Source organism: Siniperca chuatsi, linkage group LG6, assembly GCF_020085105.1.
Source record: "Siniperca chuatsi isolate FFG_IHB_CAS linkage group LG6, ASM2008510v1, whole genome shotgun sequence".
Lineage (NCBI taxonomy): Eukaryota > Metazoa > Chordata > Actinopteri > Centrarchiformes > Sinipercidae > Siniperca > Siniperca chuatsi.
The window spans coordinates 9,190,396-9,326,192 of NC_058047.1; the positions used below are offsets into that span (position 1 = coordinate 9,190,396).

The following is a 135,797-nucleotide window of genomic DNA, read 5'->3' on the forward strand; positions in this document are numbered from 1 at the left end:
TTATCTGGCAAATGTCTTGCATTTATATTGTCTTATTCAGCATTTCTCCTTGTGTTATTCTGTCCTACACAAATCTTTTTCTTTCTCAGCAAATAACAACAGTAAGGAAGGTGTCAGGCTTTTTACATGACAAAAACTGTAGTTGTAGCTTTAAAGGATTTTGAAGATTCAGTGCACTGAGGCTTGTTAATTAGCTTTTCAAACTGTTGCTGATGAGGTTAGTTAAATTGGAATGGTCACAGTTTGTCCTATTTACAGATCATTACTCTGTCCACTGTGGACATCAGTGTCACATATTGCAACCTCATACTTATTTACATTAACACACATGGACAAAATTATTCCACTCCCCTCTAGCTGACTCTCTCTCTCACACACACACACACACACACACGCATGCAGATCACTCGTTTTGAAAGCTTCTCCTGCTTACTTTGCTCATCTTGTGTACAGTAAGCGAGGCGTGCTGAGTGGTTTTGCCTGCACATTGTGATATCTCACTCTCCTCTTCGCGAATCTAACCTGTCAGTCCTCACAACTTGATCTCCAGATATGACTAACCAGCATAACACTGCATCTGTACACACACACACACACACACACACACACACACACACACACACACACACACACACACAAGCAACTCTACACACACAGAGAACCAAACAGTGCAAATACTGAACACATAACTTTCACCCATGTACATACATGTAGACTAGTGGTTCCCAACCTTGTTTGATGTACCCTGCATGAGCTCAAGTACACTTTCATTGACACCATCTGTCATGTTCCAAATGTGTTCAGTTGAATTGATTATAAACTGGATGTTATTTAACACTATTGATTATATAAAAGTGGATATTGTTACAATATTTTGTAATTGAACTGTCAATGTTAGGTTGTTCAAGTTTGTATTTGCACTACTACTGGTCGCAGAAGCTGGCCGTTTCAACTATTTATCCATTACTTTTAGCTAACTGAGCTAACACCTGTGCAATCGAATCTAATCCAATATTAAAGGCTTGTAACAAATGCTGCCAATTTGACAAACTTTACACCTAATTACCTTCACAAAGGTAGTGTTTGTTGCAGCGCTATCATAATGGATTGCATTAAACTGTTCAGGTGTTCGCAATATTGTGTCCAATCTCTGTACAGTAGATATTTTATCTTTCTACAATGCAGTAGAATCTCATTAGCGTCTGAGGCTGTAAATTCTCACCAGAAAAGATCTGGTAGATAGACTGAAACACAAAGACATTTGATGTTCATAATATGAAACATGCATTCAGCGGTCTGTACAGTCTAAATTTCAGATAAAAAGGGTTCAAAGAGTATGCATCTGCTCACAGAAACATATGTAAGTTCTGTTTCAGGGTCAATCTTTGCTTAAAGTACTTTTCCTCCACATCTCTCTGTCTCCTGGCACTCAGTCTAAATATAGGAATACAACCTTTGCATATATATGTTCTGTAGGCACACAAGCACACACACATCCATCTATCCATACTGTACATATGTCGACACACATGTGAATGCTAAAATGCACAAATTTATGTATGCATACAGTCCGAAAGACTCATTTGGAAGCACAAACAAACAAACAAACAAACAACGTTTCTACAGAAACAACCACATTTATACGCACACACACTCTTGCATTTGACCATAGTATGCTATAGACACTCACAATGGCATACAGAAACCAAGTTTCAGACCGTGTGCAGGTCCATTAGGCGACTAACCCAGGGAAATAAAGTGATTAAATATTTACAACAGAGTGTCTCTGTATTTATGTCCATATAAGTTTATCTCCATGAATGTCTCTGCCCCGCATAGTATCCTCTGTGGGATATTTCTTTAATGGGAGACACTACTGGAACACAGAGACTCAGGAAAAACCTTAGTTGTGCTGAAAGAATGATGGAGTTGACTGCTGTCTTTGTTTTTATCTGCAGGAAAAGGCTTCATAAAGACATAAGATAACATGGTGTGGTTTGAGTTTATGGCAACTGATTTCATTGATTTTAAAAGTTATAGTTTGGAAAACCTGTCAAGTAATTTAATTTTTTTTAGGGACAGTCTCACCATGTTGCTGGTTAAAATATAAGACTGGTGTTGTTTTATCCTTTTCTTTTTTTGAATAAGTCCCCTGAAAATACCAAAACCAACAATGAATTTATCCATCGAACAACTATTGTCAGTGTTCATGTGTATTGATTACAATTAACATAAGCCGGTGTAATTTATTCTGGACAGCTGTGAGATTGCACTTTCACAGAGCACACTTGGACTGCTTGTTTCCTCTACTTTGCTAGTTTGACAAGCTGAGTGGAATAAACTACACTGGTCGTGTTTATTGTAATAAACAAATATGCCATTCAAATACAATATGTCAAATTTTTGGACAACAATGGAGTTTTATGGCACAGAGGCATGTAGTATATCAGACAGCAGCTATAAAAGAAATACTACTAGTATAAATTAAATAATGGTTTATTTGCTTCATGGGATATGTTGGTTATAGTAAAAGAACAAAATAACACCGGCCTTATCCTTTAACACTGCAAATACGCCTCGAGCACTACAGGAAAATTGGTTCTATTGTATCAGTGTCTTTGTCTTCCACTGAGTCATGAAACAGAGGCTCATGATTTCCTTTTAATCGAAGAACAAAAGGCCCAATACCCTCACCCGCTTCCCAAAAAAGCTCATAATCAACAGGAGTCCGACACAACAGCTGTTTCCCCCTCTTGAAACACTGCCTGATCTAGCTACATATTTACTGTACAAATATGAGTGTGGTATCAATCTTCTCATCTATCTTTCAGCAGGAAAACAAATAAGCATATTTCCCACAATGTTGAACTATTCCTTTAAGGTTAAACTTAGAAAATATATTATATAACGTGTGTGACTCATTTGTCAGTTTGTCATTTCAGCCTCTTTTAGTAAAGACATAAGAGCTACCTTTAAAGTGAACCGTAAATGGCTACGATGACAGAGATATTTAGCTTTATTTTGATTTACCTAAAGGGCATTGTTATGGCGATGAAGAAGGAAGTAGAAGGTTATGTCGAACTCTCCGGGGACAGGAAGAAGAAGGGGTGTGTGTGTATTACTCGTGATGTGGGGACATAAATCTGTTTACACAGTCACATTGTTGGGAATGCAAGTCCCCATAATGTAATCATTAAATTTTAGGGTGAAGACTTGGTTTACGGTTAGGTTTAGGCCAGTAGTGGTTATGGTTAGGGTTAGGGTAAGTCTCCAAGTAATGAATGTAAGTCAATGTAATGGAAACACTGAAGTGATGGAAACACGACTGTGTGTGTGTATGTGTGAGTGGGTGGAGGAAAGTGTCACTTCTCAACAATAGCAGCCCATGGGGTTAATAGCAGGCCATTACCTGTGTCTCTCCCTCTCTGCCTATTTCCCTGTAGTCTGCATTTAGTCACAAAGGACTAAAAACAAGCAGTCAACACCGTGTCTGTTTTGCTGTTATGTCAGAATATAATAACAATGTGTAATGACATTAATAATAAAAAGGCATGATGTAATAAACTGCTTAGAATTTATTAGAAATGTTGAGTACATAACTTATGTAATATGTTTTTGCATTAGATGTAAAAAATTATGATTTTGGTGGCATTTTGAAATGAAAAATGTAATAATGTGACATATATTGACATAAACTAAGACACAGACAACAAATGTGCATATACTTAAAGCGTATTTTGTGGATAACTTTTTGTAAGGCATTGCTAAAGCAAGGACACACTGTAACCATGTAGAGAAGTATCTGTAGTAGCACTGTAGTAAACAGCTTTAAGTGAGACCTCACAAGGACATTATACCAAATCAGTGATCTTTTATAGAGTGCTTGAAAGACTGCAGGGCCTTGAAATCAGATAGCAGTTAGTTCCTCACTTTTTAATGGGATGTAAGTTCAATTTAGGTATTTTATTGACTAACGTATCATTATTTCAACAATTACATTACAAATTTACCAAACTGAAGGGAAAGAGTAACACACTAAAGCATCAGTATTATGCAGTATCACAAATCCGGGTAAAAGTGCTACTCAGAACTACTATTTTTCCTATTACGTCCCTCAGTGAATGAGGCATCTGTTTTAATGAAACTACAATAATTGTCTGTCCTCATCTGTGGCATTGATGCACAAAAATGCTACAAAACAATAGTACAGTAAAGCTTATTTTATACATTATTGGTAAAATCAAAGGTGGTTTAATATATAGTGCACACACATTCAAGTATCATGGCACAAAGAAAATCAAAGCGTTTTAATCAATCTGCTGCATATTAGCTCATTTACAGTGTTTATGTTGTTATGAAATGCACGTCTGCATCAATCTGCTGTCTCTGGTAAACAGCACAGGCACCATAATACTATGATAGAAGTGTTGTTGGAGGAGGGGATGATGAGGAAGATTAAGATGTCCATCTGTTGCAGAGCAGTCAGCTCAGATCAGCATGTGGAGCTACTGACTGGTATGATGCTTATGCTGAAATGATTATATAATGGGAGATACATGTCCTTTAAATGGAAAAAAAGATAATTGATTATTGCAAATTCAACCTTTGTATAAATACCAGCACACAGTGCGGTAGATGTGAATCAGTTCAGCAGTATTCAGCAGTGAGAAGGCGAGTAAATACTGCTGGGTCAGTATGGTGTTTACAGATAGTCTAACCCTGACTGACTGACTGCATGAATAACTGAATAACAAAGTAACTGAATGAGTGACTGAATGAATCAATAAATAAGTGACCTAATCTTTGGACCCATGGGGTGTACTGCATCTAAAAAAGACCTTTAGAAAAGCAATGATTCTCGTTACTTTGATTACAATAAAAACATCAAAAACAAAGTCCACTTCAAGACTAGAGGACTTTGACATCAAACCTGTCCTGTAGGCTCATCTTGTCACCATATAAATACAGTTCTTTGTACCTGTGACACATATGATCCTAGCCTATGTATTTATCTGAATCCCGCAAAATTCTATACTGTATGTACACATGGCATGATTACTATATGTATAGTAACTTTATTTTTGATACTTCACTTAGAAAAAAGTATTTTGAATATGTACGCTTTGTATATATTTTTGGTAGCTCGTTGCTCTGTTGTGTCTTTTTAATCTATGGCACCCACCTTATTTATTAAATTAAATTAATGTTTTTGGTATTTCTACTGGCTTTTTGACCTACTGATTGATTGTGCAAGATGTATAAGAATTGTATGTCTATAACTATTCATATTAATGTTTTTCATTTATCTTGTAATTAGGATGTCCTGGCGCATATTAAAGGATAGGTTCACAATTTTTGAATTCTGTCTTAAAACAATAGTCAGGTGTCCATGTGAATGTTGAAAGAGGCTTTGCTTGCTGTAATCATTCCTCCTGTTCATAAGAGATCCCTTTCTAAACTGCTTTCAGTGTAAGAGATGGGTGACAAAATCCACAGCCCTTGTTCTATACGTATAAAATACATTCATTCTGTTCATACTGGCCCCAAAGAAATCTGATCCCAGAGTAATTTCAGTGTAAGTGAAGGGGGGATAAAATCTACAGTCCTCGTTCGGTGCAAAAATACATTCCAAAGTATATATGATGCTAATATGGGCCTCTGAGATAGTCAAATCAAGTGGGTATCTTCCAAAGTTAGTCTTTTTGGTACAAAATTCCCTCTTTGTGTTACTTTCCCTCCACCCCAGGTCATTAAGGAAAGACTGTCCGGCGAAACACAAAGGGGGATTTTCAGTAGTAAAGTAAAAACACTGTAACTTTCGAAGATATCCACTTCATTTCAGACCATTTCCTCATATTAACTTAAGCTTCTTAAGCCTTCTTAAGCCTTTAAGAAAATGAGAATCATTAATTTTGTGTGCATTGGTGGTTGGTTGCCTTATATGATCAGTGACTAAATGCAGGTCACAGTTAACCTACCATTTTATTTTGCACTACACTATACTATACACTGACTATAAGTTAAGGGAAGTGGGGTTTGCAAAGGGATTGGGACAGAAAAAATGAAATATTTGAATATTCATCTACCTCTATCTGACTTCCTCTTTATTAAAGCCCCATTTTTTACGTAACTACTTGCTCTTATCCACATTTAGCTTTCTGACTAATATCTGTGATTAATGCATACTTCCTGCGGCACTGACCTCCTCAGAGCTTCGAAACCGTCCATCTCTCTCTTTCATCCCTTAATCCAGCTCCAACGGTGCTTACCATATCCATCTCAATGTCATTTTAAGATCCAAACTCCTCTTCTCTTCCCTATTCTGCAACTTTATCCCCCCTTTCTGACCTTCCTCTCAATCTCTCCCAAATAAATCCCCATCTTTTCATACCCACTTGACTCCATCCCACTCTTTCGGCCAATCCTCCCCCTGCCTTTTCCATTCCTTTTCTGCAGAAAAGTTTCACTGAAACTAATGAAATTAAGAAATCAGTCCAAGTAAAGAAAATAATCTAGGGTAGTTGGACTAGTAAGAGTTACTCTCTGTATGAGTAAGTCCCTACAAGCTCCCAAGCCAAATCTGGTCTGTTTCCTTTATAATAGGACTGTTTTAGAGGGGAAAGAAAGTCAAGGTGTCCTGCAGGGCTGCTTCGACTGTACAGACTGTTCCGTCCTTGAATACTCATCTAATGAACTGACAGATGTATTGTATGGCTACATCAATGACTCTGTGACACCCACTAAGCAGGTAGCCCATTATCCAAATAAAAAGCCATGTGTTTCCAAACAAATCTGTTTTTGGTGCAGAGAACAAAGCTGCTGTCAGAGAATTCAAAATAAGACGTGGTGAGGCAAACCTTTAGGTATAGGAACAAGATTCAGTCTAAATTCAGCTGTAATAATCTCAAATGAATGGAATGAAATGCATGACAGACTCATGATAGGGGTAATAACATAATCTCACTGGATGGTTTTACTTCGAAGCAGCTGCTAGATGACCTGAATATATTTTTATCTGAGAGTTAATACTTCTATTATACTCTTTTTTTCCCCTCTGAGATTGTAATTTGTGTGATCTTTCCAGGTCTGCTCCTACAACTGACATAAATGTATGCATATGCTACAAACAATACCCAAACTTCTTGTCCCTGTTCCAAAAAATAATAAATATATTATATATAATAATATATATAATAAATAATTTCAGACCAGAAAAATATTAAGAGTCACTGACGGTCCAATAATTTCCTTCTCACTTTTTATTTGAACATTTATTGCCCCCCCATCCCTGCATAGCTACTGTAAATAGTGGACTTCTTAGAAACCGGGTTTTCGCCTTTCAAATTTCTTTCCATATACAGTTTCTGTGCAAAAGCAGAGCAGTCCGTACAGTCAAAGCAGCCCTGCAGAATTTGGTGTCCATGTTTTCCTCCTATGTCTTTGTGGAAAAAAATGTAGTGTGCCAAGTTATGGTGATATTTTTAATTGCAGATTCAATTTTAAAAAATAAATCTTTTTTAAGACTTCAGTTTGCTGCACTCAAGATTCTCTGTGCACCGATACAAATCATAGTAAATGGTAAATCGTTTCCACATCAGTGCTCTGATGAAAGCCATGGCCTGAAGTGCCTCTACCTGTCTCTGCTCCTTGTTAAATTCTTTGAAATGCCTTTACAGATTCATGGTGCCCAAAACAAATGCAAGGCATGCCAGAGAGTCTTCCAACAGACTAAGTGTTTTAATATAATGAGAGCTGGCTGCTAGCAGTTGGCACTTCACAATGTAGCACTTTACTTGGACTGGTTCTGCTTACGCTTTGACTTTAATGAGACGAGCAATTTAGGGATATCTGTTGGTGTCAGAGTTTTTAATTATCATTAGTGGTGAGTGACTTTCTTTTGGCCTTGAGCTGTTTATTTGAGTTATAGTTTGGTTTCATTGTCCTGTTCATGAGATGTTTTTAGTATATTTTGTTTTATGTGCTTTTATGAGTATTTTTAGCCCTGGCTGCAAACCAAATTTCCCTTGGGACAATAAAACTGAAGTTGAAGTTGGGGGCTCCAGACAGATAGGCATCAGATAGACTAGAAGGATTTTTTTTAAAAAAGGCCGACAGAGGCAAGTGGACTGAAAGAAAAGACGAGCACAAGTCCAACTGGGAGATGAGATCAGACTTATCCCAGCCAACATTTACCAACTCTCACAGAGAGGGAGAGCAGTTTTCTCCTGCCTCTTATCAGCTCATCCTATTATAGTTTCCCCACATAACAGGGACAAAGCAGTGCTTAGCAGCACTTAACCTGCCTGTGTAGAGCTGAATTAGATTTAATGGGAGAGGAAGACAGGGACACCCTCACCTACTACTGCACATCCAAACTGCCTTCACACCATTACAGCCAACCTCCATGATGATGCTTAAACCAAAGGAGGCATATTATCAAATAAAGCGTTAATGTCACTCTTTGGTCCAGATTGAAATATCTCAAGAACTATTGGACAGATTGCCATGAACAGACATTCATGGACCGCAAAGGATAAATCCAAATGTCTTTGGCGATCCCCCGTCTTTTCCTCACCGCCATGAGGTTGACATTTGTGGTTTCCAGTGAAATGTCTCAACAATCGTTGGATGGATTACCATGAAATCTGGTCCAGACATTCTTGTCCCCCTCAGTAAGAATTGTAATTACCTTGGTGATCCCCTGACCTTCATACATGACAAAATACTGCAAATTAATGACAATCCCAACAACTTTAGCCGTACTTGGTGTTTAGTGCTAATTAGTAAATGTTAGCATGCTAACACACTAAACTGAGATGGTGAACATGGTAGACATTATACCTGCTAAACATCAGTGTTAGCATTGTCACTGTGAGCATGTTAGTGTGCAGATGTTAGCATTTAGCTCGAAGCACCACTATGCTAAGTCATGGAGGTATTATAAGAAGCTCTCTTAATACATCCATGGCCTAAGAACAGCCTCACAGAGCTGCTAGCATTGCTACAGACTAGTCTCTTTTGATTAATATGTCATTATTATACTGAATCTGTGAGGTGTAGTGTGGTTAATCTCTAAATACTGGAAGTTAACTGTGTGTTGAAGACTCCATCCATACTCTGATCCTGTTAAATCAGGTTTAGTGAGATGCACCTTTTCGGTTGACAATGCTAACTTGAGCACTTCAGTGAATAATATACTGTATGTATGTTCACAGTTCCTGGTTAGTCAACAAGAATGAAGTGAAACAACTATGCAACCTTAGTAGGCAGTCAGTAGGCATGGGTCAAAGACCCATGTCAGTAGGTGTCTCTACTTGAAGTGCCCTTGAGCAACACACTGAACCTCAATCCAGCTCCAATTACATGTTTCTGACCTGGCGCTCCGGATGGACACCAAGAAAAAAGAAACAAACAAAAGTTGGCCATGGCAAGATGAGAATTGCTGATAGAGGGCCCCCTCTTCTGGTAATTATGTAGTAATGCAGTAGTTCATTAGGCCCCAACTACAGTACATTGATCTTTCACAAATTCTGTTTATCAAATTTTAGGTTTTTCATCACCCACTAATGCAGAAATCTGGATAATAGATTTTTTTTCCTTGAGAAAAAAGATAAACTAAACTTCTGATTTTGATAAGACTTTGATGCAGAGATGAGATTGATAGGGAGATAAGATAATCTTTGAAGTAACTTTCACGCTACAGTGGTAGAAGGACATATTTAACTTAGAAGGTCCCTGCCAGGATATAAAACAGGGATATAAAGCGAGAATTTACTGTACAGTCCCCTGAATATTATTGATATCAGAACTGAGTCAATTCCTCTCCTTACTTTTGGCAGGGACATTTTATTTTTTATTTTTTATACTGGTACTGGATCTCAAGGACATCTGATATTGGAGAAACATTTGAAACAGGCACTGCTGGATAAATGTGGCTATCTGTCCGTGGGAATTAAAAGGGGGATTTTATTTAGATTTATTTAAAAATAAACCTGTCTCAATTATCACTACAAATACACTACAAATAGTCTTAAAAATGTCATCCATCCTGTCACTGTGTTGTTGCCTCCATGTTTCATTATCAATTAAGTGTTTTTGTTAATCACACCAGTGCACTATTCATTCAAAACTAATTAAGAGAAATGTTGCAAAAAAAAATTACCAGCATTATTGGCCTTTTAATAACAACAATAAAAACAGTCCAGAAACCATTGCGGTTTTTAGCCAAAGCAAGCATATACAGTAGTAGGCCAGTAAAAGTACAATACAATCTGTAAATACATATACGTGAATATAACAACAAAATCCAGGCTGGACATGAGGATTTAGTCAAAATAGCTGAGGTCCATTTGTTTCTCTGTTAAGAGGCCACTCTGTAACAACGACTTTCTGCACCTGTGTTAATGCATCCATGTGAAACAGCAGGCCTGGACAATATAAAGTTTTCATGGAGAAACTGCTTAGCTAAAATCAAAAACGGTGGTCCTCACATCAGCAGCTAGCTGTACAGCTTAACATGAAATTTACTAACCAGCATGTGAAACTGTTTTCAAATCAAATTGATGGATTCAAGTGTAAAGAATTATCAAACAATGGCTTTTGGCTAAAAAGACTGGAATATGCTTGTGCAAAACCAACCGAAAGGATGTGATCACAGCAAAACAACAAAGCTGGAAATAACGTGGTGGAAAAACTGTAATTTTAGTAAGAAATTATTTGGAGTAAGGTGTCACAAACCTGATACTTAAAACAAAAACTACCTTGAAAAATGATATCCCTGTTTCAAGCCACAGTCAAAATGTGCCATTAGCCTGTACGCTGCTAAGTCTCCACCCTGGCAGCCAGGAAGAATACATCATGATCAATGATCAGTACATTCAGTCAATATTCTAGACTCTTCAATGGATAGGCCTCTAACCGTGCAAATATCTGTAGTCCGAGAGAACAAAACCAACATAAACCCTCAAGTTTTAAGTGAACGTTTGGTCCACTGAATCGCACATCCTAGCTTTATTAACATATTAAAACACCGGAGGTAAGGCCACTCCATTTGGTACATTGGTCCAGGCTGGTCCAACGCCTGTGTCCTCAGTCAGAGCTCCCTTGTGTCCTTAAAGGCGGCTGTTTGGTCATGTGGTTGAAATCCACTGTGGATGGTAAATGTAGAACGCAAAACAACCTGATGGGTACGGGTCCAGCATTTCTGTGGGTCAGTAGGGGACCACGTCAGTAGTTACAGACTGCTACAGACTATTATTGAACTCCAAAAGTCACCAAAAGTCCAAGTGACCAGCCACTCTGCTGTCAGTCAAACTGGCAGTTAGGGCTCCCTGGAATACAGATGGCCGGGTTGTGTTAGCTTATGTAACAAGCTGTCGGTGAAACAGGCCGTCTGACAGACTTTGACAGACCGTCTCATGTAACCAGGCAAGCAGTCAGTGGGTGAGGGCAACCATTATTCAGTCTTTCAATCGTTAAGGTGACAGTCACACAGCTCCTTGTAGATTCTCTTGCGGATGCGAGGCATGTCCTCTTGACTGAACAGCAGAGGCTGCTTCACAGAGAGACAACGGCAGTACTGACAGACCAAGACAAGAAAGACAGGAAGTGAGGGAATATAATCCACAACCACAGCTAGGTTGCCATTTTGAATTTTTACAATGACAAAAGCTTATTTCCAGTGGTTTTCGCTACCCAGGGGGCAATGATGAAATTTGTGTAGAAACCTGGGGCAGGAAAAACAATGGAGACACAGCTCTACTTTATTTCTTTTTTCTTCCAGGAAAAAAGTTAAGAGAGGGGGCAAACAGGAGACAGGAGATGAGGGAAAGAAATAAAAGAAATGAAAAGGATAGAAGGACAGCTGTAAAGGTGAGAAAGAATAATGTCTCACCTCAAGTACAAAAACTCCACAGTCGCTGTCGTTTTTCTGCTGAGGAATACCCTGAGGAGTCAACAAGTCACAAGTCAGGCAGGGAGCTTGACGAAAGATGTCACAGTTAAAGCTTCTGGACTGAACAGTTTATGTCTCTATATGTATGTATTTACTGTACATACATGTAGCTACTGTATATTATATGTTTGACTTTGATGTATTGTTCAGGGTTCATATAATGATCAAAAGGAACTCCTGAGTCCAGCAACCGCAATAAGGACTACAAAAAATGTTGTTTGTTCCCTCATTTGCATTAATAAACAACAAAAACACAACAAGTTTCAGTGTCCTGCAAATGTGTAAATTATTTTGGCACCTGTAACTGGATTTTTTTAGTTATTGTAATTTACATTGTATTACATTGTCTTCTGTTTATCAAAATCAGCTTGACAATAAGAAGAACGCTTCCACTTTTTGCATTTGACTAACATCCACTGTGCCAGGTAATATAAATGTTTTCAGGACACAAGGTGAACACATCATGAGCATTACAGTCAGGGTTCAAGGTTACCTTGATGATGGTAATCTTCCAGCCTTTTTGGAAAGCTGTCTGTTTCTTCTCTTTGGCTTCAGACAGAAGGTACTTCATAATGTTCTGATAGGGAAGCACACACACACAGACAGAGATTTGCTACAATAAAAAAGGTGCTAAGGACAAGCATTGTCCCAGCTGCAAAAATGTCAGTACTTCCACATTTCCACTGTGAGACAGTAAATTCATCATTTTATTTTCTGAATGTTCAATACTTTCATCTAATAATTTCAACAAACTTAAATTTCAATTCAGATTCCAGAATACTGTGTGGATTACGCAAGCATTGGAATAGCATTAAGGAAGAACGGACAATGTCTCAACGAGAAAGTGGAGGGTAAGGAGGACTGAAATAGCTAAGCAGATGGTGAGAATATGAGCAACAATTAAACAGGAACGTGTATGGTTTGGTGTCAAAAAGTCCACCATATCTTGAACTGTATGCCAACCTACCTACACTGACTCAAGGACTGAAAAATCAAACCATTTGGTTTAAAGCCACTGTGCACAATTTTCGACAAAGCTGTTCAGTTCAAATGCAGTAAGACACTGCTTGATGGTTTCTGCTTGTTAGTGGAATAGGTCGTGGGGGCTGGTACCCAATCAACTGGTTGTCTAACAGTTTCATGCTTCCCTTCCACAAAAACCTGCTCCTTTGTAAAGAAGAACCTGCTTATTTTTGTAAAATGCTACATATATGCAGACAATCATTCTGATGGAGTGGAACTCAAGACTTTGCTGCTCACAGCTTTTATTTTACAGTAGTTGTGGGGAATTTCTAGTATAGTATTAGTATTAGGACTGAAGTCAAAACTGTTTTGTGACACTTGTATTGAAATTTGAAGAGATTTGTCTTTCAAGCATTAATCTACTATTTTACTATCAAAGTACTGGTTCATTACGGCCTTATGATGAAAAACCTTGTTTTCTAGATAAACCACTGGCACATTCTGACTATCTGCTGTTACAGACATCAGACTGAGAAAACAACTATACATCTCATGAAGCCTCTTGCCAGGAAATGATGGTCCAATAATTTAATCAGGGCAGAGAGCAGAAAAGATGGATTACTGATGATCTCGTCTCATCAGTGCTCGTTTGTTCCGCTGAGATTCCAAATCATCTAAAAATCTGAAACGATGAACTACTACCCAAAGATATCAACATGCACAGAGGCACTCACATCTGTGGTGTGTCTGAAGACGATGCCTTGGCTGTCGTAGTAACTGATAGTTTTGGTTGCCATGGTGACCGTGACGAGAGACCAGTGGATTTCTAAATGGATGGGAATTAGCAACAGCCACTTGGAGAATAGGTCAACCTGAAATAATCCCACAAATTAACATAAGTAAGTTTTAACATATCAAATAAGATATCCAAGACACAAAATGTTGCAGGTGTCTACTACAAGTTATCCACAATAACCCATACTCAATTAGGTGTACAAAATACAAGTCAGATTATCAGGAAATAATTGTTTTATGTGTGGCAAATACCTTCCAAAAGCTACACTACAGGACAAACAGGTTTATCAGCTTTTCTGTTTGACACTAAATAACGTTTTGGACCTCCTTTACTTGCAAACTGTAAGGTGGTTTGAGATGTTGATTTCAAGAATTACTGAACATATTTCACATGACATTACTTTTGCTTTATGTAGTTAGCAAACTGAATTCACAAAAAAAATGGTTGACAGTCAAATTTAGTTTCCTGCAGCAACTGAGCAACTGCTGCTGCCAAGCCCTGACTCTGAGAGGCAAATTAAAAGCCAGAAATAAAAGTGTAATTGTGACATTAAAGTTCAGCTATTAGCGATACTGTCGAAAGAACTGAAAAATTGCTGTTAAAAACTGTTTCATCTTCCTCCTTACTTTTTTAGTCCATCTCTTCACACCATCATAACCCTTGGCAACCAGCTGCTTGTGGAAGAAACTGTTGAAAAAATGAACCTGAGAGAGAGAGAGAGAGAGAGAGAGAGAGAGAGAGAGAGAGAGAGAGAGAGAGAGAGAGAGAGAGAGAGAGAGAGAGAGAGAGAGAGAGAGAGAGAGAGAGAGAGATAATGAAACACGAACAAATTACAGTCAAAATTTTATTAATTTATCTATTAAATAAAAAACATGTCTAGGAATCTAAATATTATCTCAAAAGTCTCAAAACAATACAATACAATTTTTAGACTCCTACAGTGAGCCCTTTTTATATTTTATAAATTCCATTCTATATCATTTTGGACTACATGAAACATTTTCTTTTTAAGCCTACAAACACACTCACTTACCTTGTGTTGTGTCGCCTCCATGATGAGTTCTCCATACATGTTGATAATCTGAACAGACAGAAACAGACAAAGAGAGAAGTTTCAATATAAGACTGTCCAACATCACTAAAACAAATGGGATATTTCTTATCCTTGTTGCTGGATTCAGCTTTTAAAGTGACAAGGCTGGACAGAGTAAGAAGAAGTGTGATGGTGGCAAGAATGCTTTTCTGTAGCTGTATAGCCCTTCATCCTTCTTTACCTGGTCATTAAGCCAGTTCTGTTCCTCCAGCGTGCCAAGATCCTCCAGGCCCAGGGTGTGTTTGTTATACGTCACCATGAAGCCCGCAATAGGAGCAGAGGCCAGCCCTGCCCTATACCGAGTCATCTCCCCTTTGATGTCCAGTCCCCTAAAACAAAATCATCAAGAGGAGAAATGCAGTAGAAATTTTATACAAAACATCTGAAGTGTTAATCATATCTTCAAGGACATTTAAAATAATATGACAGGCTCAGATAAGGAAAGAGTGCCACAAGGTCAGAGATTAAAAACAACATTCCAAAAAAAAGGAAGGATAAAAGTCTTTCACAGAAATGAAACTGCTGATGAGTGTGATGTTAATTTAGGCGACATTGAATACTGTTGCAACATTAGAAACATCAGACAACTTGCCTTTATTTGATATATAACATGTCATCAAGTAATAATATATGTTTCTACTTTCTATTGATACATTGATATATTATACATGATAACACAATACTGACTTAACCTATACCTAGATCATGTCAGCTTTTGTATTTACTGTTAATACAAAAACACACACACACACACACACACACACACACACACACAATGGTTCATTATCCATTGTCCATGCTTCAGTGTCCTGTTTGGACACAATCTGTATATGGCTTCTATGTTAAATTTATTCTGGTCAACTAAAGTACTTGCTGCTCTTTGCTAATTTCACCTGTATCACTGGATTAATGTGAAAGGCTGAGGCTCAGTGCAGAAAAATACAGATAAACCCTCTAGCACCGTCGAGTACTATCTTCTGATGAGTTCATAGACCAGGTGTGCACAACCTGAGACAAGTGAGTCAACAGCTAGACAACTGGTACTCTGTTATCTCTGTGTGTGTGTGTGTGTGTGTGTGTGTGTGTGTGTGTGTGTGTGTGTGTGTGTGTAAGCTAACCTGTTGCTGAGGTCAGATTTGCCTTTCTTCTTCAGGTATTCCAGGACATCAGTCTCACTGAGAGGAATGAAACCACCGTACTTTAAGTAGAAGCTCTCCAGAAACTCTGAAAGAGAGTTAGTCATTACTGAATCATATGCTCTATCAGCTAAATAACAGAAACAAGTTGTTGTTCGGAAGATGAACAGTTTTGTTTTGTCTGATGTTAAAACCTAAATTCACAGATTCTGAATCCATTGCTGACAATCATAGAATTTTAATTTTATCACCTTCAGGCCTGTGTACTAATACATTCAAGCAGGACAGAACTATGTGTGTGCATTTATTAATGTTGTCACTTGAAATTGTAAAAGAGAAAAATAAAAAACTGAATCCCGACCGACCATGTGAAAATCTTGGTGAATCAGGGTTGATCTTAAATTAGATGTCTGTCCTGAAAGCTAAAATATCTGCTGGCTTTCTGGACTATTTTTTGCATTATGCAAGATGAAACAGGAACTGATTAAACTTATGTTTCGAAAACATAAGGAAAAGGTTAAAAATACTATTTCTACCAATTAAGCATTTTCCATACATTATTCTTAATCATTTCATGACCAAGTTACAACAAAAAATGAAAAGAATTTGTGTCAGTTTAAAAATGGTCTCAACAACACATAAAGTTAAGTCTTACCCAGAAAATTCTGTTCTTATTTTGGAAATAAGAAAATATTCCATAAAAGTTCTTAATTATGCATACACACAAGATCAAGTCTGTGTGTATAAAAGTTTCATGGATGACGTCACGTTTTATGAATGTCATATGACAGAAAAGGTGCAAGATATCCTCAGCACTTACTTCTTTCAGTTTGTGTGTAAAAAGATCAATGAATGAATGCTTAATTTTAACAAACTGAGATGCTGATTACTATATTCATAAAGAGGAATACATTGCTATTGTGTGCTCAAAAACACATCTTACCGTGGACCATATCAGTAAGCTGCTCCAGGCTTTCTTTATCGTGCGTCTTTCCATCCATCTCTTGTCCATCTTTGCCCCACACTTCTTCCATCTCCTTCTTCTCCCAGGTTCCAGGCTGACAGTACAGCCTGTGGTCTCTTAATGCCAAACGGTGCGCCATACTGGATACTGTAATAGGGCCCTGGGATGGAGCAGCAACTGTAGCAGGATGAGAAGCTTCCACCTCCATAAGTGTGGAGCAGTGGTCTTCATTTGTTGGTGTGGTGATGTTTCCGTTATACAGAGTTCCTGGTATAGACACTGAGTCAGTTTTGTCATGAGTTTGGTCCACCTGCATCTCAGAGTCGAGGTCTTGGGGAGATTCTGACCTTAAAACAGGACCTGACTGCCGTGAGATAGACAATAGTCCATTTTCCATTCCACTCATGATCATGTTGTCCTCCTTCGCCTCATCTTCAGGTTCAGTGTCAGATAGGTTTACAGTGTCTCCATTTCCAAATGGAGATTTAATTGAGCTGGGGTCAGTCTGCTCTCCATGGTCCATCTCTGCATCTTTGTTTTGCCCCTGCCTCTGCACAAACACTAATCGAGGTAGGGCATACGTTTTAGAACTGATGACAACACCACCTAAACCTCCCCTCTTTATTCCACCTTCTACTTCCATGTTTGATACAGACGTAGTTCCCACCATTCCCCTCCCTCCTCTCCTCTCCCCTACCTCTAACTACTGGTGCTCCCCTGCCTGCCATTGCCGACAACCTCATCTCCACATCTCTGCTATCACCACCTCCTTTCCCTTCTGCACCAGCAACTCCGGACCCCTCTATCAACATGTCTTCCTTTTTCTGCATATCCCCTTTCTCTGGAGCAGCATAATTCCTTATTGGTCCATCCTGCAGGGAGACTGTGACAGGGAGGGCAACAGGGGTTTGTAGTTGAGTATCAGCCACTACTACAGTCTTCTGCACCTTCTCATATCTGTCATCTTCATCCTCTGTTTCCTCTACCTTCTCATTGGTCAAATCAAAACTCTTGATATGTGTCAGCTGGCCACCCACTTTCCTTTTTGGGGTGTCCCAGAAGTCACTACCAGCCCCCCTCCCTCTCCCTCTCCCCCTCCCTCTGCCTGAGATTCTGACATTGTGTCCTGTACCGTTGGGGCCACAGCAGTCACAGGCCTTAGGAGTCCTCTTCCTGCCTGACGTACGGCCATTGACTGGGCCCTGAGCAGGGGTTGGCGTCTGTGTAGAGGACCAGGCAGATGCTGGGCTTGAGTTAGTAGTAAGTGCTTTTGCTTGGGTTACAACAGGTGGCTCGGCATCAGCAGGAGTCAGAGTAGAAGGCTGGGTCAAGTCTGAGTTGGAGGTAAGGTCTGTGGTGAGGAGTTTGGCAGGGGTCTGGGTTAGGTCCTGATCTGTAGTATCTCCAGGAGGGGGCACTAGAGGAGCTGCTTGCAGAGGAGGTGCTGTAGCAGGAACAGTTAAATGAGGTGATGCTGATGGTGTTGTTTTCATTGGGGATGCAGAGCCGCTGTGAACCATGACGTCCTCCTTTGGCTCTTCAACCCCATCCCCAACACCCTCTGTCCGCGCTCCTGTCCTCTCCTCCCCTTTGGTCCTCTGAATTTTAGGTGTTGTGGTTTGTTCTGTCCTTGGTTTTTATCCCGTAACTTACCTCCAGGATCTGAACCTCTATTCTTCTGTAATGTTCTTTTGCTGTGTAGAAAAGAACTCGTTCTCAAGCCTTTCCCACCATAGAGGTTATTGACATGACAGCAGTCTAAAACATGGCAGGTATTGAGTGTTCCTCAGTGATGGGTAGATTCTGTATGGAATATTAACACCACCATGTTCACCTAATTAGAGCAAGGGGAAGTGGCAAGGAGAGGGAGGAAGAAACTGGGACAGAGAATAAGAGCCAATGAAAAAAATGTTAGCAAACTCCTCTCAATTAGCTATGTAATTAAATGTATGCAGTTTAAATGTGCAGGGCATGACTCAGGCCTCACCCAGGGGTTCACAAACACTTACATGTCAATAAGAATTTGTCTTTAGATGACACCGTCACTAGTCAATTTCTTTGTTCACTGTACGGACAGGCCTGTTTAAATTCAAAAGTAAAACTGACTTGTACAAAACAGTAAAATAATGCATATAATTTAAAATGAAGTGTCCCTTTAATCTACACCTCATTCTGCTGGGGACGATATTCATTGATTGACTTGGCCAGTTGCAAAGCTAAAGTAGCAATTACAGTGATGTTATCTTCAATTAACAGGTGGATCACTGTTCAGGTACAGTGTATGATTAATTTTTTTTTAGCTTGCAACTAACTCACTTTTTGCACAAAGATATCACGACTACACAATAGCAACAGTACTTGTGTAACAACTACATTGTGTACTACTCTTCTTTTTAAAGTAACGTTAATGTCACATTTTCATAGGTGTTATTTCGTTTTAACGAACGAAACTCGTAGTTAGCTGACGTTAGCAACATAGCAGCAATATTTAACAGTTCTTGAGCTGCAAATATTCAGTGTATGTATGCAGATAAATGAGTCATTAGCAGCTTTGCCAGTCATTAGCATCTTTGCCCGTGTCTGCTAGAATTTCCACAATCAATTAAGTTTTGAAGTTAATTTAAAACTGCGTTAGCTAAGGTAATCTAACATTGGACACCGGGCTACCCCGGTGGAGCATGCCCACACATAATTTAAGAATATAAGGTACCATCAGATAATTTAAGTCATATATCACATTTCACAAAGTTTTGCATAAGTTAGTCATTCCCCTGAAGCGAGCTAAGATAGCTAGCTGCAGTCAAAACACGAAAACACAAAGCAGCGACTACACACATTTCCTCCATTTTCGGTAGGAAGTTGGAGGCGTTAAAAGACAAAAAAGGAGCTGCAAATCAATTTTTGAATAGATATGCAGTACAAGCCAAAACCATGACAAAAAGTGAAAAGAAACATCATTATACGCTACCTTGTCTATGAATTAACAAACTGAGTTTCGTCTAACCACGATTTGAAGAAACAACAATCCAAGCTGTCGTCGCTCATTGATTGCGTCACGACGTCGGGCTCCATGCAGCTTCGATTACGTCCGGATACTCTCCTGAATTAACCTTCAAATTCCTCTGCCGTCTTTCCAATTAATCTTCTTACTTTGACTAGCATCTATACACACAATATAGCAGTGACGTTTCTAAAACTTGGAGCAATATACTTCCTGTTTCAATGTTACAATTTGCTTTTATTGGCAGGACATGTAAATTAATCTGTGTTGCCATAGCCTAAACAGGTAAATAGTAGATAAAGAGAAAGAAAGCAATGGCAATTCTAATTTAAAATATAATCTAAATATATTGCAAAATATAACACAAACTAGTATTATATTATCCCTGTTATTATCATTTCCAACCGCCAGATCACTGACACAACACACACTGTATCTTGATAATCTTTAATTACAAAAAACTAAGACAGGAAAATAATAAATAAAACTAACAGTCAAAAAGTAATGGAATTAAGTATACAATTATCAACAGTAAAATGTCAAAAAAGGTTACATGGGGAGAATATTAACATGATAACTACTGGCTTCTTGACACCAGTAGTTTCCAACCTTTTCAAAGTAATGCCATGACTTTTGTACGACAAAGAAATCTACCACAGGTAGGCTATAGCTATATTAACTGTGTAAGAATGTCACATATTATTGTTTAGTGAAATTGGTGCACCATAATGCAAATGAATGCTGCACAAAATGTATCAAACAAGCAACTTCAGACAGATTTGAGTGAAGAATTAGCTTTTTTAAACACATGAACAAAATATTAAAATATATTTGAGCTTACTTCAAGGCTTCAGCATACCAACTCAGACCCCAACGATAATGCAGCAGATTATGCATTGAAATTTACAATGCATGACACACAGTCATTCTGTTGCTATACATTTGTATTTGTACATAAGGTCAGTGCTATATTATTCTCTACTTGCATGATCAAAAACAACAGGTATAATAAAGTCTCTTTACAAGTGTCATTTGACTCCAGTGATGTCAGGCGATTAGACACCAAACATTTACAGATACAGCTGTGCAAGGAGTCTCACTTTTCACATACATGTCTTGCAATGCTGCGGCACTGTGGCACTAATGCGAACAGGAATCATTTGGAAAATGCTGCAGTTTTAATTAAAAAATTGAAAAAATATGGTTTAAGGATACGCTGCACGTACTTAGTGCTTTTAAACTGACACCTTGTACTTTTAAACTGACACCTTGTTTTTTGTTTTTTTTTTACAATTTTTCCAAAACAATATTGACTTAGGCCCTAACCTTTGGCTCAGCTGACAAATTAATGATTGATTAAATGAATGATTAATGCTTTTTTCCATTAGAGTGAGCTCACAACCTTCCTGATGTTTGAAAAGTGATTAAAGTAAAAAAGAAACAACACAGTCAGAGTAGGAAATACTGTTCATGTGAGAGAGTGAGACTTTCTTTATTTTACAGCTTTGGTCATGTTTTCTGCACTTGAACTGCAATGAAACCATGTTGCACTGTGGAAGAGAGTGGAGAAGTGGATGTTGGTAAAGATGACTGTGGTGCAGCGGACGGTGACAGCCATGGGGTTTGGGCCTGGAAGAGATGATTGGTAGGATTAAGTGACATTCTCAAAACATGACGGTGAATGCAGTGTATTACTGAGAAAGCACTATTACCTATCAAAGTGCCACATTGATAGCTGGAGTATGTATGGTCTTGGAGACTGCAGCACCATTGGTGCCCCCTGCTGTTAGCACCTGGAGCTGCAGCTGGTAAACACTGTCAGCCTGAAGACCACGAACTGACACCGACCGCTGAGACTGTGGAGGGTGAAGCAGGGTAAGTTCACAGACACACACATAGACTATTCTTCCTACACAAATCTTTTAATTGAGTAAGAGCAGAAATAACCTGATGAAGTGTTAAAGGATAAGGCTGGTGATATTCTATATTTTTTCTTATTATCAACAAATCCCATGAAAAGACCAAAACCAGCCATGTGTTAGTCTGTCTCTTATACTATCTGGCTTCCCATGCCTGTCTATGGCAACGGCAAATCTTAAAAAATGGGTGACAATTATATACTTTTATTTTCAAAATAAGCTAAATAATCTTCTAAAACAGCTGGGCACTGTAGTTTTAAGCAAATGTTACTCAAACAGGAGGAAATTGTGTATAGGTCATGATGTTTCTTTTTTAACTGCTTTATTCGGCTTTTATGAATTAACCTTTTATTTTTTTAAGCTTTTTTTATTTTTTGGATGTTGCGACTGCCTCTTTAAAGAGACAATTCATCCCAAAATCAAAAGTACATATTTTTCCTCTTACCGGTAGTGCTATTTATCCTTCTAGATTGTTTTGGTGTGAGTTGCAGAGTTTTGGAGATATCGGCCGTAGAGATATCTGCCTTTCTTGAATATAATAGAACTATATGGCACTCAGCTTGTGGTGCTCAAAGCGCCAAAAAATTACAGTTGAAAAACTCAACAGCAATCTTTCCAGAAATCATGACCGTAACTCAAGATAATCCACAGATTTGTTGTGAGCAGTTTCATGTAGGAACTATAGATGGAAAGAAAATAGTTCCTACATGAAAATGCTCACAACAAATCTGTGGATTATCTTGGTTGATATCTCCAAAACTCGGCAACTCACACCAAAACAATCTAGATAGATAAATAGCACTACAGGTTAAGAGGGAAAATATGTATTTTTGATTTTGGGGTGAACTGTCCCTTTAATATAAGAACATAAGCTATAAGAACATGAAACACACACACACACACACACACATCCTTCTCATATTTCTAAGGAATTTTCCTCCTGCTGCTAGCACAATACAATGCTGTCACTGTAGACCTCTCTTCATGTCTCACCGGTGCGATTGTCTGCGTCTGGGAGATAAGTGTGTCTTCCTGCCCTTCTGTTGCCGTGGTAACCCCTGATTGTAACGTCCAAGTGAACTGGAACCCCTCCACAGCTGCTGGGTCCAGTGCATGCTGGGACATCCTCCAGCGAAGCGTAGTGAGTAGGGTGCCATTGACTTGCTGAAAGTCTGCAGTCAGTCGTTCTGGACGAAGTACCACCTTTCTGCCTGACAGGAGGCGCTCTGACACAAACAACGGGCACAAAACATTTCCTTATGACAGAACACTCTTTATTTCTCAGTAGGTTTAATATGACGTAAAATGACACTAAAATGTCCTCAACAATTAATCAGAGTTTGATCATAATGGCAATTATTTGGAGTGCATTTAACTAGCTAACTGTGTGCATATAAGTTGTTCCCAAAAGAAGACAAGAGAACCACTTCCACCAGAGCTATTTTTTAAAATAGGCGTTTAGGGGCTAGGGGATTAATGACGATCAATGGAACAAAGCATTTATGTGTATGTGTGTGTCTGTGTGGGTGTGCATGTCTTTAGTTACTCTTACCCTCAGTGTTGCAGGGCAAAGCTTTGCCTCCTCTGACCCTGATGGAGGAGCAAGTCGGGGTTGTAACCCAGGCAACAGCCTCTGACCCCGGGTCAGCCTTCATTGCTACGGCGACCCAGTACTTACAGGCGAACAGCAGGCCTGTTATGGTGTGATGGGTGCCCTGAAGAGTGAAAATTAAGTAAAGTTAGGGATAAAAAAAGAGACATTATAGTGTAAACTGTACACAGCTGGTTATTTTAAACTGATGTATTACGTATTATGTAAAATATACATATGCTTGTTAGCTCCATGATAAAATAAACACCACAGTTTGAAGCAGCACTTGGCAACTTTGCTGGTTGGCAGCTTCAAATGGCGAGAAATGGCATAACAGTTTAAAAAAGGCTGAACTTCAATGAACAGAAATCATACTCTGTGACCTCAGAAAATTGCACACGCCATTTTGATATTTATCAACCCACTGGGTCTGTGATCATTTTAGACGAGAGGTTACCACTGGGATACGCACTCACATACCAGATTATCTTTTAAAATACTCCTCTCTATTGCAGCTTCACTTCATGAATAGGGTTTAAAATAGCTGCATTTTAAGAAGAATATGTTTTCAATGTGGATTTAAAGTATATTTTATTTTTCCTATTTTAATTTTGATGACACATATAATGGTTAGTAGTCATTGCTGAGATAATTCTGCAACTCACTTTCCCATCGATCATTTTCAGTCAAACTATCCTATGTAGGATATTTCAGCCAGGGATTTGACAGCATTATGGTAAAAGTGATGTTAGGCAGAGACGGAGCGAGATGATGGCAGAGAGACAAAGTTACACACAGACAGCGGATGAGAGCATTCCAGACTGATCTGAGTTATGGTGATGAAATCTGATCTCTGATACACACAAAAAGACATAGAAACAAGACATGTATACATAATTTCATGAACACAGAGACACATAAAAAACAGCCAGGGTAGTTATACCTGCACAGTTGTTGTTCTCTCTGTGCTTGTAACATTAGTACTGCAGGTATGTGGATGCCACCGCAAAATGTATGGACCAGGGTGTCTCTGTCTGCCTATAAAGAAAAAAACAAAAGAGGGACAGAGACACACTACATAAGTGGACATGTGTTGGTGTTTAACTGTGTCATCATTAATTATACAGTTTGAAACCTAAGAAATTTCTGTTTTGCATTCTCTCCTTTTTCACTTGCATGCTTTATCTTGTTAGTATCTTGCAACCTCTTACAGTATCTTCTCTCAGGTGAGAAAAAATCAGAATCAGGAACTAAGGGTGTGTATACCTATCTGCTTACGTCAAGTCCAGCTAAGTTTGTTTATATAGCCCAGTTTGATAATAACGATAATGTCACAGCGTGCTTTACAGGCCCCCCAAACTTAGCCCAAACAGATAAGTAAAAACTCCACAAAAAACATGTTTCATTTATCTATTTAATGTGCATAAAGTAAAAGTATATACATCTCCATCTGCAGTTTAAAGGTTCTGTATACGAGATTTTGAACATTAATATAGCAGTAACAACTATTTGCTATGTAAAGATATAGCTAGGTAATGGTGTCCTGAGAATGACGTCACACCCCGTCTGCCTGTGTTGTTATCTGAGCTTCTCTGTTCTTTGTTTTGGTAGCAAGTCCGGCTGCGCGTGCATGTTAGTGCAAGTGAGTCCCTCCCTGTGAAACTGTTGGCTTTGAGGAGAGCGATATATTTAGCTGAATTATGGATTTATTTAGACCAAACCAGAGTTGGTGATTGATGGAACAGTGGAAAGACTAACAAAGATAGTTTTGGTGGGTTTTACTTTGTTTCTGTCCAGTTTGAATGAAGTGTGTTTTAAGATGATCAGCGAGGTCAAATTATTGTTTTTATCAATGGAGTCTGGTGGCAAGCAAGAGCGCTATAACGACTGTTTCTGGTTAAACAAAAAGGTTCTTACTGTTTAACAAAAAGGTCTATCTCTGTAGGGATCCTTTCCATAATGTTGTCAGACACATATACTTATAGAATAACAATCTGAGAAGCACTTTTAGTGGATGTACTTTGGCACATTTGTCCCCAAGGATTACATAGCAGCCATTGCAGCCCGTTTCACAGCTGCCTTTTTACATCTAACTCTGTGAATTAATGATTTATTTTGACCAAACCAGAGTTGGTGATTGTTGGAACAGTGGTAAGGCTTGGAGTGGTGTTTGGTGAGTTTTATTTTGTTTCTGTCCAGAATGAAGTGTGTTTTACGATAATCTGTGAGGTAAAATTACTTTCTCTCAATGGAGTCTGGTGGGCCGTATCGCCCATTTATTTTAGTCTGAGATGCTGGTGCTCTAATGCGACATTTACTGGCAGTGAATGTTGAATACAGCTCCTTTAAACTTGGATTGTTCTGTGTGTAGTGTCAAAGGTTTAGGAGCTTAGCGAGTAACTCACCACAAAACCAAAATCTGTTTAAAAACATCTAGTAAAAAGTCTATTGTTTCTTTATTATTTATTGTTGATCGATAATTGTAAATGTTGAAATAGAGTTTTGGTGTAGTTCTCTCTCTCTGAACATTATTAGCAAAATCTGCATGTCAAGCATCAATATATACAGTATATTTCCATTTAATACCATGCCCACTGAAAATTCTGGATTCTGATTGTTTGGAAGGCGTGGGTTTAAAGTTTAGTAATCGACAGTATAACAAGACACCTATGATGCAGGTGATTGCAGTTCTAAATTAATGTGCCAGCATTAAACTGTAGGTAAAAACTGCAAGAGTGAGCCTCAGCTAAAGAGCTTGGGCTTTAATTGCACAATTAGTCATATTTCTCTTTCTCTTTCAGTTTCAAGCAGCAGCATTGTGAACCCCTTCCTGTTTAACTAGCAAGATGTTGCCTAGCAATGCAAACAACAGAAATTCTGAGGCTCAGGATCTATATTTTATAGTTGTTTAAAACAGAAAAGCGAGATCAAAATTAGTTGTATGTGTAAATTAATGACATTCACAATGACAATGATGTTTTTTTATTTGATTACATATGGCATTTTGTTGACAAGTGGCCATAGTATAAGCAGGATAATACCCTCCAAGTTTGTATGTTCCATGATTGTAATGGACGTACATATGTAACATACAACTTGTCGGGTGTTAGCCCTTACATAAGTGCTTAAGGAATCACTCTTACTCTAATTTCGCATCTATTTTTTCTTTATCACAGTCTTTCCTTTTTTCTTTTATTTTCTTCTTGGGGGTATTGTTGAGTTGTTCAGTGTTTCAAAATCAACTCACCATGGGGAGGCCACTTCCAGAACACCTTGACCTGCAGCTGGTTGTCATGGTAATGAGGGGCAGCGACCTCCAGGCGTAGGCTGCCAGGGTTGACAGGGTTAAGGGGGGATTCAGGGTGAGGCAGAGAGGAGGAGAGGGGGAGGTCAGAGGAAGAAGGGGAGGACGATGAGAGGGAAGGAGAGGAGGGAAGAGATGAGGAAGAAGGGAGCTCATTGGAAAAGTCTTCGCCTTTGATGGAGGAGAGGAAAGGAGAAAAAATAATAAAAGTTACAATTTTAGAGTTTGGCTGATTTGAAGACCTTTCTTTGGAATGAAGACAAACGGGGCAGTAAAGGGTAAAAGTAATTTGAACATCAAGCTCATAAATAATGAGCCTTGTTTCTTGCACATTTTCACAATAAAATTAAAACTTAAAACATTGGATGCAGGAGTGATCTTCATTGTGTTTTTATGTGTCTTAAAGAAGCAGTTTCTTAACCATTCTACAACTTTTTTGTACTTCAATAAGCATTATTTTTACAGTAGCTGTTCTGAATAACCATAACTGACAACATCACAAAAACACTTTATATGAATAACTGGATTTATGAAACCTGTTAAATAGCACATGGAATTTATAAATGTATTATATTGTGCCAGGAATATCATAAACTGGTGACGAGAGTGCAGCTGGTAGCTAGCTTTCCTGTTAATTCATTCACTCAGAAGCACTAACTGGCTTTATCTGGCTTAACTGACCCTCATTCGCATTGAGAGAAACCAGGCCAATACATGGACTGTGTCAAATATTAATACTGCTAAATTATAAATGACAATATGTTCCATATAAAATTGTTGGTATGTGGTTTGATAATTGAGCTGCAGCTGGCTATAATCCTCTGCTGGGCTGACCGACAGGTCACCTATAAATACCTCTGTTGCCTGGACGACCATTAACATCACCACTTTCCACTGTATGTGTGTTTAAACAGTGCAGCTGTAGGGAGACAAAATATGCTGAGAGTCAGCAAATGCAATAGCTCTAAACTAAGTACTTACTAACTAAAATCATTGACTCAGTAATGTATGGCTCTGTTAACAAATGGGTCCTGTGGACTGTACATACAGTATTTACTAATGGCATGACAAATTAATGAAATGTTCAAAAATGTGTACTTGAGTCTCTATTTGGGGTAGGGTTGCTAGGGGAGTCCTTAGGTGGCTGTATTGCTACATCACAGCAACACAAACAGTACAGCTACAGTTTACACTACTTGGGCAATAAAACTCAATCTACTCAGCAACTCTTAGCTTTATGTATAGCACCTTACTGTTTATTTCTACAAGACAAAACTCTACAAAACCTACTGGAGTTTTGGTGCCTTCCTGAAAGTTATACAGTATGTCTAGGTGACTTTACACCTGGCTGTATTTTTGCATCTATCTAAAGACATGATGCTCATCCAAACTGTTGAGAGAGGCAATTATGAAAACACTGGATTCACAGTATGTAATATGTAATATTAAGCTGCAAATTTTCAGCAAAAATAATTACTCCTTAAGGTGAACTGCAGCTGTTGTGAGAAAGTGGAGCATACTGCAGCCATACACACACAGACTCTTACACCATGTATGAAACACACTGTAAACCATATTAATAGTTAATAGTTAGTTACACAGAAAATAATTACAACCCCAACGTCCTTTAATGCATTTCAATCACATTCTACTGAAATTATGAAGAGAAAATTGGATATAGTGGTAAACAGTGTTACTGTCAAATATACAAAGTATACCATGACATACAGTGCATTTTAAGTTATACCACGCAGCCCTATCAGGAAGATGCTTTGTTTGTTTACCTGCATGAGTTATTGTGGTGAAGACAATTTGGGCTCTGGGACTTTTCAGCCTCTTCTGACCCCAGTAGGCCACCGTCTGGACAGACAGGAAGTAGGATGTAGCAGGCAGCAGACCCTGCAGCCACAACTCACACTGTGCCTATAACACATTAAAGAATGGGAACATGGAAAGAGAAGTTTTTTTAGTCTTTTGGAGTGGTGGTTCTTGGCTACTTCTCAGTCTGTCCTAATTCAGTTTCACTTGCTAGAATTTGACGGGGGTCTCATAGAAATAGTACCAAATGAAAACCAAATAACTCTGATGAACTTGTGTCACCACTATAGCCAACACAGTAAATGCCACCATCATCACCATCTTTGTCATCTTTACTGTCATCGTAATCCTCCTGAGTGTTGTGTGTGCCCTGCTTTGTGACTGACAGTCCAGACCTGTTCTGCATTAGCCTGCTGTTTGATTGACAGCTCATTAATGGGCTCTTAGTCAATCAGGTCTGTCTGTGTGGATTTAAGCTAGTCACAACAAAGAGATGCTTGGATGATAACAAGTCTGTGTGTGTGTGTGTGTGTGTGTGTGTGTGTGTGTGTGTTCTGTATGTGCATACACTTAAGACAGAATGAGACAAAAGCAAGTTAAAAGCAGTTTCTTGGTGACCTGCAAAGTATTTCCATTATGCTCAAGATAGACAAAACATATGGCCTGTACAGCTGTGTGTGTGTGTGTGTGTGTGTGTGTGTGAGTATTTGTGAAACAGAGACAGCGAGAGAAGCCTGGATTTCTATTTTGGTGCATAATGTCAGTGGACATTATATGTAAGAAGCTGATGTATATTTAAAAGCACTGATTCAGCAGAGGTTTTTCCATGTTTGAATAGTTCCTCCAATTTCCTTTTTTACTTTAGGTTAAATACTAAATCCCTCTGGTCCTGCATACATTCCTGATTGACAGGATATATGTTTTATACACATCTAGGGAATGTATTATCATGTGCTAATGGAGAGCAATAAAATATCAATGCTTTCTGTGATATGAAAACTATTTTACACAGTGTGGAAATGTTATTCTGGTTCCTCCCTACCTGTTGTGATGCTGCTGTCTCTGTGTGTCTAGATGCAGCTGCAAGTAGGAAACACTAGTTAGGGGGCCTCATTTAAATTCCAGGCCTCCCAACCAAGCAGAACAGAGGACCAGACTACAGATAAATGGCTCCACCAGGCTCAGTCTGGGATCGCCATCACTACTTAGGATAGCTAGGTCCATATGAGTGCACTTGCATTAACCTTAAAACTCTGATGTTTATGTTTTTAATTATTTTGTCTTTTTTCTTGAAGTGAATGCTCACATTAGAGTTGAACATTTAAGTGGTTCTAAAGCTGAAGGATCCTGTGCAAAGAGTACTTTTTACTAATCTGAAGAAAAAATGTTTAGTCACTACACAGGCAATCATAACTGTTGCGTCAAAGCTGTAATATCTGCGTTGTTTACTGTGATTATGGGTATTTTGGTGCTGCTGACTGGACTTAGTTGCATCATGACCATATTACATCATCATCACACCTATAATCATAATAGTAAAATCCACCCTCTTGACTGTTATTGCTGCATTAAATATAATTTCAAAAGTACAGCAAGAAACCTGTTGTATTTCTTAAGAAGTTAGAAGTTATTCTTTGAATTGAGCAACAACAAGACAGCAATGGGTTACTTTTTTACTCTGTAAAATAACTTCATATTCCATCATTCTCTTGGTCAAATGCTTGTTATCACATTTACATGTTGTACTGGCAGCTACAGTAATGAATAATCATCTAAACATCAGTCATATAACTCTACCTTTGCACAGATCTTGTGCTTTGCTTCTATGATAACTGATACACTCACTCGCTAATGCCCTCATGCTGTAGTGTCAGTACATTCCCAGATGCTTTGACTTGAGTTAAACACATTATCCAAATGTAGGAAAGCCACTTCATTCTGTTGTCAGTCAATCTACATGGCTAAGTTGTCATGCTATTTTACCGCTGTAAGCCTGCATGTTGTCATAGCATTCTAACAAAGTTATGTCCCATTAAGATAATGGTATGTCTGTCTGAGGATAATACTGCATTTTCAGATCCACAAGGAGCATATACACAAAATGGCTGCAAACGTAATGGGAAATCGTGCCAAACAGTGATTTCAGGGTGAATATGTCAAAACCAGATCTAAAGTAGTGCACATTATTCCAAAATTATTTCAGGAAATATATCAGCATGTAACATCATAAAACCACATCTCAAAAACCTGAATTATCTTTAAAATGTTTAATCAATTTAGTGGCATGTAAGTTTCAAGTTTTAAGTATGCAAGTTCAACAATTACGCAGAAAAGCAACAGAATGTTTTTTCATCACCTAATTTTTGCTCATTATATAAATCCACATCCTTAATTGAAATGTCTGACTAGTTCCACTATATCTCCTCCTAATTCTCATTCATAGGATTTTTTACTGGCCACAGGTGGTTCAGCAGGGCATTCTTTAATTTGAGGTAATCATTTAATGTCTAATATTAAAAATGCATATAAAGGAGTATTAAATGTGAGTGCCATCTGTTCCTATGGTGTGTGTTGTTTCCTGTTTACTTGTGCAATGCTGTACCACAAACATACACAACATACAAGTTGCTATGATCATACTAAATGAGTTATTCCAGTCTGCACCACCACTTGCATACAGTAGCTGTTTACAGAACCTGTTCTGTTTGAGCACTGCAGAGGCCTATAAAATCACTGCAGTAATCACAACCAGGATACAACAAGGAATGTATGTGCGTGTGTGTGGTGCATGGGTTTACAGACCTAGTAAAATCTCAGGTGCAATAATAGATCTTCTGTATGTGGTGTTTGTGTGTGTGTACTTTTAATTCAGTCTTTGTAAGGCCTATTTGAATTTAAAACTACAAACTGAGGTGTTTGTTTCAAAAGTGGAGACATTTTGCCCATTACTCATTTCAAAGGGCTGTTTAGGGTTAATACTTGGTTTTAGGTTAAAATATTAGTTAGTTGGTTCAACATTTTGCTAAATACTATTTACTTTCTTGCAAAGAATTTGATGAGAAGATCTTTTTTCTTGGCCTGAAGTCTTCTTGTCACCATGAGGTTGCCAGAAAACCAAGTCACTGATTCTGGCCAAGAAATAGTCCTGCATGTAACCCCCCGTAAAACCATCATTTCTGGTGTCAGTTTTACACTTCAGTTTTTGTACAGATTTACAAATGACATATAACCCGTTAATTAGTAAGCTTTAGAGTGGGTAGTAGGCAGGTTTCTTTACCTTTGGACAGAGTCACACAAGTTTCCACCTGCTTCCAGTCTTTAAGATAAGCTGTCTCCTGGCTGTAGCTTCATATTTTAATACAGACATGAGAGTGGTATCAATCTTCTCATCAAGAAAGCAAATAAGCATATTTCCCAGAATGTTGAACTGTTCCTTTAAGGTTAAAATTTGGTTGACAGGTGGGGTAAGTGGGTTTGCGGGTCCTCAGAAGTATAAGTATACTCAGAAGTACAAATATGTGAGTGTGTATGTGTGTACGCTCTTCAGACAATATCCACATTAGACCACATTACAATTTAGATATGAATGGGATATTATGTATATCATATAGTCAATGTGTTCATATGTGTGTTTATATGATTTGCAAAAAATTGAACAGAAAAGGGAAAATAATGAAATTGGGATTATAATAAATGTTTGCAATTTTAGTCATTTACTAAAGAAAATACTTACTTACTTTTACTTTTACTTACTTTTCAGAATCCCTCTTATAAAATGACCCATCCTTTCATACAGTATATGTTGAGGGCAGCGTTTGATTGTGTGCATGCAAATCAATATATTCTTTCATTTAGTGTAATTAAGTTTATAAAAATGTTTCCTTACCCCCTGAGTCACTCTGCTGTTGCTCTCCTTTTTACCCTGTTCTGGTGTGCGTGAGTGTGTAGGACGTGTGTGCATGTTACTGTTCACTGTACGTGTGTGTGCATGCAGTGTGTGTGTGTGTTTGTGCGCTGTGTGTGCATGTCGAGACATCCAGGTAACTCTGTAGTTGTGGACTGGCAGGTCTCCCTCTCTGGGGGGTTCCCAGCTTAATAAGACCGCCACTGTGACCCCACTTCCCCTCAACCTAAGCAGAGAAAGCAACAAGTCAAACAAGTCTATGTATGTACAGTATAGCCTCAGACATTTTATCATTACGTTGTTCAGAAGCTACAATTTAAGTCCTTGTCTCTGTTATTAAATGTTTTACTGGAATATTGCTGCTGATCCAAAACATAGTCTGAACTTTATATGACCTTGTTTAGCATTACAGTACACAAATAGAAAAGATGCTGCAATATGTTGTTGAACAAGGGTGAACTGCAATTTGCATCAGACAGGCAATGACTATCCACTTGATCACATTTAATGATTGATTGCCCACATCGGCAGCCTGCAGTCCTGAAAGGATGCATAGCAACTAACTCAGCGAGGAAAATAGCAAAGAAATTAATCCATTTAATCGTCTTTCATCTACTGAGATACCTTTCAGTGAACTGGGTTCCTGGTTGTGAACCCGTCCAGTCTAGAGTCTGGTTGCTCACTCTGATATTTATTGGAGGTTCTGGAGGTGAGGGATCTGCAGAGAGAGATGGTCAGAGAAAAATGCTGTCAAGAGAGAAATGGCAGAAATGATCATCAAAATAATAGGCGTAGGTACGTTTTTCAGCCCTGACTAATGCCTTCATGTCTCCTTTATGGGGATTTTAGCAGGTGGACAGTCAGAGGGCATTGTTTAGAGAGATTGTAGTCAATACATTAACAGTGAAAATTATACCCTTGATTAGAGCATTGATCAGAGTTTGTTTCAACTGTTTCTAATGACCAATACTATACCAACAACAAACAAAACCTGTTGTTGGTATACTGCCCCAGTGGCAAGGAAGCATTAAAACTGTGCGAAGATTTACTGAAGACTAATTGGGGTTAAGTTTGTGGTTCCCACAAAGCAGAGGCCGTTCACCAGCTTGACTGCATTGTCTAATAACTCGATGTTTAATGTGCTGCAGCGGAGCAACATAAAGAAGTCATTCCGGGGGGAAAAGGCTAATTTCCTCTTGGTCTCGTTCAAGTCTCCCAAGCCAATTAGATTTACAGCATCAAAGGTGAGAGATACTGGAGACACTTGAAGCCTCCTTTTTCAGTAGCTACCACAGCACAGACCAAAGGCGACCACCACTAGTCACTGTTTGCCTCCATGATTAAATCCTGAGGTTGCTACTCTTTCAACACTGGCTCTGTATCTCATTATAATCTCAAACCCCAATCCTGTATTTGATTAAAACTACAAAATGTATCTGATTAGAACTACATCCACCATGGCAGGCCTCCCACAGGCCCCGGGCTGTGCTTGGCTGACCCAGATGCAGAGATCAAAGTAAGGGCAGCATATTAGGGCTGCAAGACCTGGCCTGTTTGTGTGTGCATGTGTGTTTTTTCTTTGGAAAAGCAGGGTGTCTATCAGTGCCAGCAGTAATTGTCAGATCAGAACCAAAACAAATTTATTTTCTTCTCTGATGCCTTTTTCACTCTGTGTGTCTTCCTCAATCAGCAGATTTCAGTCCATTGTTTCATGAGATGAAGACATCAAGATGAGTTTTCTGATCCAGACATTCCCTCATAATTCCCCATAATTACTGCTGGCAGTTCCTGTGCAACCCTAATATCTGAATGAACAGGAAAGGGGATTTTTCAAATTCTAATTCTCTCTCTGGTTAGCATCAGGTCACAGTGGACGAACTTCCTGACATCTGCCAGCTTCCTGATTTGTGACCCCTGACCTCCAGCCTCTTACTAATCAGACTAATGAACTGGAAACACAAGACTCTGACTCCAATCAGATGGTATTTATAACGTTTAAGTGTGTGTCTTTAACCTTTAACCCTGGCCCTCAAAATACATACACATACAAAAGGGTGCGCATACATACACACACATGTTTATTTCCCCAACCCCATGGGGGACAGTCATTGACATAATGCCTTCCCTAGCCCCTTACCCTAACCTTAACCATCACAAATAAATGCCTAACCTTAACCCTTACCCTAACCCTAACCTTAACCTAACTGTAACCTGTACCCTAAAACCAAGTCTTAACCCTCAAAATGCAGTCTCTACCTGTGGGGACCAAAATTTTTGTCTCCATTAGTTAGTGTTAGTGTGCATTCAGGTTGGAGTCCCCACCGGGATATAAGAATATGAAACACTCAAATACACACACACACACACACACACACACACACACACACACACACACACTGTGTCTTAAAGGAATAATTCAATTGGGATATAAGCTTACCTGCTGAGAAGATCGATACCACTCTTTTTCTGTCCATTGTATATAAGGCTATAGCCTGCAGCCGGTTAGCTTAGCTTAGCATTAAAAAAAGTGTGAAAACTTCATTTTGTGATTTTTCGGGGGCAGGTTATGTGCAGGACTATTTATAGGCTGGGAAAGGTCACTTATTATAGTCTTCACTGGTTGCAGGGGGAAACAGCTAGCCTGGCTCTGTCTGAAGGTAACAAAATCCACCTACCAGCTCCTCTAAAGCTCAATCCATACAAAAGAAAGCAACCAGCAGAGAATTCAGGAAGTTACTGCTTCCAGTCAAGAAATAACCCACATAATCCCCCATAAAGCACAAATTGTAGTTTTCACACTTTGTTTTTTTATAAAGATAAGCTATAGCCTTCAGCTGGTATTCTGCTTCTGCAGAGATGCGCGTAAATATCTTTGCAAACCTAAGCAGAGAAGAGTGTTATGGGTAACCTTGCACACTTCACAAATCTCAAAAATGTGTAGTGCAGAGCTGTGCATCAAGCAAGCTGATTGTTTTATCCAACATCCTGTTGGGGAGTTTTCTCAGTTTTTTCTTTCAGAGTTTGGGCATACATGTCAGCATAGTAACTTTACTGCCACAAGTGATCTTCTAATAGAGCACAGGAAAAGAAATTCCTTTTCAAGGGACTCAATATTGTTGCCCATTTACATTGATAAATCCAATTATTTCACATTTGTTTCAAGGATGTTGTATACACTGTCACTGGATTGAAGTTTATTTCCTTTATATTGTGGATTACTAAACATGACACTGCTTCCAAATGGACACATACGCTATACCCTAAATCCTAAATCTGTACATGTTTTAAAAAACACACATGCATCCGAACTGTTTATGTTCTCTTATGTGCAGCCTAAAGAAGCAGAATTCCAGCTTTATGTATAGCAGAGAGACATGAAAGTGGTATCGATCTTCTCATCTAACTCTCAGCAAGAAAGCAAATAAGAGTATTTTCTAAATGTCCAACTATTACATTAATACGTTGATGGGCCACCAGTAGCTACCAGAGAAGTTTTAGTATACCATGGTGCAGGTTGTATATTCTTTAAACTCCATTGGAAGCATGAGGAATTCTGCTATTTGGTGTTTTGTTGAAGGCAGTGGAAAATGCTATCTCAGGCACCTCTTCATAATCTCCCATAAGTGCTCAACTGATAAAGAACCTTTTTCCAAAGCTCAGTCCAACCTGAAGTCATTATTCACATACAAAGATGCTCTAGCCAATCTTGGCAGGGGATTCATATCACTAGCCAATCCTGGCGCAAAACCAATATGACCTAAGTCTGCTAAGCATTAGAGCGAGGACCTCCTACAGTGTGTGTGTGTGTGTGTGTGTGTGTGTGTGTGTGTGTGTGTGTGCGGCAGTCTTACTCTCACTTGCAACCTGTCTCACTGATCCTCACTAGGGATTTCACTCTGGCACTAAACCAACTGAATGAGTATGTGTATGTGTACAAACATATACTATATACATACAGGATATGTTTGTGCACAGTATGTGTGAATGTGTGCACGTGCAGTTGTGTGTATTTTCTGTTTCCTGTCTGTGTTTTATGGACTGCCTGATAGTTTTCCTGCTATGTGTACCTTATCCATCAACTCTGAGTGAAAGAGAGAGAAAGAACAGGGAAGGATAGGAAGGGAAATGTTCCTGAGTTTCTGAGTTTCCCTCAGAGAGGTGCAATATCTCTCGTAAAATGACACAAATGGAACTGTGTTTTGCTCAGTGTCTCATGACAGAATATCAAAATTCACAGATAGGTTACGGAAACATGCAGGAGGAATCATCACTCTCTGTGGGACACTCGTAACAGCTCTCTAAAGAAAATTAGAGTTTGGATGAGTGTTTAGACTGTGTTTATATTACCTTTACTGGAGATGTAGTGTTTGCTGGGTGTCGTGAAGCCTCTGCTGCCATGGCTGTTGATGGCTGCTACTCTGAACTGGTACCAGCGCTGAGGTCTCAAATCTGACAGAACCACATCTTCAGAAAGGGTCTAAAAATACAAACACATCGCATTTAACAATGACATCACTACTGGATGTTGTTACAGGTGCAACAACGTACACTTCTGACCACACCCAACCACATCCATCAGTGATGCTGGTGTGGTCACAGGTGAAACAGGCTTGAAACTTTCAACCAGATAGGGCAATGCAAACTGACTCATTCTTACTTTAGTAAGTAATATATAATATCTTTGAGGATAAGATAAAGAAAATAGATCCTGAGGTGACAAAAACATATAACCTTTACAGACTAAACCTTTAAATCTTGATAAATGTCATTTTTTCCCAAAGAGCATATGAACTCCTAATATTTAAAGGAATAGTTTGCTAAGAGTTATGTTAAGATTTATACAATTCTCATGTTTGTCCACGTCTGTCCTGGCTACAGCCTGCAGCTGATTAGCTTAGCTTAGCATAAAGACCAGGGGGAATCAGCTAGCCTGGCTCTGTCCAACAGTAACAAAATCCACCTAACAGCACCTCTAAAGATCACTAACAAGTTCTATTTTTTTTTTAAGATGTACAAAAACAGAAGTGTAAAAATAACACGTTGTGGTTTTATGGGGGGTTATCTGCTGGACTATTTCTTGGAAGTGACCGTGTTCAGCCAAGAAATAGTATAGCACTTAACCCCCCATAAAACCACAACATGTTGTTTTTACACTTGTATGGATAAAACAAGCACGATGTAAGTGTTAATTAGAGCTTTAGAGGTGATGGTAGGCTGAATTTGTTCCTTTGGACAGAGCCATGCTAGCTGTTACCCCCTGCTTCCAGTCTTTGTACAAAGCTAAGCCAACCCGGCTGCTGGTGTTAGCTTCATATTTAATGTACATATATGAGAGTGTTTTCACTCCTCTCAGCAAGAAAGCAAAGAAGCATATTTCCCAAAATGTCAAACTATTCGTTTAACATTATTCAAGGTCCTACAAGTTTTTAATACTGAAATCACTGTTATTATGATTTTCTTCGTTGTAAATAGAAACAGTTCACTTCAATCCAAGCCCACTTTGGGCACCAATATTCTGTCATCGCTCACAAATCCAAATTATATCTTTTTTCAAAAACATGACAGAAATCCCTGTGTATTTTAAGACATATAAGTTTCACAAGTTAATGAGCTGGAAAGTCAGATGAACATAGTCGGATTGGAATTCCATCTGATAATAGTGAAATTAAACGATTTGTCAAAATTATGGTTCAAATTGCTAAAGATTCACATGTTTTGTCTCCCTGACAGTGCAAATGTAATCATTGCTTAAAATCTACTCATCCACAATCACACACACACTCACAGACACGAGCTGCCATATTTAAGTCTATAATGAGCGTTCAGTCATTCAGAGTCAGCCAGTGGAACGACTGTGGCTGCCTGTGGTTCCTTTTTAAGCTCTGCTTATTTACCTAACCTCACACAGGCACACACACATGGACGTACAGTGCACACACGCACACACACACACACACACACACAGAAATACGGTTTACCCTGGCAGAATGGGAGACTGGCTGGGGTGGAGAGGTTTAGACAGCAAGGCAGCAGACGGATGAGGTGGAAACAGAGTCTAACATCCATCTCCATAGCTGAGAAGTTTCATCATTCGAGGCAAATTGAGAGTTATGAGGTAAAGATATGTTACAAACTTTGTGGTGTTGTTCCACTGTTAAAGGCACAGGGAACCATTTTTATAGCTTTAATGACTCCAAGTTTCTAGTTAGACAGAATCCACTATGTGCCATGTTACATGGGTTTTTTTCTAGCTATCAGCCTCCATACATCAACCTCCCAACAGCTAATATCCCCCAATAATGTAGAGCGGATGACATTAACAGGATGATACTCTATCTCTTCATATGTGAAAAGATGACTCAGAAAACTATTTTAAAAAATTAATAAACAAATACATTTCTATATCAATTAACTGTACACCTCACACCAACTCCTAAGTCAATGAGTATTTTCTTTCTAAAGAGTTATGATTTCAATATCTCAAACCTTATAATCCACAAACCGGGGTGAAAGGTGAGAGGATGCTGGTTACTGTAGTTACCGTGGCAACAGTAATCCATGGAGAGGCATGGTCTTCACTGGGATGAATCCCAACATTCCAGCGGGACTGGAGCATGTAAACGATCGGCTCCACGCTGACATTGAACTTTGACACCCACACCACCTTCACATGACCCTCCGAATCCTCCACAAAGCTCATCTCTCTGCGAGGCTTCAGAGGAACACCTGGAGGGACACAAGAGAAAGAAGAGATTATCTAAATTATTACTAAATTATTATTTAGAAGCTCAAAACAGAAAAGTAATGTTATTCAAAAGTTATTTAAATAACATCAAAGAACACTTACTCAATGGGAGATTGATGGTTTAAGTAAAAAAGAGTATTGTATGTTGTACAGATTGTAATTTTGTGATTTGTGATTTTGGGATATATAAATAAACATTAATTGACTAATGTCAATTGATCAACATAGTGACATGAGGAACAGGTGGTAGAGATGGCACATGGACAAGCATTAGAGCTGACAGGATGTCTCAAACACCATTTAATTATTATAGAACATATGGTATATAGTATTTTATAATTGTTGAGTCAATTAATAACCATTTCTAAATAAGAATTAGGATGATCCCATTGATCAGGCAGTAATTGTTATTGACTTAAGATCAGAAAAAATATCACAGAATTGGTAAAGCAAGAATATAAACATAACTCAAACAATATTTTCCCTAAATTATTATGGCTGCCCAATCTTCACCACATAGGCGTCTGAGGCAGTTTGTACTCCTAACTAGCTTCACACAGACTTGTGCTGGAGCTTTTAACCACGACGGGGCCGTCTGGGACTTCAGATGCAGTCAAGCAGGCAGTAATTTAAGGATCTTTATTACATTAAATTACATTTCATTCATTCATAACCAAAGCAACTCATAATAAGTACATTTACACACCCTAGGAACAAGAGCTAGATGTCATCAAAAATTGGAATTGCATCCATCCCAAAGAAACAACTAAAAGCATGTTCAGTGTTATGAGTAACAAGCATGGGTGGCCACTGTTAGCACATCAGCAAACATATATACTTTTTAAAAGGCTGCTTAACCAAAGACCAGCATCAGCATTATTACTTTTAATTAGCACAGTGGTGTGCTTATTGAAACAATCAAAAACAATTTATTTAAAAAAAATGTTTCCATCAGTGCAGCAGCCTCTTATAATAAAGCCCATACGATGTAACAAATGAGTCCCAACCAGCTGCCAGGGACTTGCCTTTACCTTTATATAGATTGGCTGGGGCTTGGCAAGTGTGTCCACAGCTATTAAAGCAGCATTTCCTGGGGGAGGGACAATGCTGGTCTGACGAGCAGCTCTCTACGCAGGCTGCAGCAAATCCGGTGGCTCGCTGAGGCGGAGGGCAGTCACCCTGACGAGACGACCTCAGAGAGGTCAGGAACTCCCTGCTCGTCACACACTCTGTCTGCTTCTGAGAGAAAGAAGGGGGGGTATTATTATTATTACAGTTGACACACAAGGGAAATAATAAACACACATATGAGGGCAGAAAAACACACAGCATAGGTGAAAGTGTTTCCTTTGGTAAACTCCTACTGACTCTTTGAAGGCAGTCCTTGAGATCTGGTCTGAAAGGGGGTGCATGTGTGTGTGTGTGTATCTCTGTGTCTGTGAACATGGCTGCAGATCAGCAAAATGTAAACACAAGCTTTAACTAATAGCTCTGAATTACACTGTGTTCCTAACCAGTCAGCCAGTCAGCCATCCAGCCAGTAACATGCTTCAACTATTGTGATAAAAAAAATAATCTATCCTAAAACCACAGTGACTGGCTTTACAAATAATCATTTAGGGCCACACACACAAAATACACACATAACTGATGCACACTTTCACATATATACAATCAAAAGCTCATGTTATTCATAACACATACGCTTTCATAAGCACACACAGGAATGCTCATTCGTGGCATACACAGTCAAAAAACTGCTCCATGTTGCCAACAAAAGCAAGTTTCTGGTGCAGAAGTGACACTGCCACCAAGGGTGTTGTGACTTACACACACACACACACACACACACACACACACACACACTATGCACTCTCTTTCTGTCTTACCTCACAGGACTTTGGAGAGAGCACCTTCCTGGTTTCCCACAGTTCTTTGCATGGCTGAAGACACTACACATAAACAAACAAATAGAAATAAACAGAATGTGAGGCTTTAGGCACAGTAAAAGTAAGGGTTTTAGAATTTACACTTGTTTCATCACACAAACTCACTCACTCACAGCATCACGATTAGCTAGGCGCGCTCCATTACATTGTTTGCAGTCACGTGATTCCGATCAAAATTCAGAATGAGGCAGGAAGTGAAAGGCAGAATGGACGAGATGGAGGAAAGCCCGTACTGTGCTAGTCATTGCTTACTCATAGTGTTGTCCCAGTCAACGTGTGTGAAATCTGGAATTGCCCAATTTATTCTTAAATTATGGCTAAAAACCTATTTTGAGGTCACAATGACCTTTGACCTTTGAGTCAAAAGTGTCACCAATTCAGTGTCCGGCCAACTGTGAAATATGGTCACAATCTCCCCTTCTGTTCCTGAGTTATGGTGTTAAAATAAGCATTTTTCCCAAAATGTCTAACTCATCCTTTAAATAGCTGAGGTTTGAAGAAAAAGAAAAGTGTAAACACAAGAACAAGGATAAATGACAGAGTGTCCGAGGGTTTTAGCATTTGCAGAGACAGAGCTCTCAGTGTTTAAGCAGGTAGGGAACACAAAAGAAACACACACTCCTAAAGCACACGTGCACACAATCATCTGGTTTGCCACCTCAGTGAACTGGTGAATGATGGTTCTTACCAAATTAAAACCAGACAACATATAAAAACTGCGGTTTCACCCCCAACCTCCTCCCCCCTCCTCTCATACTCCCTCTGTCAGTCTGTCTGTCTCCCTCAGCTCCCCAGTGTGCCTGGCTTCAATAATTTCTCCAATTTATTCCATCTCACTGAATCCAGGGGAACAAACAGAATCAACAAAAGGCCATAAAAACTTAATCTTTGCACAAATAAATAGATACTGATTAAAAAGTCTTCTCCAAAAGCTCTTTTAAAAAGGCTAATTTATAGACTGATGACTATTAATATTTCAAATGACAACTGTGTGGACTTTAAGGGTTATCATCATACTTGAGCACTGAATTTAATGTCATGTAAACTTTAATTTCATGTTTAAAATAAAGGACCAACACTACATAGTAACTTGCCATTGGGATTCATACAGCATCAACAAACCAAAGCCAGTGAAGCCACATGTGCTGGTTTCTTAACCTCTGGGACATAAAATGGAGTCTCAGCATGAAGCATGATAGCTGTTTAATGTTGTATAGTCGGTTCATTTCATTTAAGTCATGGAAGAAAAAGTTTGGGTAAGCTTAAAGTGATTCTCCAACCCCAAAAGCTCTCTTTTGAGTATTAAACACTCTTGCTCTGTATGCTTAAAATGTGGATGAAAAAAGGTTGTAGTTTGCTTCTCCACAGGGAACAAAGGCTGTGGTCAGCTTAGACTAATGTAATTTACAATGGATGCCAATAGCGACAGTATAAAAATCAAAATATCAAACCCCTTCTCCACTGACTATCCATATGTTCACTGTGCTCCAAACACTCATATTTTCACTGAAATCAGTGCACAACTGTAAAAAGCAACTTACAAACTAATTTGTTTTATATGGCTTTTTCTTGATTTTATAACTTTTACTTTGTGAGTCCTACATTATTTCACCTTATTTTATATACTGTCTGATATATAGGTAAACAAAAATATATGTATAAAGTTTATTTGCTTACTATTAGCTTACTGCTTCCATCCTCAGGCACGTCTGTGCTCATACCACAAGTGTTTACACACACCACACACATGTATTAATCTAGACTGTAAAAGCCACTTAAGCACATTTGTATTCTGAGAATTGTTCATGTTGATTTCATAAGTTCAATGTTCTGATAACATTATAGAAGTTCATACAACAGTTTCATGTACAGTATATTTTGATTAGGGAATTATTAGCAAACTATGCTAAAATTATGACTATATTTAGGAGGCAAAACTAAAGTGCAACACATATCTAGAGCTGCAACAATTGATTAATTGATTAGTCAATCGTCAGAATCAGCAACTATGTTGATAATCGTTTAATAATTTTTAGTAATTTTTTATTCTTTAAAAATGCAAAATATTCTCTGTTTCCAGCTTCTCAAATGTGACTACTCTCTGGTTTCCTTAGTCTTTTATGATAGTAACCTGTATATTCTTGTACCACCGATTGGACAAAACAACACATTTTAAGATGGCATATTGGGCTTTGAAGAATTTTCTGACATTTTATAGACCAAACTATTAATCAAGAAAAGAGGTGATAATAAAAATCGTCATCAGTTGCAGTCTACACACATCGTATTATTTGGCATGAGTAGCATACCGGACATGTCATACAGACAGAAGAACATTGCTCAACATTGATCAACATGAATATTTTGGCAAAAAAAAAATGTTTGGAACACCCTCACCATACAGATGGACAGCAATGACGCAATGTGTGCTGCACTTTAGAAGTTTCTATGGACTTGTCACATTTGAATCCATTAAAACTGTCATACATCCAAGCTGACCACAACCTTTGTTCTCCATGAAGAAGCAAATTACAAACCTTTTATAGCCACATTTTTGTCCACAAAAGATACATTTTGAGAGAAGTATCACTTTAAGTTATTTTCCCCTTCTCTCCTCTGTAAGTTAATTATGCATTCCTCAAGGAGGTCTGGGTATGAGGAGACAGGGAGATAATACAAGACATGCACACAGTATTGTAACCAGATCCTGAAGTGTGAAGTGTTTCTTCAAGGAGCTCTCATGGGTCTTTTCACTCGACCACGTGGTGTTCAGGTTGTCAAAATCTCTCCAAAAACACCTTATACACACACAGACACACATACACACACACCAACCAACACTTCACCTTTTTTCACATGCGCACCACTCCATCTTACAGCCAAACCCAGCCCACCCCGTACTCCCCCCTCTCCTCCTTTGCTGACACTTTGATCAGTTACAGACATGTTTAATTTTTCATTCCTCTCCTCTCGTCCTTTACCCTCATCTATTCCTCTCTCCCTCTCCCATCCCTTTCCATAATCCTCTGTTCTTTTTGTCTCCTGTCTTCACATTATCACTCCTCCTCGTCTCCTCCTTGACCTCTCATCTCTGCGCTGCCTTTCTCTGCCTCCTTCCATGCCTCACCTCAATACCTCTCCTCTCCTTCTTCTTCTGCCCTCCCTGACTTATCCTCTTCTCCTCTAAGGCTAAAAACTTCCACACCCACTCTAGTTCAATGTTGGGTATTTACCCAGTCCGGAGGTGACTTGAGGTTAAAGGCAATCGTAGAAACTGTGCTAACATATAAATGTAACATCCTTGTATGTGGATCTTATTTGTAAACACAAAAGCAGTGTAGCTAGAGTAGTCAACACAGCCAGTTAAATCATCATAATCAGGTGTGGGAGATGTACTCCGTTATAACAGAGATATATTTTTAGAGAGCACGTGGGGCATCCCTGTGAAATAGGGGTTTAGGATGCTGACCGTGTAATTGTAATGTCACAGGTTTGAGTCCTTTTCCTGTCATTGTCTCTACTGCATGGTATCTAATACAGGCAAAAATACCCCCAAAACTAGATAACTAAACACATCATATTATAGATATCCATCATATTTTAGATAACAATGAATACTAACTCTTAAACTAAACACCAATAATAATTATTGCTCTTTTTGTGCTATTTACAAAAAATATATATCCCCCACTGCAATTGGAATATTAAACCTGAAACTGTACTTTGTTTTTAGTTTACACCCTGCACTCAGTATACCCCTGAAAGTGTAGGTAGTGTTTTGATGAGTTTAATGTTTTACATTTTACATGCTGTCTTAAATGTCTCTTTTTTTGTTTTTTACATTTTTACTTTTACAGACTAGTTGGGGTTGAATTCAAAAACAAATTTCCACCACGGTGGACAATAAAGTTGTATTTTATTGTATTGTACATCAGTGGTGGAAAGTAAATAAGTACATTTACTCAAGTACTGTACTGAAGTACCTTCCATTTTATGCTACTTTATACTTTTTCTTCACCACATTTCAGTGGGAAATGCTGTACTTTCTACTCCACATTTATTTGATAGCTATAGTTTTGCATCATTTTACATACAAAACATAAGATCACTTTAAGAAGTATGATGCATAATTATTGGAGTAACGGTACTCCAATAAGTTATTAAAGTTAGTTCCACCTTGAACAGCTACAACATTTAAATACTGCTCACATCATCAGTAATAATAATCCAATCATGTTAATATAACACTGGCAGGGGCCATTCTGCATAAGGAGTACATGTACTTTGCTGGTAATAGTCAAATACTCTAATAATCTATACTTTTACTTAATGGAGTTTTAATGTAAAACTTGTAACAGAGCATTTTTACAAGTTTTACTTAAGTAATGAATGTGAGTATTTATTATTTCACATAGACAATATAACAGTAGGGAGAGAAAAGCAAGAGAGGGGAGAACCCCCCCAGTCGAGGCTCATGGATTTAAGATGAAAACACTTGTGGTATGTACGCGGTTACACACCTTACACTCTCAAATATCATTTGGATGTTGTAAATCACTGAAAAGTACTGTATTTGTGCAAGAGGAGCTGAGAGACGATCGGACACTTTTGGCCTTCAAGGCGACATGATGAGTTATGTGTGTGAGTGAGAGAGGGGTAGACACAGCAGATGTCAGAGGTCAGAGACGTTACTGTTTAACACACCAACGCACTGTAACAACACAGCCTAGATTAATGACCGTGTATGTGTCTGTATGTGTGCACAGTTTGCATAGGAGCTCCTCAGATATATGTATAATAATTAATCACACACACACACACACACACACACACACCTTTTGTCTCGGCCCTCCTCTGGCCTCTCCTGCTGTTTTATGGCCTCACCTGCCACGATAGAGGGATGACAGCCACACTCAGCGAGACGGAGAGGAAATGGGAGAGGGAGGGGAGGAGAGATGTGGTTTCAGAGTGGATAGAGGGGGGAAAGAAGTGAGTGTCAGTTGAAAAGGAGAAAAGAGATGAAAGACAAATAGTGAAACAGGTCCAGAGAAAAAGGAGAGAGAGAGACAAAGAAAGACAGCCACAGACCAGATGTGCTCACTCTCCATACACAGTCACCAGTTCAGTGGGTGCAATGTGAAAAACTATTCATGTTAATTTCATCGTGTCTTCAGTTGTTCAGTTTATTTTATATTTTCTAACCTACAGTGCATATGTAGCATTTAGGATTGGGTACTGTTTGTACTATTCCTTTAGTGTTGGTGCAAAAATCATCCCCAGAACCAGTGTCAATATCAAAACTTTTTCATACTTATTTATTTAGCTATACTGTTTTCAATACCTTAATTTGACAAATATTAACATGTTTTCTACAAAACCTTTTATCTATTTAACAAAGGAAGCCAAAGTATCTCAAAAGTTAATTGTTGGCTATACACAAACTGCCACAATAAAATTGTGTACAACTGGCAATATTAAATAATGAAATATTACATAGATAAATCAGGAACTATCTTGTCAAAGTACCAAACAGTAGCAGTAACAACATTCTGTACTTCAAACTTTTAGATACAGACACATTTAAATCAGTTCCAAGAAAGTATTATATACATATATAGAGAGAGAGAGTAAAAAAAGATATTTTTAGTTAGTGTGAATAAATAATTTTTATAATTATACTATGGTGGAAAAATGAGAGTTGTACAATTGTAGCTATGACTGCATACCTCAATCTCAGGGTACTGGTATTACCCTGTGTGGAATTACCAAGTATCTTGTGAAGTTGAGACTTCTGTAAAAGATTCATCCTCTCCATGTTTTCTCCTGCAAAGCAATCCAGAAGACTTCATGCGAAATCTGACCTGGTGGCCCACATTGTGACATGCAGTTCAGTGGTTGATACAGACCCACTGATGTCACATACTGACATGAGGTTAAAGGTGTAGTGAGAAAACTAGAAAGCCACAAACAAACAACTGACAGCAGTGTCTCTGTAAGGAAACAATAACAGTAGCTATAGGCAATAGCAATAGGCCTTGCCAAGAGCTAAAGTATCTGTGACTAATACTGTGAAAATATGTAATCGCAATTTTTCTGACCAATATTGTGATTTAAATCTGTTTAGTATAATGTACTATGTGAAATGTGATTTTGAGAAAACGTGAAAGAAACACTTTACATGTTCCTAAATACTGTTCAAAACTTAAGATTCCAAAATGCATGTGATGAAATGTTTAATAATTCTGTGTGAATATACATTTAGCTTTTTCATGTATAACTTCATAATTTCACCTTTTCAGGTGATAGTCAATAATGGTCACACTATTGCCTCAAAATTAATTAATGAGTGATAATTTATTGATGTTACAGTGCTACATTCAGTAGTTTTAATACTGCCACATTTAATCTAATATTGTATGTACAATTAAAAAGAGCACTGAAAAAGATGAGCATTAACTAAAAAAATCTAATTTTAAAAAATCTACATATATGAGATTACAATTACTTGATTTTTTTCAGCAGTTTTAAAATTACAACATATTCTATTCACAGTAAGTAAATTCTTTATAGTCTAGACTATACACAACTGTACTTATATGCTAAATGAGATTCTACAGAATATTTCAGAGGGCACAAACACGCTTGTTTTATATATTGAATATGCACACACATGCATATATGTATACACACTCACACAGATACACACAATTCAGGCCTTGTGGTACTTGAGTGAAAAGTAGCGGAACAAATTCCACAGATCCCTTTGAAAAGCATGTTAGACTGTTGCCAGACCTTTAGAATAACATGTACAACAACCAGAGCTAACTTAAGTCGGCAGCTTGTGGGAGGAGAGGAAAGGCTGGAGGAAAGAGAACAGAGGAAAGGAAAAAGAGATCGGAAGGACAGTCAAAAAGACAAATGCTTCGAGATTGTTCAGTGGTTAACTTCCTCACCTCTCAAACCACATGTGCACACAATGACCTCAGATGAAATCCTGCCAGAGCTTTCTCCCTCTGTGTTTCCCTTAATCATTTTCTTTCTGTGCTTCCTCTCCATCTAAAATAAAACTACTAAAAAGGATACTAGACAGATCACTCTATTTTTTGGATGGAGAAATGAAGGATGTATGGACAATAAATAAATGGATGTGTTGGTGGCAGGTGGCAGTCAGAATACTTCACCTACATGAGGTTTACTGTTAAAAACATGCAAAACACAAAAGGTTTTACAGGATTAGCTGGTTCGTTAACTTTCTAGAAGGCGAAAATTGTAAATGTAACATATACATATACCAGATATTATATTAAACTACTGGACAAGTTTAAACAGCCGAGGGAATAGAAATGACTGTGGGAAAAGGAGAAGAAAGAAAATAAATTAAAATTGATATAAGCTTTTACAGGCTAGCAAACTGTTGTTTGCAGCTGTTGTACTGGGTTGTCCAAATGGAGTGATAATGACTGAGATACTTTCAAATCTAAGGTTGAGAGTGAGAAGGGGGCTTTAGATTGGCACACAAGTATGACTTCCTGATTGTTGAAACTCTTTCCAACATATTTCTCCTCTATCATTTCCTCCTGCCTTTTGATTATAAAACTATGATTGTAGATTTCATTTTAAACCAACACTTGAGTGAGAAGCAACTGAGGTGAGGTCAGCAGTCTGAGGTCATGGGCTACTCTGCTTAGCCTTGTGCTGCCACAGCCCATATAAGTGATGGAAAATTGATGGGTGAAGAATTTTCTCAAAAAGAATATTGGACTATTTTTATACAGATATTTATAGAAAGGATTATGGGGGATTGGAGTAGAACAAGGCAAGTTTATTTGTACAGCACATTTCAACAACAAGGCAATTCAAAGTGCTTTACATAAAACATAAAAGCAGCATAGGGCAATATAAAAAGACATTTAAAACACTTAAAAAGAGTTAAATAGAAAATAAAAACAAGATAAAACATGTTACAGTGCAGTGTAAGAAAGTAATCATTATTCGATTTAATAAAAGGCAGCGGCAAACAGAAAAGTCTTCAGCCTTGATTTAAAATAACTAAGAGTTGCAGCAGACCTACAGTTTTCTCTGTTTGTTCCAGATATGTGGTGCATAAAAACTAAACGCTGCTTGCACAGGAATTATTCCTGTGCTCTTTCTGCTGGAACCAAACAGCCTCTAATAAGTTGCATGCATACAACAGTGGTACAACTTCATACATGGCAGATTCTTATGCTGAATAGCAATAGGGTCAGTTTAGGAGGTTGACTTAAAGGAAGGGTAGTTCGTGTTCAGTAGCCTCATAGAGTTCTTACTTACAGTATCATGTGAAATCTACCAAGCAAAGGCTAAAATTGTAAATGGAATGCACTTAACAAACAAACGCTTTACAATTTGCCTCTCGATCACACACATAATGACAGCAGAGCTGCATTGGGACGTGTCTTGCTCAAGGTCATTTCGACATGTGGACAGGAGGATGCAGGGATCGAACTGCCAACCTAACAATTAATGAACCTTAATTGAACCTCTTAAGAGCAAGTTATGAGAAATGAATGAGGAAGAAAGGATAATAAGAGGAAGGGTAACAGTTTGTTAGACTTGTTTGTTAGTGGACATCCCGCTGACGCACACACCTGGTACACATTACTACGTCTGCTCTGCATGTGTGTGTGTGAGAAGGAAAGAGATAAAGGAAGGAGGAGATGGACAGATGGAGGAATTGAGTGAGGGCTGTAGTTCAGTTTTAGTGAACTCCCATGTGTGTTTCCATGAGAAAGTTCACTGATGATGTGACACAAACCATATGTGCAACATCTGCCTGGTGTGTGTGTGTGTGTGTCTTCGATAGAGAGACCCCGGGCTCTGATATAACAAAAGAACAGATAAAGCACCACAGTCGATGAGACAATGCTTACCTTTATCTGTTGTCACATTTCTTTCATCCCTCTTTCTCTTATCCTACTCTGTTTGTACTGTAAAAGGCACTCTGCCAACTCAATTTTTAAATTCTTTAACATTCTTCATGCATAAATAATTCTCTCCTATCCGTCAGAATGTCCTGCAATCAAAGATTTCATACAGTTTATAAGACTAATAATATTTTGAGTATTTGCACTTTACTGTAACCTATAAATTTACAAGTTTTCATTGTTTTGTTTTGTTTTTTTAAACAAATGCTCCTGAGACTGAAGATGATTAAATAAAATAGCATCAAATTTCTAAAGAAATAATCAAATACCTTGCAATTTATTTTTACATACTTGTGTTTCATGCCATTTCCTTGTGAAATAATGGATCATTGCAAGCTTTCAGCTTCCAAAGTGAAATAGATGACATGGGAAATGAAATTAATCCTTTAGTTTCACAGTGCACCATTTTGTGTGTGTGGGTGTGTGACTGTGAGCGGATAGACTGACTATGTGTTACACATGTTAAAACTCAGTGAGAACAACCTAGTACTGCTCCAAGTCTGGGTAAGGACCCAACAAGGAGTTGAGGGAAAAGTAATACCAGTCCCCAAAATATTCTGTAAAAATCTCTGTCAAAAGTTATGGAATATACTGCCAAAAGGCTTTATGAGATCTTGCAGTGGAATGTAGGCTGAGACCAAATCACATTTTGTTAGATTTGCCTTACTAATAGCCCTAAAATTGGGTTTATAAACACAAGAAAAATGTAGCTCCCCACAGAAAAAAATCAGAAAGTCAAACTGTGCAGAGGAGTGTTTTTCCTCCAACAGCTAAGGACCAGCGGACTCACTACTTCCTCCCCTATGACTTTCTCCTTCTTTTTCTCTCTGCAGAGAAAATAGTCTAGACTAGGGCTGGGTATTGCACCTTAATAATGTCTTGGTCCTGACCATTGACTGTATATAAAGATGGAAGACATGACAGCTCCCCAAAAGTGAAGCCAAAACATCTCGATCGCCCCCTGGTGACCAGCTGCAGTATAGATCGTAAACCCCGCCCCCTCCATGTTAGCAGATAGGACTTGAGCCAAACTAAAAAAATCAAAGTACACGTCAAATTTTTCCCCCAAAGATGGTTTCTGTCACTTTAGGTAGTTCTTATCATGCTGATGTATGATCAAGTGTTCACTGTTCTGATAAGTTTGGTTTTAATTTGTTAATTGATGCTATAAAAAGGGGGTTTCACGTCATGATTGACAGCTGAGACCTGCTCGCGAATGAATCGGTCAGGTGTATGGGCGGGATCTCAATACCGCGGCTCCAACTCCGATCACTACTGCGTAGACTCTGGCTCCAAATGACGTCACCAGCGCAAGATGGCAGAGTTTCTGTTTATATTTCTAAAAGTTATCAAAAAAAGTACTGTATCGTTTAATGCAACTGGTGTCATATCAGCACTGGTATTAACAAGACTAAGAGTCTACAGCCATACCAGCGACTCTGAGGCTGTACTTAGGTAAAGTGGTGCTTTGAGCTAAATGCCAACATCATTATGCTAACATGCTCACAATAACAATGCATGCTGCAACATGCTGAAGTTTAGCAGGTATGTTTAGAATGTTCACCGTTTTACTTTAGCATGTTAGCATGCTACCATTTGCTAATCAGCACTAAACACAAAGTACAACTGAGGCTGATGTGAATGTCATTAATTTTGCAGGGATTTGGTCACAAACCCAAAAACTGGACAAATAGATATTTTGACCTGATGATGGCACTTGATGCAAAGTCAGGAAATCACCAAAGTTATTAAAATCCATCCTGAGGGGAACATAAATGTGTGTACAAAATTCCATGGCAATCCATCCAACAGGTGTTGAGATTTTTCTCAACACAAAAGCACAGATGTCAACCTAATAGCGGCGCTAGAGGAAAAGTGAGGGAATCCCCAAAGTCATTAAGATACATTGTCTGGGAACCATGAATGTCTCTACAAAATGTAATGGCAATCCACTCAATAGTTGTTGAGATATTTCAGTCTGGAACAAGGTGGTGAACCAACCAACTGACAATGCCATCCTTAGAGCTGCTACCATAACTAAAATATTTCAACAACAACAACAATATCCTACTGTCTCTCTGTAGTTCATTATAACTTGTTGCTGGGATCTGTGCTTTACCTTCTTATATCAAATATGTTACTAGAACAAATGCAGAATTAATAGAGTAGAATAGAAACCTGGGAATATCTGCTAGCCTAATGAAACAATAATAAAGCGGACTGTGCTCATTATAGAATGCTCCCAAGGTACATAATCAATAAAAAAATAGCAAGCCCTAAACATCTCCCACATATCCCGTTAACAAATATACACACCTTGGGAGCATTAAACAGTGTTGGACATCCTCCGCTGTATAATTCATTATTTTGATTAATCTTGGCAATTATGGCTGAGGACCGGGATATGTGCTTTTCTGCTCTAATTTATTTTTGTTGGCCTGCCGCGGTAACTTTTACAAATTGGGCTGTAGCCACTTTCAACAGACTGTAAAACGGTAAGAATTAATAACTTTGTAATTCAAACAAGCAAGAAGAGACACTGCTTGTCTGTGCAGTATCAGGCTGTCTGAGAGGAAAATTGTGGTTTACACAGCGTCAGCTCCCACTGGCCAATTTCAGAGACTGTTGTTGGACGTCGGTTACAGCATAGTGCCACACTGGTATTCATACATGTACAACAGCAAGACACAAAGCCAGGGTAATAAAGTTTAGACATGGTATTAAACTAGAAAATATTTTCCATTCTCATTCTCTCTGTTTCTTTGTTGAAGTCTAAACATCAGAAACAGAAACAAAGGAAGGGAAAGAAGAAAGGAATGAAAGGATATAGATAAGTTTGAGTGTGTGTGTGTGTTTTTGTTTAAGGTGGTGAGGGGGGTTAGGCATAGCTGAAAGTTGATGTCTGATGTTTCGCTCAGTGTGGTATCCCCTGCAACGGTCTGTTGGGGGAATTTTTGGGGGGAGCATGCTCTTAGCTGTTGTTGACATTAACCCCGGCTGACTTCACACATACACTCACTCCTGATATACACCCCATACAAAAAAAAGCTTCCATTCTCACGCCTGTTTCTTGCTTTCCCTTTATCCTACTGTCATGTGAATTTGTAGCGAAGCTTGGAAATGTTGCAAGAAGTAAAATACGATTCAGGTGTGCTTTCAGCCGGGATAACGCTTTTAAATAGATCTGAACCTGAACGGAGAGTTCAGAAAACACATCAATAAGAAACCAGACAGAATCTTTCAAGAAGTCATTAATATTGAGTAAGTTAAGGTCAGTAAGTAAAAGGTGATGGTAGACAGATATTTTATAGGCATTTTTTGGCTGCAGATTACACAGCATCATTATTTAGCCAATAAAATCATTTCTGATCTCACATACATTGTTTAGTGATCAAAATTTGCTTGTGTTTTCCAATACTGAAGACATTTTCCTGAAATTAGTGTTTCATCTTTTTACTTTTCTGATTTAAAACATGATAATTTGCATCAAAATATGGAGACCCAGTTTCTGTCTTGTCCACCCATTGACCAGCTGTCTAAAACACCCAAGCAATGTCCAGAAAGCTGTAACAAGCTGGAAATGCTGCAGAGTGGACAGACTGGCAGCTAAAAATACACAGCATGGAAACTCCACTTGAATCAAACAATGAATTAGCACACACACATACACACACACACACACACACACAGTGAAGTCTCCTGGCAGGCAGTGTTAAGTGAATAAACAGGGGATCATTTTTGCTCCAGGGTGGATGGATAATGGGGATATAACGGAGGATGTTATTTTAACTAAAACACAACCTTTGCTATTACAGGAGCCGTGTGGTGGGTGTAAAGATTCCATACACAAGGGAAGCAAGAGAAAGACTCTCTCTGTCTCTTTGCCTCTCGAGGCAGAGATGAAGAGTGACACGATGCTTTGCATTTGTACTGTTATTGTGTCAGGTTCATAGGATATTCTAGGATCAGGATACGTCGTTGTGTGTTACCACACTTGTACTATAGCCACTTACTACAGACAAGATGGGTTCGAATCATCATCCACTTTTTAATTTGTTGATAGTCAGTTTAATCTGTGATTTGGACCATTACACCAGTGACAGTTAGCTAGTAGTGTAGCACAAAGCAGAAATACTGTGGATGCTACGATTAATTGCATTTTAATATACCTTGCAAACTAATTTAAATTGTTAAAAAGAAATTAGTTTAAAGTATCCGTTGTACATTTTATGTGCTAGCCACTCAGAAACACATATTTCCCATGGCCCTGGTATAATACTGAGCCAAGACATGATACATGATGATAAAAAAGCCATACCTGTGTTCTGTCTAATGCGTCACTAGTGCCCTTTGACAGAATGCAAACTTTAAATCGCTGAGTCTATGAAAAAAGATCAAAACATTAGCACACTTATCTCCTTTGCACCAAATGTTTTATCTAAGCTTTTGGCCAAGCAATAAGTGTGCAGATGTTTTAATCTTCTTTCATTGCGTCCAGCAACTTCTTGTTTTCTGGTAGTGTGCTGAAGTTTTGTTAAATCTTAATGTTAATGTTAATTAAAGACTCAGGCAGAAGTACTTGTCCCGTTCTTCATGGGATCTATTTGTTCATATCTGAGAACAAAAAGCAGGTCCCCACAAGATCATTGACTTATTTTATAGATACTGTAAGATTTTGCCCTGTTTTGGGGGGGTATATGAAATGCCCAATCCCCTGTGCACTGCAGCCCACTGCTAAACTCTACTATTATTTTGGGCAGTGCTGCAGCCGCTTCATTTCACCTGCCAGTAATGAGCTTCACTAGGAAGGTGTAACATGTGGAAGGTTCACGCAATCACCCCCAGTTCCACCCCAACAAACCAGTAGGAGTTGCTAGTGCAGCAAAAAGGACAAGAACCCTCACAGGCTTACCACTCACGAACTCGGCCAATTGTGTTCAATAGACTGCACCTCCAAGTCAGAGTTACTGTTACCAGAAGTTGAACTCCTGCACCGAGGACTTGGTTTTAGGGTTAACATTAGAGTTATGACTGGCTTGAGGATAGGGTTAGGGTTGGGGTTAGGCACACAAGTGACTGATGTTTGGATAAGCCTTCAGGGAATTAAATGCAAGTCAGTATAATGTCTTGAAGTGTAGCAGAAGTTTGTGTGTATTTACCTGCGCACAGCGTCTGTGGCTTTCACACCAAACCAGTACTTGGTCACTCTGAAAGAAACAGAGAGGATGAGGGTTAAAACAAACACAGAGAGACAAATAAATCTTTCATAGAAAAATCCTGTGTTTGACGCATTCTGCCCACATTTGACCCATTCATGTGAGACTGCTGTCTAACATACAAGGAGACAGAAAGCAAAATATTGTTAATAAAAGGTCAACCTGACATGCAGAGAGACACACACTCAACCTTTCTCTTATTTACATAATTATCCTCGGGTGCAAGATGACTTAACACACTGTGTTTGTGGTTGCTGAACCAGACAGAGACCACGTCACTTGGTGAGATGTATGTTTATATATATGTGTGTGTGTGTGTGTGTGTGTGTGTGTGTGTATATGTGCGTACAGTTACTGCTAAGTGAGTCAAGACCACCAGTAAACATGGCTGCTATAACCACTGTGACAGAGGGAGACGTCATCTTATGACCACAGGCACAGAAATACAGATTAACCAAACCAACCCCTAGTCCTAAAGTCTCTTCAACTTTTCAAATTTTGTCTTCCATCCAAATAAAACTCCTTAATAGAAACTTGTACTCATCCATACTTGGCATTGAACGCACAAGGCCACACAGACCTGCAAGGTGTTTTGAGATTTTACCTGTAACACAAAGAAGCTGTTGAAAACTCCCCAGCCCACACAAGCCCCTGTCCTGTCCCAATCCCACTCTCCTCCACCACTCCCTGCACAACTCTAGTCAAGAACTTTGAATTCTGAATCATGTTTGCACCACATGCGCTACTTTGCACCAGAATAAATTGCACTAGGAACTATTATTGATAACTTTGTGTGTTTTTGGCATTCTATTTTAATGTGTAAATATGTGCTGACTATCTATCTTTTTAATATCTATTTATTCTTAGCACAATAACAATGACAATAAAGATACTTGACTTGACTGATACCAGAGCTACATGAAATATTTTTTGTCATTATTACATCATTGCAAAATTCTTACACCTTGTTATAAAATTACCATAAACAAATAATACCATGCCCACGGACATTCAGCTAACTTTCTAGTTTGCCAAGATATGCTGTTGTTGTGATGTTTGCTATAGTAGCAGGAGAGTTGTGAGTATCTCTGTCTGGAGCTGGTTTGCTGGCTTTGGGAAACCGTCTTGTCCTCTCTGCAAGTTAGCTTCGCAGCAGAAACTGTAGGGACAGTTTGCCAACCCACAACCTAGCCAAGGTTAGTTACATTACTTGCTGTGTCGTTGTTTGCTCTATATCATGGTATTTGTCATGGTATTGGATTTCCCCAGAATTGCATAACCCACCTTTAAGTTCACACCTCTCAGCAGGGATGCAACTCATGATTATTTTCATTATCGATTAATCATGATTATATTTTATGAATCCAAAAACTGTTTATTCTATATAATGTCAAAAAATAGTGAAAATAATGCTCCAAAAACGCAAGGCAACATCTTTTGTTTGTTTTGTCATTGCACTTTTCCTATAGAGCAGGTCTAGACCGTACTCTTTAAAGAGTCTTTATATATATTTACAGAGACCCAACAAATCCCACCATGAGCAAACACTTGGCAACAGTGGCAAGGAAAAACTTCCTTTAAGAGGCAGAAACCTCGGACTGAACCAGACTCAGGGTGATAATAAAAATAGGAATGATTGCGATAAGAATAATAATGATAATAATAGTAATAAGACTACTAATAACAATTGTAGTAGCAGTTGTCGAGCAGAAACATGGGGGCAGCAGTTGGCCCACAATCACAGATCCAGACTCTGCAGCTCTGGAGGTAGAAATACAAAATCCAAACATATTCAATTTACAATGACATAAAACAGAGTAAAGCAAAAAATCTTTACATTTGAGAAGCTGGAAGCAAATTATGTTTAGTGTTTTGACTAGATAAATGACTTAAACAACAGAGACAACATCTTGTTTAAACCCTGTTGGTTTCACACTGTGTAATTGTTACTGCTTGCTTCTTGATTCCCCCTCCATCCCCTTTTTGAGCAGTATACAGTACCTCTGACTAATTAAGTTTATATTTTATTTTTTCAACAGTTTTTTGGAGATTTTGGATCATTTTAATGGTTTAAATGCAGACTGAAAATCCTGTCAGCTGTTTTTAACTTGAATTGGTAAGATAGTTAGTCAGTCAGTGTGGCAAAACTGCTGCTCCTCCCTCTGAAATGCTTTGTCATCATCAGCACAATCATGATGCCATCATCCAACATCAAAACAACTATTAGAATACTGGTGTGTGTGCATTTGTGTATCTCTCTGTTGTCATGTGTGTGTGTGCCTACAGGGAGTATATATGAGCCTCTAGTGTGTGTGTGTGTGTGTGTGTGTGTGTCGGATAAGCCCACTTAACGACTCCTAAACCCTCTCCTGAGTGTGCTGTATTTAGCCTGAACCAAGCTCATCTCTTTCCACACACACATACACACTTTTCAGGGCTTTTCCTCTTTAAGGTAGCCTTTGTACTTATGGTATAATGAGGGTTAAGGGGTTAGAGTTGGGGTAACAGTGCAGAGGTTAAAGGTTAGAGATTAGGGGTTAAGGGCTTTCACGGTACAGAAGATGCTGAATTGACTTGTTCACTCTTAACATTCAAAACAGATGCATATTGACTACTTTGGTGAAATAGCTGCTAAAGGAGCTACATTGGACTTTGATGTATGAAGATGAGGACTTACTTCCCTTTTAAGCCCTGTAGAGATGCTGCATGTAGGAGCTAAAAAAATTTACTGTCACTAGAACAGCCAGGGATTTTTACTGAAGTGAAGACAAGATTAAGGCCGTGACATACTTTTTAAACATAGTGCTGATTGGATAGTACGGTTAAAAGCTTCTTTCTGACTGTAAGACAGGGAGGCCTGCCTCTTACAATTTTTGTAAATTTCCAAAACTGACAAACCATCAGTCACACCTGCTTTCTGCAGAGACTTGCCTTTGAGCATATGTGTGAAAATGGCCAGAGCTCCAAGTTCTCCACAAACTCTCTCCACAAATTTGTTTCCCTCATTCTTCTCATACTCTCACCCCTGTTCACGTCCAGTACTACAGCTGCTTACTATTGCCTCAGTTGTCCAGCTGTTGGCAGCAGTGAAGAGGTGGTTAGTTTTCAGAGAGGAGATACGAGGAGTGCAACCAAAATCAGGATCAAGTTCTGAACGAAGGCCACAACAAATTCGATCAGAGCTGACAACGCTTAAACAAAAATTCTGTCTGTGAAATGATTGTTCGACATAATCTTGGGAGAAATACAAGTGTATGTTTTGCCCATGCTAGTATGCCTTTAAGACTAAATGAGTATTGATGAGGTGCGCACTCTTGGCTTAACTGTAATATGTACTTGTTGTTAAAAGGAATAATGCTGGGGCGACTGCTTAACCAGCTTCATATAGAGATAGATGAGAGAAAGAGGAAGAAAGCAATTTAAAGTAATGGTTAAATCTCTGATGAAGAGATTAGTAACAAGTCCGTGGGGAAGGGAAAGAAGAATAGATGAGAGGAAAAACAGAGGAACGGGTGTCATGGTATCACTACAGAGACAGAAACACCTTCCTCCTCCGCCCACCTTTTCTCTCTTTCTTTCTTCTTTTCTCTTGTCTGCAAGGCACTTTCTGACTATGCAAAACTGATGCCGCCCAGGTGCTACTGATTGCACCATAAATGCCCAAGTCGCCATGGATACAGTCTTATAGTAGCAGTGTAACTCACTCAAATGCAGGAGGTTTTAAACTCTCTCAGACATTAAAACTTTTCTAAGCAGCTGATACAGCTAAGAGGCAGTCACACTCTCCTTCCACTGATTCTGTTGGATGACACAGTTGAAATGTTAAACAGACACTAAGTCTCCCTCTGCGTTTTCACCAGTTTCAATTCTATATTCTGGATCCACTGGTACTTTATCCAAAGACAAACACAAAACATGTATTTCTTGTGATCTTGCTGTAAATGGGCTGCAAATTTGCAAAATCCAATGTTTTTAAACATTTTGAAACTTGCATCGCTTACATCCATGTTTACCTGCTAGCAGTCTTCTAAGACTGCCTTTGTTGGGGCATTGCTGCTTTTTGTGGCGCCAGATGTTGATAAGTGGAATAATGTAAAAACATTGGCTGGAATGTGTGTGCATGTGCAGACAAACAAAAATGAGGGGATTCACTCATAAAAACATTGCTACATAGCGCTCATAGTGGTCAAAAGCGCCACAGGGTACCTTTAAGTTGCATTAGTGCTGCAGAATTGACACCCTGGGGTGCAGCGGTGAAGCAAATTCCACCCTCAGATACTCTTTCAGTGTCAGTTTGTGATTTTCAGTGAATTCCTGAGTGTGATATAAGTGATAGAATTTACTTGATAGAGTTTATTACTTTGGCTTCTGTTACAAATTCCCTGCATTTACCAGAAAGTCTTTCTAAAGTTGCCAAATGAATGTACCTGGCTAGTTGGGTTTTATATTTAGGGTGAAAGACCAATAATGACAAGTGCATGTGTGAGAGTCTCACAGCTGCATTGCAAGCTGGACATTTCAGGTTGCTGTAAGAAGAGAACAATGTCTCTGCCTCTTTGAAAAATATATAGATATGTCCTTAAATGACTGCTGAACAGTGTAACAAAAATACAACATGAAAATATATGTTAGGTTTGCTTATCACTGAGTTTGGTTATTGAAATATTCCAATATAGCTTAAATATTGTCTTTTCCTGGTTGATGCATTACAGATAAGGGAGGTCATTAGTCTGCTCTAGCTGAGTGATATGACACCAAATGGTTTTGAATCTTAATCATATCCACATTAATTATGTGGATTTTTTGCCCTAATTATTTCTCAAACTCTCTAAAATATCATTACATTGCTAATTTCCAGTATCCAGTATCCAAGGTATCCAGTCAAAAATATTATGGTTTTTGATTTTGGCAATATTGCTCTGCTCTGCCCTGTTCCTAGATGCTCAATCATGGTGGGTTGAACATTTGTCCTCCCAAAGAAGGATGGTTAATTAAACCAACCACCATTGTGCCTTTCTTTTGATGGAGAAAAAACAGATACAAAAGAGCAGGAAGAAGAGCTGAGTACAATTCTCTCTCACACACACACACACACACTTTACAATTCCTCTTCCTCCTCCTGCTGCTACTCATCCAGATTAGCCTCCTTTAGCCTTCTTCTATCATTCTTTCTGTCTTTCATTTGTACCCTCTGACTATACCTCTCAGTCTCTCCACATTGCTGCCAACTCCTGAAAAAATGACTGGAGAGGACTTGAAACTGATGGTGATGATATACTGTAGATGCTCCACTCAAAGAACTGAGGACAGTGTAGAGGCCAGTTAAACATCTCCAGATTTTTCAATGAGGAGATATAAAGCTGCTTTCCCCCCTGCTGGCCTCACATCTTCATCCCCTCTCTTAATCTTTTTCACGCTCTCTTTCTTTTTCTGTCTTCCTCGCCGTAACATTCCCCCTTTTCTGTCACAACTGTTCACCCCCCTCCGCAGCACACACTTTAATGCACACACACATGGATGTACACATACACACAATCATCACAAGTCAATTTCATGGGACATATTTGCTGTCAGAGCCAATCAAGGCAGTTTAGATGGGCCTGTGTGCCGTATGGCTATTAAACGGTGGTCAAAGTGGGGTTTCGTAGGGTCTCAAAGTGTGTGTGTGTGCCTGTCGGCGGCAAAACAGCTGCACATGTTGAAAAAGGGAAAGGGAGGATTGGAAGAACACGGCTGGAAGAAGAGAAAAGAAGTTGGATGTGGGAGACTGAGAGGAAATGGGAGGGAGGGAGGAAGTTGAAAAGAGCAGAGGGAGACAGACAAAAGAAGGTGAAAGATGGAAATAAATATTAGTTAATAGGAGCAGGGCGGAGACTGGCAAAGAGTCGTGGATACTAGTTGTAAAACAGAACGCAATAAATTTTTGTGACTTTTGTGCATTTTATGGTTCATGCACCAAAAAAGACTTACACTATTGCTCACAAGATACCTTGCATGAAAAATATCACTTCAACCCAGTTTATGATGTATGACAAACAAAAACGTGCATGAGAGACCTGTCAGAAACAGAACTGACCGACGGAGTGAGAAACACTTGCACTAAAGGACTTCCACATGGCTCTGATGAGTTCACAGTAATCATTGTTGAAGAATAACAACCTGATATTACTGGACACAACAGCAGGGAAGAGGCAGGGACACAAACACACACACACACATACACGTAAACACACACAGAAACATGTGCACGGTCAACATGCACGCATACAGCTGCACACACCCTTCAGTGTTTGAAAGAGAGTGAGATATAAATCACACTTCTGCCAGATGCAGCAATAAAAAGTGAGTGTGTGTGTGAGAGAGACAAAGGGAGAAAGAGTGTGTGTACATATTATATGTGTGTGTGTGTGTGTGTGTGTGTGTGTGTGTGTGTGTGTGTGTGTTGTGGTCAGTGTTTGCGGTGAGGCGCAGTAGAAAGTCTATTTAACACGAGGCATTAACTCTGCTAATCACACCCAGATGACCAGAAGCAAACGCAGCTACAGTGTGTGTGTTGTGTGTGCGCGTTGTTTGTGTGAGTGTGTGTGGTGAATGTATCATGACTAACTTCCACTCAACAGAATATGAAGTTCCTCCAAAAAAGCCCATATTGAGGTCTGAACATTCCCGACAGAAGCCCCTAATTAGTCTACATGTGTGTGCCCGTGTGTGTGTGTGTGTGTGTTTTCGTGCACGTGTGTCAACGTTAGTGTTCGTGGTGCTCCACATCCTGTAAACAAGAAGCATCACAACAAAGTGGTTGTTATACGGTCCTGAACCTTGCCTCATCCTATTGCGTCGGCATCTGTCCTTCTGTTATTGGTCATTTTAATCTTTTTTTTTATACAGATTGTTAATTAATGAGCTTTTGAGATACTGGATTTTGTTACCTTTGGACAGAGCCAGGCTAGCTGTTTCCCCTTGTTTCCAGCGTTTGTGCTAAAATAAGTTAGCCGGCTGCTGGCAGTAGCTTCATTTTCAGGGTGCAGATATGAGAGTGGTCACCAGTGAGACTAAAAATGGATTTAATTGCTCGAGTATCAGATATAATATGCCGTCACAGTTTTGATATGGTAAAAGACTCTTTCTATCTGTCTCTCTTTCTGTAGCTGAAAGAACAAAGCCATGCTGCTCAATGCTTTGCCATTCCAGCTGTGATTTACTGTGTTGGAATTTCTTGTCCTGGTTTCAGGTGAGAGTCACTCCTACGCTGTCACAATTTTATCAGCATCTATCCCTGGTTCTACTGATCAAATAACATGGAAGTCACAAAGCAGCAGAAAGAGGTAGATGCTTTCTCTCTGAGGTGAATCAAACAAACCTTTGTCTTCTGCTGTCACCCACCCTTCTGCCTGTCTCTCTGCTTACCTGTCTACCTGCATGTCAGTCCACTTTTTAGCCTGTGTATCAGTTTGTCAGGTTGTCTGTCTTCATGTATGTTTGTCACACCTGTCTGTGTGTGTCTACCTGCCTGCTCACCAGTCTTTCCATCTTCCCTGGCTGTCTTCGTGCTTGACTGCGTCTGTCTACCTGCCTTTATCTCCCCGTCTGTCTCTGTGCAACCTGAGCTGACCGTTGTCTCTGGTCTTTTTCAGAGCGTGACTGGTTGGCTGACTGACCTCTGGGCTGATTAGCGTTACCTACCGCAGAGCAGCTGGGACACACACACATGCACGTACACACACATAAACATGAATGCACAGGCAGCTCATTCAGCCTCGCACTGGCCCTCAGCCCTGGCTCGAACCGCTAACCATCCGCTCATCAGCACCACAGACCTGTGAGTGTTTAAGACACACAGTCTAATCTGATCTACTACGAATGTGCAAAAAGATCCAGCTCTGCAGGCGAGGCTGAAGTTTTTTCCTTATTTTTAGGAGTTTACATCAAGGAGGAATTTGGGAATATGACAACATACCAGCATATATACGCTCATGTGCACACACACACACAAAGAGCTATAATTACACTATTACACCATACAAGGGAAAGTAGTGGAAAACCCAGAGAAGAAGCAGAAAGAGAGGTGTAAATAGAAAACTGGTGACTCACATTCTAGTGGCTACACACTAGCCGCACACACACTGAGAGAGAAAGAGCCAAAAACACAGGGTTCACCCACATGAAGCCAAAGGAAGCAATATGTGTGTTTGTGTCTTTGTGTCTGTGTGGTGACAGAGTAGGATGAGTAAAGCTCTATTTGCCTTCACTGATGTTATAGTTACTGGAGATGTTATCAAACAGGGTTTTTTGTTTTAAACGTTATGTTCTTTAAATGAAATGAATGCTCTAACACACAGTCTCTCCCACCCATTAATCACTCTGTTCTGCTACACCGTCCTATAATAGGTTCAGGGAGTGATGCTGTTCCCCAGGATGTGGCTGAGAGGAAACTTGTTTCCTTGTTTGCTCAAAGTTTAGAGGCTCTTTTTAATTTGGTATAACACACAAAGTTTCAGTGCCCCTTTATATCCTAAAATGTTTTTCTGAGTTACATGTAAACACCGTCCTTTCCTGTTTGTCGCTGTGATTTATATAGTGGAAGTGGAATTGTCTAAATGAAAATAAATATTTTAATAACTTCACTTGTTTTAATAAAAATAAGATCTTAGGCACTAAACTTGAGATGGACAATCTGCTGTACAGTACACCAAACAAAGTGAGATGACTAAACTTTTTTTTTCCTTTCTGGATTCTGGGATATTTAACAGGTAAGTTTGTCTGTTTGAAGATATCAGCGTACAGAGTCAGAAAATCTGGGAAGTCTAAACCCACTATGGATGTCAACTAATGCCAAGAGTATGACAGAAAACAAACTCGCACAAGAAATGAAAGACTTATATCAGAAGGTAATGCAACAATTTGTTCACTTTTAACAATGAAACCCAAGTAGAAAATGAATGTCTGGCCTGTTTGCTACCTCCCAATCGGTTGGTCTCATTTCCATGTTTGATGCTCAACATCTGACTACTGCACTCTACTTCATAAAGTTTAAAACAAATGTTCCCTTTCTCACACCTCCATTCCAGAAACCCCACCACACACACACACACACACACACACACACACACCGCACTGCTAGAGTCATCCAGGGGCCACCCTCATTACCGAATGCACAGGTGCCGGGAGTCTATTCTAGATGGACGAGGACCAGACCAAACCTCCGTTTTATACATGAACATATGCAAACCCACACACACACACACACACACACACACACACACAAAACTTTCTTCTACACACCTCAGAGCCACTGGAGCTAAACTCTGTGGTTAATGACTTTCCCACCCACTACACAGCATGCACATGTTGAAGCTGTTAACGATAAGTGGCTTTTCGAACTTGGTAACATCCTAATGTCCCCGTTAATCTCACATTCCTCACTACAAAGGCCACAGAACATGGGCCAGCGATTTCACTAAGATGAGTAATTACTATTATAAACCAGTAACTTAACATTTTTCAGGGTACCTTTGGCCCTCTGATTACTGACACAGGGCAACTTAAATCTGAGTAACATCAAAACATTTGTCGAAAACTTCCAGATGAAAACCATGTTGGAAACAACTCACTGTTTCAGACAGACAAGATCACAAAGTTTCCTCTGATTAATTAAGGCAGTAAGTGCTTCACTGTGCTTCTCCATTGTGCATAACACCTCTTAGCTGATCTAAAATTATCACAACGTGACATTGAGTGGCCATTGTTTCTGTAAAGACCCTAAAAAGAAAAGAATGGCTTTATTAAAAGATTTGGATGATAACTACACAATTGTAGTGACTACATACTGTGTTTCTCCAGCAGGCAACGCAGTTCTTGACAAGACTGACAGAACTAAGTGACACAATGGTGGTAAGAGGTGTAGGTATATCTGGTGTGGCTTTTTCACCAATCAGACCAGAGAACAAGAATTATATTTTGATGTTTCAATGTTTAAATAAAGTTGAATGATGCAATTTAAAGTTGATGTTAATGTCTGTGGTTACATGCATCATTGAGACTCAGCCATTTGTGCATACTTCCAAAAACCAAAAATTCACTGAGAGATCATTATGTCAGTGTATTATGAGAAACTAATTTTTAAACTTCAATCCTTCTATTTTATTTAAATATTGACTGCATCTGATTGATTCCAGATGCTCATCCCTATCCCTTCTTCTGTTAATTTCACACTTTAATATCATCCTGTAAAATATGTTAGGGGAATATGCTGCTATGAATATTAAAGCAAATATATTAGTTAAAATAATAAAATAGCACTAAGAAAATGAGGCTATTGTAAAGCCACTATTAGGTCCCATAGACAAAATCTCTACTCTACTCCCACTATAAGGATCAAGGATCAAGACTGACAGAGTTGCAGTATAGGCTACAGTATCTTGTCAACAACACAGGCAGTGATTACAACTGGCATGTGAAAATACAGAAATTACCAGTAATGCACCTTTTAAAGAAAGAGGATAAAACAAACTAAAATTGGGCATTTTATTTGAGGAATACATTTTACTCATGTACCTTTGAGGGTCACGTAAATGTTTAAAATCCACGTTATATTAACTATCAAACCAATGTAATTAGAGTTTTAAGTGGCGAACAGCATGAAAATTCTCAGTCATGGCTGTCTTGTCTTTTTATTTAATGACTTCTAATTTATTTTGTATACACTGGTGGTCATGTCGACCGCTGACTGGAGGTCATATTTAAACCCAGGGTCGGTAAACACTCTTAAATAAGGGGCAAAGTGGTTGTAGGTACCTGGAGGTGCCTGAAGGAAGCGGTTAGTTGAGTCATGTGCAGAGTGAGGCACCTGGACGTGCATCTCGCGCTGTTGATTTTCTCCTGGACATCCTCATGCTCCGGTGAACTCTTGCGGGCGCGAGTCACCGCCAACACCGCGCACAGGAGCACCAAACCGGCCCGACAAACTGACATTACGCCGGTAGGAAATACGAGGAAATAAATGGACACACAAAGTAAACGGCTAGACTTTTCTTCCTCGAGTCCGGCTCGTCAACGTCCTGCTCTCGCGACCTTTTAAGTTCAGAATGAAAACATCTGAGCGCTGCTCCTGCCTGCGCGCGAGCACGGAGTGGAACAGCTCTACCCTCCTCGCGGACACTCCCACCACCGGTACAAGTGCGGCCACGCGGACTTATAATCGTCTTCATCCTTATTATCCTTATCATCATCCTAATCACCTCTGCGATTTTCATCACTTCTTCCTCCAACCCATTATCATCATTATTATCACTCAAACTATCACTCCAATCACCTGTGCACGTGCAACTATCATGATCATTATCGTCATCATCCTGATAACCACCATCATCACCACTTCACTGTATTTCATTGCATGATCTTCATCATCATCATAATCATCTTAACCTCCTTCACCTTTATCATCATTTTCATATTTGTTTCTATTGTGCCATTGATGTTCATGCAATTGACCACCACCATCATCATCATCAGCTCCAACATGATATCATCCTCTACCTTCATCACTCACTCACTCAAACCATCACTCACTACCTGTGCACATCATCATTATCCTGCATGCCAGCATCATCTTCATTACCATCACCATAACCATCACTGTCACCTTTATCATCAACATCACCATCACAGGTGCTTATGCAACAGGTCCTTTTCACTGAGAAAATCTACATTCAATTCAATTCAATTCAGTTTTATTTACATGGTGCCAATTCATAACAGAAGTTATCTCATTGCACTTTTCTTATAGAGCAGGTCTAGACAATACTCTTTATAATATTATTTACAGAGACCCAACAAATCCCACATTGCAGTCCTAATTATTTCTCAAAATCTCCAAAATAATGTGATACTTTATTTTGTCAATATCACTCAGCTCTAACTGGTCAGCTACAGATCAGCACCCTGGAGCGAGGAGTCATGGACCTTTTTTGGGATGTCACAGTAGGAAAAGCACAGGTGTAAATAATTAAATCAATGATGGCTGGATTCCATTTAGCTGCTTCAGTTTCAGAGTCCTGGTATTGCACATGGATACAACAGAGCCACCGTTATTAGTTTTATTTGTAACACCTGTGCATGAGAAGTCAAAGTGTCTGCTGTGAAAAAGACCTAATATTCAGGTCATCATCGTTATTGTCGCCGACACACTCACCTCTAACGCCATCATCGTCATTGTCATTATAATCATCATCATCTTGCATACCAGCACAATTGTCAGCACTATACTAGAATCTTCATCCTCACCTCCTCAGCTTCACCTACATCATCATCACCACCACCCATCACCTTTATCTTTATCTTCCCCTTTTCATTATCATTCATTATCCCAATCTCACGATCATGATCATTGTCATCTCCATGATCATTAACATTGTGATCATCAACACTGTCACCCTCATCTCCATTGTCATCATCATCATCATCATGGTCATTATTGTCATCATCATCATCATAACCCTGCAACCAGCAAATTGAAATCAACACTGTCCTACAATCATCATCTTCTTTGTTTTCTGTTGCTTCACAATGTGATTATGCATAATCACCATCACCATCATCATCATCCTCACCACCAACATGATGTTAATCTTGATTATCTTCATCTTCATTCTCATCATTATCATGGTCATCGTCATTACCATCATCATTTTCATCCTCACCACCTCACTTTCGCCTTCATCATCATATGTATTATCTCTTGCCTCACTTTTATCATCTTAAACTTCATCTTTTACAGCATCATCCACATGCTGATCATAATTACCATTTTTATTTCCATCATCGTCATCATCATAATCACAAATAAACAGATCAATATAGTAACCGTCAACTCAATGTGTTCTAAAAATAAGGAACATTTTGTTGAAGATCAAACTGCTGCTATAAATAGATTACACATCAATAGATACAGTGCAGTGAAGCAAGAGAAGTCATTTATGGCCTAATGGTTTGCATGGCAGGCTATTGTTTTGGGCCTATTAACACTTTACTATTACTATTCTGAAAAACAAACTTCCCTTTATAGCCTGGGAATTCTCTCCAAGGGTAATTATTAGAGCAGACTAATAAAAGAGCATTTATTAATGGGAAAGAGACCTGAAGAATGTGTTGAGGTAGGTGTCTGTCACAGAGCCAGTCAGTGTGTTAGTCACCACTTTTTGACAGCAACTACAGCGCCAAGTAGGGCTTATTAGATCCAGGGCCAAGGCAAGATGTTTAGGACACATGGTTGAAAGCCCTATTTGTTTATATGAAACTGTAGCCCAGCAGAGGAGTCATCTCTGTTGGCAATGAGATGTAGAAAGAATCACCTACATTTTGATTTAGGGGAAATGGAGACGTATAAATATTTAGTAAGTACTGGCAGGACTGTTCTTGGCCCAGACTTTTCATTCTGTCCTCATATAGAAAGGACTGCATACTGTACGTTCGTATAACAGTCTGGACCAGTGGTTTCCAACCCTTTTGGCTTTTTTACCCCACAACTAAGATATCTAGGGCTGTAACTAATTATCGTTAGTTTCATTATTGTTTTTGATACTTTTGTCTGTAAAATATCAGAAAATTGCAAAACAGTGTCTGTCATAATTTCCAACCAACAGTCCAAAATTCAAAGATATGTAGTTTTTTATCATATATGCCAAAGAAAAGCATCAAATCCTGACATTTGAGAAACCTGCACCAGCAAATGTTTGGCCTTTATGTTGACTACAACAATTAATCCATAATAAAAAAAGTTGCTGATTGATTTTCTCTTTAAAGGTATTAGCTACTAATACGTACTTGTGACCATCATGGGCTATGGCCTCAGTGTGGACACAAGTTGTGGAGCAGTTCAACCAAAGAATATTTGCTCTCAGATTCTTTCATTTGAAGGACTTTTACAGATCTAAAGGGATAACAATATTCAGTATTTCACAAGAAAAAAGCAAACGCTTGTGACCCCCTCAGATTTTTCTTGGGATCTTTATGGTTGTTCCAACCGTCAGATTGGGAAACACTAGTCTAGACAGTATTCAACATGACCTGATCAAAACTGCATCACTACAAGAGAGACAAATATACAAAGTTAGAATGAGAGACAAATAAGTAATGTGCTGTGAAGTAATGTGTGTATCAGTCATGATGTGACAAGGTGTGTGTGTGCATGCACGCCTGACCTCAGAGGACCTTGGCAGTCCTTAAATCAGAAAGCATAAAATTAATTCTCAACACACACACCCAAACGTACCCCTCCCACCCCCACCCCCACCACACACACACATGCACACACAGTAGTTGTAGTAGTAGCTGCCCATTATCTAAATGACCAAAAGAATATTTTCATATTTTCATAAAACACCCTGCTCAGGTTTCTGAATAAACCATTAGTGTAGCAAAGACCCTCCCCAACACATACTCAAACATCATAGCAGTTAACACACACACACACGTAACAGAAGCATTTACGGTCTGTCCAAATCTGCTCGTTGATTAAAACCAAATGTCTTTGAATTGCATGGAAAGAGAGAGACGAAGAGGGCTAGATAGACAGAGAAATAGAGTCATAGAGATAGAAAGAAAGAAAGAAAGAAAGAAAGAAAGAAAGAAAGAAAGAAAGAAAGAAAGAAAGAAAGAAAGAAAGAAAGAAAGAAAGAAAGAAAGAAAGAAAGAAAGAGGGACAAACAGACACAGATGTCTGGCTGAAAAAATGTGCCAGACTCTCAGCTCTTAATCAGTCGGTAGAAATCAGCCAGAAGGTGACTGAACACCAAAAGATCTTTCTTCTATTCTTTTAATCTATTCTGTACTTCAGTCTTTAAATCTGATCTTAATCAAAGCTGCTACAACAAACCTCAAGGACTAACTTAATTTTCACCCTATTTTATACATTAACTTTGGACTCTTATTTCTAAAATCCTGGCTACAGTCCTGTACACAAGCTTTTTTGTCAAGTACGTGTGAGTTTTGTGTGGGAAGTGATAGGGTTGTACTGTCTAGTCTTATTCACCAAGAATGACATAATGACAGATTTCCATTTGTGTAATGGCTTTGTTTCTTTAATGTTCACAGAGAAGATTAAGTTTCATGATCCATGCTAATAAGGGAAGCTCTACTGCTACATGTAGCCCTCTGATGATGAAATCTTATGATTATGTCTGATTTCTGGACCTTCATCACAACATACCACATAAACACATTTTATCACAACTAAAGCCAGCAGAATTAACCGTCTCTATGAACTACAAAACAGAAAGGCTGTTTCCAATTTTCGAATATAATCTTTATGTATTTAACATGTCACTGATCTAATCCAAACTGTGTCATCTACTGAATCCCAATCCATTTAACTGTTTCTGTCACAATTCGTACATGTTGTTATCATTCCTGTCCAAGATTATTGAAGTGGTCAGAGATTATTCCCTGCAGCTGGTACTACTCACAGCTCATCTGTTAGGCCTCTGATTTGTTTCAAAGTCTTCAACAGAACTGTTTCTCAAGCCATGGCCCAGAGACCCAAAGGTGGCTCATTGTGAATGCTTAGCACAGTCAGTGTATGTCAAGTGCAAAAGAAGGCAGGGTGTTTCTGAATGGAGCTACAGTGTCACTATGTGGCATATAACAGGAATTGCAGTTTCAGTATTGGTTTCATAAAGGACCATACTGGGTAAATTAGTGGTTTCAGATAGTTTACTTAAACTTGACATTCTTGCCCTCAACAAAGTGCAGAAGTAACTTATCTTATTTTGATGTTTAGCTTTTGAAAAACTGTGTAAGCATTAGGTAAATGATGGTGGTCGTTTGCAATGTTGTTTTGTTGATTTTCACTACCTCTACAATGATCCATGTGATCTAGTTTATCTAGATCTTCATGCTCGTCTTCTCAGGTTGACCAAAAGTCTTTAACTTGTCTTCATGTTTAGAGTTGCCCTGCAATCTCTATTTTATCTTCTCTCAGACCACAGTACAAGACTTTTACAGAATTCATTATGGTGAGAATTTAAGGTAACATGACTAATGATATACTAATATTAAAGTCAGGAGATTTCCTGGAATGGGATATGTAATTTGGTACTAATTCCACTGAAATGAAGACTGTGTTTAATTAATACCAGTGGTAGAAGAAGCATTCAGATCCTTTACTTGAGCAAAATCACTAACCACACACTGAAAGAATACTCTGTTACAAGTAAAAGTCCTGCACTGAAAATGTTACTTAATTAAAAGTATGTACGTATAATCAGGAAAATGTCCTTAAAGTATTAAAAGTAAAAGTATTCAATGCAATATAATGGGCCCTGTGACTGTTATACTATTATATATTATGTCATTAGATTATTAATGCATTAATGTAAAAGCAGGATGTTACTGTTGCAGTTGGTTGAGGTGGAGCTCATTTTTAACTATTTTGTATAGGACTGCAACTAATGATTATTTTCATTATGGATTATTTGGTTTATGAAAATTCTGAAAATAGTGAGAAATACTATCACAAATTACCCAGAGCCCAAACTGGCACCCTCACAATGCTTGTTTTGTCCAACCAATAGGACCTACTACATTAAATTCAAAATTATAAAAAAAAAAATTAAAATAATTAAAAAGAAAAGCCACAAATCTTCAGCTGGAACCATGAAATGTATTTGCATGAAAGTGTAAGAAGAAAGAGTAGAAAGTAACATGAAAAAAAATACAAGTAAAGTACAAGTACCTCAAATTTGAGTACAGTACTTGAGTAAATGTACTTAGTTATATACCACCACTAATTAATTCAAATAATTATTTCTTTCAGTCAGTGCACAGCAGGTCAGCTGAACATGTAAAAATTATAATGTGTCTACAGGCAAGAGTAGAGCTCAACAATACAATACAGCCTTCAAATATAGTGTAACCTTGATGAAAAAGACTGTGTTGCTTGGGAAAATTAGCAGATGCAGTAGAGAACTGGTTCTTAGTGTGTGTTTGTGTGAAAACGTCAAGATAAACGGCTCAGGAAGATACTCACTCCCGGCTGACCTTGTACTGTCTCCTCCTCCATTACGAAATGACTGCATTTGTCTTTCTCTTTAGAAGACTCATGTTGTGTGTATTTTCTTCTACAGAACAACGAAGACTGTTTATTAAATCACAAGAACGATACCCAAGCGCGCAGATCTAAACTCCACTCCACACCAGTCTGTGGCGGTAAAGTAGCAACTAGAAGAAGAAATAGTCGTAGCCGAAGAAAAAGAAGAAGAAGAAGAAGAAGAGGCGGAAGAGCAGCGGATGTTTTGAGAAGCAGTCGGCATTAATGTAATTTACGTGGTTGGGAATTACACATTTAATCCTACAAGACGTGCTTTATTCCCCTGAATTAATATACGCGAGCATTTCAGACAACAAAGAAGACAATTAGCCTGTAGTGTTGCGGTTTTGTTGTTATTTGTCATCAGCTGCCGTTAGCTTAACGGTAACGTTAACATTTAACTTTATGCATTTGGTTGTGTGTCTAACAATCAGCTCAACATTTTATATTCTGTAGTATTACCTTAGAAATTAGTTTGATATGGATTGTGCTAAAACTTTACATATAGTCATGTTTGCGTCATTACACAGTCCACCCTGTGTTAGCCCCAGTTTGTGTTAAATGTAACACACAGAGGAAACTAAAGTCCCCACAATGATGCTTCTGGATTACCGTGTGTCAACCAACCAACAATATGAACTAGTTAACAACTGCTTTGCACTATTGAATTGATCGACTTAGCTACATGTTAGGCTACATGTGAGACACAAACTGGGAGCAACCAGTTTGTGTGACACATTATGCAAATGCAGGTAGCCTTGTAGACAGGGCATTTAATCATTTGATATTAAGAGATATTTCCATTTTGTTTTCTTAGTCCCTCATTAAGATACGTTTAATTCTGTATTAGTTAGACATGGCTAGTACACTTTGCTGTTACATTTATGTCAAGAGCCAAAGAAGGTGGTGTCTAGTTGAAGATCAAAATTGAAGGATTTTGCTTAGTCACTGAAGACCATGTCTGTTCTTCAAAATCACATTCATAGGAAAATGGCAAAAAAGTCCAAAAAGAGAAAGCGCAAGAAGTCGTCATCCTCAAGTGAAGAAGATGAGAAGGTGAGTAGGCATTCACCAGTCTTTATTATTGTTGCTAGGGACCGATCGATATGGATAAAATCCTCTATTTCAATACATGTAATTTTATATAATGATATTATATTTTGGTATAATATAACATAAATGTGTCTGTTTTGTTTGTCTGGAATGTCTGTTTTGGTGTTTCATTACATTCAAGCAAAACAATATCAAATAAAAATCCAATATTGCCGTAAGACAGGCTCTCTCATTTATTTGCAGTGTTGCTGCAAAACTCTGACTGCAGACAAATTTACGTCACATGTAGGTCTGCAACTGACAATTGTTTTTCATTGTCAGTTAATCTGCCGATTATTTTTCTCAGTAAATCAACTAATAATTTTGTCTATAAAAGGGCAGTTTAAAAAAAATGTGTTTTTAAATTCCAAAAGTGACAAAAGTGACAAAGCTGAAACAATCAACTATTTGTTTCAGCTCTAGACTCACCGTATATATTGTCATATGGGCCACCACTAATTGTTTCTGTCATCAATGGTTTACTGTGTACTTACAACATGCTGCTCACAAGAGATTTAATGTTTTTAATGTTTTCAGGCATCCAAGGAACACAGTGATACCAGACATTGCAAACGTTCCAGGAGAAAGCAAGATCTAAAGAGTCAGGAAAGGTTATATACAGTATACTTGACTTTAACAACAAATTAATGTCGATATTGTTTAGTTGAACATCATTCACTTAATTCATATGTTTTTTAATTATCTCTGACTGTGATATTTCTTCTGTTCTTCTACATGTAGCTGTGCAGCAAAACAGGAAAATAGTGCTTTTCCTACCGTTAAAGATGTCTCCCAAAGCACCCGTCAGATCAAAAAGCCTGTCTATAGACTGGCAAAAACACAAGCAACAGACCAGAAACCTGTTCATAAGGAAGAAGAATGCACAAAAACAAAACTTTTCTCTGTGCCATTTCATGGGGGAAAGTGCTCTAGTAAAACAAAAAATTATATTTCAGGGAAAGATAATACTTTCAGTCGGAGTAAGATTGTGGAAAGGGGACCCTCAAAACCCTTGAACACCAACAATGCAGGTACAGTTCCTCAGAGAACAGAGGAGACGTCTAAATGCAGCTTAGATGAAAAGACTTCCCAGAGGAGCCCACCCAATTTAAAAAAGGAACTAATGAGTCCCAGTTTGGTTTCTGCTGAACAGAAAGAAAAAGCGCATAATGTACTGAAGAGGTGGTGCAGAGCTGAGGAGTCACCAAGGACTGGAAATGACAGGAACACTATCAAGACCAGGGCACCAAGCAAGACCTCCTCCGTCTCTAAGGATTCTGCACGGCAGAAGAGAAGGGAGCTGGTCAAGGAGATGTGCCAATGGCATCAAGAAAATAAGTTTAAGGCCGAAAGGAGCCTGTATAAAGAAGCAAAAACTCCCTCTACCTCTACCACAAAGCAGTCTTCTGCATCAGGCAAGCACACTACCTCCATTATTAGCTCAAATGTGGTGAAGAATGTCACTTCAATCCCAGGGAATGTCACATCAGTGTCACATAAGACAGCTAAGTCATCATCTGCTCAGCAACAAATACGCTCCCTCGCATCACCTCTGCCTCCTAATTTGAAGATACCAAAAAAGGTTCAACCAAGGCTAGTAGATAGCACTAGTGAAAATAATGATGCTATTTCTATAAACAGAAATCTCAAACGTGGGACTGAGCTTTCAGATTCTGGGGAAACGGTCCCACAAGCTCACAGCTGTTTGGATGTTACTCCTAGTTTTTTATCTCAAGGACAAGATAAGAGGTCATCTCTGTCAGGCCAACTCCCGGCCACTTTTGATACAGTCACTGAGCCATGGTATGACCAGGTAATAAAAAGCATAATTTATTTAATCTGAACAAGTTAGTGTTTGTTTTACATTTATTTCTTTTCTTTACACCTTTTTTGATGACAGAAATGCTTCTAATGAAAGCATTTTGTTAGATAGTATATTACAAATACATCAGTATTTTGTTGTTGCAATCGTTCAAAATGGCAGAGAGGGTTATTGTATTGTGTTTGTTTTAAAATGTGTTTTTTATCTGTAGATGAAAGTGGTTGAAGAGCTTCATCTTGCCCGCTCTGAGAAGAGATTGGAGGTGAATGTTATGCAGAGCTATGGGGAACTCACCTGTATGGACATAGACCCTCCAGAAGAGGGGCCTGCAGACACACGCTGTAAGTTTAATTGTTATTTCTGGGAGATGGTAAATCATGAGACACTTGTAATTTTGTACATTCATCACAAGTGTAAAATATAAACTTTTTGTTAAACCTAGTCTCAAATGACCACATAAGTTAAGTTCAAAATTGTATGCCTTGTAATGGCCTCACATTTTATGTGATTTACTATGTGATTTACCTGAAACTTAATGCATAATTTGAAAAACTTTTGCTTTTGCCTCAAAATGACACATCAAGATATTTATAAATTATGACCTGTCTAGTCACATTATAGCAGTTTAATCTGTGCTTTGGTTCCTCGTCAAAGTTAACATTTGACTCAAATGGATGCACTTCAGATATAAGAGTAAAAATAATAACTCACCTATAAAATTACTAAGATTGAAGATGCTCAAGTCAAATTTGATTCTTCACTGGTTTCTGGAAACAGGTCTCCAAATATAGATTAGGGTCTTTTCACATCCCCAAAAATGTTGTTATAATTTTAAGATTAAAGAGTAATCCCACAGAAGATGTGGAAAAGATAAGTCAAAATTATATTGAATAGCATTTTTTTTCGGAACCGTAACCATCACAGGCACTACACTTTCGCTGAAATTGTGCTGTGTTTGGTTTAAATTTATTTTATTCAGTTGTTAACTTTTGATAATCAACAACTAACAATTCACTACACATGAATTTGTCTTTTTACAGGCAAACAACCCCCTCAGCAAGACCTAATCCTTGTTTTGGACACCAACATTCTCCTCAGTCACCTGGATTATGTGAAAAAGATCAGATCTCATGGTCTTGGAGGTGTTTAAAATGATTTTAATACTTGATGTTTCTTGCAGAATGATTTATGGCTATTTCATATTTTATATAATGAAGCCTCTTGCCCTTATAAAAGGTATCCAGTTATTATTTACTCCCTAGTTTGTCCAGTTGTAAGCTAAATGCTAGACGTTTTTCCTCAGCAGTGGCTGAACTATTATTACACATCATCAAGAGATGTCCTCACCCTTTTAAACACAAAGTATGTTTGCATCTCCAGTAGAAAGAAGCAATACATTTTAGGGGTCAAAGTGCAATACATTTTTACCTGCCCTGGGCTCTCTTTGTTTAATTTTGTATTTGCTCTTATTCCTTGCCCTTACATTTTCCCTACCATTTGAATTAATTGAGTAATATTTAGCGCTCTGAAGAGAACAGGAAGAGCAACTAAAACTTCAGTCTAAAGAGCAAGTCATGTCCTGATACAATCACCATAGGACACCTGAGGAGCAGGACGAAGTATGCAGAGCGGAGAACACATTAACATGCATCTGCTCATAATGAATTTCATCACATAATCAATTAAGTTGAAAAGGACATTATCATTTGGACATTATAATCATAAAAAAAAAAAAATCACATTTCCAAATGTCTAGGATTTTATAGCCATGATGAAATGCACTTGTGTTATGAAATATGGAATCATCACTATCTGCTTTCTCCCCACTTCATGTTCTCTTAGGCCTGGGCTTCCCTGTGGTCCTGATCCCCTGGGTTGTGCTTCAGGAGCTGGATTCCCTAAAAAGGGGGAAAGGCCTGTCAGGTTCTGTGGCCCACCTGGCAACTCCTGCTATCTCGCACATTTACAACTCTTTGAAGAGCCGGGAACCTCACCTGTGGGGGCAGTCTATGCAGCAGGCCGCTGTAAGCAGCAGTGAGTGCTGATTTAAAGAAAATATGGGAATTTTCAGTGCATTGAAAGTAGTAATAATTTATTACAACCAAGGATGGAACCTAAAGGATGTTTATTGTTTCCATAACCTGTGCATGGGCCCATATCAGATTTCTAGATTTCTTGCCAGTATTTTGGCTATTATTGAGCATCTCTAATTTATAATTTCGTGTTTGAGGTATGGGAGATTACAGCCTGTCATTCCATGAATTAGTAATTGCTTGACTATTCACTGCATAAAATGTCTGCACTACTTATATAGCGCTTTTCTACCTTAAAGGACTTTGCCTCTCATTCACACACACACACACACACACACACACACACACACACTGCATGGCAGCTCCGTCGCCATCTGTGTGTGTGTGTATCCTGCCCATTAGGAGCAACTTGGGGTTCAGTACCGACTTGTGGACAATGATTGGTAGATGATCTGCTCTACCTCCTGAGCCACAGCCGCTCAACACTAATGTAAACACTAGGTGGCGCTAACACTAAACTGGTCCTCCAGAATTCCTAATCATACATTGTGTGCATCTCAAGGGCAGGTTTAAACCTTGCATAAGGTAACCCACTTCTTAGCTGCATACAATATAGATCAGACATCAATTCTTCAACAGTGGTATTAGGATCTCTTCAAAAAGACGTGTGATAAAGGCAGAATATTGTTTTCTATTTCTAAGTATTTAGGAGCATATAAGCATTCAGTGTATCTTTTGAAATAGGCCTGAAATCTCCATTTTGTATTCTGCATCTCTAAATCTTCCTCCTTATCTTTAAAAGAAAAAAGACATGCTGCACTGTGTTGTACAGTGTGGTAACGTGCTTACCATGACCTATCAGTGCCATGAATTAAACATATCTCTTTATCCATATATGGACTGGCACGTTTCTCTCTGTCACTCTTGTCTTCCTCTTCCTTCCTCTCTTTCTTTGTACCTCCTTGTCCCCAGATGGTCTAAATGCTGAGAATAATGATGACAGAGTGCTGCAGTGCTGCCTGCAATACCAGAGTCTGTACCCAGAGTGTGCTCTCATCCTGTGCACGTGAGTTCCCCCTCCCCCCAGGGTATAGTGCTGCTGCTGCAGAGTGTCTGCAAATAATGCACATGCATGTGACTGTGAGTGGGTCCAGCCAGATAGTTCCAGTTGGGATGAGAGAAAGAGAGGGCCAGACAGAGTAATTGGGCAAGAATAGATGTGCTGAGCAGGGAATTCTGAGTTTAGTTCAGGGATTGTTTGGCTTACAGAGTGGTGTGGCTATAATGGAGTGGCCATTGTATTGTTTCAATTTCTTTTTCCTTTTGACCTATCTCTTTGACTTTCACTATTTCCAGATGCTGTTATTGATCATTTTGCTAAATTAAAGGAGAAATTAGTGGGCGGACATTGGATTAGTGTTGCACAGCAACACAGTCAGATAATTCTGGATTGTCTTAGCCACCACACCTCCAGGCTGCTTGAAAATAGATGTGACTGAATTGTCTTAATGTTGTGTTTTGTGTTGTCACTGCCATATAGAATACATACAGCCTAATTTAAAAAAAAAAAAACATGGTATCCCCTCTTTCCTCTCTAGTAATGATAAGAACCTATGCAGTAAGGCCCTCCTGAGTGGGTTGAAGGCCCTCAGCAAGAATGATTTGGAGGCAGAGGTTGGGAGATCCAGACATGGCTTTCATTCTCTGCAAAACACTAAGACTGCCACGCTGCCTCACATCAGCCCTCAGATCTCATCACCAATGCTTAGCAGGAGCTACACACCAGTCCAGCCACACAGTCAAGAGAGAACAGGCCTTTCTGTAGGACTCATAGAGAAAGGTGAGCCAGGGATCAATGTGTTCTCCTTGCAAGACAGGAAATTACTTGGCATATTTCATCATGGTCTATTAGTTAACAGCAAAAACCTCTATGCTCTTGCCATGTCTGCCATTCCTTCTTCTTAGCGTCACTTCAAGTCCATCTGTATGAACAGTTTAATTCAGGTGACATTTTAACAGTTTAAACAAGCAATACACATACATGATATACTCTTGTGTAAAGGATAGCTGCTGCGCTACTCATATACAATATGTATGTATACAACTGATTACAGATGACAAGCGGCCGAGCAAAAGAGAGAATGAAGAGAAGACAAAATGGGACCTCAGCAGACTTGTTTCTGAACTAGAAGACTGCCTGCGAGAGGTTCTGTCTGATGTGTTAGAGGTGGAGATGAAGGCCGCTTATGAAGAACTCTGGCTAGAGGTAAAATTGTGTTTTGGAATTTCATAATCTCTTAGACTATATTTACTATAATTACTGTCTGGTATTGATGAAGTGATTGAAAGCGTGTATTAGGTTTAATCTATGCATGAGTTTAAGGCATCTTATAGATCAGATTTATGTGTTGGAACTTTATGGATGAAATATATTCTTGTGTGCTATACAGGAGTCTAGGAACATATAGATAGGCCAGGTTGACTGTTATTTTGGAGCTTGCGATGTTATTTATTTTACATGTTGGCTATTTACTGTGGGGTTTTTTGTTAACAGATAGTTTATCTAAAACCACCCTGGACTCTTCAAGATGTCCTGCAGTGTTTGAAAAAGCACTGGATTGCTGTCTTTGGGCACATTGTCCCACGGAGGAAGCTGCAAACTGTTTTAAATCTCATCGGCTTCTTCAACTCAGGTATGTAGATACGTAGGTGAAAGAGGGGGAAGTGCTATTATGTATTTCAGTGTGAAGGACAGTGGTGTTCTAATGAGCACATATTTTCAGTTTTTTTCCTATGAAAAGAAAACATTTTGTTTAATTATTTAATGATATTTTATCCCAGTTAAAGATTTCTATTACAATCTTTGGGTTTTTGTCAGGAATTTTGTAGCAACTATGACTGGCACCATCCTCAACGTTAACTGAATAATTAACTATATATAAAAATAATGTCTAAATGTGTAATAACAGCTAGAAAAAATGATACAAACAGATAATACATAAAAGTTAGTGGATCATCTGGTCAGGCAGATGTCTCTAAATGTAGGTTACTACAAACGGTCTTGTCTGTCTTGGCCATAGTCCAAATACCTAAGCACTCAGTGTACAGTTGTACAAAAACTTTAGAAATGTAACCAAAATAACAGAAACTAATATATAAAAGTTTAAATGTAACTCAGTGAAGAAATGAGCAATCCATTCCACATTGTTCAGGCAGCTAAATCAAGTGAGTTTAGAAATCAACTCCTCTTTATAGCTGTGTTTCTATAAGCTGTGATTTCTAATACGGTTTTACACTGTGCAGTACATCAACTCAATGTTCTCAATGTCTTAACCTCTTACATTGTTTTATTTAGCATATTCTCTGTTGCTGGGATTTGGGAAGGCTTAATAATGGCATATACTGTAGATGAAAACATTTTATGCCAGTTTCCTAGGAGCTGATTTTAATCTTCCATTGAATGTGAACAATAGATTTTGAAAAAACAACAATAATAAACTTGAAATAATACATGAAATACGAGAGCATAAAAATTCAGCCAAGCTGAGCTTCCTGAGTTGTCTAAACGCAAAGATATTCTTTGTTCCACTTTAACAGTTTTAAGACTATGAGCTGAGTATTTTTTTTTCTTGTATTCTTCTGCGGACAGCAGTGTTGAGGTACTGAGTCATCCCCCAGAAAAAACCCCTTACTCCACTGGGGTGTGACGTTGTCTGCCCTGCACTGCGCTAGAACCCTACAGAACTACATAAAGAATCAGGTCATCTGCTAAAACAGGACACTCAAATGTGTGTCAGAAAGCTGCTGAGTCGCCCACTGCAGCACTTCTGTCAATCCTGTGTGTGTGTGTGTGTGTGTGTGTGTGTGTGTGTGTGTGTGTGTGTGTGTGTGTGTGTGTGTGTGTGTGTGTCTCAGCCTCTCATTAAGTCTCTCTGTCCATCTGTGTGGGGGTGGCTGCTACAACAGTGGCACAATGCTGTTTAATCCATCCAAGAATGGTAATAGAGTTTTGCCCCTGCTCTGTGTATCCCTGGTACACTAGCATGATTTTGGATTCCTTGGTACCACGCAGCCTGGCTCTGTGCCAAAACTGTGAGAGGAGGAGGAGGAGGAGGAGGAAAGGAAGGAGGGATAGACTGTATGTGAGGCTAAGAACAAATCTAGGAGTGGAAAAGTACTGCATGCGATGTTCTGCTCTCCCTTAAGCAGGCTGTGAGTGTGTGTGTAACTATACGTGAGGACAGACCTTTTACAGCCTTCTAAAAAGTGACAAAAGCTGAATTTTAGGGCTAGAGTTACATTTGCTTAAAGGTAAGTTAGGTCAGGGCTAGCGAATGGTGTCGCTTGTCATAGGGCCCAGTAGATTTATGACGGTACAGCCTGATACCCACTGCAGGTCCAAGTGATAGGTGAAAACATCATCTAACATGAATGCTAGGCTTCCATAGGAATGCTCTTCCAACTTTTGGCACATTTTACTGCGTACTGATAACTGGCCACAGTGTCTCACCGACTGGCTGTTTTGTTTTCCATATTTGTATTCATAACAGTCCTTCTCACAAAGTTACACACACAAAGCACCCTCTCATGAAAAAGGTGTTTACTGTTCAAGAAGCACCTCTTCCCTTTTGCCTAGGTGTACCAAAAAAAACTGGCAACTGAGTGTATGTATACAACCATGTGCATCTACCTGCACACATCTGAAGACTCATTTGCATCTCTCATGTGTTTATTCAGGTAACACGGTGGACTGTAGCGCTACCTTAGCAGCCATCCAACAAGCTAAGGAGCTTGTGAAAGCGTTTGAGAGAAGTTCAAGCTGTGTTCCCAGTGCCATCTCCGTAATGGACAACATTTTCAATAAGCTACAACCACAGGTCAGCTAGGAGTAGATTTGAAGTTTAAGTGTACTTCTTGCAATTGGAGCTCAAATTTATTCCACTTCTGATCTCTTCAAAAAGTTAACTCGTTTTCTAGGACTGCACTCTCTGAATTGTGTTGCACATTATGGTGGTTTGGAAGCACAGAAATACACAAAGATATTTTTATACCCTGTTTCTGTCGTGTATATTGTGTCTATACCAAGATTACACTTGGAGGAAGTCTATTCTCTTTTAGATTTGAAAAAACTGATAATGGGTACCAAAACAATTCAGAATAATGTTTATCAGTTTGTATAATTGCAAAATATGTGTGTGTGTGGTGTGTAGGGGGAATCTCCTGCCTGTGATGTTGTCATGAATGATGACGAAGACAAACAACCCTTGTCTGCTCAGGTCTCTCATCAGGAAGTGTGGACCCTGTTTGAGAATATCTGGTCTAATGTGTGTCAAATAAGGTGGGTGTAACAGGGATTTGATTGATGAAGTGCTGGGATGATTATACTGCAGAGAACAGTTGGAGGATGATGTGTTTTTACAGATTTTTACTAAAAAATGCTTTGATTTTTTTAAAGGAGCAAAGGGCTTTGTTTTCACCTGGACTTTATGTCACCTTACCTTCTGTACAGTGAACAAGGACAGTTCAGACAATGTTTCTGCTAATAAAAAGTGGAGTGGAAATGGGGAGAACATTTGCAGGAACAAAAACAACGACTAAAGTAATTTTTTTCTGTCATGTTTCAGCTTGGAAGTGTTCAAAGCTCTGGGCTTTGACCCTCACACTATGCAGAGCGCTCTGCCAGAGGGAGGTCCTCCGCCACCACAGGATGCCTTGGTCTGTTTGCACAAACTGTCCTCCATGGTCTCACAGCTGCTCCAAGCCTTTAGCAGGTATCTCAGCCCACTCATATCACTGCTGTCAGTCTAGGCTTGTGGTGATGAACCCACAAAGAATTATCACCCTACTCTGCAGTTCCCCCCAGCTCTACAGAGCTTTGTAGTGACTTTTAGCTCATTGTTCTAGTTCTCTGGCCTGCAATTTTACTGTTTTGTGCAATTTTGTTTCACTCTCATCATTCTCATAGTGTCATTTTCGGGTGCAGAAGGCAGCTGTTTTCAGCGAAAAAGCTCTAAAAACCGACTGCACACTACCTGCCCAGCAAAGTTAGCGACTAGCTGGTGAACGTAGTGGAGCAATTAGCAGCTAAAGAACAGGACATTTCCCTCAGGAGTTGGTGGAGACCAAAAACAGAGCTAAAAGGAGAGTGAATATTTGACTTGCATTCGCCAGGTGGCCAGAAACACAACACCAAATGAGTGATAATGTTGCTGGATGTGTAAATACACATCTGTATGCTTCAAAGGTGATGATATGTCAGTGTTGTGTTCACAGTGTGTTTCTGCTGTCTCCAAGTGTCCAAAAATGATTGCAGGTTTAAAGCTTGTAAATGGCATAATCTCCTATTACTACTTTCATTTGCAGATATGCCTCATATACAAAACTTAAACTTGATTGCCAGAGTGAAAACTGTATCCAAATGCAAAATGTGTTACAGATTTCATCCTTGGTGGGCTGTGCATAGCAGTCTTAATATGTTTAAAGAGACAGGGCCCTTAAGCATGAGAATAACGTTTCTGAGCAGTCATTCATGTGGCACCTCTGAATGCTTCTCCTGCAACACCCGCCATAACTATTGTGTCAATCTCTATTCATCATCCCCACTTGTCCATGTTCACTAAACCCTCTGACTTAACCTTTTTCGTGCCTTCACAGATCTGCCTTACCTTTGTCTGTACAGCCAGTCCCTTTAAATTGTCCTTCACCTGTCCTTAACCAGCCCACTCCTTCCTGTGTCCTGGTTATGTGTGTGTTGTATGCTCTCATAGGTCTCAGGCACTTTTTGGCATGTAATGTTGGTCAGGCTGTAATCTGCTCGACCTTGTAGCTTTGCCTTGTCACCTTTCCCATGACGCAACAGACAGCTCTACACTGTAGCACTGTTGAGTTTCTCACCGTGCCTTAGAGAAGAAAAATGCTAACAGTTATCCTTGGGACGTCTTCATCTCCTGTAGGCTTTGCCAGTGTGTACTTGGGCCTGCAGTGGCATCTAAAAATATTTGTACTTGCTTACGTTTCACACAGATTTGAACACATCATCCAGCAGTCACAATGGTAATCACAAACGGGCAAGAAGCTGAGTTTTTCTTTAGTTGAGTGTAATGAAGAATTTCCTCCAAACAGAATTGATGCCATTGCAAGATGACTTATCAGTGGAGCTCTAAATGGGTTTTGTGCTATTCTTCTATCTTCTTTGATGACATCACCATGTTTCTCAAGCTGACATCAGCTTTTTGCAGTCAGGTCCTGATTCACATTGATGTCATGGCAGGTGCAAGAAAATATCTTTCAAGAAGAACTCTTTCAGCTCCATTAATATAAAATGAATACTTTAGGAAGATTGCTACATTTTAGTTTCACAATATTTATGTCCAATTTATTATTTTTCCCTCTTTGCTCTCCCTCTTACACACACGTAAAACATCCTAACATCACACCAACATAAGGTCCAGTCAAGGTCAGGACATTATCCATTCCCTGGATGGGATTCACTATGACATTTGGGTCTTTTTGCGGGCAGGGAACAATAAACCCCTGACATCCAAAGGGCAAAGTGTCTGTTGATCCCTCTGTTTCATCCAGAGGTCATTCTGAACTCCTACTCTCTAGGTCTACAAAACACTTTTCCTTTGATTGTGATATGCTCCTGAATATAACATTTAAGTTGTGTGACCATGAAATAAAAATCCAGTTGACACTTTTAATGAAGTTTCACTTAGTTAGTTTAAGCAGGACACATTCAGTACATTAACCAGCTTGTCACTCATCTCTGCAGTTCATACCTGCCACACACTGCAGTTAAATGGTTGTGCTTCCAGTTTTTTCACATTGTGATTAAGCATAATACTTGTAATGCTATGTTTCCACGCTTGCATTATTTCCTGTGTTGTGTTTCTGCTGTGCTTTGTTTTGTTATCTCTCAGTCGGTTGTGCTCCCCTCTGAATCTGTAACATGTTGCTTCATACAGGAAACATCTTATAGTGCAGAACCTGTACAACCGATTCAAAATGTTGATAAGAATTTGGACAATAATGTTTTTAACTACAAGACAAGGTTGTTTTTTTGTTTTTTATTTATCTCTGTAATGATGTGAGAAGGAAAGAAAAATTATGCTTAAGTAGTGCAGTGTTATCTCAGCACAGTGGCAATAAAACAGACAAAACAGGCCTCTCAGATCATAAGGCACTAAACACTAAATGTGTCCCAAGTGCACTTTATTACCACTTCAACCCACTAGGCCTCTATTGCTCCCCTGTTTATTGACATACAGTTTATGACTAGTATGGAGGTACTTCATTACCAGATGTTTTGTCATATCTGGAAGGTGTATGTTTTGATTTGATGGCATGGCACTTACTATGTGTGTTAGGGTCTCAGGCGATATTTATTATCATCATTTCCTGTTGACGATGTCATGTTTCAGACAGTACACCTGTAGCTGCTTCAGTAGGTCTTTGTGTGATGTTAATCAGTCTGAAGAGGAGTCACTTAAACGTCACTTAGCCGTTTATAATGATTATACTTTTTTTTGCATGTGGAGCTTTAAAGTGTGCAGACTTTATTGTGCCTACACTGATATCCTAAGCACAATCAAGATCTAAATCTGGTGAAGGTGCAGATGTTTACTCTGCACAAGTTCTACCTCTACCACAACTGCATCCTCTTTTTAAAGCAGATTTTTTTCCTCTCAAGCTTGTAATTGTGTGTGTGTGTGTGTGTGTGTGTGTGTGTGTGTGTGTGTGTCTTTGCCCAATTCTGTCAGTCTGCTTTTGAGTATTGTTGTTCAGGGTTATATATTATGTATGTGTGGATGGATTTCCCCTTTGGTGTGAAGCACATTGAGTTTCAAAATTCATATAGGTGTTGTTTAATACCTCAGAGCATAAATAATAGCTAGTCATTATGCCTACACATGCACACAATATAAACATGGCAGTTGTGTTAGATACCTTAGCAATAACTAAATGTTTTAGAATAAGCTTTTTAGTACAATGGTACATTTGTCTCTATCTGCAAGAATCTTGGTTCACTGTGTATACTTTATATTTGTGCATACTTGCACTTATCTATGCACATGCATGTGTGTATTGGGCTGCTCAAGTACAGTTGCCTAGGAGACAGCCACTCATTTTCATGTTTAAGCAGAGCTATGACTCATTACATACAGGCTATCTCTCTCTGTGTCCCTCACTGATTTTTCTCATTATTTGGACACTAGATATAGATAATTTAGGTCTCTCCTCAAATTACCATTTTCTATTCCTTATTCTTCACTCCTTTACTGTCATTACTTGCTCTCTTTTTGTCTGTTACTTAGTTTTTTTCCTAGGCCTTCAGGGTAGCCCTCTATAATGAAGTTATTGAACGTGGTGTGTGCTTGTATTTGTGTGTGTGCATTTCGGTTGGGTGCATGGTGACTGATGGATGGATAGATAGAGAAAGCTTTCAAGTACTGTGCATACATTTTGTTTGCACCTTTCATGATTGTGTTCAGACAGAAGCCTGCATATAAACTAAAATCCTCTGAGAGAATTGTGTAAATAAACCTTATGTCATGAAGGAAATGGTCGAATCTGGAGGAAGGGAATTCTTATTGCACTTAATTAAATTTACTCTTTAAATGTTCTTACCATGGGGGAAAAAAGATTATTTACTTCAGATTCACTGAATAAAAAATTCTGACAAAATGATACGTGAACTGCGGTGATGATTAAAATATCACAACTTTTCAAGCTTCATCTGGAAGAGAGATCATCTCTAAAATGTATATTTTTGTTTATTCCAGTGTCTTGTCTTCAGCCCCTGGTTTAGAGGAAGTCCAGACACTGCTCAGCATCATCCACTCTAATAAGGTTGGTGTCACTTCACAGTTATTGGTATAAAATTAGATGGGTGCCATTAATAAAAAGTCATTGGACCTTTTTCCACTGCAGTGGTCTTTGTCCTGTTTAGCTCACCTTGACCTGTTCATTTTTAGTTTAGCTCATATGCATTGTGTTTCAGATAGTTGATGTGGATTCCAGATTGACAGCCGAAGACCTTCTTGATTGTTTCTCACAACAAGACTACAGGTAGGGCAAACACATACATAATTATGATAATTGCATATATAGTGTTGATAAAGAGCACACATTTAAATGTAAATGGTTACTTCTCTCTGATAAATTGGATGGAATTCTTGACTCAAACCACACAGTCGCTACAGCTGGAATCTCACCAGTCTAATTACTACATATTACAGGAATGATGTATGTTTTAACATCCAGGATAAGCCTAGAATACGCTTTATTCACTTTCTTCTGGAGGTTAAGTGCATTAAAACTAGTAAAATAGCACCACCTTGATTTGACCACTGATTTTGATGTCTGCATTTAACGACTTTTCTAATTTTTTTTCTCAGTTTTGTTGATTGGGGTTTTGAAGAGGTCACATTGGATTTTCATATATCAATATAGTATCACTAGAACATATACATACATACATACATACATACATACATACATACATACATACATACATACATACATACATTAACAAAAAGAAATACATTATAAAAAAAGAAATAAAAATATAACAAACCAGAGAACAGTAAATAAAACAGATATGCAACAACAGCTAGGTCACCACTCAAATATAACAAATAACTAAATAAGTAAATCAAACTACAAATGCACAACACACTTCAGATATGACATGAATGCCTGTCAATCTGGGATAGTAGGGATTACCAATTCCCCAGCATAATAAGTAAAAAAAGGGACCCCATGTCTTATTAAATTTGGCAGATGAACCCTTTACAGTACACCTAATTTTTTCTAATTTAATAAAGTGAAAAATGTCCCTAATCCATGAGGAATTAGAGGGGGGAGAGTTCCATTAAACAAGTATTAAGCTTCTGGCTATGAGAGTCACAAAAGCTATGAAGTCTGCTTTATATTTTGGGAGTGACAGATTTGGGGGAAGGACTCTAAATAGGGCTGTGAAAGCAGGTGGTTCAACTCAGGTTTAGTTGAGGTGGAGGGACTATATATGGCATTAAACAGTAGTCTAAGGTTAATAAAAGAGTATCTTGCGGATAAACCCTTTTTGGTCTGGGGAGATGATGTAAGTTAGAATGGACTTCAAACGCATAGCTAAGATCTTAGATAAATAGCCCTAAACCCATAACGTTAAGTAAACACTCTCCTTAGTAGTAATAGTAGTAGTAATACCAGTAATACCCTAGTAGTAATAGTAATACCAAAAACATACCAGCTAGTGGTAGAGGTAGTGACATATATGTATATGAAACTGTATAATTATAAGCATGTAAACATGCACAGCTTAATTTCAAGCAACGTATTAAAAGAAAGCTATCTCAAAATACTATTCTAATCCAGAGTAACAGATCAATAAAGTTAACATCAGCTAAGCATGTGAACAAGCCCGTGCCCGTCCTAGCTCTTGAATGGTCTATTTGTAGGAGCTAACTTTCTGTCTCAGGGGTTCAACAGCGCATTTCAACTCCTGTTTAACATCAGCAATTTCAGAGCGGAGGTCTGACGCCAATATTACAACAAATGTCGTTTTGCAGCAAGTCCAGCATGCACTGAAGCGGCCCCTAGTCGGGACCGTCATTTGCTAACCGTGCTAGCATCTCTAGCATCCTTCAGAATCCTTTATTGCGGCCTGCGCGTGCAGAATCCGGCTTTGACTGAGCAGAAGAAATTGTCGGATTAAAAGTTCAAAAAAGTGTTGTAAATAGTATGTTGAACCTTGAATAAATTAAACAATGTCACATCCTCACGTAGCCTCGGGGGAAACACGTCTAACATGCCCTGTGCTCGACAGAACCCCGAGCAACGACTTTCGTCAGATCAGTTATTGTAATCAAACATTCTCAAGTTCTCAGTATTCTTGCACTCTTTGTTGCAGCATGCCCGGGCAGGTATGTGTGTTGTTTTTCCAGCGTCGTGGCCATTACTCTATCATAATAGCCCTCTTTATAGATATCCCCAGCAGAGCTTTAACAATAACGGTGGCCATGTCAACAATTCCAAGAGTACCTCTCATTATTAACATATTTCTTTGAAGGAATGCTGAATAGATCTTTGTATTTTTGTAATCTACAAGGCACACCACATTAACCACCAGGCTGGCATATAATGGGACTGCAATGACCACATGCAGTTTCCTGGATCACGAATCTATTGTTTTGTCATCTGTTGAAACATAATCACACACATTGTCTTATAGGGTCAAGATTTATCTGTGGCATGGATAAGAATTGTAATGCTGGTTAAGATGTCTTTTTCAAGTGTGCAGTGTGAACTGGAGATAAATGTTTAGTAACCAGCTGATTTTATTTGAACCCACGGAGATTAAACAGTATATGGACTGCTGCTACATAAAGTAAAGGAAGTGTTAATTTACCAAGCTTAGCCGGGATCACAGATTATGTGTCCCTTCGCTAGGCTATTGACGATGTCATCTATCGTAAACAGCTTATTTTAACCTGTGGCCTATATATCATTATTATTAAGTTGTATCTTTTGGAAGGAGGTGGGATTTGTATACATCTTAAGAAGAAGAAGAAGAGCTGCCTGAAGGGCTGAATTTAGGACTACAAAGTAACCTCTACCCTTTCTCTCACTCGCTCATAGAATACAGGCTTTACATTTACACCTTCTCTAAGATTATCTTGTCCTTTTGAGGACTAAATATTAACACATGCAAGTACGTAGTTATCCTACTTATCCTGCCCATTGGCTGCTTTCTTCTGCTTGTCTCGTAATATGACATGGTTTAACATAAACTGTACACTACTTTTGCTTAAACTACAACTGATGTTTTCTGGATTTGTTAACAGCTGTGTCACTGCAACTACATGTTTTTTTTTTTATTATAATGTTAGATATATTTACAGATTTACAGATATATTTAATTAAAATGCTATTAAACGGTTATAGTTAAACTGGGTAACATATGTAGTGCTGAAATTATTAGTTTATTAGATTAACAGAAAATTAATTTTAATAATCAGTTAATCGTTTATCAAGAAAAAGTATAAAACAAATGCTGATTCCAGCTTCTCAAATGTAAGGATTTGTCGTTTTTCTGTGTTTTATGTCATTGTAATTGACATAAACATGTAATATATTTTAACTCTTGGTTTGTTGTCACATAGTTGTTGTTTGTTTTTTACATTTTATAGACTTAAATAAGTGATTTATCAAAACATATTGACAGATTAATTGATAATAAAAATAATAGTAACACAAAGATTTGCTTACATCGCATTTTTGTGTGAACAGTTAAATTCAATTTTATACCCACAGTCCCCAAAATGTCAGCAACAGAATGCACGCACATACAAGGACGAACAGAATCACTAATCCCACCATTCCCAATCATCAACAAATTTCTGCTGCATTTATGACTGCAGGTTGAACCCAGCAGCTGTAATGGAAACAAGCCACAGTTCTATGAATTTAACAGACTATTTATTTTCCGGCCATTATATGTCCTCTCTTAATGCTGCTGCCTGCCTTTTGGGAGCTGAACTGATTTTATAGCTCCTTTAGTCAATTATGCTTTTATAGATCATATGAAATTAATAATTATGAATTAGTATTGTGACGGTGTAGTCCCTCATTCGTCCAGGAGTGTTCTATCGTAGAAAAGGTTTCAGTCGTAGTCATCTGGACACTGTTTTCAGAATCAAGACGTTTCGGCTCCCATCCGGAAGTCATTCTCAATTGTGAAAAAATTGGACGGGAACTGGAAATTTAAGCTAATCTGAGTTACATAAGCCCTGCCCTCAGGAGGGAATCTGCCTGAGTATCTGTTAATAGCTAGTTTCACCTGAAACTGACCTAATAGTTTCAAGATGGCCCAGTGATCAGTAATCAGGCCTATTGTTCTCTGGCTGCATCTACTTCATCACTGTTAAGTGCCTGATTAGCATGTGATAGGCGTGACCAAGGTGATAATACACTCTGATAGACTTTGGGCAGATTAAATCTCAGACCACCATTTCTGTTCAAAGAGGGTTCTCTTTCTTCACAAAAATGGCTTCCTTGACACCCGCTCAAACCAACTCTTCTCTCTACTAAGAATCTTCACCTCGCTGTCTTCAAATGTGTGGTTTGTAGCTTTTAAATGCAAATGCACGGCGCTCTGTAATCCTGAGTTAGCGTGTCGTCTGTGCTGATAAAGTCTTTTGTGAAGTGGCTGTTTGGTTTCGCCTATGTACCGTTCTTTGCAGTTTTCCTCACTGCACTGAATGGAGTAGACAACATTGCTCTGTTTTTGTGTGGGTAACTTGTCCTTAGGGTGAACAAGTTTCTGTCTTAAAGTGTTGCCTGGTTTAAAGAAGACAGGAACATCGTGCTGTCTAAAGATCCTTTGTAGTTTTTCAGACAGTCCAGATACATAAGGAATGGAGACACCGTTCCTTCTCGGTTCAGTTACACTTTTGTCCTGTTTTTGGCTCTTTTAACTTTGTTGATAGCCCAAGTAGGATAACCACAGGCTGAGAGTGCATTCTGGACACGCCTTTCCTCTTTCTTCTTACCCTCTGAGCCTGTGGGCACTTCTTTGGCTCTGTGTTGTAATGTCCGGATTACACCCAGCTTGTGCTGTAGTGGATGATGTGAGTCAAAGAGCAGGTATTGATCCGTATGTGTTGGTTTCCTGTACACTTCTATCTGGAGCTTTCCGTCCTCTCCTCTGAGAGTAGAACAATCAAGAAAGGCCAAGCGGTTCTCTTTTGCATCCTCACGCGTGAACTTGATGTTGGGGTCCACCGTATTAATATGCTCTGAGAACGCTTCCAAGTCTTGTTTCTTGATTTTCACAAAGGTGTCATCCACGTAACGGTACCAATGACTTGGTGGTGTGCCCGGAAACGAGGATAATGCCTGAATCTGTGCTGCACACGATGGGTCTGAGTGGAACATTCACTTTGTGAATTTTGGGAAGGCCATAGATGCAGGGAATGGCCTCCCCAGGGTATAGTCTGTAGTACAGAGGCCTGTCTATCACCTCCTCCTTCTCAAGCTTCTGTAGACAGTCTATAACCTTCTTCTTGTAGCCATTGGTTGGATCTCTTTTAAGTTTTTGATGTGGTTGTGTCTTCAAGAAGGTTGTTGACCTTGGTTTCATAATCGGCTGTGTTCAGAATCACAGTGCAGCGACCCTTGTCTGCACTGTGATTCTGAACACAGCCGATGTGGGGGGGGAGGCCATTCCCTGCATCTATGGCCTTCCCAAAATTCACAAAGAGAATGTTCCACTCAGACCCATCGTGTGCAGCACAGATTCCATCACATACAACATAGCCAAACATTTGACTACAATCTTGGCTCCGTTGGTGGGGAACACAGTACATCATGTGGAAAACACACAGAAATTTGTGGACAAAGTGAAACATCTCCAGTTGGACCCAGATGACATTATGGTTTCTTATGATGTAGTGTCCTTGTTCACTTGCATCCCAACCTCAGAAGCAGTGACAGCGGTGATGAGAAGACTGCAGGAGGACTCCACCTTGCAGCAAAGGACCAAGCTTACACCTGAACACATATGTAAACTATTAGACATCTGTCTCAACACAACCTACTTCCAATTCCGGGGACACTTCTACAGACAGATCCACGGCTGTGCTATGGGCTCTCCGGTCTCTCCCATTGTGGCCAACCTGTACATGGAACAGTTTGAGAAGAAGGCATTATCCTCGTTTCCGGGCACACCACCAAGTCATTGGTACCGTTACGTGGATGACACCTTTGTGAAAATCAAGAAACAAGACTTGGAAGCGTTCTCAGAGCATATTAATACGGTGGACCCCAACATCAAGTTCACGCGTGAGGATGCAAAAGAGAACCGCTTGGCCTTTCTTGATTGTTCTACTCTCAGAGGAGAGGACGGAAAGCTCCAGATAGAAGTGTACAGGAAACCAACACATACGGATCAATACCTGCTCTTTGACTCACATCATCCACTACAGCACAAGCTGGGTGTAATCCGGACATTACAACACAGAGCCAAAGAAGTGCCCACAGGCTCAGAGGGTAAGAAGAAAGAGGAAAGGCGTGTCCAGAATGCACTCTCAGCCTGTGGTTATCCTACTTGGGCTATCAACAAAGTTAAAAGAGCCAAAAAACAGGACAAAAGTGTAACTGAACCGAGAAGGAACGGTGTCTCCATTCCTTATGTATCTGGACTGTCTGAAAAACTACAAAGGATCTTTAGACAGCACGATGTTCCTGTCTTCTTTAAACCAGGCAACACTTTAAGACAGAAACTTGTTCACCCTAAGGACAAGTTACCCACACAAAAACAGAGCAATGTTGTCTACTCCATTCAGTGCAGTGAGGAAAACTGCAAAGAACGCAGTACATAGGCGAAACCAAACAGCCACTTCACAAAAGACTTTATCAGCACAGACGACACGCTAACTCAGGATTACAGAGCGCCGTGCATTTGCATTTAAAAGCTACAAACCACACATTTGAAGACAGCGAGGTGAAGATTCTTAGTAGAGAGAAGAGTTGGTTTGAACGGGTGTCAAGGAAGCCATTTTTGTGAAGAAAGAGAACCCTCTTTGAACAGAAATGGTGGTCTGAGATTTAATCTGCCCAAAGTCTATCAGAGTGTATTATCACCTTGGTCACGCCTATCACATGCTAATCAGGCACTTAACAGTGATGAAGTAGATGCAGCCAGAGAACAATAGGCCTGATTACTGATCACTGGGCCATCTTGAAACTATTAGGTCAGTTTCAGGTGAAACTAGCTATTAACAGATACTCAGGCAGATTCCCTCCTGAGGGCAGGGCTTATGTAACTCAGATTAGCTTAAATTTCCAGTTCCCGTCCAATTTTTTCACAATTGAGAATGACTTCCGGATGGGAGCCGAAACGTCTTGATTCTGAAAACAGTGTCCAGATGACTACGACTGAAACCTTTTCTACGATGAAAATTAGTATTGTGGTTGTTGTTAAATTGATAATGATTATTATGTTATCATAGCCAACAAGTATGATCATCAGATAATTAAAATTAATATTTTACAGCTCTTTAAAGAGTTACTTTCTTGCTTGGAATAATGATGTGAACCCATGATGAAACCAAAGGTTTATTTAGTATTAAAGTCAACATCTGCTGTGTCACTTCGTGCAAGAGCTTTCCGGGCACTTACCTATCACGTCATTCCAGCTTTTGTTACAACAGGTCACCACTGAAAGATATCGTTAAGCTGACTGTGTTGTGAGTGTAAATATTTTATTTGTTACATCCACCGTGAAGTGATGTAGCCCTTTACTTAGTGAGTGCATTATCCGTGGTGTTAAATATTTGATTTCTCTGCTCAGTGTGTTGGTATGATGTCATGAGTTATATAAGGCCTTAGGGAGGCCCCTTTCCAGGAGCATGTTTGGTCATTGACGGGCAGCTTTCAGGACAAGTGGGCCTCAACAGCAGATAAGCTTCCAAAGGAGATTTTAGAAATGTCAGATTAAAAGATATTGTTCCGCTATAACATTTCCAATGTGAGAGCCGTCATTTTAAAAATCCACTGGCATAGAAACACTAGTTATTCAGCCATCGGTAAAGAACAGGTAGACTTCAAAATCTCTATGACTGAACTGTCTGTCTTTAGATAGATCAGTCGACAGATAAACATCCCACTTTATGACCCAAAAATGTAATTTCGCCAATTTTCAATACTGCAATCTATCATTCCCTTTAATACAATATTTGTAAGTCTTTTACCAGCATACTTAAAGAAGGTTGTCCAAGTCTTAAAAAAACACCAGTTTTACATTTAAATCTGTGTGTTAGATATTCCATTGGTATAAGCTCAAATATCAGTTTATGCCATCCCCCAGTTGTAGGTGGTATATTATCAATCCATCTGAGCAGTATATTTTTCCGTGCAGCAAATGTAAGAATACTGAGCAGCCTTCTTTGATGAGAGCCTTTTAATATGAGGACTGGGTAAACCAAGCAGCAAAACCTGAGGTTAAGCATCAAGGTTGACGTTAAAAATCATGTTAAGTTTACCAACAATTTTATCCCAGTATTCCTCAATATGGATACATGACCAGATGCAATGCCTATAACTTCCCGCCTCCACTTGGCATTTTTTTTTGAAGTCATGTTACTGGCAAGGTTAAGTTCAGCATACCCCTGACCGAGAACTGATTTCTTGCCTCTGCTGAGGAGTAAACGTTCTATTACCCCTAGTTTTATGTAAATCATATTATCAAAGTGTGCAATAAGATTTTTTATTGCATCAAATATCAAATTAAAAACAAACTTATCAGAAAAAGATACACTTAAACATACATCAGCGTGTTAAGAACTACCTAAACTGACAGAAACCATCTTTGGGAAAAATGTATTTGACGTGTACTTTGAGTTTTTAGTTTGGCTCATGTGCCATCCGCTAACATGGAGGGGGCGGGGTTTATGACCTATACTGCAGCCAGCCACCAGGGGGCGATCAAGACGTTTTGGCTTCACTTTTGGGGAACTGACATATCGTCCATCTTTATATAGTCTATGGTTGGTCACCATGGAGATGATCCATGTATCCATAGCAGCATCTTAGGTAGGAGAGTGAATCCAATTGGAGGCTTTCTGTAACATAACATGATTGGCTTGAGGAGAACAGTAACCAGTTATGTCTTCTCAATGTATCATGTTCAACTCAGTGCAAATTGTTACCATCTCCTGGGGATATCCATTAATTACCTGCCGAACTCACATTTACAGTTATGTTCACACAGAAGCAGCACAGTTCTCCCTTTGTGTGGATCTGGGTCAGTGACTCTGTGCACCGTTCATGTGCGTCACTAACTTTGTGTAGCTACGTTCAGAGATTCTCCATGCAAGAGCTTGATGCTCTTTGACCTGACCAGTGTGTCACACTAATGAGGCCTTAGTTGTCAATGCAAACACATTTGCAGGAAGCCTTTCACACAGTCCCTCCGTACATGGAGCATGTTGGAATGCAAAACCAGATCATTTGTGACAGACCAACACATTCTGGGAGTAGCCTAAACCTGGCAAGAGTGAAAAGTCAGTAACATAACCACCATGATGGATGGATGTAGGGTGAAAACAGGAGGCGTCAACAGCCAGCAAATTCTGTTCTCTCCCCCAGCAGTTACGTAATGTTCCAATGGAAACAAGAGGAGGAAGGAGCAGAGGAGGAAACAAACAAGCAACAAGCTCCCTCAGTGTCTCTGCTGCTAAGCAGCTGTTGCCAAGACTGTAGCAGCCAATTTGTGTATGTGTTTGTGCTCATGGTGAAGACTGGTTGTGTGTTTTCTTTGTGCACGACTTATAACTGCATAGATATATGTGGTGTTGCAGACCGTGCTGGAGAAAAGTGTGCATAAATAGCTGCCATTGAGACCCAGGGCTTCTGGAAGCTGCAGCATACACAGAGGCTCTTTTGTCTGTCATGGACACTCTGTGCTGAACATGATCAGCACATAGAAAGTTCTCTCATCAAGATGTCTGTGTGGAGTCATCCCCGGTTCATTCAGATAGTATGATGTGAAGTTTTATAATTCTCCACTTGACAATTTATTGTGAAACATTTTGCTGCGAATTGATTCCTCAAGTATAAAAAAAAATCCTGAGCTTAAACCAGAGTATATAATTTAAAGAACTCATGGATACCTACTACCAGAAGATTTTTTCAGATACATTCAACTGAGACATCACTTTGATAAACATATTAAAACTACTGGAGAGAAGGGAAAAGACCTGATTAGAGTATTCTTTGATGCATATAAGGGTAATGTTAACAGAAAACTGATTTCCAGGTTATATTTATGTTTACAGTTAGATAGGGACTTTCAACAATGTATGTAAAAAAGAGGTGGGAAAAAGAAGCTAATATAAAAATGAGCGAAGATGACTGGTCAAATATATGCAGGACATTATCTACCACCTCTAGCTCAGGTTTGTGGAGGGAATTCACCTGGAAAAACATTTTAAGGTTCTTTATAACCCCTAATATAAAAATGGCACAGAGTAACAATCCTGAACATGGTCAGTGTTGGAGAATGTGTGGAAATATGTCTGCTGGTCATTTCCATATCTTTTGGGAATGTCCTATTATTTCTTCGTATTGGATAGAGGTGGTGAAGGCAATTAGGTCAATATTTGGCTCAGAGCTCGAGTTTAATTTCAGTGTTATATATTTAGGAAATCTACCAACAGGGCTGAGAAAGTCAGATAGATATTTGTTACAAATACTTTTAGCAGGTAGCAAGAAAGCAATAACCAGGAAATGGCTATGTAAAGACTCCCCGACAATTGCTGAATGGATAGAAATAATGAAGAAAAAATTTACGTTATGGAACGTTTAACTCTCTCTTTGAGACATGCCCAAAAGAAATGTGAAGCATATTGGGAAAAATGGATATCTTATCTGAACACAAATTGAGATGTATATGTCTTTATTTATGTATTTTTATTCATTTCTTTCCCTTTTCCTTTCCTCTTCTTATCTGTTTTATATGATGTTGAGCACTTATGTTAACCTATGATGATTTTGCCTGATGTCCCTTGGTCTGTCTGTCTGGTTTTATTTTTATTTTTTTCCTGTCAAAAAGAAAAAAATAAAGTTTAGCCAGCAGGTTTTGGCCTTTGTCAAAACCTCATATAGGACAGCAGAAATCACTTAATCAAAAAACAAAAACATGCACAATATGAAACCATATCTCCATCGGAGAATTTGTGATAAATACAACATTTCTGTGGCAAAGCTTAGTCCACCTGAAAGACTGTATAAAAGGAGTGTTGACTCCTGTGAAATGCAGAGAAAAGTAAGTTATTTATTAAGAGTTTAACATTTAAGAACTCAGCTAATCTGCTTTATCAGGATTGTGTGGGTAACAAACCACCCCACAACTGTCACGAGATTTAGATTCAAATATTGCTTAATTCAGATTGGTGCATGAAAGCACGTGACATCACCTTTTTCCACCCGAGCCCCACCAACTTTAAATCTGTAGCAAGAACACAGCAACAGACCCAGATACATGCATTTCTCATGTGAAATAACCAAAACTGTTCCAACTTTGGCAGAAATGTTTGTGTTCATGTAGGACCTCGTCACCTATAGTAACATGATGATTGAGAAACTAGGTTTTTGTCTGTGTTTGTATCTAATTTATCTCTTTACTCGTGTTCGCAGGGAGAAGCTGAGAGCTGGAGGGAACCAGTTAATGGAGCTAAAAGAGGCCCTGGATTGTTGTGTTGGGACCACGGGTCAACACATCACCTTTACCACGTAGCCCTGAGTGGACCGGAATCAGGTCAAACAGATGCACTGAATAAACTGATATCCTTTACTTGAAGTAAAAACTGTAAGTTAAAGGGATGTCTGCTCATACTGTGTCTCTAGTGACTGGACCTGATTACCTTTTTTAATTTCCATTTATAGAAATGTTTTCGTGATTGGCACATTGTTGTTCTGTTTTCCTGAATGAATGGGTGTCTGTGGATGTTCTCCATCATTCTAAAATGTAATACATTTGTTAAACAGGGCTTGTATTTTCTGTATCTGGCTGTTTTCCAGTATGTAGAATTCATCTGCATCAGGTACTGCTTTCAGTGTTCTCCAATATTCCTTCAGCTATTTTACACCTGGTTCTCACAACTTCTGCCAAATCACAGATGAGCAGGGATTTCTTTTATTTCACTCTTCACAGGGCTTTTTAAATTTCAGTTCAGTGAGTCTATAAACATTTACGCACATAAAATATTTCACTATTTTGTTAAAAGTGATAAGTTAAATCACAGTGCTGGTTTTCTTCATTATTGTTTAAAATTGTATATCTGCTTTTGAAACTGTTTGTTACAGTGTGGAAACACAATTTGGGATATTTATTTAGTGATATTTTTGGACCTTATGAATGTGTAATGTGCAACCCCGGGCCCACTGTGACAACTGAGAGACCGCTTTTTTTTAATGAGTATAGTTAACTATATTTTAAAGTCTGTTTTTCAAGTCTATTTTTCAACCCAGACCCTATTAAACAGTTGTTTCCCATTATTTATGATTGTTCAACTTAACCGAAAGCTTCAGTTTAGAAAAGCTTCCTGCAGTTTCTCACTGGGCTTAAAGGAATAGTACGACATTTTGGTAAATACGCTTATTCACTTTCTTGCTGAGAGTTAGATGAGAAGAACGATACCACTCTCATATCCGTTCATTAATATGAAGCTAGAGCTAGGTGATGATTAGCTTAGCTTAGCATAAAGACTGGAAGTAGGGGGAAACAGCTAGCCTGGCTCTGTCCAAAGGTAACAAAATCTGTCTTCATATTTAGCTTACAGACAAGATAAAAAAAATTCTGATACATATTGTTTTAAAAAAATAGAACTCCACTGTGTACTTCCTGTTGTACCAAATAAAATAGTCACAAACCATGCTTCAGCCTTTCCACAACTAACTGCAAATGTAGCTAAGAGAATAAAACAAAGCGTTAAAACCTGATAGAGTATGGTTTGACACCCGCCTTTTTTATCAGAAGAACATGCGGACCTGCCTGACTATCCTTTGAGCTTCTTGTTTTCAAAATCCTGATTTTTGAAAGCCAACAGATTGTCCAGTTGGACTGTCCAAGTGTCCCAGTGAGAAGCTGCGACGGAATGGGTATTTTTTTGAAAAGCAAAGCTATTGGTGAGGTTGTGTCATGCACAACGATAAATGATAAGGAACAACATGTTAATAGTCTAGTTTGAAAACTTAGGTTCACTGGTTTTCAGTGTGCGTAGTTGTGGTTGATTTTTAAGTAAAAATGTAAATAATTTGAGAAGAAAATATATTTTATGTGAAGGAGTTAAATATTTACAACAGGAAATTAAATGTTTTGAAGCATTGTCTTGTTAGAGATTTCTTTTTCTCATCTGCATCATTTCCTTTCATTGATCTTAGAGTTGAAGTGATTTACAAAGTAATTTATCCTCAGTAATCTTGTATAACTTCTTTCCGTGTGATATTTCCTGCAGTTTTAAGGAGAGGCTTACCTGCATAGTACAGTATGTGTGCTGTGATTGACAGCTTGAGTGTGAGGGCATACGTGTATGGTGACTAAGGGGATTAGAGCGAAGGTGATGCCAGCAGATAGGCTGAGATTACACCTGCTGCTGTGACACACAAAGAGGCTACAGGATCAGACGTAAAGCAGTTGTAGGGAGTAGGGGGGAGTGGACAGTTAACTTGAGCCAATGATGATCTGAAGTCACTGAACTTCCTGTCTCATTAAATCGTTGCATTTGGACGCTACACAGATGCAGCTGTTTTTGAACATTGGCATTGATTTTTATGTTCCAGATGTATCTCCTACGTCATAAGTTTTTGAAGTCATAGAAAAACCCACCTAATAATTTATAAAAGTGTGCAGTGAATTTTCAATACACTCATTTCTTTAAACCATTTCCATGCTGGAGCAATCTGTGCCAATGGAACTCTGTAATTTAAAAGCTCGCCTTGACCTAAAGTGACCCTTTCTCTCTTCAAATACTGTATAATCAATACCTGGCTAATGTGAAGCAGCTTTTATCCTCGATTATTGATGTGATGGAAATTACTCATTTCCACAGAGGAACAACCACCAGTTTTATCTCCTCCTACATTTGTTTTCAGAATGCTTTAATCTGAATTTGGTTTGCTGTGCTAGTTGTAAATTGTGAAATATGTAAACAGTGAGACACAAAATGTGTATTTTTATACTATGCATTTACATTTTTACAATAGATTATGCCCTTGCTTTTGTTAATTTACCACTTCTTTGGTTCAGTCTCTGCCCTTCGAGGGTTTTATCAATCCAAAGCAAAAAGAGGAAGCCAGCAAACTTGTTCCCAATTAACTGTGTAAGGGAGAAGGGTGACTGGACACCAGTATACATAGATGTAGCAAGGCAGAAAGCTAAGAGGACACTCAGTGTCAAAGTATTTAGTCCCTGCTTCCTGTAGCATGTGGCCCATATGCTGCAACTGTCAGGTGTGTCAGCAGAGATGATTAGAGGCTAACTTGTGAATGAGTGCAGGGTAGGGATTTAATAAACACAGTCATTGATGTCTGAGGCCATGCAGATGCAGCCAGCTCAGCTGGCCCTCTTTCAACACTCCCAGAGTGACTGTCGTCATCCCTTCCTGCTGAGGTCTGTTAACCAGCTTAGTATAATCTCCCCTAAAAGACACTTAGAGGAGCAGGGGGAAAAAAACCTGGTTTAGTGTGGTAGTCCTTGAGGAAAATGGTGGCAATGAAGCTTAGACAGCAGGGACCAGGAAACAGTAATTACTCAATGGAAAGAGCAGGACAAGGGGGAGACAAGGTGGCAGTCAAGGCTAAATTTAGGGTCAGCAAATTAGCTGTTGGCTATTTTATTCAAGGCTTGCAGCACCTGGCTTCAGCTGCTGATCTGACTTTAAAAGTGTAGCCTATAAGCCTATAATACAATCATAACCAGACATCTCTTCAAGTACCCTCCTTGGTTAAAAAACAGTTCAGTCCTGACAAGAGGTACAAACCTAAACATCAAGTGTCAAACAGTATGGCCACGTTATTGCCCAGCATCAATTAATGATTGTAGAAAAGGCTTCAGTCGTAGTCATCTGGACACTGTTTTCAGAATCAAGACGTTTCGGCTCCCATCCGGAAGTCATTCTCAATTGGGAATTCTCTCAATTGAGAATGACTTCCAGATGGGAGCCGAAACGTCTTGATTCTGAAAACAGTGTCCAGATGACTACGACTGAAACCTTTTCTACGATAGAACGCTCCTGGACGAATGAGGGACTACACCGTCTTATTAATGATATACATTTAGAAAATAGGCAGAAGACAAATTTAGATTTAAATGATTTATTAATTAAGAAATGTTACAAATGTGATATTTTTCTCGCTCTAACATTCGTTCCAGAAGAATCTGCCAATGCCTGACACTTTAAAACACAAAAGAAAAAAAGGATCTTCAGTAAGCTGCATCTCTACATACATCAAGTAGATAAATCACAATAACAAAAGTTTGGTTAGCAGAAGCATGGTTGTGCATGTGTGGTGTGTGCACAAAAAATAAAATAAAACTGGCACTGGTTAGATTCATTGACTTAAGCTGTCTGCTACTACTTTTATTTTATCGGTAAATCAGCAGTGTATAAAAAATATAAAAAAGGCCATCATTTAAGATTCAAAAAGCAATCCAGCTTGTTTAAAATGACACTAAAAGCCATGACAGGTGTTTATCATTCGCACTCTGAGTAAGGCTTCAAACCACTGACCTTTAAATGTGAGCAAAATTACATTTCCACAACAAAAATATTCTTAAATAAAAATGAACTTTCAAATGTCAATTGTCACCACTCCATACAGCCACCTTCTAAGTGACCAATAACTGCTAGCTCATCTGAAAACCCTCAATGAAAGTGACAAATTCAACTCATAAGAGAAAAAGAAAAGCACTAAATGTGTATTAAATGTTGGCATATGACAAAAATGAGGAAGAAACAAAATATATACAGCACAAAAAACATTGTATGCAATATGCAAAGGCGTCATGTTGCTTTGGGCAACAACCCCTCTATCCCCACGCGCCACATATAAGCCAGTCTTCACTGAAGACCCCTCATCCCAACAACCCCCCATCCCCACCCACATATATCCGCTCATACACACACACACACACAACATCACGAAACACGATTACGTCACTAAGCCTGTTAGTTTGGAAAAAGGTGAAGCACTGTGAAACTCCCCACCCACCTCCCTGTCTTCCCCCTCTTCAGTCAGAGAGGGGAGACAGGGTCTTGGTGCAGTCGTTCCACTCGTCCGTCTCTGGGTTGTACACCTCCATCGTGTTGAGGAACTCGTTTCCATCGAAGCCGCCCACTGCGTAGATGGTTTCGCCCAGCATGGCCACTCCTGCATTGCTGCGTGAAGATGTCATGCTACCCAGCATCCTCCACTCATTGCGGGCAGGGTCGTACATCTCCACACAGCGGAGCGCATGGGAGCCATCGAAGCCGCCAACAACAAACAGTTTGCCTGGACAGAGTGAGAGACATTAGTATCAGTATAATGACAACATGACTGTGTTCTGCACAAAAACAATCACCCAAATTGAAATTCATAACACACTTAGTTTGCTTCTTGTAAACATGTTAAGTCAGTTTTCCCACACATGATGTTCTTGTAACATATACACACACTAAAGAAGCTGCCACAGAACTGCAACTTGCTGAACCAAAATCTATGGTTCCACCATTCTCACCCGTTTGTGGGCTTACCTGCATGGACAGCAACGCCGGCCCCCCTGCGAGCCACATTCATGGGAGCTATCAGGGTCCAGGTGTTGTTCTCAGGGTTGTAGCGTTCCACAGTGTTCAGGCAGTTCCAGGACTCCGCCCCTCCAATCACGTACATAAAGCCATCCAACTCCGACACCGCTGCCTGGTGCCTCCCTGAAAACAAATTTGCTTAATGAATACTACTTTCTAATTTCCCCTCAGGCTGCTAAAAGACCTCAAGCTGTCCTCTGAAGAATTGTTATCCTACTTTTCTTCTCATTTAACATAATGTACTCTGTGCACCAACAATCCAGTTTCCCAGAGGGAATAATTGACACTTTACATTAAAAGACAGACATTTATTATCCCTCTGAAAAAAGATATTACTCAGTGTTATGCTTGAGGTTATATCATGTTATATGCATCAAAAGATAATTGGAATGTATGTGGGACTGTGTGGACACGTACTGATGTTAAGGGAGGCACAGTTGAACCAGGTTTTGGTCACAGGGTCAAAAGCATCACAGTTCTTCAGGCCCTTCTGCCCACAGGGGTCCGACCCTCCCACAACGTAGAGTTTGTTGTTCAACGAACAGACACCTTTAAACAGAGGACAGGAATGAGCTAAAACGGCAAACTAACCTAAAAGTCTGTAACAGAGAGGCTACTTTATTTAAGCTTGTTCCAGTGTAGAAATCATTAAATTCAACAATCAGTTAATAAGTCCTTGCAGGGGGGCTGACCTGCATTGCAGCGGTTTGTCCTCAGCTCTGGCACTTGAGCCCATTCATCAGCGTGTGGATCGTATCTCTCCCCGCAGCTCAGCTCGTCAGAATGTCCATTTGAGCCTCCAATCACGTACAGCTGACCCTGTGAGAGGTGTAAATGGACAAGTCATTAGATGATGATTCATCATCCTGACAAACACTTTCGTTTGCCTTATACACTTGGAACTACAAGGACCTGCTGACATTAAGTTAACAGAATTTAGAAACCTAACTATTTGGACAGAGAGTAGTAGTAAGTATGTAAGTATTTGCACAAGACAATTGAACACTGGACAGGTCCACTCCTAGGCCAATATTAAACATGTCACTTTATTGTAGAGTCAATAAATCTGAGAAAGATGAATTGTAAACTGTACCATGAGCACTGCCATCTGGAATCGAGCCCTTGGAGTCCGCATGGGAGCGATGAAGGTCCAGCGGTCCTCTTTGGGGTCATAACACTCCACAGTCCTCAGACACTCTTCTCTGTTGTAGCCTCCTGCAGAAGCATCAAGGTTACAGTGGAGCTATGAGGTCTTACTTTTTCTGCATAACCCCCATATTTAACAAGACACTGATGCTCAGATTCCATCATGTATCCATGGTCAGCCTCACTAAAGCAGTTCAAGTCCCAGAAAGAAAGTTTGACATTAGCACTGATGGCACTACATAAAGAAACTGAGCACCTCAAAGTAAGTTTGTCACAGGAAGTCACATGCTTTACTCTTGGCTTAATTTTCAATGTGTCCCAACCTTGTAGCTCCAATTATATACACCATACATGATAAAATACTCCAATTTATCCACAGTAATCATTATTCTTGCACTGCTTTTACTTTTAAATCACCTTACATATGCACTACCTTCGTTAGCATATACTCATAGTGACAGCTATCTGTAGTAGTTCTGGTGGCTAGACAATCACTTCACTGCTACATTTATTATATTCTTGTGTGTATTGGTGTTTTTTTGTGTGTCGTATAAGCTACTGGATGACTAAATTAAGTATCTATCTATCCGTGTGTATTTCTAACCTGCTGCGATGAGTCTTGCGTTCAGGGCTGCGGTGCCCAGGCCAGAGCGAGCATAATGCATGGGTGAGAGCGGTTGCTCCTCCAGCTCCTCGGGCTGGGCCTCGAAGCTGAGGCTCTTCATCAGGCAGGGGGTGGCAGAGGGAGATGTCTGAGGGCTGCTGCGACCATGCAAGAAGATCACACACAACACACTGTCCAGCACAGCCAGACACAGGTAGGTGTTGTCTAGGGGTAAAATTGGAGATTGTTAAAGCCACTTCAGAGGGGAGGGGGGGGAATTGAGATTAAACTCAGAATTCTGGAGAAAAAGAAAAAAAATTCTGATTTCAAATGCTATGTCCTTTCAAGTAAAGTTGCTTAGTTTTGAAGTCTCATGTAGTTCATACACACACTTACTTGTGGTCTTCTCAGAGGCGATGTACTTCCACTCTCTCCTGGCAGTCTGTTTCGGGGCATTTGCTGCTTGGTTGGAGGGCGACAGGCTTCCTGAGGAGCTGCAGCTCATCTGTCTTTGGGTGCTCTCCCGTACGGGTTTCTTCTGCAAGAGCACAGTGCAGCTACAGAAGCCAAGCTTGCACCACAGGCCCACCAGTGACCAACACCAGCTAATCACACTCCAAACTATGCTTAGATCCAGCTGGTCTAATGTAGACATAATGAACCTGGCATTAATCTTGTCCGAGTATGGTTTAAAAAAAATCTCACGCCATCTGAAGCCAACAACACAGCACAGCAAACTACAGTCTCAGACCACACTACAATCAGATCTAACAGCACACAGTTCTGTCTCAACTCAAAATAGAGGGTAAAAAGCTGAGAGCGATCACTGTCCGTGCGCAACAGGTTGAGATTAGCTTAAAAATATAAATATGGTTTTAATATATCCTCAACAGCATAGCCAGGCAGGCAGGCATCATAGCTCATTTCTTGCTAATCTACTGACATTAGTCTTTACATTGTGGCTAAATTGTGGTATTAAATGAGCCTTATCTACTTCTAGCCAGGCACAGGCTGTGTAGTATTTTTATGCATGGCCAGGCACAATCTGTACAATAAAGCTACACACTGCCAAGCAAAATGTGGTAGAGACTTCATTACAGTGAAGTCAGGCACAAGCTGTTGAGTACCTGCACAAACTGAAGGTGGTCCTCCTCGCCACCAAACACCTCACTGTGCCCCTCAATCACCAGCCCTCCATCCACCAGCTTATGGTCAGGTGAGTAGTACAGCGTTTGCACCTGAAAGACAAACAGGAACAACACCCATGTGGCTGTCTCTATGGCAACACAGAGCCCCAGCATATAGGGGGATAGGAGGGAGGGAGGAGGAGGAAGAGGGAGGCCAGTGCTGTGAAGAGGAAAAGGGGGAAGGGACGACAGCCTGGATCTTCAGTCACTTGGATGGAAAAGCTTCCTTTAAAAGACACACACATGCTGCTGCCACTGCATAGAGTGGGTTAAGTGTTTGAGCTCAAGAAGATATTTGACAGTGGCTCTCCTTAATTTGCATCTAAAAAAAGAGGGAGCTGGTGAAGAATGAGAGGCTGCATCTGGAAAGATCTTCTGTGAAGAATGAAGAAGAGGAGGAGGAGGGGCTGCATGTCACCCTCTTTTCACCTCTGCTGCTTGGAAACCGGTCCTCTAGCTGAAGGAGTTGGTCATTGTGATGGCAGCCACAATAGGCAGTCAAATCCAGATGACTAAATACAGTAGTGCTGGTGTACAAATTATCAAACTAATCTTAATTATTACCCTATAATAGATTAAATCCAACAAGAAATAAAAGAAACCTTGTATGTTCTGTTGAGGCCAGACAAAGTAATACAATGAAAACATCTCAGCTCAGTTGCCCATCCGAAGGGCAAATTTTAGAAAAGGAGAAAAAAGCTAAAGGCTCCAATATTTTTTATAAAGATGTGAGAAGCTGAAAATGATACTTTCACCGGGAAGGTTAATAATTCATTTGTAGTCCAGTGAAATACAATATTCATACTGAGCAAATAACTGCTTATTTGCAATGCTGTTTTCTGTCCAATGCCTAATTTGAGTGGTTTTGAATGTGCCAGCAAATAAGTAGGCCTGTATGAAAATATACTGTTATGTGCAGTTATGGGACATTCAATTAGATGTATTTATGGCTTAAGGTTTGTTAGCAATGTGTTCTGGTAAATGCAGAAATGGGATGCATCTGTATATGTGGCATGGACAGATGGAAGCACAGTGTTGCTTGGCTGCAAAGAGAGGCTGCCGAGAGGCAGTAGTGCTCCTCTCCTCCCTCTCTTTTCTCTGACTCATTACCCTGGTGGCTCAGTCCTGGCTCCTCAGTCTGGTCTCCTGCTGCTGCTAATAAACCTACAGGAGAGATAAATCAATGGGGAGGAGGGCCTGTTAGTACTGGAGCAACAAACGCGCACCTGTTCAGATAGTAAAGTGGCAGTGAGACAGTAGAATCAAGCGTCAGACCTTTGAGAACCTGTGTTTTTGTGTTTCAGAGGAGAAGAGCACTGTAATACTCAGATGGGGTTGTATTTAAACCAACCACATACCCAAACGAGAACAGTGGAAACAAAAAAACAGAGCAAACAGCAGCTCTTTTCAGCTCACCTCTAATTTGTAGTATGGTTCAGGGGTACAGAGTTTCTTACTGCAAAAACCTCAACAAATCAGAGGGAAAAAACAACAATCCTGACATAGCAGCATGACAGTGGCATGCCATTTCTATTTCAGCCCCCTTAATGACTTCTTAATGTCAAAACCAGGAGGAGTCAGAGGGAGGGGAAGGGGCAGGGTAGGAATGAAGCCAGATTCAAAGTTGAGACTGCTTGCCCTTGTACTGACCTCCTCCATAAGTCGTTCCAGTTGGTCTCCATTCTCCCAAAGGCTACGCTGCACCCAGTTGAGCACCTTCGAATAGAGCTTGCCATTGCTGGGCAGGGTCAGGTTGTCTTCTAGCATTACTTCTAACTGTAAACACACAAAAAGGGGGTGAAACAGGAATTAGATTTACACACAGTAGGAATAAAGTGTTTGCTTAACTGTAGAAATCAATACGGTGTCCTTTATTGCTCACTGGAAAACTTCATCTAACTGGCTGATTATTAATTTATCTGAGGTACATGTGAGTCATTACCTGTCTAACTGCTTTATTTTGCCATAGTGACAAGATTCACCTTAGTATCATATTAAGTTACCTGGGAACCACCCACACTCATAAAACCAGTAAGCCCCTGGAGCAAAATTTAACTTAAGTTTGGATTAATCACTGGGTGAAATGTATTTTAAGTATCGAACAGAATATTTGTAGGTTCAAGTTGGTTTTGTAAATTCATGTACTGTCTAAGAAAATTCTCAAACAATCTTTGTTGTGACTCAATACAGGTAAATTTTTTGGTTCGCTTCAGGAGAAATAAAATATTACCCATTACATTTTTAACTCCATCTGGGGTTGCAACAAGCCAAATTTAATGCCAAGTGTCGATAACAAGCTCCTGGATCCAAAGTAATATCTTCAAATTGCTTATTGTGTTTATCTAAGTCAAAAAGCCTCAAGGTATTAAATTTACAAATGACATGGAACTGGAAATAAATAAAAAATCCTCACATTTGAGAAGCTGTAATTCACGAAAGTTTGGTATTTAATAGATAAAGTATTTCATTGTCAAAGAAATAGTTATTGACTCATTTTCTAACCAATCAACTAATAATTTTAGCACAACTCCCAGCTAATGTACAATCCTAAATCAGGGTAAAGCACAATGGAGGCTAAACAGCATGCATTTTTGTATTCCAACCCAACTTCATTTTATTTATCTGACTTGCACGACCTCAACCAGAGAGTTAACTCGTAAAGTACCTAACGCAGCCCTCATGTTGAGCAAAGACCTACACACTGTAACCCGCCTACGCTTGGTCTTTCTGTTGCATATGTTAAGTCCCCTGCCCTAATTACATTCTCAGCAGGATTTAACGGTAGGAAAATCTATAAGAGGCACACCTTCATACTGTAAGTATTGTTAATCTCATGTTAAAGTCAGAAAGGTAAAAATGCAAAGCTTAATCCAGTACATGTTATTCAACAACCTCCAACGCTGGCTAGTTTAAATACAGGAGCAAAGGGGGGACGAGAATAGGCATCTTCTAGCAACAGTAGTTGCTGTATATGTATATTTTGCTGCTACTTCTGACTTTTGGCTGCTCTTACAATTTACCATAGGTACAAAAACAAAAACTTCCATCCTGTGCTGCCTTGTAGCTTCATGCTCAGAGAATGGCCCCAACTCTGCCAAATCATCCATAACTTACTGGTACAACTTAAACTGACTTAAATACTTGTACAGAACTCTTAAAAACATAATGGCATATGTGCTCATTTAAGATAGTACCTTGAGGCGGGGAAGTTTGAGGAAGTCCTCCTGTTCAGACACTTCCAGTAGATGGTCCTGGATGAAGACGTCCACCTTGGCCAAAACTCTGGCATCTCCCATAGAGCTGGCAAAGTTACGAAAAGAGATTGCATTCTGGGAATCCATTTTAGACAGCAGGTAGTCGCCACAAATCTGAAGAGTGAGAAAAAAATGTTAGTCATTAAAAAGATAAGTTCTTTGTAACATGTAAAAATCATGTGTGACATTTGACTAAAAAGCAGATGAGGGAAAAAAAATACCTGTTTGACTCGCTCCATCTTGAACCTTTTGGCTGCAGAGTAAACTTCCTTGACCAGTTCCTTGTCTGCCTTTAGCCTGTGTTACACAGAAGGCAAAAAGAAAGAGGTTGTCAGTCAAGTTGTGAATTTTGCTGTGAAGATCAGAGGCAAAAGGTCTAAGGCCAAAAGGTGCTACTAACTGGGCAGTATAGGCATAGTTGAGCAAGATCTCTACAGCCTCTGGGTCCAAATCCTCAAAAGTGACATGTGAGACTCCATGAGGCTCATTGTCACTATTAAAGATCTCAAACAGGTAGGGACTGCAGCAAGCCAGAACAGCACGGTGAGCCATCAGCTCATGACCACAAACCTGGACAAATTAAGAGAAAAAGGAAGATAAACAATTAGGATGTGTAGGAGTTTGTTAAAAGGAAACCTATTACAAAACATATACCTGTGTATTTGTTAAAGGGAAACAACTGCTACAAAACATTATTTTAATGTTTCAACATTTAAGGAAACTAAAGAGATAAAGAATATCTATAATAAGAAAAGCAACATGATCAATAGTTAAAAAAAAAAAAAAAAAAAAAAAGCTGCTATTAGATTCCATGGGGCCTCAATGGCAATATCTAAATGTCAATTCCTGATTGGCTACACAAGTCTCTCAGAGGTCTGTATTATACAACTGGAGGGAACAGGTTCCCTCTTGAGATATGAAAGCAACAGAAACAACAGGAAACACTAAAGTAAATACACAAATCTTTAAGATATTTTTGAGAGAGAGAGCGAGAGAGAGATCAACTTCAGATACATCCATGCCTTTACAGTCACCAGATCTCAACCCAGTTAATAATTATATAATATAAACTCATCTTCAAATCTATGTAGTGATGTTTGTAACCATCTCTGATGCTATATGTCCTTTTGTTATGCCTGACTATTTTCTTTCCATCTGCTGTACTTAGGTCTCTCTTGCAAGGGGTGGCCTGTTTCCATACTAAGACACTTCATGTTTTTCCTTTAATTTGTCATATATACACACATTTCAGCCACACAGGTTGTATTGACATCTTGTGCATATCCAACTGTTTTGTATTCTCAACAAACCTGTTTGTCATTTTATCCCCTATGGTGCACCTCGCTGCCAGCTCTTATGTTTCACAGAATGACCTAGTGGCTTCCCTGGAAGAAAGTGCAATGACCCGTGTGTGACAGTGTGTGTGTGTGTGTTTGCATTAAGCGTACCTGCAGTCTAACATCACAGAACTGACCACTCTTTCTCAGAGCGTTCATTTTGGCCACGGTGGAATCCAGAAAACTCTCATCCTCAAAGATCAAATAACCGTTTGGAATCATCTTGGTAAATTTTGATGGTATGCCTGCAGAGGAAAGGTAAATAAAAAAAATACTTTTTTATACATTTTGCCCAGTAAAGCAATAATACCCAGCATGCTAGTCTGTCCAACATGCTTTCAGCTGGGCAACATTGTAATAGCTGGTTTTATCAATTGATTACTAGAAAGAGGCTTAGGATTAGGTGCCTGTAATGTGCATTGTGAATTATAATCTGTCCTATGCATTAGTCATGGCCTTACCTAATAGAGAATAATGCAAATCCAGGGAAGCACCACTGCTGAGAGTAGAACAGGAACCGAAGGTAGGCAATAGGCAAAGTAGACTGAGATCACAGTGGAACCCAAGTCTTCTTCACCCGAGGAGAGGGATGGGAAGTTGTTAGAAGAAATGCCAGTTGACTAAACGGGCGTGAGCAGAAGGGAGAAGGGGAGCAGCCGCACGGACAAACTATCAGGCTTGAAGCGACTGTAATCAAGTCCTCGGGATCCCGTTGGCTATAGAGTTGTACTTATTCTGTGTTGGTCATACATTATAACCTAGAAGAAAGTGAGAGAAGGGAAAAGGGGACATGAGTTTAGCAATTTTTTCTTTTAAAGAGGAAAAAGGGCAAATAGCTCATTTTGAAATAAATGCCACTTGTTCTTGGCATGCAATTCTAGCACAAGTCAGTTCCACGTGATAAATCAAGGCAACCTTGGGCACGGGGTGGCAGTTGAGAACACTGCCCTCCCTCTTTCTCTTCCACTCTTTCAGCGGCCTTTTCACAAGCATGCAGTAGAGCTCACAATGTTTCCACGTTGCCCACATGCATACAAAATTCAAGAAAAGACGATCTGATTCAGCATACATCAGTCCCTTCATCTGATCACATTATCCTTATCGAATTCAGGATTAAAACTGGAATTCAGCATTTTATCCCAAATATGCTGTAAACCAAAAGGCATACAGCATTGGTAGGTAAGCACACCCTCCATTTAGCGCTTTAAATCTCCACACCTGCTGCTACGTTCCACCAGGCCATACAAGACCATTTAATCCAACTCTTGCCTTCAGCTCTGTCTCCACTCTCTGAAGCAAGGCCACTCCAACTCTATTTTATGTGACAAGCCCCTTTTGGCTGGCTCCTCCCTATAGGAACCCTTTCATTCAAGCACTGACCTATAAGGAAAACGCAGGAGGGAACAACTTGTGACAGTATTTCCACAGCCACTCAATCGGTGAGATACAGTGATGGGCTGTTTTATTTTTTTTTATTTAAAAAAAAAAAAAAAAAAGAGGAGGAGGAGGCTACATGGCTGCACTATGAATTCACACAAGCCCCACCCACCCACACTTAAATGTCACACCCAATAGAGATCGTCCCTATCTCTCAACCTCAAAATATTTTATACTGCTATTAAAGAGTTTGGGTTTCGCTAGCCGTCAAGCCTCAGGCAGCTCAAACTGTGCCAATGTGACAGCTGACGTAATTCCATGCCTAACCATCTCAATTTTGCACATATGGGGAGAAAGAACAAGACAGACCATAGCAGCTGTCCCATAGTCTGAAATTGTATCCACACTCCATGTGACAAGGCTTTCCTGGGTAGCCTAACAGTGTTCTGTATCCAACTCGCATGCAATTCTATCTCATTAGAAAAAGCTGTGATTTACATATCTGCTGCGCCTATAATGTACTTGTGACTCTAGCTGCTGTCATTGACACATTTCAGTCGCAGCATGTGAATCATTGTGCAAGAATTTGTAAGTAAAATCCTCTTGTTTGTGTGCAGAATAGATATATCTATATCTCTATATATCTATCTATATATCTATCTCTATCTATATATCTATATCTATATAGAATAGATATAGGCTATAATCTGGCATATTTACATTTGTGTAAATGTTCATTAATATGCATTGTTCCCCCCTTTCTTTAAATAAATAAAAAAATAAATAAATAAATAAAAGCAGGCCTCTACTCCTCAAAGAAACATGTGACTCTAGGACGCATTTGACAATCTCCTTGTCTGGCACACAGCAAAAATATAAACAAAGACTAAAACAAAGTTTCATGTTTCGTTACATTGTGCACAATCCATGGGTAGACTTCAGCCTAGAGAGTTATCTGCTAGCACGATACAGACAATGTAAAACACAGCCAGACTGACATTAGAGCAGACAAACAGTATGCCCTTTGTATGCTGCTAAAATAATTACTGTCTTATCCACAGTCAGATGGTTTGAAGGAAGGTATACTAGCACATTCTTGCAAACCCAAGGCCATGTGTGAAAGGCACTTTTGTAATGAAATAAGATTTTTCTCACGACATTTGTCTTACGGTGAGGAAAAAAAAAAAAAAAAAAAGTCTTGCAGTGTAAGACATCAGTGCACTTTGAATTCAGCGACAGTTATTTTCTGTTGAAATACATTCGCCCTGAGCTATGCCTTTTCTTTAAATAATCCCTATAATAACAGCAACATGTGTGATTTACTTGTTCAACCACCTGCTTGGCACCTTTACACATGTTACACTTTCTGATTAAACAAATTATTTAGGTTATGACTTGTACGCCAGTCATTGGAAACTGCCATCTATCCAATGTTTAAAAACCACCTACAAAGCACAGATACATGTGTACTTGCCAGATCAACAAAACACTCAAAACCAGTGACCTACTAAACTCAAAACCACACTGCACCGTGTAAATTTAATAATCATAAGTCAAGTATCAGAAGGAAAAGAAAATGAGGAATTATGTTGAGATCAGATTACTTCTCTCTCAGTTAACTCCTACCTCTTTGACAACATGTACACAGTACAATGCAAAGGGAAAATAAAAAAAGGACAAAATGTACAAGGAGAGGATGATGGCTACGTCAGTCTGAAGGGGGGGAAGGGAATAAGAGGAACTATGAAAAATTTATTGCCTAGCTCTGAAAAAGTACCTTGCAATATTTGACAACAGTCACCGTCAGCTGAGTTTTGTTTGAGTGTTCAAACTAGAAAGATGCTAATCATATTCAGAATGCAAGTTAAATACACACTGCTGTGCTGCACTACCGTTTTGGGTTTGGCAAAGATGTGTGAAAGGCGGATGTGTAAAACTACCAAGCTAAGACTGCTGCCAGACATTTTAATGGGTAAATGCGCAAGCACAATGGCACATGCTAGAATATAGTCTTTTTGTATGGCACTGAGCAGTGTTTACAGCAAGGCTGGCATGGAAAGCTATAATTGACCATGTCTGCGTGTGGATGGAGTAAACACTGACCCAGTTTTGAGTCGTTATGCAACATCTGGCAGAAGACTCCTTTTGAAGCCTCAAAAACTCAACTCCTCCACGTGGTTGGGTCCACCCCGCTTGCCTGATGCCTCGGTCCCCTCTCATTTCTCCACCGAACACTTAAACTAACACTCCACCAGGCAAGCCACGCCCTTAGCTATCTAGATAATTCTTTAATACAGAGTTGCCACTTTAATAACAGCTGTGATCAAACATCTTCTGTAAACTGATAAGACAATCTTACGCCGCTCTGGGAATCAGCAAATGGCAATTCAGGAATGATGCCTGACTACATGAAAACTGCGGTACACTGACGATGTATTAAATTGTTGTCTTCTGGGGAAATGGTTGCCCTTCTGGTCACTTATGGGATATGGGCACACAAGATTCATGTCAAAAAACTAGAGTGAGAATAGGGAAATAACTGACAAGATCACGTTAAGTGGCCGCGTATATAGGAATATATGTATAGACAAAAAAAAGCCATGCGGACTTGGTGAGCTGTAAATGTGGCTATATGGGCACACACTTGAAAACCAGGGGACAAAAGGAGAGCGAGAACAAAGCAAATGCACAAAAGAGAAAAGGTGAGATTGTTCACAACTTTGTCACAGCGGTAGCTCTCAATGTATTCTCTCTCTCCATTTTTCCATCTGATTAGTCAGGCACAAAAGTGCAGGTCAGACGCTGAACAATCAATGCTTGTTAGACACCCCTCCAGTGGTGAAGAGAGGCATTGCTGGAGATTTCATCCAGTTGGATGGTGTGGAAATTTACCGCTTAAATTGAACACATTTTGAACAAGGGAATCTAATAAGAGTGTGACAATAAAAAATGAAGGAGGCAATAAACATTGTATTGCTTTTGTGTCTATAAAAATAAATAAACCCACACCCTTGATCAAAGCAGTAGCAGAACTGAGAAACTAGAATTACCTCAAATGCAACAACACACTCTACAAAACAATGAAAATGAGGGTCAAATGTGTTTTGAGAAATCAGAAAGCCCCCTACATTCAAAAAACTCATTTTGATAACACTTAAGGAAGTAACAAGGAGAACATGTCTGAGCATGGTCACTCAGACAGTAGGGATATTTTATTTAACATCTGTTAGATAAGCCTTTAAAGAGCCAGCTAATTTGTTTTCTTCCTTTTCATATAATCATTCATATACAAATATGGGAATTTTCCACGTGGCTGCCAAATTAAGAACCGGATTAAAAAGCACTGTAGGTCAAACACTACTATGGCATTAGCCAACCTGCAGCCGGTAGACACTATATACTAAAGCCTTAAGGAAATCTGAAACGTTAAGAATCGGCTAGGCAATCTCTTACTAGACAATCGATACAGTACAACCAATAATGCTCAACCTTGACAGCAACAGTGACGCGTCAATATTATCTAAGGACTGGTCACAGCCCATAAAATCTGACAATATGGCACTAAATGGAGGGTGAAGAACAGGATGTACCCATGCTACGTTACCTACCCACCCACCCGCCCGCCGCCGCCGCCCCCGCCAAGTCTTCCAATTGGCCACCCAGTATCTTGTGTTTGTCTATTCGCTGCAAAGCAATGTCATTCATCTGCTTGCCTCGTCCTCTGGTGGAGTAATGTACCAGGGCCATGATGTCTGGTGAAGTGCCAGAAGTCATTTAGCTAGTCTGCACATACAGTATATCCCGCCACCAGAAACAGGGTCAGGAACGAGAGCCCCCTCTCCCAAGAATCTGATTAATTAGACTTTTGTACGGATTACAAACGCAGACGACACAAATGCTTTATTACAAGCGAGGTAGGCATTCACGGAGAGGTCTGCCACGCTCGGAAGCTAGTGCATGTTAGCCTTCTAACTAGACAAACTGCTGCTTAAGCTAGCTAGGATAAGAAGCCACGAGACAGCCACGCCGGTGTTCCGGCTTAATTAATTAAATTGGACCATGGCGATTACATTCGGTCGTTTGCCCGTGTCCTAGCTCAACGCGAGAATTAACGTTAGCTTCACTATTCCGTTAGCTGGCAATATGAGCTAAATATCCGCGTCATTAGTTAACGCTAGCTGTATGCGCAAAGCGGCGGTTTGTGCGACATTGTCCGCGCCCGTAACGTTACAAGAGGCATTTCCAGCAGTTTCCACCCAAGTCTGAGCAAAGACACCATTCATTCTAAGCGCAAAATAAATATCTAGCAGTAGCTAAGGAATGACGGTCACATTAGCGTTTAACGGTTTCTCCACATTTTAAGCTAGCTAACGTAACTTGACAAAGACGTCAAACAGCATAATTTCCTCTATGATTTTTGTTAAAGACAGAAAAAAAATCTTACCTGAGGCGTTTGACAACAAACGATATTAGACATATTTAATGCGAATTCAGAGTTGGTTGGTTCGGGTTAGAGCAAAGACGCAACGCGACTACAGGCACGGCTTGTTGGGCTAGTAGTATGTGTCTGATCCCTCCCTCTGTAGTATAAGCACGTCCACTCTCAGTCTAGTCTTGACTAGTTCTGGCAGAATGGCCGATTGGTGACTGGAAAGCGCGCTCCCGACAAAACCTGTGCGACCGCCAAACCGCCAGTGACGCAATCATAGGTGGGCGGTCCTTCAACGCCTACTCATTCTCTGAAAGTGATGAAATCCAGGGTGCAAAACAGTGTATGAGTGGATCATAGGCCATTTATGGTAAACAAAAATTCACTTTTCCAAGATTTATAGTTTACCAACTTTCTAATGTCTAGATACAGTTCATAGTAATGGTATACACAGTCAGTGGTGGAAGAAGTAGGCTACTCAAGTAAGTAGCCATAAAACATTATAAAATATACTTCATTAAAAGTCCAGCATTCATAATTCAATGATCTCTGTGAGTGTTATCTTATACAGTTTATCACTGGATTTACAGAATATGTAATCAGCATTTTTTATTTTGTAGTTGGTAACGATGGAGCTGATTTTACCTTCTTTAACTAATTTAAACTATAACAATGTATCCTATTTTATGAGCTCATCATTGGTTTTGTGTGTAAAATTTCATTAACTAGTAACTATAGCTGTCAAATAATTAAATAGTGAAGTAGAGGTATAAAGTCACATAAAATGGAAGTAATGTAGTATAGTGCAATTTCCACAAAATTGTACTTAATTACTGTACTTCAGTAAATGTATATCATCTGAAAGTATCACCCATTCCTTTTTTGATCATCTAGCTCTTTTATATAAAAAAGCTTTAGTGAAAATATAAACTTAATCAATCTTTCTTTATATTGTTAACTGTTTGCCTCATGGTGATTGCCAATGGGGTCTTTCCCTTCAACCAGTAGTGGAAAAAGTAGTAGTAGTTGAAATAGTAAAGTTTGCAGCAAGTAAAAGTGCTTTATTCAAATTTGTCCTTAAACAAGAAGCCCAGTTGGCAGTAAAATGTATCAATAGAAAGTATCAACAGTTATTGCAAAGTAGAGTATAGTTTGGTCAAAGCTATAGAGTAGAGTTTGGGGATTCACATGCATTCAGATCAGTTGAAGAAGGAAAGAAGGAAACATCCAACTTTGCCTTCAAGAGTGAGGTCAAAGAGCAGGTGAGCTACAAAACAGCGCCCCTTACTGCCTAGTAGGACACTTTAGCCGGGTAGAAGCTTGCTGAGTTAAATCCACTAAAGTCCACTTGGTCCTGGGTCTAACCTGGGGCCAGCATTACTCCTCTGCCTTTTACTTGTCATGTTTGTATGGAATTCTCTCTTTTCCATTTTGTGTCTTCTGTGTTTTGAATGCATTAGCCACTAATTTTATACTGCCCCTGTACCAAATTGACTTGCCATTTGTCATATTCTCTACATGTGTCTGTGAGTCATGGCAGCACACCAGGACGAGCACCATTCCATAAGTCATTTGATGTCCATTAAGAAGGAACATCCAGGCTCAACCGTCTCCACTACTACACAGACGTCATGAAGAGGAAGAAGAGAACCCATTCACCCGCCTTTACTGAACAGAGCTTAGCACTACTTCAGTACGTCAGTAATTAGATTAGAGGATAAGAATCGCTTCAGTACCAGTGTGTCAGCCAGCCTTTGTATCTGCATGAGTGTGTGTGTATGTGTGTGTGTGTGTGTGTGTGTGTGTGTGTGTGTGCATGTCTGTATTTGTCTGCATGGGAAGTTGTTTGTAAAAGCCTGGTACCAAATATAACTCGGTTACAGCAGCACAAGAGCATTTGGCCACAGCCTTAAAAGCACACTGACCATTGTGTTGAAAACCACAGTGATAACAACCAAAGCCAGGGGTCCAGTCAACACAGATTAGGTTTATTAACACAAAGTAATCTCTTCATAACAGCTCTTGTGCTGGTATTATCACCACAACACGTTGTGCTTCCATCCATGTGGTGTGACATTCCTGACAAGGTGAAAGAAGTTATTGCAGGCTCAGGGGCAAGGAAATGAATGGCTAGTTTCCAAGGATGGTCACCTGCATCATATTTCACCTTTATTTCTGTTTTGTAGCTGTGTCTATGTGTGCCTGGACTGTAGAGCAGGAACCTCCATACAGACAGGCCAGGAAACTAACCAGCTTTAAGGTCATATCAACAAGGATGTTTTCAACAAAACAAATTGAAGTAAGATACAGTACTGTACATGCCATCACTGATGCATCACTATGCAACTTCCATGTGATTGCCAAACGCATGCTTATGAAAATTTAAATCTAAAAACCTGTAGCTGGTATAATACTAATGGCTTGAATTCATGAATTCCAGAGTGCAAACCCCAAATCAGCACAGCTTTCTTCATCTTAAGGTGTCTTTCACTAATCACTGTACGTTTTGTCTTTGCAAAAGCTCCTTTGGGCTGTCTGACTTCAGCATTATCCTGACTGTCTGCAAAGCTGGCAAGCAGTCAGTCCATCTCCTCAGCACAGTGTCTGGAGCCTCAGATAGAGAAGTGGTGATTACAGCTGATGGAGTGCAGCCAGCTGATCCAGCCTGCCTTATTAGTTTCTTACAGAGGTGTTTTTAGTAATTGGATCAAGATCAAAAAGTGGGAAAGAAAGTGAAGAAATTGACAAATGAAAAATTGGAATCCAGAGTGATATTGCCTTATAGCTTTAGTAGGATTCATTTTACAGGCAGATAAAGAAAGTGGACACAATAGCTCTGCGATAAATACTACCTTTGTGAAGTTTACAATGTTCCATTTTTGTTGAGACTGTGGCAGAGAGGTGTGGCTTCAACTCTATTTAATTTCTGAGGTGGTAGTTTGTGGTATTCCGCTTGTTTTCCTTTTATATAAGCAGACAAAATACCATGAACACCTTGAAATATAATGCAATCTAGCAACACCACAACTACAACATCAACAAAAAAATGTATGAATACATCTGAAGTAGCTTAAAAATGAAATTAACATTATAAACATCACAAAAAGATATCATTTGTCGCACAGCTGTTGAATCAGATTGCCTTCAGCTACCCAAGTGTTAATTTTATTGTGTCCACCCATGGATGTATTATATCCTAAACACAGAATTCGTAAAGCTTACTACAAAATCTGTAAAAACCTGACTGCAAAATCTGTTATGAGAGATCATTTTGAGGTTGTCAACAGAGGGAAAGTTTGAAAGATATTGCCATAAGCAGCAGCACCGACTTATTGTATCTAAATGGCACTCTTAATTACTACACAAGTTGTGTGGCAAAAACCATTAGGTATTTAGCTAAAACCCCTGTCCTGAGTACATTAAAGTTCCCCATCTGTCCTAAAATGCACACATACAGCTGCTGCACCAGTGCTGCCAAAAAACCCTCTTCTCACTGTGAAAGCACAAACTAACAAAAGCAGGAGCCAAAGTGACATTTTTCACATCAGTTTCTACTACCGTCTATCTCCAAATGTTATTCCCAGCTTCTCTTCTGCAACAGTACACATGGCTGGCACACCAGTGCCTTATGGTCAGCATTGGTACTTTAATGAAAAATATTAGCCTTGCTGATGTTTTTATGTCTGACTTATTACTGAATATTGAATCAGCTACTGTGTGGGTGTGTGTGTTGCTTTAGTCTAATTCCAACACAAAGGACACAGCCTTCATTTTGCTGAATCATCTTGTAAACTCTGGCGCCCCCTTCATTCTTTCATTCTACAGAGATTTGTTCAGTGAGGTTGCATAAATGTGTTCTGACAAGGACACTGAATGTTTTAGGTATCTGGGCCCAGCAATAACACGTGGCTGTGTGGATGGAGTAGTGGCAAGCAGGAGGTTTAAGTCTTGTGAAGAATGTAGAGTAACACTGCAATGATGAAAAACGTGCTTATTTACTTTTAAAGTAAATACTTAAATGCCAGTGATGGCCTTACCAGCGCTTTACTGATTTTTCTATTTAGTAAAATGTGACGCCATAAAGCTTGGCTTTTTTGTTCTTAAATGTAGTGGAAAGGATTTAATTTTGCAGTATATTGAATTCATTTGCTGATATCTTTCCACTTATTTTGCACTCTCATTCTTCTGTCAGTGTGGTAAATACAGTAGTTAGAACATCAAAAGTGTACGTGCCTCCCTACCCCTCACCCTGGGACACTGAAAAATGAGAACATTGTCACGTGAGTGTGTAGTTACATAGTCTTCTGATAAGGTACTGATAAACTGTGAAACTCAACCTTCTCATGACAGACCAATGACATTGACGAAACAGAGTCAGTGAGTTTTCAGTGGGGGCAGCTCAAAAGTGAAGAGAATGTCAAGTCTTTTTAGTTCAGTGGCATCCAAGTTGTGCTCTATTTTATGGCCTGTGAGGTCTGAGATAGCACACTACTAATGCGTTAGAGGCACCAAACTCCAGAGAATCTGGATTGTTTCCTAAGAATCCAGCCTGTAATGTTTTGTTAACACAGATATGATCTGTGCTCCTCTTATTTCACCCTGTCTCTTAAAGGAGAATGGCACCCAGTGTAGAAATCAAATATGCTATGTGTACCTCATGACAGTTCAGTAAATACTTTATATTTATACTTTTCTATTTTTTATAACACACTTGTATAGTTGTCCTGCGTATTGCACTACATGTTTGTGCTTTGTTTTTATATCTTGTTTTGTTGTCTTGCACTTTATGTGAAGTCTGAATGTTTGCTTCACTCTTTGTTTTGCATCAGGGACCAGGAGAAACACAATTTCATTCCTCTATGTACTGTACTGCACTGTATGCAGATGGATGACAATAAAGTCTTTCTTATCTCTTGTAAACATGCAGTACTCTTTGTAGAATTGAAGAACTAACCCTTTAATTTGAGATATCAGCTGGACATACTGGTTCATAGACAATGACTGAGACACAGGCTTTGCTTTCTTGCAACCAACTGAGGTTTGAGTTCGTATTCACATCTGTTAGACATCAACACGTGCCCTTTTTCAAATTCATTGCATCCCCAATAAAGTCATTAATATATAAATAAACAGCTCACACACTGAAGGGCTTTGATGTCAACTTATTTATTGCACCACAGTGACGTTTCAAACTGCTCTTCATCAGACTCAAAAGGCAATGTCCAACGCCTATTTACCTGTTTATTTGTTACTTGCAGCTCAGCACCTGCCCTCTTTTGGTTTGGATGTGCGTGTAGATTCTAATTTTTATATCCCCAAAAAAGTCATCATACAGTTCTAACACACTTACTTATTGTCTCATCAAAGCAACCAAGTCAATAATTAAATCACAGAACCATGCACATAGTACATAGAGTAAGAACTAAATGTGGCAAAATGGAGCTGTTAATTTGAACCTGCACCACTTTACAATCTGCAACCTATCAAAACTGCTTCTGCATAAATAGGCGACAATGTGAGCTATCAGTTGCAGTTAGATGATAAGTTACAGCTAACACCTTCTACTGTAACTGATAATTGTGACTATACAGACCCGCAAAGGCTCACTGTAGTCAAACAACCTCTCTAGTCTTTCCCACAGAACTGTGCCAGGCTCTCCTCTAGTCCCCACAGGGAGAAACGTCACAAGAGTCTAGCTTTCTGTCCCATGTAAGTACACAAAATCCCTCTCAGACTCAATCTTTTCAAACCCTACACTCTCCTGTGGTCTGTCCCTCTCTTAGGAAGTGGGTCAGTTCAGTGAGAATAGAACACATGCATACACACACACGCACATGCACACACAAGCTTTGTTGGAATAAAAGACTTGATTAGTGGCACACTGAGCTGCTAACTTGACCTACTGTTGAATAGATCTCCCTGGAGGGTACACTGCCTTCCTGTAAATGTGCTAATTAACTCAGAAACAACAGTCTGTGTGTTTGATTAAAATACTGCATTAGCCACACTCTCTTATTTCTAATTATCTTCACTAACATGGAAGTATTTCTACTTCTACCCAATACACAAACAGCAGTATTTTCTGCATTGAATAAAATGTGAGGAATTAAAAGTTGTACATGTATAAAATTTACACTGAATTTCAACTCTCTCTCTCAAGTCTTATTTGCTTGCACAGACCTTTGAAGTTGAACAAATCAGCCAAGGGACTACATAACACCCCATACACTCACATGTGACTGTGGTATGTTAGTATTGTGCTGTACAGGCAGGTTCAAAGGTGATGATCCTTGAACCTCACTTGCATCATGTCTTGCCCTCTGACCTCTGTATTTAAACAGTGATGTAACAGCACCAGCTTTACCACATCAGCTTGAGTTATTTCAATAAATGTGAAATGTGACAATAAAGCCAATTATAACAACCAATAGCATCCCCTTTAAACAACAGAGAGGCTATGACACGCAGCAAAGGCCCACGGGTTGGACTCAAACCTGGGCCGCTGAGGCAAGGACTCAGCCCTGCACATGGGGTGCGCACTCCACCAGGTGAGCTACCGGAGCACACCACATAAATCACATTTAATTTGTCACATGCTTCTCGTTCCAAGAGGGTTCAGGTTTTTCTGTTAACAATGTCAACAAGTCAATCAACAAGCAGCCTTTCGGACACATGACTGCTATTTAAAAGCAACAAAAAACAAGGAGGATCATTAACTGGGTCACTTCAGATGATCAATGACTTTAAAGAATATCATTAACATCTAATGATTGTTTGATGCAACTGTTGAAGTAAAAATGTGTGTACAGATGTGAGTATGTGCGTGTGTGTGTTTGGGGGAGTGTGTGTGTATGTGAAAATGATTGGATGTTACGTAAATGATCAAGACAACTCATGATCTCTCATACTACCCATGCTGGTGACCTTAGATGGCACCAGTTTAAAAACAGGCACATCTGTAGACTTCCATGTGACAGTGTGTTTGTTCCTAGATAATTCCAATCACTGGCTGCTCCTATCTCTTCCTGCATTCCTTTCTGTCTGTCTTTCTCTTTTCATCCTTCTGTTTCAGCCTATGATTCTTCCCTTCTGTCTTTTTGTGAATAATGCTGATGCCTGAAGTGTTGACGATTTGTTAGAGGCTCATTTCTTTGAAACACATAAATAACATCAGTCATCCTTTTTACTCTTTATATAGCCAGTATTTTAATCTGATGCTGTCTCTCACTGAGCTCTCTTCTCTTTTCCTCACAACTGTTAACACAGGATTATCTCAGCTGAACTCATGAAACCTCATACATATTACACAGAGCCAGGAGCAAGTGTTGCTCTGAATTTCACAAGTAATAACTTTGAATTTAAAAAGCTCAACATCAGCATCAGAGACATCACATGGAAGCTTCAAGTCAATACTGGAGCAACGCAATATATCATAAAAAAACACATGTTCACAACTAGAAATTAATCTGTCAATATAAATTATGTATAATAAAATCCACATCACAGGACTACAGTGTTCTGTATTCCCACATGCACAGCAGATTCCACTGGGTTTTGTGTTTATGCCAGGGCAAGTAGCTGGGTGGAGAGAGGACATAAAAAACAAAATAGAGAGGAACACATGACAGCTCCCCTCTGCTTCTTAAAAGGGAAACTGTAGCTCTAATCCAACTTTAGCTCATCATCTCTTGGTCTTTTCTCTCTTTTCTTAGACTGCTTTTACAATTATATTAGTCTGCTGTTTGTTACCATTGCTTTGGTAAATATATACCCATATATTCCTATTCTCTTTCTGTTCCCATCCTCACTGAGGTACAAAATATAGTATTACTTAAATTAATCAGGGTTTATCTCTTTATTTGTTGGTTTTTGATTTATGTTAAAAGCTGTGAACCTCACTCTGATTTGAACTATATACATTATAGCCGTACCCTGTATACCCTTTGTTGTTTAATTCCTCTGTGTCTTTCTCAAAGCAAATTTTAGTATCTTCTAGCTTTCCTCTTAACACACTTCTCCCATGGCGCCAGTGGGGTGCTGAGAAAAGCTGCCAGCAATGCCTAATTAGTTGTGTACCAACGGCCAGCTCATCACACCGTGCCTTCCATAATGAGCTAGTTAGCCCTTTGAGGAATAGTACAATGATACACATTAGTGTTGTGCACTGATGATGATAGCCAGAAACCTGTTTTTGAGGCCATGGTGAATGGACAGCTTTATCTACATCATCAACGTCAGCTGTTTCATCACACTTTTGCATTATAGCCATCTGTGTCATAAAAACCTCATAATCAGCACTGATTATGAGGTTTTATCATCCTTTACCAATCTTATTTTAATTCCCTTAAAAACTTGTACATGAATGTCAACTGCCTATAAGTAGTACACAGATATGCCCACTTCCTGCACTAGAATAATGATTTGAATAACTATGATGACAGAGTAAACATGCAGTGAAGGAAGTGGATTGTCACTGTTAATCCACATCCATCATTATTCCGTTCACACTCATTATTGTTCAAAGGCAATGTTCCACTGTTTAAGTGAGTCGTTTCCCCAGAGTGCCAACAACTAGGACTAGGCAGAGCTGCTGATGTTGCAATAGGATTTTTCTGTGTTTGACCTGCTGAGGGGGTTATCCCTAAAATAGGTGGAAATGAGATGTGACCTAGATTACATCATAGGTCAAACTTCAATAAGTGGAGACAGGCACACACAACTCAAGCACATGTTGTGGGGCAAACACACACACACACAAACCTGCGCACACACAGTGGCTGTTGGCTATCTGTAATATTCTCTTTAATTGGTTTAACTTTTAACCAGTGTGCTTCCAGAGTGGAAGCCTTACATCACTTTGACCCCAGTCACATTTATCCAGTTATAGTTATAGTTTAGTAATTGGCAAATCACACCACCAGTGTCACAGTGGAAGAAGTACTTTATTAATCCCAGAAAGGCAATTACTCTACACAGAAACCATTACCAGCAATAATGTAAAAACTCAAGCATTGTTTACACAGATTGATTGTAGACAATGCCAAATCTGTTTTACAACCTCACAACACTGGTGAGAGTTATATCAAAGTGCTGTAGTGGCGCATTAGTATCTAAGTTGTACCTGAGATTCAACCTTAGTCGAGGAGTTTTACTCAGCATTAATCTAATGCACCACAATAAACTGGAACATTTTAGATTTTCTACTGATTAACAGGAGAAATGATTGGACACAGAGTCACAATTCTAGCTAAATGGTGAGAGCTTCAGAATAGAGTGGCAGAATAAGCAGGTCTGGACATTTGCATCAATGTCTTTTCTAGGGCAGTTGATCTGGTTTCTTTATCCACTTATCTGTGAATTTGGGTGGTGAATTTTGATTGGAACGGGGAAATAAGTCCAGAATAATGTCTCATAATATTGTTTTTATACCTGTAATGATATTTGAACATGCTTCGTGCTTGCTCTGGATTCAAATGCATCAGTGAGAGAATGCATGATGAAATTCACCTATGTTCATAGACAGGTTGCCTCTTAGAAGTTTAATGGACTTTTACAGTAAGTAAATCTACTTATTTCTCAACTTCAGTGTCTTTGTTTGTTATAACAAATAACTTTTGTTAGGATTAACTGAGCAGGCAGATGATGTTGAATTATAAACCCAACTGAGCAGTTCTGTAACAGGAGAGGCCACAATATTTACAGTACAGGCTGTAGAGTGTGAATTAATTAGGAGCTGTGGAGGGACCGGAGTGCTAATGCATGTTGGTGGTGATGTGATTGTTTTCTGTCTATCTTTCACATACTGTATGCATTACAAAAAACACACACACACAGTATGTTTTCTTTGCAGATCTAGCTAGTGTGAGTGAACAGAGGGTTAGCATTCTGTTTGAGACCCATACCCAATAAACTGCAGAGGTAAAAACTAGCATTGATGTTTCCTGTTTATATTCAGCAGCCCGAACAGAAATAGATACAGTGGCCTTGATCATATGGCTGCACTCTCTGCTCATTCAAGTACATAATGACGCAACCATATGCTTATCTTGTGGAAAATTTGCAGACCATCCTCTGTGCTGTGTGTTGTTCCGGCAGCTTCTATTTTATCATTGTTGTCTGTGATGTGTTTTGTTACGACACCAACAGCAAATGTCAGCAGGCATATTCCGCCGTGGCAGATCATAATATTTACTTCAGAAAAGTGGATCATAACAAATCCATGCAGTCTCACTCTATATAGCATCCTATATGAAAATACATAATTGAACATGGCACAACAATGATAACATTGCATTTAGGAAAATAACGTATTTATAAATAATTATATAACAGTCTGTACAATATTATATAATTCGCATTGCATATATTATATAATGCATAATAATTATATTATTTAGCATTCTTGGCTATAAAAATTGCAAAACCTGGCTTGTGGGAAAGGTCAGAGGGCAGTATGACAGAAGCTTGATAAATAAAACGTTTTATTAGAGTCATACTTTTTATGATTTTATTGATTTAAAGAAATGTTCTTTAGTCACCGATCAAGTTGGCTTTATGGTTTAATGTTGTACCTTAAACTATTTAAAGTAATTATTATAACACTTTAATTATATGTGTAAATATAACTGTGTGTATATGCATATATACATCAAAAAAATAATAATTTGACTTTTAATCCCTGAAAGACACAGCTGACATTACAAGCAGCACGCAAGTATGAGAGAAGTTTTTCTGATTATATGCTTGTGACCATTAAAAAGAGTAAAAGAATTGTGCTCAGAACAAGTGAAATATAATTAGAGCTAAAGAGAGCAAAGGAGAGTATTTTTGATTCAAAGTAATCAGAAAGAAGAGGACAGTGGATAAATTGCAGCGGCGAGACAGCAACGTGAGGTGCTTCTTAAGTATGCATATTAATAATGCAACTGCTTCAGATGGAGCGGCTTCTTTAAAAATAATCCCATATTGTAGCTCCACTTTGTGTTTTTCTCAATGTCACATTACAGCAGTGACAAGCAGTATTGATATTTTGACCACAATCCTGTGTTTTGGCCAAAAACAATCACTCACTTTTTACAATCCTTTCTTTGGCATTCCTAAAGGTCTCACCAAGCTGTTTTCATGTTAAATAGAATGAAAACAGACAAACAGTGCTCACTGTGAGGCTGAGGACAGGTTGCAGTTTTTGAGTTGAGGTCAGCTGGAACTATCATGCTTTCCAGGTCATGGTTTTTGTTTTTCCATTCCACTCAGCCAGTCTAATACATTTTGGTGCTTAGAGAAAAAGAAATCAAGAAAAACCCTTGTTGAGCTAAAATGGAACCTTTTAATCTCTGACTGCACAACAGATGCAGCATTGATGACTGCAGGCCACAGAGTAAATGATCCTGTCCACTCTAATGTTTGTTCCCTTTAAGAGAGACAACTCAACATTGTTTATAAACAAACAATGGATTTGTGGAAATTATGTGGAATAGATACATTTCTAGTTGGGTTTGGGTAATGGGGCCTTCTGCCTTCATTATGCATGAAGCTGCACAGCTATGAAGTAAAATAAACACACTTCCAATAAATGTTGGAGACAGCTGATTGCCTTTGAAGTTTTTACTGGAAACCATTGTGAAACTGTGAAACTTCTGTCGCTTTCAGCAGGTATTTCTGCCTCTGGAGCTGCAGTGTCTGGATCTATGGTTGTGGGCCACCTGCTGCCCCTGTGTTCCTGCTCAACAACTGCTACTACAATTGTTATTATTAGTCTTTTTACTATTATTATCATTATTATTCCTATCACTGTCATTCCTATTATTATTACTTTATTAAAATTAATATTACCACCACCATATTACAAATTACATTGTGCTTCATTCCAGGAATAAATATCACCACTGACAGATCAACATTACAGTACAGTATGCCCCCGTAAGAAGTACAGCACAGCAATTACTCTAGTAAACATACTAGTCCACAAGAGTAAAAAGAGTCAAATACATAACATTTAGCCCAATGGCAATTCAACAGTCATTTTGGAAAGTTGCATTAGCAACACAAAATTCCTTCCTGTGAAGATTATGAGATGAATCCAGTGTGTGTGTGTGTGTGTGTGTGTGTGTGTGTGTGTGTGTGTGTGTGTGTGTGTGTGTGTGTGTGTGTGAGTGAGCATGTATTACATAGCATTGTATGTTGTGGGGACATAAATTTGTTTACACAGTCACATTGTAGGGATTCGCCTTCCTTTTGGGGGTAAAACGCACCACACGTCACCACAAGATAAATCATTCATTTTTAGGGTGAACACTTGGTTTAAGGTTATTGTAAGGTTAGATTAGGATAAGGGTTAAGGTTAGGCAAATAGTGGTTATGGTTAGGGTAAGTCTCCAGGAAATGAATGTAAGTCAATGTAATGTCCTCTGAAGTTATGGAAAGACTGTGTGGGTGTGTGAATGTTATGAAGGTGAGAGGGAAGAGAAAGAGGAGGGGTAGTGAAGTCAATGAGGTAGAGAGATTGATGGAGGACATACTGACATTGATGTATAGTCAGAGAAGTAAGTTTTCTTAAATTGTCCATAAATGACAGATTTATGACATGAGCAAAAAATTTGTGTCATAGAAGAGAAGGTTAATGGTGGGAAATGCATACAATTTAAACATGCATGATAGATAGATATTGTTTCTTTACTTTTCAGTGCGCTTCCTGTCACGTGCCTTGCAGCCTAGGGCACATGCTTCAACATACACGCTCAGCCAGTTCAGAAATAAATCCTTGGCTTTCATTGATGACCAAGGTCACTGAGCTGATATACAGTACAGCATCTCTACCTGGAAGGGAAGGCTGAATATGCTGGCATCACTGTAGGAATGTTTTTATTGGAGCACACCCCGCATGTGTTGTCAGTTCTTCGTACTATTTCAGTAATGATTCATTTTTGTCTGAATTTCTTCATTTACAAAAATGACAACAAAACAAGAGATATCATAGGTCACCAGGATGTGAAGCATTCAATCTGTCACACCAACCTGCATACACACACATTACAGTAAATACACACATTGGCCCACACACACATACACACTCCCATACAGCACCACCCAGTCTGATTAGGAAAATCTGCAGTGACCTTGTCGATACACCTCTCCCCACATATAAATCTGCTCACTAGCCTACATCACAGTGTTACCACGGTGAAGTATATTATTAATCTGAAACCCACGGTTGGAATATATATTTGTCTTACAAATACAGTATGTAAAGTAGGCTATTTCTTCCACATATTTTACAACATTGTTTTGTTTTGTTTAAGTGTTTAAGCATTATTCTATGTGTTTCTGTGTCTGTGATTAAATACACCTATTTTTATGGAATTGGCCAGGCACACATTATAACACCAGAATAAACCAAGGAGAGACTAATGGGGTGGTTGTGGAGAATCGTGGTAGGAAATATTAGAGAAACATCATTTATTCATTTAGATCAAAGAAATTAAACAAATTTAGATAAAATATGTATGAATCTCATAACCCATGTTCTGCTTCCACCAGAAATTTTAGCTCTAATGCAGATTATATTTTTCATAGTGCATGTAGAGACTTCACTGTCAGATGTAGGCTATACAAGGTGACACCATAGCTACAAGCATGTTAATATTAAACTGTTTAAGTGCAAAGAGTTTTTTCTAGATTTATTAAGGCCCCATACTAGTTTTCTATTAACTTTATGGATCTTTCTGTCACAGTAGACAAAACAGCCCAGAGCAGCAATGTTTAACTAGCACAAGTCAATGGTTTCCCGCATGAGCAGGTAAGTTCATTTTAAAACACAAGTAAAATGTTACCCTAAAACACAATGTTTATCACATTTTATTCCGGTCCTAGTCAACTGGCATCAGTGACCTAGTTGTAAGTGACAACAACAGGTCCAGTTTTAGCATAACATATGCAGCTAGATAAAATATTTAACATCTACAATTATGAAATAGTTAATAGTTCACATATCATTTACTAACATTGTTAATGCTGATAGTTAATGAATCTGACTGAGTTGATATGGAAATAAAATATGTTGGGCTATAATATGTATATATTTAAGCTGCAAGTAGCTGTTGTTAGCTTAGCTATTGATACAGATTAGCTATGTGTAGCTAAGTAGCTTGTGATTTTGACCTTTGTGGATAATTTAGTCACCAACTCTTCTCATTTGTCAGCAACACACTGATTGTAAATAATTGTCATTAACATTACACACATATGTTCAACGCATGTGATGATCATCAGCTACTTAGCCATCTTACATGCTTTCCAGAACATAGAAAATTACAAGCAGGTAAGCTAATTTTAAAACACAAATAGAAATGCAGTCTAAAACACAAATGTCACATTGTATGTCTTTACAAACCAACTGGCATCAGTGTCCTAGTTGTAACAGACAACATCTAGTTACCTAGTTTCAACAGGAGCAGTTTTGTCAATACGAACATGCAGCTAGATAATATATTTGATTGTAAAAGACTGCCTCTACAGTGATTTTGACCTTGACCTCATTTGTCCTCGATTCTAAATAAGTTGTCATTAATGTTCCAAATATTTTACACATTAGCTTATATGGTAAGGGAAATGTGGGACGATTTGTTATGATGATTAGCTAGTTAGCTAGCATACTTTTCTGTCCAGTCTTTTACTTTTGTGAATATATATTGTTTTGACTGACAAGGATACATATTTCACTCTCTTTTTTTAAATCATTTGAAGGACTATGTTGCTGGTAATGTATCTTAGAAGCCTCTAAATGGTTTGCAATTGTTCCATTTGAACTTACAGGCCTATCCCATAAGGACTGGCGTATCCTTCATGCTCCTCATGATAGGTTTGACCGTGGATGTGTTAATTACTGGAAGAGGAATGCAAGCACCCCAAAATTGTTTTTCACTTTTTACTTTAATGTGCATAGCCATCTTTCTTTTCTTCTCTTTTCTTTGTTAATGTGTATGATGTTACTCATAGTTTTACAAACATATCTGTGGCAAAAAGTATTTTTGGTATGATTCCACAATACATTGTAGAGTATAAAAATAAAGAGGCAGACAAAATGCCAGACACATTAAATTAGAGAACATGTAAATTTTGCCTTGCACAGCGCAACACTTCTGTAGAGAGGCTGTAGGAAAATATGTGGTGGGAACTCACATGCTAGGGGAAGAGAGCAGAGCACACGTAATAGAACACTTCCTGACCTTGCTCAACACAAGCCAAGTCAAAAACAAAAGAAATATTTTTGAAACATTGAATTAATTAATGTCATGATTTTGTACAGGTAATAGAAACCTTGGTTTGACTTGAGCAGATGTTCCATGCTGGAGCTTGTTTATTATTGCATTTCTGTTCAACATGCATACTTTTTCTTCTATACTCTCATGTAAGATAAACATCCACAAGGCAGCTTTGTCAAGGCCATGGGAATGAAGAGTAAAACTTACTGATGAAACTCGTCTATTTTTTGATTAATGGTGGTCATTTTGAAGATATTATGTTCCCCTACACACAAACACACAAATGTGTACGCAGAATGCCTGATACACACACAAATTCGGTCAGACGAAGAGTTAGGTGGGCTGTGAGAGACTTTTTTATCAGAAAACTGTGATTATTGTAGTTCCTATGGTAGGGATAAGGTCAGGGAAATGTTTTGAGAAAATGGTTGTATGGGAAGAGATAAAGTCTGCTTTCCCATAATACTCTAGTATGTGTGTCTATCTACTTCTTGTTTTGTATTGTGTGTGTGTGTGTGTGTGTGTGTGTGTGTGTGTGTGTGTGTGTGTGTGAATGAGTGGGGGCTGCCTACATGCAGGTGCGTGGGTTTATGTAAAAAGAGAAAGTGACAAAGTGATTGTCAGCCAGACTGAGAAAGACTGACACAGTGTATTTATTGCATAATACAGTCATTTGTAGTGCATGTCCTCCCACCCTCCTCCTCCCTTTTCGCTAAGCTATTACTTTATTCTTAATTTTATTATTTATGACACATCCCTTCATTGTTGTCCAATTTTTGCATGATATCCCACTGTTCTTCTGTCCCTTGATTTCCACAGAAACTCTCTATTACACACACTTTTCTGTTCTCTTTTCTTCTCTTCTCACCCCCTCCTACTCTTGTCTATTGTGTGCTGCAGACAAATTGACAGACACATTTAGAGCCAGTTGCCACTGATCGATTGGTCCATTTTCCAGAGTAGTGAAGAGGTGAAGCTTTAATTACCCAGATAGAAAAAGACTGACCCAAATTTCCCTACACAGACGTAAATGTTACAGTAGTATGTAACATCAACAGTATCATATTCTAAAAACAGCTTTGGTATTACTGTTTATTCATTTCTGATTAAACTTGGTGGATTTGTGTGTGATTTTTCTGACAAATCCACTGTCCCCAGAAAGCAACAGTCACTGAAATTAGTTGCCTTAGTTCTGCAAAATGTTACTTATGTGAAAACACTTATCTCCAGTTTTAATGTTTTTGACCAAAATGATTTACATAAACATCTACTGTATTTGTCAGTCAAATTCAGCAGGCACACTCAGCCTGTGTAAAACACCTTACAGGTGAATTTTTTCAAAAGGTTTTTCAAAGAAGAAAATCCTCACAATTAAGAAACTGGAACATGGAAATGTTCTGCTTTTTCGCTTGAAAAATTACTCAAATGAATCGATTATCAAAATAGTTACAGATTAATTTTATTTTAGTCAACTAATCAGTTAATCAGCTAGATCTATAATAGAGTCGTGCAAGTAAGGGAATAACCATGTAAAACACACATATGTTGTACGCAATGATGTTCTTACAATCTAAGTAATAAAGCATGTGGAATATTTCAATTGCAATTGCATTAATAAGCGCACCAAAACCTGTACACCCATTGAAGTTGTGTAGTGGTCGATGGTTCTGCTTGAAAACCCACGTCACATTAACGGGTGTGATACAAAGTATAATCATGTACAGTAAACAGCTTAATCATGCTATTACCTTACTTGGCCTGTTTGCAATAGTAATTGTGACCATGACAACCAAGACAGTGACAGTCTCAGTGAATTGAGACAAACAGGTGTCTTTTCAAATGTAAATTAGCCTTTAGAGGTTGCTATAGTTCACAAGTTATGTCCTTGCTAAGCTACATTTTGCTCTGGCTCTCTCACTCCATACGCTTCTCTCACCCTTATTCTCTATATCTCTCTTTCACTTTCTGTCACGCCCATACACTCACATGTGCACACACACGTACACACACTGTTCTCGAAGAGTCTGTTTTCCCAGTTTGTGAAAATCAAAGCCTGAATGAACGCTTAATTATGTGATCAGCATTCACAGTAGCTTTGAAGGGAGGAATGTGCAAACCAAATAGCACCCGAGGCCAGAGTACAGAGAGTGACAGAGAAATGTGCAAGTGACAATTAAATGAGATGGCCAGGCAGCAGTCTGGCCAGATCCAGTTAGATCTGAATCTGACAGACAGAGAGAAGTTTCTTCCTTCCTCATATGTGATTTCTATTATCACCTGACTACACTGAGTGAAGAATGACTGCAGTCTGTTTTAACATTTCAGAAGTCAGATGTCCTAAATTCTCATTGTGTACGGTCTGCAGTGGTTTGTGTCATAAAGATACAGACAGTAGAAGACACATACTTTTAGGAGTGTAATATTTCCACTGAATTAAATGTCACTTGTCACTTTTTTATACTTTTTCCTAGATGTACATGTCTCCTGTTCTCTCCTTCTCTGTTATTTCACTTCTTTTTTCATTATTTAGAAACAAAGTCCTGATGAAAATAGCAAATGTTTTCATCACTGCTTGTGTGTAGCTGATGACAATTGTTTGTCCACACAAATGCTGGTATTCGTGTGGTTACCCATGTCTATACTGAACAGTGTGTGTTTCTGAAAGGGAGAGACCCAGAATGGCGGAGAGTGAGAGAATGGAGAGGGATTACAAAGGGTATGTTGGTGGATATGTGCACAACCAGAGCGCCTCATTGGCCACACTACAAAAGCGGGACTTTAACAAGATGAGAGGCAGTAAACCCAGGGATTAGGTCTGTTGGGCAACAGGGCGGGTTTTCTGGTTGGCTTACTGCAGGGATGGAGCCCGTGTGTCATGTGGATCTTGTTTGGGAGACAGGGGGGCTGCCTGTCCTGTGAGCCTGCACTCAGCAGCCAGTAATTTGCACTTTACTAGCTATAGAAAACTACACCATAGGAAGGAATACACACACACACAGGGAAAGAAACAGCTTAATGTGGTTCACCTGGTTTGTAAAAATGGCATATGCAGAAGGATTATCTCACAAAATGATCACAAACAAATGCAAAGCAGCTCACACTAAGAATACACTGTTTTCCATCCTGGGTATTTTTGAGAACAATCAAGGGAGAGAGAGAGGTCAAGGAATGAAAGATGAAGATGTGACTGACTGCTAGAAGCAGAGAGCGGTGCAGACAGGAGAAAATTACTGGTGTGAAAGTGCAGTGTGGCCTGAGTTTCTCACTCTTTCCTTCCTGTCATTACCTCAGCTCTCTTCCTTCTGAGAGGCAAAGTGACAAGGGACTCTATTTCTTACTTAGGAATATTTATTATTTTTACAAAATACGTTTCCACGTACGTACGTACTACATGTTTAGTTGTGCAATGGAAAAGGTAGTTATGCAACTCTAATGTGGAGACCACTGGATTATTTGGTTTTGTCAGGTTTGGTAAATCTTTGGAGAAACTGCCTCAGGCGAGTGTAT

The 135,797-nt window shown here is 39.1% G+C and overlaps 4 protein-coding genes across 11 annotated transcripts; 1 reads left to right on the plus strand and 3 right to left on the minus strand.

The window, feature by feature from the left end:
* Positions 1–10,158: 10,158 nt before the first annotated feature.
* LOC122877400 lies at positions 10,159–20,030 on the minus strand. The gene is given in 12 exon segments (XM_044198907.1): positions 10,159–11,578; positions 11,894–11,944; positions 12,447–12,530; positions 13,651–13,788; positions 14,339–14,416; positions 14,746–14,793; positions 14,987–15,134; positions 15,924–16,029; positions 16,885–17,603; positions 17,605–18,782; positions 18,915–18,984; positions 19,874–20,030. Coding segments are annotated over 10 exon segments (2,304 nt in total). The 5' UTR covers positions 18,426–18,782; positions 18,915–18,984; positions 19,874–20,030; the 3' UTR covers positions 10,159–11,467.
* A 307-nt stretch (positions 20,031–20,337) lies between these two features.
* anos1b (anosmin 1b) lies at positions 20,338–72,471 on the minus strand. 3 transcript variants are annotated; one of them, XM_044198906.1, is made up of 15 exons: positions 72,339–72,471; positions 55,259–55,306; positions 41,077–41,139; positions 40,219–40,426; positions 38,984–39,168; positions 36,790–36,919; positions 33,067–33,160; positions 32,425–32,668; positions 28,505–28,643; positions 26,664–26,891; positions 24,360–24,454; positions 23,378–23,540; positions 22,819–23,051; positions 21,619–21,762; positions 20,338–21,535 (listed from the first exon to the last, which is right to left on the minus strand). In XM_044198906.1, exons 1-14 carry the CDS (start codon positions 72,369–72,371, stop codon positions 21,622–21,624), a joined length of 2,004 nt encoding a protein of 667 aa, XP_044054841.1. In that variant the 5' UTR covers positions 72,372–72,471; the 3' UTR covers positions 20,338–21,535; positions 21,619–21,621. The 3 variants fall into 3 exon arrangements, with proteins under 3 accessions (XP_044054841.1, XP_044054840.1, XP_044054839.1); XM_044198905.1 differs by lacking the exon at positions 72,339–72,471 and adding an exon at positions 66,110–66,473 and having other exon boundaries at positions 40,219–40,423; XM_044198904.1 differs by lacking the exon at positions 72,339–72,471 and adding an exon at positions 66,110–66,473.
* An 85-nt stretch (positions 72,472–72,556) lies between these two features.
* On the plus strand, positions 72,557–99,851 carry swt1 (SWT1 RNA endoribonuclease homolog). 5 transcript variants are annotated; one of them, XM_044198898.1, is made up of 18 exons: positions 72,557–72,625; positions 73,385–73,454; positions 74,028–74,101; positions 74,232–75,303; positions 75,524–75,653; positions 76,353–76,454; positions 77,155–77,346; positions 78,318–78,411; positions 78,944–79,185; positions 79,311–79,349; positions 79,460–79,611; positions 79,900–80,038; positions 82,083–82,222; positions 82,556–82,683; positions 82,970–83,116; positions 87,131–87,197; positions 87,349–87,416; positions 98,547–99,851. In XM_044198898.1, coding segments are annotated over exons 1-18 (2,958 nt in total). In that variant the 5' UTR covers positions 72,557–72,623; the 3' UTR covers positions 98,647–99,851. The 5 variants fall into 5 exon arrangements, with proteins under 5 accessions (XP_044054833.1, XP_044054836.1, XP_044054835.1 ...); XM_044198900.1 differs by having other exon boundaries at positions 72,561–72,613; XM_044198899.1 differs by having other exon boundaries at positions 72,588–72,782.
* A 2,357-nt stretch (positions 99,852–102,208) lies between these two features.
* Positions 102,209–117,244, minus strand: ivns1abpa (influenza virus NS1A binding protein a). 2 transcript variants are annotated; one of them, XM_044199190.1, is made up of 15 exons: positions 117,046–117,244; positions 111,686–111,982; positions 111,336–111,469; positions 110,288–110,457; positions 110,109–110,184; positions 109,828–110,001; positions 108,284–108,409; positions 106,574–106,684; positions 105,843–105,984; positions 105,447–105,671; positions 104,790–104,911; positions 104,389–104,515; positions 104,114–104,245; positions 103,646–103,819; positions 102,209–103,403 (listed from the first exon to the last, which is right to left on the minus strand). In XM_044199190.1, exons 3-15 carry the CDS (start codon positions 111,444–111,446, stop codon positions 103,141–103,143), a joined length of 1,953 nt encoding a protein of 650 aa, XP_044055125.1. In that variant the 5' UTR covers positions 111,447–111,469; positions 111,686–111,982; positions 117,046–117,244; the 3' UTR covers positions 102,209–103,140. The 2 variants fall into 2 exon arrangements, with proteins under 2 accessions (XP_044055125.1, XP_044055126.1); XM_044199191.1 differs by lacking the exon at positions 117,046–117,244 and adding an exon at positions 112,443–112,465.
* Between the last annotated feature and the right edge of the window lie 18,553 nt (positions 117,245–135,797).

Bases quoted from the DNA above. Each gene is read 5' to 3' on its own strand.
- swt1 (XM_044198898.1), top strand. The intron at 74,102-74,231 runs GTTATATACAGT...TTCTACATGTAG, and splicing joins GATCTAAAGAGTCAGGAAAG to CTGTGCAGCAAAACAGGAAA. The intron at 82,684-82,969 runs GTGGGTGTAACA...GTCATGTTTCAG, and splicing joins TCTAATGTGTGTCAAATAAG to CTTGGAAGTGTTCAAAGCTC.
- ivns1abpa (XM_044199190.1), bottom strand. From the start codon at position 111,446: ATGATTCCAAACGGTTATTTGATCTTTGAGGATGAGAGTTTTCTGGAT. The intron at 108,410-109,827 runs GTACTATCTTAA...GTGTGTTTACAG, and splicing joins TCAAACTTCCCCGCCTCAAG to TTAGAAGTAATGCTAGAAGA. The intron at 105,985-106,573 runs GTACTCAACAGC...GTGCTCTTGCAG, and splicing joins ACCACCTTCAGTTTGTGCAG to AAGAAACCCGTACGGGAGAG.
- anos1b (XM_044198904.1), bottom strand. From the start codon at position 66,286: ATGTCAGTTTGTCGGGCCGGTTTGGTGCTCCTGTGCGCGGTGTTGGCG. The intron at 41,140-55,258 runs GTAAATACACAC...GTTTATGTGTAG, and splicing joins GCCACAGACGCTGTGCGCAG to TGTCTTCAGCCATGCAAAGA. The intron at 39,169-40,218 runs GTAAAGGCAAGT...GTGTCCCTCCAG, and splicing joins CCCAGCCAATCTATATAAAG to GTGTTCCTCTGAAGCCTCGC.